This window comes from Rhinatrema bivittatum, chromosome 19, assembly GCF_901001135.1.
Source record: "Rhinatrema bivittatum chromosome 19, aRhiBiv1.1, whole genome shotgun sequence".
NCBI classification, from domain to species: Eukaryota; Metazoa; Chordata; class Amphibia; order Gymnophiona; family Rhinatrematidae; genus Rhinatrema; species Rhinatrema bivittatum.
In genome coordinates, this window is record NC_042633.1 from 12,696,530 (window position 1) to 12,840,708 (window position 144,179).

The 144,179-nt window shown below is 47.1% G+C and overlaps 1 protein-coding gene across 1 annotated transcript; it reads left to right on the forward strand.

Annotated features, from left to right (window-relative positions):
- Positions 1-2,031: 2,031 nt before the first annotated feature.
- LOC115081154 (extracellular calcium-sensing receptor-like) lies at positions 2,032-113,502 on the forward strand. The gene is made up of 4 exons (XM_029585660.1): positions 2,032-2,379; positions 85,540-85,831; positions 86,177-87,016; positions 113,266-113,502. The coding sequence occupies exons 1-4, from the start codon at positions 2,162-2,164 to the stop codon at positions 113,500-113,502; spliced, it is 1,587 nt and encodes a 528-aa protein (XP_029441520.1). The 5' UTR covers positions 2,032-2,161.
- The last annotated feature ends 30,677 nt before the right edge of the window (positions 113,503-144,179 follow it).

Here is a 144,179-nt window from a genome sequence, read left to right on the forward strand (position 1 = left end):
CACAGAAAAACAGTAAAAACTGCACCCTCCGACATAATATCATGGCGATATAAGCAAAATTGAGCATTGGCTGTCAAACCCGCTGACAGCCGCCGCTCCTGTCAAAAAGTAGGCGCTAGGGACATGCTAGTGTCCCTAACGCCTCCTTTTGCCCGTTTCTACCGCCGGGCCTCATTTAAATACTGTATCGCGCGCACAGGCAAGTGGCCTGTGTGCGCACGGACTTTAGTGAATCGGCCCGAGTGTTCTTTCCTCAGCAGTTCTTGCATCTCTAGTTATTGCCCCTGCTATTCACCTTCCTGCCCCTCTCTCCCTGCCCTGCTCCTATATCTCTGGATATTACCCCAGCTTTCCCCTCCCTGCCCCTCTCTCTCCCCTTAGTAGTTCATATATCTCTGGTTATTGCCCCTGCTTTTCCCCTCCTACCCCTGTATCTCTGCTAATTGCCTCTGCTTTTATTGTCCCTGCTTCTCCCTTTCCACTCATTGCTCCTATGTCTCTGGTTATTATCCCTGTTATTCCTCTCCATACCTCTCTCTCCACTCACTACTCCTATATTTCTGGTTATTGACCCTCCTTTTATCCTTCCTGCCCCATCTCTGCCCTCAGTAGTTCCTGTATCTCTGGTTATTGCCCCTGCTTTTCCCATCCATGCCCCTCTCTCCCCCTCAGTAGTTTCTGTATCTCTGCTTATTGCCATCCCAAGTCCTCTCTCTCCCCCTCAGTAGATCATGTATCTCTTGTTATTGCCCCTGTTTTTATTCTTCCTGCCCCTCTCTCTCCTAAGCAGTTCCTGTATCTCTAGATATTGCCCCTGATTTTCCTCTCCCTGCCTCTCTCTCTCTCCCCTCAGTAGTTCCTGTATCTCTGGTTATTGCCCCTGCTTTTCCCCTCTCTGCCCCTCTCTCCCCTCAGTAGTTCCTGTATCTCTGGTTATTGCCCCTGATTTCCCTCTCCCTGCTCCTCTCTCTCCCCTCAGTAGTTCCTGTATCTCTGGATATTGTCCCTCCTTTTATCCTTCCTGCCCCTCTCTCTCCCCTCAGTAGTTCCTGTATCTCTGGTTATTGCCCCTGCTTTTCCTCTCCCTGCCTCTCTCTCACCCCTCAGTAGTTCCTGTATCTCTGGTTATTGCCCCTGCTTTTCCTCTCCCTGCTCCTCTCTCCTTTGTTACCTGGCACTTCCCTTTGAAACCTCCTCTCTTGGTGAGGGGCAGTTGTAAAACTCTCCACCTTAGGACAAAGTCCTTGCATTCTGTTCACCCATGGACTTTACCCCGGCTCTCAAAGAGGAAGGATGTGTGTGGCCTTTCATGCTGAACCTTGCCCTGGGTCACTACTCCTGGGGAAATTTGCAATGGCTTTTTGTAACTTATTTTCTGATCCTGCCCAAGACAAACCCCAGGCTCAACGTCTGTAAATAAGTTCAAATGAACACGTTTACTTTTAGCTGGACTGAGGAAGGGTAGTTTCCAGAGGGTTAGTTTACCTTGAAAAACCACTAATTGTCCCTTTGAATTGCTTTGAACCTTATCTCACCCAGGTTTATAGTTTTTGATGGATGATTTTTGAAAAGCAGTTGTGGGAATGGATTTAGTTCTTTTATTAGATTTTCCATGAGGTTTTAAAGAAATTTCACTCTTATTTTTTAATCTTTGGGAGAAATGCTTTATAAATCAAGCCCCTCAGTAATGAAATCCTTCACAATAATAATGACAAGCCGTAACCGTAATCCTAGCCCTATCCCAAACCCTGACCCTAACCCTTACACTGATCTTTCTCTTAATCCTAACCTTGATCCTAACCTTCAGTCTAACCCTAATCATATCCATTATCCCCTCCCTAGCCTTTCACTGACCCTTATTTTAACCCTAACCTTGACACTAATCTTCACACAAACCATAAATTTAATCCCAACCTTCTCTCGAACCACACCCCAAAATCTAACCTTAACCCTTACGATGACCATTATCTTAACCATGACCTTAATCTTAACCACCACTCTCACCTTAACCTCCTATCTAACGTTAACCCTAACCCTAATGTTAACTTTAATCCTAACTCTGCCCATAGCCCTTTACATTCACATGTGATAATCTGGTTTATTTTCCACTCCACCCAAGGTAAAAGCTGAAGGAAAGACAGGTTGAGACCAGCACAGCTCGATGCAGGAACTTATGCTGATGACACTGACTCATTTACTTATGCTGTCCGTACCTGTTAAAGATGCTGCTAATGTCACCTGCGGATTGAGCAGTGTGAATGTGACAGGATATATAAAGCAGGGGGACATCATTATAGGGGGGATCATCCCTGTTCACAGTGCTAAAACCTACCCTCCGATTCCCTTCACTGAGACTCCCAGCATCCAGCATTGTAACACGTAAGTGACAGATTTATTTCTCATTTCCATGCTGTTCTATATTATTTAATTATAACATCATTGCACAGTTCTTATGGTTACCCCTCTATTTATCTACTCTGTTATTCATAAGAATTTAAGACACCCCATGCAGAGGCAGACCAATGGTCCATCAATGGTGCTGTCTTCAACAGTGGGCAGTCAGAGTCACCTGGAAAAACCCAACAGATCCAAATAATAAACTCCATTCCCCTATCACTCATTCCCATAGCATAAAGTGGAGCCACCCAAGCCTATCTGGCTAACGTTTCTCTAAGGATCTTTCGTCTAGAAATTTGCTAATAAATTCCACAGCTTAATTGTTCCTTGACTGGAAATAGTAATACTTATTAAAATGTAATTTAAATCTGCTACTTGCTGATTTTGAGGAATGTCATCTAGAACAGCAGTTCTCAACCGGTGTGTCGTAACACTTCTCAGGCCCCCGCTGGCCCAGAGCTCGCCCTGCCCCAGCGAAATAGAAATTCATCCTCCGCCCGGGCTTAAAATGCTGATAGCCCGGGCGGAATGCAGAAGGAGACCTGGAGTCAGCGGCACCAGCATGGTCTCTTCTTCCCGCCCCCCGTGGTCCGGAAGAGGAAGTGGAATGCAGTGGCCGCGTGCACAGGAAGCAGAGACCATGCTAGTGCTAGCAGAGTGGCCCAAAGAAGAAAGGCGCAGCCTTAAGAATGAGCAGCGCGGCACAGAGCACAAGAGGAGCAACATCAGCCCCCGGCCGATGGGAGTCCTTTGTCGAGACCGTGAGGACTGGAAGTGGAGGAGGCTGTTGCTGCCACTAGTTCGGTGGGGGGAGAGAGTGAGCAAGCAAGCATGAATATGTGTTTGAGATCCTGTGTGTGTGTGTGGGCGTGTGAGAGAGTGAGAGAGAGAGAGAGACAGCATGTATGTAAGTGAGTGACTGAGAGCCTGTATGTGTGTGAGAGAGTATGTGATCGAGAGCCTGTGTGTGAGAGAAAGTGAGAGAGAGAGTATGTGTGTAAGTGTGTGAATGAGTCTGTGTGTGTGAGTGAAAGACACAGCATGTTTGTAAGTGTGTGATTGAAAGCCTGTGTGTGTATGTGTGAAAAGACAGCATGTGTGTAAATGTGTGATTAAGAGCGTATATAAGTGAGAGAGAAAAAGCATGTGTAAATGTGCGTGATTGAGAGCCAGTGTGAGAGAGAGAGCTTGTGTGGGACAGAGAGAGGAGAAAGTGATGCTCCTCCTGCTAACTCAAAACAATCTCAGGCACATGGATATCAAATGTTCCCAGGTATGCAGAGCAAAGCATTTTTTTTATCATTATTATTGTTCATTATTGGGTCTTTGTGCCTGCTATTTGGAAATATTTTATTGGTCTCTAGAAATTTTTGGTATGAGTTTTTAATTATTGGATATTCATTCATCAGCTGGTTTTACTGCTATTGATTTTATATTTCTTGATGTGTTTTATGACACTGGTCATATTTCTCTTTTTCCTTTGTTACACTGCACACAGAATCTCTGGCTTGTTGCGATTTCCAGTTCAGTTTTCATTGGCATGTTTCTATTTATACTTTATGGTCTCTTTATTCTTTGTAGGGTGAGGATATGAATGTGTGACTGAGGTGAGGTATTCTGCTGGTGTGTAGTTTCTGTATAGGACTCTATAGCAGCCTGGCTTGGTCCATTTTCCTAATAGGAGTATTGAGTTTTATGGCCTGGTGTAATATTTTCAGTTTTGCCTTGTAAGTTTGAGTGCTGGAAATTGGCGCTGTTTTGGCATGGGATGTTTATGCAATTTTTGTTCAGACAGAGTACTTATCTTTTCATTGTGTCATTCTTAACAATAAAAATAATACTGGGCCTTTATTTTTTATTTCCGCCATGAATTGTAATGAGCAGTGTGTCACAGATGTGAGCATGGTCTATCAGGTGTCTCACGATGGGAAAAAGGTTGAGAACTACTGATCTAGAGCATAAGAACAGCCATGCTGGGTCAGACCAAAGGTGAATTGAACCCAACAAAGGCCAATTCAGATCTCTAGGAAGTATCCAGCAGATCCCATAGAATAGAACCATTTCTTGTTCCTCACCCCTGAGGGTAACCACTGACTATTCTCAAGCCTACCTGGCTAATAATTGCTAATTCCAGGAATTTTTCCAACCCCTTTTTAAAATCGGCTATGCTCTGCCTAGACCAATCCTCTCACAACTGCCACAGCTTAATTGTGCAGGGGAAGTAGCCTGGTGTGGTTGCACCATAGATCTATGTGGCAACATTATGATGTTACCATTTTATTCTTCATTCCTTTACAATAAATTCCTAACATTTGATTTGCTTTTTTGAATACCACCATGCAGTAATCTGAGAAATTGTTGCGCTCGGGGGTGGACCCTTGTCCTGGGGTAGAGATGGAACGCCTCCTGAAAGGGAACAGGAGGTAACTGCCCCCAGGGGTGGAGCACTGGAGGAGACAGAGGCTAGGAAGAGCTTCACCATTGGAAGCCCAAGGTCCCCCTGGGAGGAGCCCATAGAGACCCAGGCCGCTTGGACTTAGGTGGGCCTCGCAGGGTCTCCTAAGAGAGTGAAAGTCTGAAGTGCCCACGGAGACAGGGGGAGCGCAATCGGGTTCAAAGGTGGTTGCTGGTTGGGACAGGGAGAACCAGAACAGAGCTGGTGATGACCAGGCGAGGAACAGAGCCAGAATCTGGAGACGAGGTCAGGCAGGTAAAGGTCAATGTCCAGAGGTCAGTCCGAGGAATGGTCAGCAGAGCAGAGGTCAGGAACAGGAGGTCAGATGAGGTCAAAGGCAGGCTGAGGTCTTGAGGCAGGCAGGTCAGAAACAAGCTGAGGTCTTTGAGGCAGGCAGCAGGCAGGCATGCAGGTCACGAACAAGCTGTGGTCTTTCAGGGAGGTGGCAGGCAGGCAGTCAGGTAAGGAACAAGCTGAGGTCAGTACCAGTAAGACAGTCCGAGGGTGCTACCTGGGTAGACAGACAGATGAACACAGGAACAAGCAGGACACAGGAACAAGCAGGACACAGGAACATTTTACTCATTTTACTCTATGACTTATATCATCCTAAGATATCCAAATATAGGGCCCTCCTTACCGCTTTAGCTGTGAGAACTCCTCAGCTGTTTTTAAGCTATTGTTTAAAAATTTACCGACTGGGGGACCCTGAAGCAGTCATTAATTGATGTATGGATTAAAAATAAGGAGTGGTTCCGTTTGAACGTTTAAAATAAATATTTTGATGATACAACGCTTGGACCTATAAGTATTTTTGCACTCCTTTGGGATTGTTTATATCATCCTAAGACATTAATGTTTATGCCTTATGTTACTTCATACCTTATGTCACTTCATCTCACCATTGTTTATGCTCTATGTTACGCTATGACTTAGGTCACCCTATGATAACTGGATCACTTGTATATTATACAATGTTATTATATTATTATTATGTGTTTCCGGACTTCACCACCCAAAAGACTACATTACACAATCTGCCTCCACTTTTTAATCTTCTATACATGTTTATTGTATTGTGACATCATTTAAGTAGTCAACCCAGTAGTTATCCCAGAGAAGCTACCTTTTGTTGATTCTTCGAATAGTCACTGTTTCATTATGTTACATGCAAAGCCTTTTGTTGATTCTTCGAATAGGTACTGTTTCATTATGTTACATGTAAAGCCTTGTTTAATATGTTTCTTGTAAAGCCTTGTTTAATATGTAAAGCCTTGTTTAATATGTTTCTTGTAAAGCCAAGGGCACTGTTTCCCGTCCCGAGGCATTTTTGCTGTTACCTGTAAACCGGATTGATTTGTTTCCTAACAGGAAATTCGGTATATAAAAATTCTAAATAAATAAAATAAATAAATAACTAGGATGCAGGAATGAGTCAGGAAAAGAACTGGAACAGAAGGATCCTGGAACGAGACTAGGAACAAGCAGGAACAAGTACAAACGCAGAGGCAGTCTCAGAACAAACCGACCCGATTGCCAAGGCAAGGAAGTAGAGACAGGAACTTCCTTATATCGGGGAATCAATCAGGGCGTGCTGCAGAGCTAGGACCCGTCCTTGGCCCTACATGAGTCCGGGCAGTCTACGCATGCATGCGTATGGGCATGGCCAACATGGCCGAGGATGCAGAACCTCGGTGTGAGGCACGGCGCGCAGTGGAAGGCCCGGCGACCACTGCCGCAGGACACCGGGGCCTGGCAGGAATTGGCAACTACCATGAAGGAGGTCATCCCGGGACCCGCTGTGGCACCTTGAAGGCGAGCATGCCCACGTGTGGGATGGCCGTGGGCGGGGCACGTAACAGTACCCCCCCTTCTAGGCCTCCCCCTAAGCGGCTGTGGTTTCTCAGGGTACAATCTATGGAAGGTCCTCAGAAGATCCTTATCCAGGATGTTTTGGGAGGGTTCCCACAAATTCTGGGCCCCACGGACCTCCCAGGCTAAGAGGTATTCCCACTTACTTCGGCGTCGCCGGACGTCGAGGACCTCTCTTACCTGGAGAGAAGTGTCAGTTTCTGCAGAGATACGCGGAGCAGGAGGGTCTTTACGTGAGGGCCAAGAGAGGACCAATGGCTTTAACAGGGTCACGTGAAATTTGTTGTGGATACCCAATGAACAAGGTAGCTGGCGTTGATCAGAAACAACTCCCACTCTTTGGATCACAGGAAATGGCCCGATGTATTTTGGAGACAGATGGTGAGAGGGAAGTCTCAGTCAAATGTGTCGTGCACTCAGCCACACTTTCTGGCCAGGTCGAAAGAGTGGAGCGGGTTGTCTATGAAGATCAGAAGTGTGCTTGGCGCATTCAGCAGCTTGTGAAAGTCTCTCTTTTACCCGGGTCCACACTTGGTGAATGGTTTGAACCATGGCTTGAGCCGCTGGAGACGGAACTGTCAGAGGAACAGGAAAAGGCAGTTGGGGCCGCCATCTGAAGACTACTGAAAACAGGGATGTATCAGTGGCTGTTGAGACATGGGTATTGTGTGACAGCTCAGCCCAGGGGAGAAGATCTGACCAATTGTTTTGCTGATTATTTACATAGGAATGTCTTCACGGTCTGATTGGTCCTTTCGGCCTGCCCATTGGCCTGGGGATGGTAGGCCGACGTATAACTCAAGGAAATGTTGAACTTTCGACACAAGGAATGCCAATACTTGGTGGCAAACTGTGGTCCCCGATTGTATCCAATCTCCTTGGGGAATCCGTGGAGGCAAAAGATATTCTTCAGGAAGAGCTTTGCCAGTTCCAGGACTGAAGGAAGGCCCGGCAAGGGGATTAAATGACCCATTTTTGAGAAGCGGTCGATGACGACCCAAATCACTGTCTTATTCTGGGAAGGAGGTAGATCAGTAATAAAGACCGTCGAAATGCTGTATCATGGCTCAGTAGGTGCTGGAAGAGGCTGGAGCAAGCCTCAAGGCTTCCCCTTTGGTGGCTTTTGCTGGGTGCAAATGGGACATGAGTCCTCGTAGTTTCTTGAATCTTGCACCATCGTCAGCCACCAGTAGTGCCTTCGCAGCATTTCCAGAGTCCTGGCAGACCTGGCAGTCCTCTAAACTGGCAGACCAGGGTGGCCTGCCAGTTTAGAGTCGTGATGCGTTCACGTAGCTGTCAGGGAACGATGATCTTCCCAACAGGGACTGTGGTAGTTGCAGCAAGGGAAATACGAGCAGGGTCGATGATGAAGCTAGGAACTTCCGGGACATCCTCAGGCTCGAATGGTCTGGACAGTGCATCAGCATGCAGGTTCTAGGAACCAGGACGAAAGCACATGTTGAAGTCAAACCTTTCGAAGAATAAGGCCCCCCCCGGGCCTGACGGGGGCTCAAAAGTTGAGCCTCTTCGAGATGTTCGAGGTTCTTGTGGTCAGTGAAGATGGTAAACTTATGTTGCGTCCCTTCTAACCAAGGGTGCCATTCTTGAAGTGCTAGTTTAACCGCAAGGAGTTCACGGTCACACACGGTGTAACATTGTTCCTTGGGGAGAAAATTTATGAGAATAGAATGAGCAGGGAGTTAGCTTGCCCATGGGGGAGTGTTGACTCAGAACGGCTCCGGCACCGATTGCTCAGGCGTCAACCTCCACAAAAAATGGACGCTTGGGATCCGGATGAAAGAGACAAGGGCCGGAGCCAAAGGCTTCTTTAATCCTCTGGAAGGCAGCAATTGCTTTGGGTGTCTAAACTCAGGTGTTGGCCCCTTTCCTAGTGATAGCAGTGAGTGGGGCAACTATGGAAGCGTAATTTGCAATGAAGCTCCAGTAATAATTGGTGAAGCCTAGAAAGCATTGCAACGCTCGAAAGCCTACTGGCTGAGGCCAGTCGTGGATTCCTTGAAGTTTCTCCGGGTCCATTGAGAATCCACGATAAGAGATGATATATCCCAGAAAGGGTAAGTGATTTCACTCAAACAGGCATTTCTCCAGTTTTGTATACAGATGGTTCTCTCTCAGACGTTGGAGAACGATGTGGACATATTCACGGTGGGATTCTAAGTCCTTAGAGAAGATCAGAATGTCATTGAGGTAAACGACTACAAAATTGTACAGGAGATCTCGGAAGATTTCATTCATGAGGCATTGGAAGATGGCTGGAGCGTTACATAGCCAAAAGGCATTACCACGTATTCGTAGTGGCCAACTCTGGTATTAAACGCCATCTTCCAGATGTCATCAGGTTGGATGCGTACCAAGTTGTACGCTCCTCTCAGGTCTAGTTTGGAGAAAATTTGTGCCCCTTCAAGGCGATCGAACAGTTCGCTAATGAGGGGTAGCAGGTATCGATCCTTACGAGTTATCGCATTGAGGCCCCTGTTATCGATACAGGAATGTAGTCCACTGTCCTTTTTCTTCACAAAGAAGAACCCCGCTCCTGCGGGGGAATCAGATGGACAGATAAAGCCTTTCTCTAGATTCTCTTTAATGTATACCAACAGCCTGAGTCTCAGGCTGGGACAATGGATAGGTTCTGCCTTTGGGAGGCATAGTGCCCGGCAGAAGTTCAATAGGACGGTTGAACTTGTGTAATGGAGGCAAGGTATCTGCTTTCTGCTTAGAGAATACCTCGCTAAAGTCAAAGTACTGCGGAGGTAACCCTGGAAGGGTAACCAATTTCAAGACGGGTATCACAGGGGATACCGGGTGCAGGCAAGTCTTTTGGCACTTTGGGCCCCACTGTTCCAACTTCAGGGACTGCTAATCAAACTGGGGTTCATGGACCTGGAGCCAAGATAACCCTAGGATTACCGGATGGGTTGAGCGTTTTAGGACATAGGATGTCTCTTCCTCATGGAGGGTGAGATGGACAGCCACTGTCTGGTGAGTAATGAGACCTGGAAGATTTTCCCCCTGAATGGAGGCAATACGAAGACTCACCTCTAGGGGTTGGAGAGGTATCTTCAAGAGTTGGACGATATCGTCTGTAATAAAACTACCGCTCACTCTGGTATCGATGAGAGCAGTGGTCACAAAGGTGTGGGCCTTGATGCCCAGGGATACAGGAAGCAAGAGTTGAGGGCCAGAAATGGTTGTGCCCAAGCTCAGGACCCCTGCCGGGCTCAGGCGTTGCAGTTTCCCGGACGGACGGGGCAAAACTGCCGGAGGCAATGATCAATCCTCCCGGCAAGGGAGATCAAGTCTTCTAGAGACGTGGAAGTCTCACGGACAGAGAGCTCATCTTTCAGAGCACAGGAGAGTCCATCTAGGAAGATGGCTTGCAGACAATCTTCTTGCCACCCAAGTTCTGTGGCCAAGGTCCAAAACTCCACTGTGTATTTGCAGAGGATCCTTGACTGAGATGGAGTAAGCTATGACCTAGCGATAGCCAGATGACCTGGGTCTCTGAAGGTCTGCTTGAAGAGAGGAATGAAGTCAGATAGCGTGGAGAGGATGGGATCAGAACATTACCATAAGGGAGAGGCCCATGCCAGAGCCTTCTCTTCCAAACGAGACAGAATGAAGGTGACTTTAGTGATCTCCTTCAAAAACAGCGAGGGTTGTAGTATAAACTGCATAAAGCACTGATTAAGGAAACCACAACAGAAGCGTGGATCCCCATTATACCTGGCGGGTGCAGGAAGTGCCAGTGTTGCTTTGGGAAGCATAGTGGCTGAGAGGCCCACAGGGTTGGCCATTGCTGTATCTTGTAGCTGAGAGTGCAGTTCTTCAACCGAAGAGGCCAGCGTCTCTAAAGCTTGATGATGTTGTTTCACTGTGGTGGCCAGTCCTGGTAGGGCCCCGCCGAGTCCATGGCCTTGGCAACCTGTTGCACTCAGGGGTGGACCCTTGTCTTGGGACAGAGATGGAATGCCTCCTGAAAGGGAACAGGAGGTAATTGCCCCCAGGGGGTGGAGCACTGGAGGAGACAGAGGCTAGGAAGAGCTTCACCACTGGAAACCTGAGGTCCCCCCCCCCCGGGAGGAGCCCGTAGGGACCAGGGCCGCTTGGACTTAGGTGGTCCTCGTAGGGTCTCCTAAGAGAGTGAAAGTCCGGCATGCCCACGGAGATGGGGGGCGTACAATCGGGTTCAAAGGTGGTTGCTGGTTGGAACAGGGAGAACCAGAACAGAGCTGGTGATGACAAGGCGAGGAACAGAGCCAGAATCTGGAGACGAGGTCAGGCAGGCAAAGGTCAATGTCCAGAGATCAGTCTGAGGAATGGTCAACAGAGCAGAGGTCAGGTACCGGAGGTCAGACGAGGTCAAAGGCAGGCTGAGGTCTTGAGGCAGGCGGAAGGCAGGTGGGCAGGTAAGGAACAAGCTGTGGTCTTTGAGGTAGGCGGCAGGCAAGCAGGCAGGTCAGGAATAGGCTGTGGTCTTTGAGGCAAGCGGCAGGCAGGCAGGCAGGTCAGGAACAAGCTGAGGTCAGTACCAGTAAGACAGTCCGAGGGTACTACCTAGGTAGACAGACAGACAAACACAGGAACAAGCAGGATGCAGGAACGAGTCAGGAACAGAACTGGAACAGAAGGATCCTGGAACGAAACTAGGAACAAGCGCAGAGGCAGTCTCAGAACAAACCGACCCGATTGCCAAGGCAAGGAAGTAGAGACAGGAACTTCCTTATATCGGGGAATCAATCAGGGTGCGCCACTGAGCTAGGACCCGCCCTTGGCCCTAAATGAGTCTGGGCAGTCCGCGCGCGTATGGGCATGGTCAACATGACAGAGGATGCCGAACCTTGGTGTGAGGCCCGGCGCGCAGTGGAAGGCCCGGCGACCGCCGCTGCGGGACGCCCCGGCGTCCCGCAGCGGCAAGACTGGCAACTACTGTGAGGGAGGTCGTCCTGGGACCCACTGTGGCACCATGAAGGTGAGCAGGCCCGCACGTGGAATGGCCGCAGGCGGGGCGTGTAACAGAAATTCAACATAATGTTGACAATGGCAGAGCAAGATCCTTTTCCTGGTGTTAATTCCTAACACAGAACCCAGCATTGTGTATCTGTAGATAGAATTATTTTTCCCTATGTGAGTCACTTTGCGTTTAATTTATCTGCCATTTAGATACTCAGTTCTCAAGTCTGGCAAGGTCCTTCTGTACTTCCTAACAGTCTGCTTCTGTTTTAACTACTTTGATTATTTTTGTGTCATTTGATGACCTCGTTCATTGCTCACTTTTCCAGATCATTTCTGAATTAAGTTAAATAATGCTGGTCCCAGTACAGATCCCTGAGGTGCTCCACTGTTTACCTCTTATTATTGGGAACACTGATCATTTAGTCCTGCTGTTTGTTTCCTATCTTGTAACCCATTACCTATCCACAGCAAAACCTCTCCTCCCAGTGCCTGACTTCACTTTCCTGAAGAGTCCCTTGTAAGAGACTTTATCAAACACCTCCTGAAAATCCAGTCCTATATTGTTTGATAGAGTACATAACTATTCCCATAATCTTTTAAGCTTTTATCTTATCCCCTCTCAGTTTTCCCTTCTTCATGCTGAAGAGCACTGGCCTGCTAAGCTTATCCTTCTAAGGGAGCTGTTCTATCCCTATTGGCATTTATGTTGCCTTTCTCCGCCCTTGTTCTGGTACTGCTACATCTCTCTTGAGATGTGGTGACAAGACATGTATAAGATACTCCAAGTGCAGTGACACAGTGGATTGACTCGGAGCATTATTTTATTTTCTGTTCCTTTCTGAGCTTTGTTCACTTTCCATTTGTTTTTTGTGTTTTTTTTTTTTACTTGTGCCACGCACTGAGATAAATAATGACTTACCTGATCCTGGAAGTCTGCTGTGGTGATCAGAAAGGTATGAAGTGATTGCAGCTGGTGATGAGAGAGCCAGGGGCAGTGACAGCAGCAGGGCAGGGGCTGAAGGCAGTGCTCTGCTGTGCTGCAAAGGACTGCCAGAGGCTGGGGGCTGGAGCTGTTTTAATGAAAGACAGAATCCTGTTAATAAAAGAAGTGAAAAAGTATTAAAAACAAAGAAAAGAAAAGAAAATTTAAAGAGCAAGAAGAGAAAAGCAAGGGAGTTTAGAAATAATCTGAAAGGAAAGCTAAGGTGATTAAACACAAAACAAAGGACTGAAACACTGAGGTTGGGATAGAAGAGTTCAAACAGCTACCAGAAGGGCCTGATCAATGTGATAAAACCAAACAAACAACAGGGAGAGGGATAAGCAAATGAGCAGATGAAACCAGAGGCCTGAGAAGATCACAGGGTCAAGTTACAGCTCTGCCCAAACACTGCTGAAGAAGAAGAGCTGTCACTCTAACTACTGACAGCCAAAATAGATTGGGCCAAAGGAAGGAAAAGTTGATAATCTGAAGAAAAGACCTAGGACAGGAACTGTGATGCTGATCTGACATCCCCAACACAAGGGGGAGGAAGAGGGGAGGACTTGATTGTTATGGCCCCGGGCCGTGCCCCGGGTCCTCCACTTACCTCGAGGCCGGCCCGGGCCGCTGAGAAGCCGACAAGGCCTATCCTGGCCTTGGCCGCGATGCTCCCTCCTCGAAGGAGACACTGGCGATCCGTCACGTCTGGCCCCGCCCCCTAGGCACGTGCGCAGGGGCTCTGAATTTAAAGGGACCAGCACGGGAAACTACAGAACTGCCTCCTGATGACGTCAGACACTGCAGGCCTACATAAACCCTGCAGCTAGACTCGTTCCCTGTCTTGCAACGAGGTTCACTCATTGTTGAGTTGCTAGTTGCTGCATCAGGACTCCTGTCTGTCTTCGGCTCCATCTTCTGACCCTGCTTCATCCATTGACTCCGGCTTCAGCTTCCGTCTCTGGTTTTGGCTTCTGACTTCTGACCCAGCTTCGTCCATTGACGTCGACTTTAGTCCTCTCCTCTTCTACAGGTATTCGGTTCTTCGCTTGTCCGGAGGATTCACTTAAGTCCCAGCGGCTCGGGCCCTCACGGGCTCCTCCCGGGGGGGGGGGGGGGGGGGCGCGTGGGCTTCCAAGAGTGAAGTCTCTTCTGGTCTCCTGGGCTCAGCAGCTTCCGTCGACTACCTCTTTGGCTGCTTCTCTGGTCCTTGGTCGCATAGGATCATACCTAAGTCCAAGAGGCCCGGGTTCCTACAGGCTCCTCCTGGGGGGACCTCGGGTTTCCAGTGGTGAATCCTTCTTCGGAACACCTCTTCAGCGCTGCCTCCCGGCTGCGACGTCCACTGTGGGTCCCCATCATCAGTCTCAGACGGCCCAAGGGTCCACTCCCGCAACATCGATTACTGGAGCCACAATACAAGAGGGATGCCTGTGTGGGACACTGTACACAAAGAGGAAGTAGTGCAGTGAATACATTAACCTTCCGATCACAAGCAGCAACAGTAAACATGAAGCACTGGCTGGGATCACTGAGAGGAGAGGCTGGAGTGGTGACAGAAGCTAAGAATAAAAGCAGGAATGGCAGTAATTAAAAAAACCAAACAAACCTGCTATTGCCAGAGCATCTTTCCTGTACGTACCCGGATCAGTCCAGACACCTGGGTTGTGACTCCGCACCAGCAGATGGAGACAGAGCAAGACCTCTAGGGCATCCCTACATATAGTAAGGCGCCACCCACAGTCCCTCAGTCTTTCTCTGTCTCCAGCAGATGCGGCAAGTTCACCCACAGTCTCTGGGATCCTGGGTAGCGATAGTTAGTCAGGATAGTGTTTGCTTTTGATTTGATTAGTTTAAAAAAAAAAAAAAAGACAAAACGAAGTGATTTTAATTTCTTAGGTTTTAGAAGCAGTCTCCCGCGCCCTGACAGCCTCCCAGGGGGGTTGTAAGGTTCTGAGGGGACCATCCCCCCCTGGTAGAGGCCGCTGCTGAGGGTCGAGGGCCCGGCCATTTGCTGGCAGCAGTGTCGGGGGTGACACCGGGGAGCCCGGTTCACTCACCCCCACTGGAGCAGGCAGCTCAGGACCAGGGACAGCGGCCAGCAGGAGGCGATCGCAAGTAAAAAAAAAATAAAAAAATTTGTACTTTGTTTTTCTGGCAGCTCCGCTTAGCCGGCTCTCCTTGCTTCGGGCTCCGTTTCGGCTCTCCGTGCGTTTTGCCGTGGTTTGTGGGGGAAATTCTTTCGTTTTTCTCTTGTGCGGGCTCGGGGGTGCCGGGATGCCGCGAGGCACGTTTTGCCGTGCGTGTGGCTCGGCCCGCGCGATGGCGTTTGTTCGAATTGTGTCTCGGGTGGCGAGGGGCCGTCCGAGACAGTTCGGGGAGGCCGTTCGCGGTCCGAGAAAGTGCAGCCGCGCGACGGACAGGCTGGGGAGAGCAGTGCTGACCCGTTCCCGCTTAGCGCGGGAACGGCGGCCATTTTGTCGGCTGTCCGGGAGGCCACGAGGAAGGCAGTGGGAAATGGCGGCCTTCCTCCGGAACTGTCACCGCAGCGTTTGGGCCCCGGGGGGGGGCTCCCCCGGAGGGCACTGCTTCCCCGGTCGAGGTGAGTGAGGAGGAGGCCTCCTCGGACTCGGAGGCCTCCTTTTCCTCCGATTTCGCGCTGCTATTGCGCAAGATTCTTCAGTGCAAAAGATCAGGGAAACGGAAGGGGGTCTCCCGGAAGAGGAAAGCGGGAAAAGGACTTGGGAAGTCCAAGGACCCCCCAAAACAGATGCGCCCGGTGCGCGGTAGACCTCAGGAGTCGGACCCAGAGTCTTCTTCATCGGAGGAAGAGGGCCCCGGTGGAGGAGCCCCTGGGGGGGGCGGAAGGGCCGGAGGCAGAAGGGTCAGGCCCACCGACGGCTGGAAAAGGTATGACGGTGGAGGGTGACGATCCGAGGGTAGTCCGGCTGTTCCGGAAGGAGGAATTGGCACCGCTGATTCCGGCCATCCTGCAAGAACTTGGAGTGGAAGCGCCTCAGGTGGAGTCCCGGCCGGGGGCCAATATGGACCCGGTTCTGTTGGGGCTTACAGGCCCGGCGGTGGCTTTCCCATTCCATTTTTCGGCATCGGACATCTTGTTTAGAGAATGGGATACCCCGGAATTGGGTTTGAAGGTAAGTAAGGCCATGGATAAATTGTATCCCTTGCCAGAGGCGGCAATGGAACTGCTTCGTCTCCCTAGGGTGGATGCAGCGGTCTCGGCGGTCACAAAGAGGTCCACGATTCCTGTTACCGGTGCTACCGCTCTCAAGGATGTCCAGGACAGGAAGCTGGAGATGCAGCTCAAAAAAGTGTTTGAAGTTTCGGCCTTGGGAGTCCGGGCAGCAATTTGCAGCAATTTTGCACTGCGGGCGGGACTCCGGTGGGCCCAGGTCCTCCAGGCCAATGCGGATCTGTTGGCAGAAGAAGCGGCACAGGTGGATAACCTGGAGGCGGTGATCGCTTATAGTTCCGATGCCCTGTATGACTTGCTCAGAACGTCCGCCAGAGCTGTGGTCTCCGCGGTCTCGGCGCGGCGTCTTCTCTGGCTCCGAAATTGGGCAGCGGATGGCTCCTCTAAAGCTCACCTTGGTTCGCTACCTTTTAAAGGAAAGTTGCTGTTTGGACAGGAACTGGATGAATTGATGAAGTCTCTCGGGAAGAACAAGGCTTTTAAGTTGCCTGAGGACAGGCAGAGGACTCGAACACCTTTCTCCAGTAGGTCGCGGTTCCGAGGGAACAGGAGGTCTCGGCCGCAGAGGTCTTCAGGTTCTTACCGGTCCGGTCCAGCCAAGTCATCTTCGTGGTCTCAGTCCTTTCGGGGGAAGAAATTTGGGAGGCCAGGGGGAACCCCAGCGGGAGCGGGGTCCAAGGCATCCCAATGAAAGACAGTTGGTCAATTCCTCGCGGCGGTGCCAAATGTAGGAGGCCGGTTGACCTTTTTCACAGAGGAGTGGGCCAGAATAACCTCGGACCAGTGAGTCCTCAGCGTGATAGATCAAGGTTACGCTTTAGATTTTGCACGAGTTCCGGAAGACAAGTTCCTGGTGTCGCCCTGCAAAGGAGGAGTCGAGCTTCAGGCGGTGAAGGACACTCTTCAGAGGCTTACAGACCTAGGCACGATACTCCCGTTACCTCCGGGGCAACAGCGGTCCGGACGGTACTCCATTTACTTCGTCGTGCCAAAGAAGGAAGGCACGTTCAGGCCCATTTTAGACTTAAAAGGGGTGAACAGGTGTCTTCGCATCCCACGATTCAAAATGGAAACGATTCGGTCCGTGATAGCCTCGGTACGACCGGGCGAGTTCCTGGCATCGTTGGATCTCACAAAAGCGTATCTTCACATAGGCATACAGCCGTGCGATCAGAGGTTCCTCAGGTTCTGCATTCTGGGCAGACACTACCAGTTCAGAGCCTTGCCCTTCGGACTAGCCACCGCTCCCCGCACCTTTACCAAGGTGATGGTGGTGGTGGCTGCTCACCTCCGGAGGGAGGGGTTTCTCGTACACCCTTACTTGGACGATTGGCTCATCCGGGCAAAGTCGGAAGTCCTGTGTCGGCAGGCAGTCGACAGGGTCCTACAGCTCTTACGTTCCCTAGGATGGGTAGTCAATCTCGCCAAGAGTCGCCTGGTTCCCACGCAGTCCTTGGAGTGTCTGGGAGCGCTGTTCGACACGAAGCAGGCCAAGGTGTTTTTGTCCCAGGATCGGGTGTGCAAGCTGCAGGGTCAAGTACGACGTTTATTGTCTCTGCCAATGCCGCTGGTATGCGATTACCTGATGGTACTCGGCTCTATGGCCTCAACGCTGGCTTTGGTTCCTTTGGCATTTGCTCATCTACATCCATTGCAGTCAGCTTTGCTCTCCCGCTGGAAGCCGGTCTCGGAGGAGTTCCACATTCCGCTCCCTCTCACGGATCAGGCGAGATCCAGTCTGCACTGGTGGCTCAATGCCGATCACCTCCTGTGTGGAGTGTCTTTGCTCGCGCCCAGCTGGACGGTAGTGACGACGGATGCCAGCCTCTACAGATGGGGGGCTGTTTGCCTCGGTCACTCGGCGCAAGGCCAATGGTCCAAGGAGCAGACACGGTGGTCTATCAATCGGTTGGAGACAAGGGCGGTAGCTCTTGCCCTGCAATCTTTCCTCCCGTTGGTTCGAGGGAAGGCGGTCTGGGTGCTCTCGGACAATGCAACTACTGTGGCATACATCAATCGGCAAGGGGGGACAAGGAGCCGGCTGGTGGCGGTTGAGGCGCTTCGCCTCATGGATTGGGCAGAGAAGTATCTCAGTCACATTGCAGCGTCTCACATAGCCGGGGTCGACAATGTCCAGGCAGATTTTCTCAGCCGTCATCACCTAGATCCAGGAGAATGGGAACTACCAGAGGTAGCTTATCAACTCATCTGCAAAAGGTGGGGAACACCACGCATGGATCTGATGGCCACCGCTCAGAATACGAAGTCCCCGCGATTTTACAGCCGCCGGAGGGAGCGAGGGGCCAAGGGCGTCGATGCGCTAGTTCTTCCATGGCCCGCAGGCATGTTACTGTACGTGTTTCCTCCCTGGCCCCTGATAGGCAAGGTGTTGAGGCGGATAGAGCAACATCCGTCAGAGGTAATTCTGGTAGCGCCGGAATGGCCGAGACAGCCTTGGTTCGCGGACCTCGTCCAGCTGGCGGTGGAACCTCCCCTTCGACTTCACGAGACTGCGGCCCTACTCCATCAGGGACCCGTTTGTTTAGCGGAGGCGGATCACTTCTGTCTCGCGGCATGGCGTTTGAGAGGGCTCGTCTGAGAAACAAGGGATATTCGGAGGCGGTGATAGCTACCTTGTTGAGATCTAGGAAGCAGTCTACGTCCTTAGCCTACGCTCGAGTCTGGGCGTTGTTTGAGAGTTGGTGTAGGGATCATGCGGGGGACCCTATGTCGGCGTCTGAATCGGATATTCTTGCTTTTCTTCAGTCTGGTCTCTCGAAAGGCCTTGCTTGCAGTACCCTTCGGGTTCAGGTAGCAGCGCTTGGTTGTCTCTGGGGGAAGGTACGAGGAGTGTCTCTGGCTCTTCATCCGGAAATAGCGCGTTTTCTTCGGGGTGCCAAGCACTTGCGTCCTCCATTGCGGCATCCTTGTCCATCCTGGAATCTAAATTGGGTTCTCTCAGCTCTATGCTCAGCGCCATTTGAGCCCATCAGGCGGGCAACCTTAAAGGATCTTACGCTGAAGGCAGTTTTTCTCGTGGCCATTGCCTCGGTGAGGCGAGTTTCTGAGTTACAGGCTCTGTCTTGTAGGGAACCGTTCTTGAGGATCTCGGATTCTGGAGTATCCTTGCGGACGGTTCCTTCCTTTTTACCCAAGGTGGTATCGGCGTTTCATTTGAATCAGTCAGTTGAACTCCCCGCTTTTCCAGTGGGACAGCAGGCTACCTCGGAGGCGAAGGAGTTGAGAAAGCTCGACCTCCGCAGAATTCTTCTCCGGTGCTTGGAAGTTACTAATCCTTTTCGGGTGTCTGACCACCTCTTTGTGCTATGCGCTGGGCCAAGGAGGGGTGGTGCGGCTTCCCGAACCACAATTGCGCGTTGGCTAAAGGAGGCCATTTCTTCGGCGTATTTGTTGAAGGGGAAGCCTATTCCAGTGGGTCTTCGGGCACACTCGACGCGAGCACACGCTACTTCGTGGGCGGAATCGTCTCAAGTGTCGCCGCAAGAGATTTGCAGGGCGGCGACCTGGAAGTCGTTGCACACCTTTGCTAGACATTATAGGCTGGATGTGCAGGGCGCTGGATCAGGGGGTTTGGGAGAGAGAGTGCTCCGAGCGGGACTCTCTGGTTCCCACCCTCGGTAATTTAGCTCTGGTACTTCCCAGGTGTCTGGACTGATCCGGGTACGTACAGGAAAGGAAAATTAGTTTCTTACCTGATAATTTTCGTTCCTGTAGTACCACGGATCAGTCCAGGATCCCACCCAAGTAGTGTGCGTCTGTCGGTACGGTTTGGTCTGAAGTAACGGAGAGTCCGCTCGGTGGATTCTATATTTCTTCTGAATTGTTTAATGGTTTGCCCCTGGTTCTGGCAGTTTGTTCCAGGTGGGGAGTTTTTTGCTGTTGAATCGGCCCTAGTTAGGGCGGTTTAGTTAGATAGTTGGTCAGTGTATTTGCTATGTGATGCTTTGACATTACGTAAGACTGAGGGACTGTGGGTGGCGCCTTACTATATGTAGGGATGCCCTAGAGGTCTTGCTCTGTCTCCATCTGCTGGTGCGGAGTCACAACCCAGGTGTCTGGACTGATCCGTGGTACTACAGGAACGAAAATTATCAGGTAAGAAACTAATTTTCCTTTCTCCCACCTCCACAGACACGGAACGGAAGATAAAAACAACCTTTCCCCACTGTTGTCACTGCCACTGCTGAAACAGTCTCTGGTGAGTGCTGTAAAGGATTAGGGAAGCATAAAGGAGAGAAGTAAAAAGTTCAGGCAAGTTGCAGTGACAGTTACTAATAACATCATCAACCTCTTGCGATTCCTGAGGGAGGAGGGGGGCCATCAATTTAGTGAAAAATAAGGAAAATTAGACAATGTTAAACTGAAATAAGAGTAGCATGCAGGTTAGGGAAGGTTATTGACCTGTAGAATTATTGCAAACATCCTCAGAAAAGGCTTTTAATTATTCTATTTACAATAGTTATTTTATACACAGGGGGGTTACACAGAGGAGTAAATCACAGGCCGAAACCTTTAAAGAAAAATATGAGTACAGGAAAATAAAAATAAGGATTCTAAAACCAACAAAATTGAAATAAAAAAATATAAAAATTTATTCAACACCTTAGCACATATTAAAAAGTATTGATAGATAAAGAAAAATTATATAAGTAAATGGGCAATTTTTAAAAGTAAGGAAAAGGTTTTATGGAAAAAGAAAAGAAAAGAAAAACCTTTCTAAAAAGAGCAATTAGTATTGACTACCCCCCAGAAAGCGTAGTATGGTCAGGCGCATCATCATTAGCTTAGCATTAATCCCCATTACCAAGCAGGTAGGAGATGTCGTATGCAGGGACATGTGTCATTGGCTTCCTTGGATACGAGAAAAGAGGCCAGCGTAAGAGTATTAGAACTAGTTAAAGCACAAAGACTGAATTTAAAACTAGTGATATATGAAAAGTTATCAAATCCACCTAAAATTAAGCAAGGACATCAGTATTTAATACAAATTAAAAAAGGAACTAACAGACAATATTAAAAAGGAGAAACAATTAGCTCCCAGAACTATTTGATGGAATGACATCATCAAGAGCAGGGTTAACCTTGCAATGATAGCAAGTGACAGTTTATAGAGTAAGTCAGTTAGGAGCTGGTCCTCGAATGGAGAGAAACTGCTGAAGGAGTTCTTTTCACTTCAGGCCTACTAAGAATAGAAAAGTAGAAATAAATATCAGAACAGCTAATGAATGGTTGAGAGAAGTTTGGGAAATGTGAGTGTAATGATTTTCATTACAATTTAAGAACGTTTATACAGGTTTAGTTAAAATAATTTACAAGTGGCTCTAGTAAGGAATAGTGAAAAAAGAAATTAAATGTGTGAATGTTCAATATTAGCTGTTCTGTGACTTTAGTGTTAAGAATAAAAAGTATCCTTTGTTTTAAAGCAGTTAGTGCAAACAAAGTTTCAATAAGTTGACAGAGACACTTACATTAGGGTACATTTCAGACCAAGCTTTCGGGAGATCAAGGAGTGGTATAGGGAGACAAGGGAGTTAGTAAAGTTTGGGTTTTTTTTAGTTGTTTAAGGAGAGGATAATAGGAGGAAGAAGAAAGAAAGAAGACATAACTGGCCAGCAACAATAAAAAAAAAAGTAGAAGAACAGATAAGTAACTTTGGGCCTCATTTTCCAACGCTAGCGCACACTTTCGCTAGCAACACAGTCTTGCGTTATCAGCGCAAGCGTGCGCTAGCAATATGGGGGCAGAGTCGGCCCCGGAAGAGGAGTCGGGGCTTCACCGGGGCCGACTCTGCAAAGAAGGCGCGGACGGCGAAAAGGTAAGGAACCTTTTCACGTCCATTTCGCGCCCAATAGCACCACCTTTCACGGTGACGCTATTGGGTGTGAAACTGGCGGTGTGATCGCTGCTGGCTAGCGCAGGACCGTCCCCCCGTTTCGACCCCCCCACCCCCCATTAGCGCGATTTTCTAAAGTTTCGCAGGCCCTTTACTTGTGCACTAGAGTGATAGCCAGGCCTGAGCTCACAATTGAAATAATTCCTATAGCAAGAAGGAAAGAAAACAAAGACTATACTTACCATCAAACTTCTGTATATGGACTGTGTGTTATTATCTTTGCTAAGAGAGAAAAGTCGAAACAAAGTATCAGTACTAGATAATTATAACCAGAGACTATTGATAATTATCATTTAGGAAAATCTAAATTAAAGAATAGTTACTTATCTAATATAAATTGCTGTACTGTATTGTTTTATATCATTAAGTAAAAAAAAATGAAAATGAATGTTAAAAATAGGAAACGGCATATTTATATTTACATAGGGTTCCATTTGAAACATTTGATCTATCATAAAAACAAGTTCTGTGTAAATAAAAGTAAAATATTAGCAACATAATTGTGAATTGATCAACAAACTTGCTGACATGACTACACTGACATCACTCGGCCACAGGGAGTCTTCCCTCAGGTATTGGTTTACCGAGTACAATAGCAATCTGCTTTCCACATGAACTCCAAGATCCTATTGCTGAGTGGTAACTCCTAAAGCAAAACCTGACATTGTGTATGAATCATAAGGAATTTTCCCCCATATGCATCATTCTGCTCTTGTCCACATTGAATTTCATATGCCATTTAGATGTCCTGCCTACAGTCTCACAAGGAAATCCTGCATTTCCTTTCTTTCTGTTTGCATTTTTTTTGAATAATTGTTGTCATCTTCATGGCTCCCTCTTCCTGAACATTAAAGAATAAGGTAAACAGAACTCAACCATTCACATCTCTCACCTGGGAAAATTGACCATTAGTTCAATCTCTTGTTTCTTCTTTATAAACCATTTAGCAATCATTTGTAGGATGTTGGTGGTTATGCTATGACTTTTTCAATTTCATGAGGAGTCTGTCATGATGGACATTGTCAAATGCCTTCTGAAAATCTAAATGCACTATTTCATCCTGCTCATCCTTATCGACATGTTTATTTTTTGTAATTTTGAGCTTTTATAATTTGATAATCTTTATGTTCTTTTAAATTTAAATCTTTATTTACATTTGTTTTTTATTTAGTTATGTAAACTGTTTTGATTAAACACTGTTTGTAAAGACGGTATACAAACACTTTTAAATAAATAAAATAAATTTCCACCTTTAAAAAATTCTAGTAAATTGGTAAAACAAGACTTCCCTTGCTAAATTGTTATTGGTTCTTTCATATTATGTCTATCCATTTGCCCAGTAATTCTCTTCTTAGGAATAGCTTCCTTCTGTTTCCCGTGCACCAATCTCAGGCTCACTGGTCTATAATTTCCTGCTGCACCCCAAACCACTTTTTAAAAATTGGAATTAAACTGGCCACACTCTACTCTTCAAGCACAGGAGCTGAATTTAATGTTCCCTGTACGTACCAGGATCAGTCCAGACTGCTGGGTTATGCCTCCCGTCCAGCAGATGGAGTCAGAGAGAAACTGAAAAGGCACCACTGATATACCCTGGTGCGCCCCCTGCGATCCTCCAGTATATCTCTGACTCCAGCAGATGAGAGAGCATAACCTTGCGGTCCTGATCTCCTGTAAATTGAATTGTGAAGGGATTTCCCTATCAGGTTTGACTTAATATAGAGGAGAAATCCTGTGACTAGATCAATTAGTGATTTGTACCTAATTTGGTAATAATAAGTGGAGCCATAGCAAGCCAGGCAGGGCACTGCCCTACAGCCTTTTCCCGGGGTTTTTTTTTTTCAGTCTTACCCAGTGAGAGGAGGGGAGGATTAATCGGTGGGCCGGTCACTCTCCCTATCCGCCTCCTGAGAAGTTTCATTCCTCGGAGAAGAAAGTTTAGTCGGGTGTGCTACACCCCCTGCAGGCTCCACCAGCCACTTGTCTGTGAGGTACTTTAGCTGCCGGTGGCAGCGCTATTAAAAAAAAAAAAAAATAAATTTAAAAACGAGGTAATTGTGTCCACTGCCTGCGTTCCTCACTGTGGTCTCCGGAAGGGGTGGCTTGTCACCCAGCCCTTACTCGCGCCGTTTTTCGCGCCGATTTTTGGTGTTAAAAAAAAAAAAACAAAAAAAAAACCATGCCCCGAGGCACTGTTTGTACGGCATGTGGGGAGCCGGGCCGTCGGCTCTCCCTCGAGGGCCTTTGCTCCCGGTGCCTTCCCGGGGGTGAGGGTTCCTCGCGGGGGTCAGCCACGGCCGGGAGCTCCCCTTCCCCGCGGCGTGGGGCACGGCCAGCGTCGGCCAAATCTCGGCAGTCCGCGCTGCCGATACCGGGGGCGGCGGCCATTTTAGAAAATTTGGCGGCCATTTTAAATGACTCGGATCGCGATGCGGTTTCGTCGGAAGAAGGGGATGACTCCCCCCCCCCCCTGTCCCCACCGGATCTTAGCCCCCGCGGGTTACCAGGGCCTGTTAATTTGCCACCTGTGGGAGCAAAAGGAGGTTCTTTGAAGAGGCCTCATCCCTTTTCCTCACAATTTGTACTTTTGCTCCACAAGGCTTATATGGAGGCCGAAGCGGAATGGGAGCAGGGTACTCCTGCCCCAGATAAACGGGGGAGACTTTCTACTGTCTCTTTGGCTTGGTGGATGCAGCCCCGGCTCCTCCTCAACCTCCGCAGCAGGCTGCTCCAGCTCCTTCGGCTCCCCCTCCAAAACCTCCTCAGCATGTAGCTCCGGCCCCCCTTTCACAGGATCCGTCCACGCCGGATCCTGATATGGATGTAGGGGATACGGACCCGGTTGAGGGGGATGATCCTCAGATACTCCGCTTATTTCATAAGGAAGAACTGGATCCCTTGATTGCCCATGTTCTTCGGGAACTAAAGATTCCAGTACCCCAGGTTGACTCCAATTCCCAGCCAGGGGATTTTGAATTAGACGGGCTCCGCACGCCTGCGCATGCCTTTCCTTTTCATAATAAACTGTTTCAGCTTGTATCCCGGGAATGGGATAATCCGGAGGCAACTCTTAGGGTCAGCAGCGCTATGGATAAGCCTTACCCTCTCCCTGCGGATTCCTTGGAGCTCCTTAGGGTGCCAAGGGTGGATTCGGCGGTCACTGCCATGGCTAAACATACCACCATTCCCGTAACAGGGGGTACGGCCCTTAAGGATCTTCAGGATCGGAAGCTGGAGACGTTGCTTAAGCGCATCTTTGAGGTTTCGGCTTTGGGAGTACGGGCGGCCGTTTGCAGCTGCATGGTACAAAGGGCTACCCTTCGTTGGGTACAACAGATGTTGACATCTCAAGATCTGCCTCCGGATGAAGCAGAGCAAGCAAACCGTATAGAATCCGCGGTGGCTTACGCCGCGGATGCCTTTTATGACCTCCTCCGCACTTCGGCCCGGTCTATGTCTTCGGCTGTGTCGGCACGGAGGTTACTCTGGCTGCGTCATTGGGCGGCGGACTCTTCCTCCAAGGCCCAACTCGGTTCCTTTCCCTTTCGGGGCAAGTTGTTATTTGGCACCGAGTTAGAAGACCTTATCCGATCTTTGGGGGAGAATAAAGTGTTTAAGTTGCCAGAGGACAAGCCTAGATTTTTTCGCCCTTCGGGTACCTTCCGCGGACGGTTTCGCGGGCAACGTCGTTTTCGCTCGGGAAGGGGGTCCTCTTTTGCTACCCGACAGCCGTCTCCGCGTTCCCAGTCATGGACTCCTTCCTTTCGTGGTAGAAGGCCGGCACGCGCAGGGGCGTCTCATACCTTCGCCACCTCTAAGGCGGCTCAATGAAGGGACGCCGGTCCATTCCTCCGTCCCGGAGGTAGGAGGACGACTCTCTTACTTTCGGGAGGAATGGGCCACAATTACCTCAGACTAATGGGTCCTCGACATTATATCTCACGGCTACGCCCTAGATTTTGCAAGGCCCCTGCGCGATTTGTTCCTTATCTCTCCCAGCGGTTCTCAGGTAAAGCAACAGCGAATTGCTCAGACCCTGGAGCGATTGCAGGCGCTGGGTGCAATAGTGCCTGTGCCGCCCGCCGAGCAACGCACGGGCCGTTATTCCATCTATTTCATCGTTCCCAAGAAGGAGGGCACATTTCGGCCGATTCTGGATCTCAAGCGAGTCAAAAGGGCGTTGCGCATACCGCGGTTTCGGATGGAGACCCTGCGCTCGGTCATAGCGGCGGTACACAAAGGCGAGTATTTGGTTTCCTTAGATCTCACGGAGGCTTTCTTGCACATAGGGATACAAGAGTTCCATCAAAGATTTCTGCGCTTTATGGTCCTGGGATCTCACTTCCAGTTTTGTGCTCTTCCGTTCGGTCTGGCGACAGCTCCGAGGGTGTTCACCAAGGTAATGGTGGTGGTGGCGGCGAGTCTTCGGAGAGACGGAGTGTTGGTACACCCGTATTTGGACGATTGGCTCATCCGAGCAAAATCGCGACGTCTCTGCGAAGATGCGATTCAGGCAGTCCTTCACCGGCTCCACTCCTTGGGGTGGGTGGTCAATTACACCAAGAGCCATCTGATCCCCTCCCAGAATTTGGAATTTCTGGGCGCCTCGTTCGATACGAAAGTGGGAAAGGTTTCTCTCCCACAGGCAAGGATGGAGCGTCTGATGGCGCACGTTCGCCGTCTCCTCGCCCTTCCCCTGCCTGTGGTATGGGATTACTTACAGGTTCTTGGATATATGGCATCCACACTGGATTTGGTTCCGTGGTCATTTGCGCATATGCGGCCGCTACAGAGGGCGCTTCTGTCTCGTTGGGACCCCAAATCGGAAGAGTTTCAGATACCTTTGCCACTCTTACCCCCAGCGAGGACCAGTCTACAATGGTGGTTGGATCCGGTCCACTTGCTCCAAGGCACCGATTTGGATCCGCCTCAATGGATCATTGTCACGACCGATGCCAGTCTGATGGGCTGGGGAGCAGTCTGTCAGTCTCAGTCCGCTCAGGGACGTTGGACGCCTCCTCAGACCAAGTGGTCGATCAATCATTTGGAAACAAGGGCGGTTCGCCTAGCATTACAGCACTTTCTGCCTTTGATTCGGGACAGAGCAGTTCGGTTCTGTCCGACAATGCAACCACGGTAGCGTATATAAATCGGCAAGGCGGTACACGGAGTCTACCGGTAGCAACCGAAGCCAGCCAGTTGATGGTGTGGGCAGAGCAGCACCTGTCTCGGATTGCGGCGTCCCACATCGCAGGAGTCGACAACGTTCAAGCAGACTATCTCAGCCGGCAACGACTAGACCCGGGAGAGTGGGAACTATCTCCCGAGGCACTCAGACTCATCTGTCGCCGGTGGGGAACTCCCCGGTTGGACCTCATGGCAACTCGTTTGAATGCCAAGGCAGCTCGCTTCTTCAGTCGCAGAAGGGAACACGGGTCAGAGGGCGTAGACGCGCTAGCTCTTCCCTGGCCTGCGCACGTTCTTCTGTATGTGTTTCCACCGTGGCCGTTGGTGGGGAAAATATTGCGTCGCATAGAATCCCACACGGGACCCGTCATTCTCGTAGCTCCGGAGTGGCCGAGGAGGCCGTGGTTCGCCGACCTCATCAATCTAGCGGTGGACGGCCCCTTGCGGCTCGGTCATCTGCCTCGACTCCTTCGGCAGGGTCCAGTATTTTTCGACCAGGCCGATCGCTTTTGTCTAGCGGCTTGGCTTATGAGAGGCGGCAATTGAGAAGGAAAGGATATTCCGAGTCGGTCATTACTACTCTTCTGCAGGCTCGTAAGCCCTCTACCTCGGTTGCTTATGTCAGGGTATGGAAGGTTTTTGACTCCTGGTGTCAGGGTCTGGAAGTGCCGTCGCGGAAGGCTACGGTGTCTCATATTCTGACTTTTTTGCAAGAGGGTCTAAAGAAGGGTTTATCTTATAATTCTCTGCGTGTGCAGGTAGCGGCCTTAGGCTGTTACCGCGGTAAACTTGACGGAGTTTCCATTGCCATGCATCCGGACGTTGCACGATTTTTAAAGGGAGTTAAACATTTGCGACCCCCGGTGCGACCTATCTGTCCTTCTTGGAGTTTAAATTTGGTTCTCCGGGGTCTTTGTACTTCTCCGTTTGAGCCTCTATGAAGGGCTACTCTCAAGGATCTCACTCTCAAAACTGTTTTTTCTCGTCGCTATTTGTTCAGCTCGCCGAATCTCGGAACTTCAGGCGTTGTCTTGTAGGGAACCTTTTCTCCGTATTTCTAATTCGGGGGTTTCTCTACGTACCGTTCCTTCGTTTTTGCCTAAGGTAGTTTCCGCCTTTCACGTCAACCAGACGGTGGACCTACCGGCATTTGCGGTGGACGGGGCTGAGGCGTCGCGGCAACCGGAACTTCGCAAGTTGGATGTTCGAAGGACGCTCTTGCGGTACCTGGACGTTACCAACCCCTTTCGGTTGTCTGATCATCTGTTTGTCTTGTGGGGTGGTCCAAAGAAGGGAAATAAAGCTTCAAAAACTACGATCGCACGCTGGTTGAAAGAGGCGATTGTGTCTACTTACATTTCCCAAGGTCGCGCCGTTCCGGAGGGTCTTAAGGCTCATTCTCTGCGCTCCCAGGCGGCGTCGTGGGCAGAGAGTGGGTTTATTTCCTCGCAGGAAATTTGCCGAGCGGCTACTTGGAAGACATTGCACACCTTTGCGAGACATTACCGTTTGGACGTGCGCGCTCCGACGGTGGACTCATTCGGCAGTGGTGTGCTTCGTGCGGGACTGTCAGGGTCCCACCCCGTTTAGGGCAGCTTGGGTACTTCCCAGCAGTCTGGACTGATCCTGGTACGTACAGGGAAAGGAAAATTAGGACTTACCTGATAATTTTCATTCCTGTAGTACCAAGGATCAGTCCAGACGCCCGCCCATTTCAGTGAAGAGTGTAGAGTCCCGCAACTGTTGTTTTTTCGTGTTTTTCGGGTTCCGTTTTTCACGGGCACTTGCTTGTTTTCATGGTTTCCTCGTTTTTTCCACATGTTCATATACGTTTCATCTTTATATTGAGCTAGTCACAGAATTTGCCATTGTTTTCTAATTTCATACTGCTTTGTTATGGATTATACTGGAGGATCGCAGGGGGCGCACCAGGGTATATCAGTGGTGCCTTTTCAGTTTCTCTCTGACTCCATCTGCTGGACGGGAGGCATAACCCAGCAGTCTGGACTGATCCTTGGTACTACAGGAATGAAAATTATCAGGTAAGTCCTAATTTTCCTATAATTTACCTACTACTAGCATTACATCTACAGTTTCATATTTGAGTTGTTTTAGCTCTGTAGGATGAATACTATCAGGCACTGGTGATTTGGTAACCTTTAGTTTTTGGAGTTGCTCCATCAACTCTCCAAGTTTCTCAGTTATTTGCTTCAGTTCCTCTAAATCATCACCTTCAGATAATGTTTGGGTCTGTTAAGATCTACACAATAACTTGGCTTTGCAGCTTGGCTAAATTATTTTTTCAGTGATAGCAATGCAGTTGCGGATTTTTGCTGTTGTCATATTGCATTCTTGTTTACTTGTGTTTTTTTTTATTATTAATATGAATGACTATAATACATTCTTTACTGCTTTTGCTTAAGATATTAATGTAGTAAAATTACCTTTTGTGGGCTTGATGTGGGGACGCCGTTTTCGCCGGCTTTGCCGGTCTGCACGGCGCTTTGGGGATGGTCGGTGAGTTTGCGCGTTTGTGCTTGAGACGTCTTGGGCACGCGCACGTTCTCGTGCCTGACGTCAAATTGCACATGCGCGCATGAAAGGGGGGTTTTGTTGTTTGTATGAGGTTGTGCTGGGAAGGGAGCTTCTCGGGGAGTAGGGGCGCGAGTTGGGAGGTCAGTTGGAGGACTTGGATCGCCGAGGGTCCTTGTGAGGCTCGAGTTACTAGAATGTTAAGAAAGGTACGTCATTTACTGTTGTTTATAACTGCACTGAGATGAAGCATTGGGGTTGCCTTGGCAACTTGACAGCAACCGCAAATGCAGCATCTCAGCCTGTCTCTGTGTTTACTGTTTTAATTAGCATCTGTAGCTTTTGGGAAATTCGTTTTGAGTTTGTAATGATACTAGACTTACTTCTGATGAACCTGCTTTGAATTTAAATTGTTTGACTTGCTTCAGCTGTGCCTATTACTAAACTAAGTGTTGGAATTACTCAGTTTTATCTGCCTAGAAAACAAAGTGTGTATGTTATTAAAGAATCTTTTAGGGATGTGAATCGTTTTTTGACGATTTAAAACAATCAGATATATTTGAAATCGTCAAAAATCATTAAGAGTCGCGATACAATAGAAATTCCCCCGATTTATCATCAAAAATCATAAATTGGGGGAGGGCGGGGAAAACCGGCACACCAAAAAAGCCCCTAAACCCACCCCGACCCTATAAAACTAATCCCTTACCTTCCCCCACCCTACCGAACCCCCCCAAAGCTTTTTATGAGTACCTGGTGGTCCAGTGGGGGCGCAGGGACCAATCTCCCGCTCTCGGTCCAGCGGCGCCATTTTGGCTGCCACTCAAAAATGGCGCCGATGGTCCGATAAAAAAAAAAACCACACCCAACCCTTTAAAAACGACCCCTTAGCTTCCCCCACCCTCCCGATCCCCCCAAAACATTTTAAAATTACCTGGTGGTCTAGTGGTGGTCCCGGGAGTGATCTCCCATTCTCAGGACGTCGGCTGCCACTCATAAAGATGGCGCCGATGGCCCTTTGCCCTTACCATATGACAGGGTATCCGTGCCATTGGCCGTCCCCTGTCACATAGTAGGAGCACTGGCTGGCCGGCGCCATCTTTAAAGATGACCGCCGCCATTGTAAAGATGGCTGCTGCCATCTTTAAAGATGGCCGCCGCCGTATTTAAAGATGGCCGCCGCAATCGTAAAAAATCGTAAATAGTTTTGGGGGGGTTCGGGAGGGTGGGGGAAGGTAAGGGGTTAATTTTAAAGGGTCGGGCCTCACTAAAAAAAAAAATGATGTGAATTGGAACCAATTCCGATTCACATCACCCACGATTAGATTTTTTCCCCCCTCTAGCCGAACCTGATCGTTAAGACGATCGGGCACACAATTTACATCTCTAGAATCTTTTAAACTTCATCTGGATTCAAGTTTTGCATCAACTCAAGGTCAGTGTTTGAAAGACTGTTTGATAAAGATCCATATTGATTCTAAATCATAAATTTAATAAGAGTCCACAACAATCAATATTTACAGTTAACAATTAATGCATTTTAATAAACTAAACTAAACAAAATAAGTTTTTAGAATTATATTTTTAACTTTAATAACATAGAAACATAGAAGCGACGGCAGAAAAAGACCAATAGGCCCATCCAGTCTGCCCAGCAAGCTCCCACTCTTATTTTCCCATACTTATCTGTTTCACCAACCACCAAGTTCAGGGCCCTTGTTGGTAACTGTTTGATTCAAGTTTCCTGCCATCCCCTGCCATTGATGCAGAGAGTAATGTTGGAGTTTCATCAAAGGTGAGCATAAGGCTTAATGGTTAAGGGTAGTAACCGCCGCATAAAACAAGTTACCCTGATGCTTGTTTACCCAGACTGCACAGATCAATGCCTTGTTGGATGTTGTCTCAATGTAAATCCTGTTTTCCCCATTTCCCCCTGCCGTTGAAACAGAGAGCAACGCTGTATATGCATTCAAAGTGATGTATCAGGCTTAATTGGTTTAGGGTAGTAACCGCCGTAATAAGCAAGCTACCCCCCGCTTATTTGTGAACCCAGATTGTGAAGTTCAATCTTTAAAAATGGCACGGGCCATCCAGTGCTCCTACCATGTGACAGGGGCCGGCCAATGGCACGGAAACCCTGTCACATGGTAAGGGCAAAGGCCATCGGCGCCATTTTTATTAGTGGCAGCCGACGGCTCGAGGGTGGGAGGTCGCTCCCGGGACCCCCACTGGACCACCAGGTACCTGTAAAAAGTTTTGGGGGGGGGGTCGGGAGGGTGGGGGAAGCTAAGGGATTAGTTTTAAAGGGTCGGGGTGGGTTTTTTGTTTATTAGCTCAGGCGCAGCCGATAAAAAAAAAAAAAAACCCGATCGGGCCGGACAAAAAAAAAAATCACGAAGTGAATCTGAACCGGAATCAGAACCGATTCCAGTTCCGATTCACATCTCTACAACTTGATTTTTCTTTGGCCTACCACCCACAGACCAATGGTCTGTCAGAACAGACTAATCAGTCACTTAAGATGTTCCTGCGCTCTTATGTGAACCGACAACAAGACAACTGGTCCTCACTACTTCCCTGGGCAGCGATCTGTCATAACAATCACTGTAGGCAGGCCACTGGATCCTCACCCATGTATTTGGTCTTTGGACGGCATCCTCAGATACCGCTACCTGTCTCTACATCCTCATCTTGCCCTGCTGTGGATTTGGCCACCCAAAACCTGAGGGATCTGTGGAGAAATACTCCTCTTATAGCAGGTGGCAATCAAGGCAAAGAGACAGGCAGATAGGAAGCGAAGACCAGCTCCTCAGCTCCATCCTAGAGATCTAGTCTAGTTGAGCACCTGCAATCTTAGACTACGTATGCCTTCCCTGAAGTTCACTCCCTGCTTCGTGGGACTTTTCCCAGTCAATAAACAGATCGGGGAGGTCATCTATAAATTGCATTTACCTCCCACACTCCACATTCATGATGTGTTTCATATATCCCTCCTGAAACCATAAATCTTGTCTTGGTCTTCTAGAAAACTTAAACAAACATCACCTGTCGTAGTTGAGGAAATTTTAGACGTCAGACAAAAAGGACAGACACTTCAATATTTAATATCCTGGAAAAAACATGGTCCAGAGGAGAACTCTTGGGAACCGGACAAGAACATTCAAGCCCTCCAATTAATTCGCAAATTTCATTTATGGTTTCCTCTCAAACCCAGACCTCAGAAGCAGAAGAGAGGCCCTTGTGGAGGGGGTACTGTTAGGGCTCTGACCCATACTTCCATGTTGTCGCCCACTTCCCAGCGCGATCTGGACCATCTCCAGCGTGGCTGTGCGCCATGGCACAATGTGCGAGTTGGCACAGCCGCGGTCCTCCTCTCACATTGGTGCTCTTCCCGACACTCTCTGCGCCTAGTGTTGGAAAAATTGACTAGTTTGGCAGCCCAGCACAAGCCCTTGCTTCTGCTACAGGCTTGCTTGTGCTGGTGCTGCTTTCTGCAATTTCTCCCTACTTGTCTTGGATTCAGACTGCTCCCGGATTCTGCCTTGCCTGCTGCCACCCCAGACTTGAATTGGACTTTTGAGCTCAGTTAAGGCTGTTACACTGCCATTGAGTCCACAGAACCTAACACAGCTGTCTAATCCCTTCTTTCTGCACCTTCCTATAAAGTAGCACATAATATCCAGACAAATGTAACCCAGATGCTCATTCATTCATTCAAACTGTACATATAGGTAGGCCCCACAGTCACCCATTTTTGACAGATGGGCAGCCAACAGGTACACCCCCCCCACTCAAACAGGTCATTAAGTTCTTTAAAATCCAGGAATACAGTGGGCTCAGGTAGAATTAGACCTGTGATGAGGAGACACACAATGTACCAAATGCAAAAAGAACAACAAGCCATCTCTATATTAAAAACTGAAGAAGTTCTTCAGAAAAACATTGAAGTGTTACCAGAAATGAGAGAAAAAACACAATGCATGCGGTATTTCATGATCCATAACCAAAAGAAAAATCTAATTCAGATGAATAACTCTGTCAACAGTGGCACAACTAAAAAAAGAGAGAGTGAAGTGAATAGCAAATCTCAACTAATATCTTATAAGGAGTCCAGGAAAAGCAATAACCTTAAAGAGAGTACCTGGAAGGCTATGACCACAAATGCTCATAGTTTGGGAAATAAAATCCCAGATCTGCAGGCCCTAATGGCTGAGGCACAATTGGACATTGTTGCTATCACAGAGACATGGTTCACAGAATCTCATGATTGGGATACAACAATACCAGGCTATAACTTGTTAAGGAAGGACAGAGAGGATAGAAAAGGGGGAGGTGTGGCTCTTTATGTCAGAAACAACATCCAAGCATCTGAGCTACAAGGAAGTTGGGGTAAGGAAGAAGCTCTATGGCTCGACCTAAAAAAAGATGACGGAGCATCCATTTATATTGGAGTGGTTTACAGGCCTCCAAACCAAAAGGAAGAGCTGGACAGAGACCTGGTTGAAGACATCCATAAGATAGGTAAGAAGGGAGAAGTGGTGATCGTGGGTGACTTTAATATGCCAGATGTAGACTGGAAAATCCCATCTGCAGAAACTAAAAATAGTAGAGCGATAGTGGATGCCATGCAAGTATCTTTGTTCAAACAAATGGTGTTGGAACCCACCAGAGAAGGAGCTATACTCGACTTAGTGCTCACTAATGCAGATAATGTCTCAGATGTCCAGGTGGGTGCCCACCTCAGCAGCAGTGATCATCAAACGGTATGGTTTAATATCACTAAAAGAATAGGGAAAAGAACCACAAAGACCCGAGTTTTACAGTTCAAAAACACAGACTTTGAGGAAATGGGGAAGTACCTGGAGGAAGAACTTAAAGGATGGGAGAACGAGAGAGATGTGGATCAGCAGTGGACCAATCTAAAAGGAGCAATCACCAAGGCAACTGCTCTATACGTTAGAAATGTAAAGAAAAGCAAAAGAAAATTGAAACCTATCTGGTTCTCAAAGGAGGTGGCTGACAAAATTAAAGCTAAAAGAACAGCATTCAAGATATATAAAAGATCCCAAAGGGAGGAACACAAAGAAGAATATCTGATTCAACTGAGGGAGACAAAGAAATTAATCAAGTTGGCAAAAAGTCAAGTGGAAGAGAGGATTGCCAAGGAGATAAAAAATGGAGACAAAACATTTTTCAGATACATCAGCGAAAAGAGAAAGATCCAAAGTGGTATAGTGAAATAGAAAGGTGGTAATGATCAATGTGTGGAGAGAGACGAAAGAAATGGCAGAAATATTAAACGAATACTTCAGCTCTGTGTTCACTAAAGAAGACCCTGGAGAAGGACCATCTCTACACAACAAAAAACTGGTGGGAAGTGGAATAGATGAAAATCCTTTTACAGTAGAAAATGTGTGGGAAGAGCTAAAGAACCTGAAAGTGGACAAAGCCATGGGGCCTGATGGGATTCATCCAAGGATATTGAGGGAGCTCAGAGATGTTCTGGCGGCTCTGCTGTGTGACCTGTTCAATAGATCCCTAGAAACGGGAGTGGTGCCGAGTGATTGGAGAAGAGCGGTGGTGGTCCCGCTTCACAAGAGTGGGTACAGGGAGGAGGCTGGCAACTACAGACCGGTCAGCCTCACTTCGGTGGTGGGAAAAGTAATGGAGTCACTGCTGAAAGAGAGAATAGTGAACTATCTACAGTCCGTAGAATTGATGGACCAGAGGCAACATGGATTCACCAGGGGAAGATCCTGTCAGACAAATCTGATTGACTTTTTTGACTGGGTAACCAAGGAATTGGATCGAGGAAGAGCGCTCGATATCATATACTTGGATTTCAGCAAAGCTTTTGACACGGTTCCGCACAGGAGACTGGTGAATAAAACGAGAAGCTTGGGAGTGAGTGCCGAGGTGGTGACCTGGATTGCAAATTGGTTGACGGACAGAAGACAATGTGTGATGGTAAATGGAACCTTCTCTGAAGAGAGAGCGGTTTTAAGTGGTGTACCGCAAGGATCGGTGTTGGGACCGGTCCTGTTCAATATCTTTGTGAGCGACATTGCGGACGGGAAAGAAGGCAAGGTTTGTCTTTTCGCGGATGACACTAAGATCTGCAACAGAGTGGACACGCCGGAAGGAGTGGAGAGAATGAGACGGGATCTAAGGAAACTGGAAGAGTGGTCGAAGATATGGCAGCTGAGATTCAATGCCAAGAAGTGCAAAGTCATGCATATGGGGAGTGGAAACCCGAATGAACTGTATTCGATGGGGGGGGAAAGGCTGATGTGCACGGAGCAGGAGAGGGACCTTGGGGTGATAGTGTCTAATGATATGAAGTCTGCGAAACAATGCGACAAGGCTATAGCAAAAGCCAGAAGAATGCTGGGCTGCATAGAGAGAGGAATATCGAGTAAGAAAAGGGAAGTGATTATTCCCTTGTACAGGTCCTTGGTGAGGCCTCACCTGGAGTACTGTGTTCAGTTCTGGAGACCGTATCTACAAAAAGACAAAGACAAGATGGAAGCGGTACAGAGAAGGGCGACCAGGAAGGTGGAGGATCTTCATCGGATGACGTACGAGGAGAGATTGAAGAATCTAAATATGTACACCCTGGAGGAAAGGAGGAGCAGAGGCGATATGATACAGACTTTCAGATACTTGAAAGGTTTTAATGATCCAAAGACAACGACAAACCTTTTCCGTAGGAAAAAAATCAGCAGAACCAGGGGTCACGATTTGAAGCTCCAGGGAGGAAGATTCAGAACCAATGTTAGGAAGTATTTCTTCACGGAGAGGGTGGTGGATGCCTGGAATGCCCTTCCGGAGGATGTGGTGAAGACCAGAACTGTGAAGGACTTCAAAGGGGCGTGGGATAAACACTGTGGATCCATAAAGTCAAGAGGCCGCCAATGAAGAGTGGGTGACTCACCAGAATGATGGCTACTGCCTGGAGACAATACCCTTATTCAATAAACGTACACATGCTTACTGTGACTCCAACATCGTTCTAGCTTCAACAGCAAGAAGAAATGTGGAATAAAGGATCTGCACTCACAAAGGGGGGAGTAGCTGGCTTGTTACGGTCTTTCTGTCACTTAGATTGTGTTTTGTTTTGTTTTGGCACTGTCTAGTTTGGCACTGTCTAGTTTGTGTTAAGAATTTTTCTTTTAATCTGCAGAAAACAGGATAGAGCATAAGGAAACCTATTGAGTACAGAATATTTTGTGTGTGTACTTAACTTTAGCATTATGTGACAACAGAAGGTGTCATTTGTTAAGAATCCAAAAGACACTAAAGTAGAATTAAAAGCAGAAATGGAGAGAAAGTAGCTTTTGGAGATTGCAGCAGTTTGTGGAAAGAATCCATGGCATCCTAATATTGCAGCAGACTTAAATTCTTTTGATGATGTATAAAATAAGATTTCTGAGTATATCCATGCCACAATGCCCCGAAAATAAGAATAAGCCAGAGCACAGCCTTAATATGGCTACTTTTACATATTACAAGTGCTTGATCACAATGCCTTAAGAACATAAGAACATAAGAAATTGCCATGCTGGGTCAGACCAAGGGTCCATCAAGCCCAAAGGGTCCAAATAAGCCTGTTACTTCTATTTCTATGCATATACAGCATAGTTCTCTGCTTCAACGGCAGGGGAGAAGAAAAAACTGATACTTCACGCATATCCAGCATAGCTCCCTGCTTCAACGGCAGGGGAGAAGAAAAAAGGGTTCGCACTCACAAAGCGGGGAGTAGCTGGCTTGTTACGGCGGTTACTACCCCAAACCAAATGTGCCTGATACTTCACTTTCGATGCATATCCAACATGGCTCTCTGCTTCAACAGCATGGGAGAAGAATAAACTGATACCTCAAGCATATCCAGCATAGCTCCCTGCTTCAACGGCAGGGGAGAAGATAAACAACCAATAAGGGCTGTATAACATAGTCTGAGTAAAACAAATAAGCATGGGTGTAGCTTGCTTATTGCGGCGGTTACTACCCCTACTACCCCTAACTTATCAGCTAGATATTCACTTGGATGCAGCTCCATCACTGCTTTCTACATTAATGGTGGGGGTGGAAAGGAAATAGAACCAAGAGCTAAGAGAAACAGATAAGTATGAGAGAAAAAAGTGTGTGAAGCTTGCTGGGCAGACTGGATGGGCCATTTGGTCGTCTTCTGCCGTCATTTCTATGTTTCTATGTTTCTATATAAAATCATGACACATAATGTAAACCCCAAAAAGTGGAAGGAAGAAAAGGGGAAGGAGAGAAAAGAGAAAAAAAATCACAAGTATTTGTAAAAGCAAAGAAATAAAAAAAGAAATACAGAAAAAAAACACCCCACAGTACCTCCTTGCCTGCAAGTTCAGGAATTGTGACTGAATTTCATCAAAAGTTAACAGGGGAAAAGGAGGGAAAATAATTCAATTATTATCTCTTAGCATATTATACTCTAGAACATTATTTAAAACATTTTGCCCATAAAACTTCAGCAGTGTCTGTTTCACTTAAATGACATCAGAAGCTATTGTTTATTCATTGCACTCTCCTATAGTGAGTAAATTATGTCTTCATCTGTACACAATGTAACATGTACAACATATAATGACACACAGAACAGAGAACCACAAACAGTAAACAATTATCAAACAGAGCTCAAAAAGGAGGCTTTTTAAAAGCAGAAAAAAAAATTTTTGGATCCAGAATTAAGCAAAAAATCAGAATTTTTTAAACAGATCTGTTAAAAAACAAAACAAAACACAATCTAAGTGACAGAAAATAATTCAGGTTTTGCACTTTGTCCCATACAGCAAATTTTATTCTTGTCAATCTGTAAAAAAAATCTCACATACAAAGAGAGGTTAATTTTAATGTTTTAAATCACATTACAAAGTAAGAAATAACTGGCTATAAGCAACTGGGCTACACAATTAAAGTAAAAAGCCTCTACTCTGATTAATTTACACACCAAAAAATGTCACTCTTTTCTAACTACAAGATTTTGATTGCTTAATCACAGGAACCAGAATTGTTTAGAGATGTGAATCGTGTCCTCGATCGTCTTAACGATCGATTTCGGCTGGGAGGGGGAGGGAATCGTATCGTCGCCGTTTGGGTGTTTAGAGTATCGTGAAAATCGTTAAAATCGTGAACCGGCACACTAAAACCCCCTAAAACCCACCCCCGACCCTTTAAATTAAATCCCCCACCCTCCCGAACCCCCCCCCCAAATGCCTTAAATTACCTGGGGGTCCAGCGGCGGTCCGTAGCGAAATCGGGGGAAGGGGGAGGGCAGGAAAACCGGCACACTAAAACACCCTAAAACCCACCCCCGACCCTTTAAATTAAATCCCCCACCCTCCCAAACCCCCCCCCCCCCCAAATGCCTTAAATTACCTGGGGGTCCAGCGGCGGTCCGTAGCTAAATCGGGGGAAGGGGGAGGGCAGAAAAACTGGCACACTAAAACACCCTAAAACCCACCCCGACCCTTTAAATTAAATCCCTCACCCTCCTGAACCTCCCCCCCCCAAATGCCTTAAATTACCTGGGGGTCCAGCGGCGGTCCGGAACGGTCTCCTGCAATTGAATCGTGTTGTCTTCAGCCGGCGCCATTCTGCGCCGCCATTTTGCAAAATGGCGGCGGCCATAGACCAACACGATTCGACTGCAGGAGGTCGTTCCGGACCCCCGCTGGACTTTTGGCAAGTCTTGTGGGGGTCAGGAGGCCCCCCCAAGCTGGCCAAAAGTCCCTGGGGGTCCAGCGGGGGTCCGGGAGCGATTTCCTGCCGCGAATCGTTTTCCGTACGGAAAATGGCGCCGGCAGGATATCGACTGCAGGAGGTCGTTCAGCGGGGGTTCCGGACCCCGCTGAACGACTATGGTCTATGGCCTATGGTCTATGGCCGCCGCCATTTTGCGCCGCCATTTTGCAAAATGGCGGCGCAGAATGGCGCCGGCTGAAGACAACACGATTCAATTGCAGGAGACCATTCCGGACCGCCGCTGGACCCCCAGGTAATTTAAGGCATTTGGGGGGGTTCGGGAGGGTTCAGGGATTTAATTTAAAGGGTTGGGGGTGGGTTTTAGGGTGTTTTAGTGTGCCGGTTTTCCTGCCCTCCCCCTTCCCCCGATTTACGATTTTTTGACGATAAATCGGGGGAATTGGTATTGTATCATGGCCCTAACGATTTTTGACGATTTAAAATATATCGGACGATATTTTAAATCGTCAAAAAACAATTCACATCCCTAGAATTGTTTACATGCCTTCAAATTTGGTCATGAGAGACAGAAGGAAGAGAGGAGAAAAAGTTTATGACACAGATCTCTCCCTGCTTCTACAAAATCCTTTTGCTAAACCGCTGCACAATTAAAATATTGAAAACTTTAAATTAGGTGTTAGGACATACAAAAGTAGCTGTGTATTCTACAGTTTTACAAAGATCAATGAAGAATTTAAGTTATCATCTGAGGCTAAACACCCCACTGTTTAAGTAAGCATTGGGTGTGCCACATAGAGAGTAGAAGGAATGGGGTCAGCCGCCCCCAACTTAATCTGCAGGCCTGCCGGGAGGGGGGGGGGGGGTGGTGTTAAATACTGAATGTGAAATCCAGGGTTTGTGACAATGTTTTGCTGTATGTCCTTTTCTCCTGCACGGATAACAAATGCCACGAAATTTCTGACTAAGGGCCGACCTTCCATTTAACATCCTGTGATGGATGGATGCAGTGGTGAAATTCTCACTCCCCCTCTCTTCTGGATCAATTGCTCCCCTGTTCGCAGAGGTCTTTATATCATCTTCTTTTTCATTCCCATAATTAGAGGGAGATTTGGGTTCAGGTTTACAATGTTCCCAAAGAATTTCTAATTCTTCAAATTTATCAAGTAGCTATTTATTTAAACAACTGCCAAGTTATCTTCTGCCAACTGGGCAGAAGATAACTTCTCTTGCATTAAAATATTAAGTTTTCATTTTTTAATATATGTCAGCATCTCAATTTACTTAGGGAATAGCCACTGCTATTAATTGCATCAGTGGCATGGGATCTTCTTAGTGTTTGGGTAATTGCCAGGTTCTTGTGGCCTGGTTTGGCCTCTGTTGGAAACAGGATGCTGGGCTTGATGGACCCTTGGTCTGACCCAGCATGGCAATTTCTTATGTTCTTATGTTCTTAAGGCATTGTGATCAAGCACTTGTAATATGTAAAAGTAGCCATATTAAGGCTGTTCTCTGGCTTATTCTTATTTTCGGGGCATTGTGGCATGGATATACTCAGAAATCTTATTTTATACATCATCAAAAGAATTTAAGTCTGCTGCAATATTAGGATGCCATGGATTCTTTCCACAAACTGCTGCAATCTCCAAAAGCTACTTTCTCTCCATTTCTGCTTTTAATTCTACTTTAGTGTCTTTTGGATTCTTAACAAATGACACCTTCTGTTGTCACATAATGCTAAAGTTAAGTACACACACAAAATATTCTGTACTCAATAGGTTTCCTTATGCTCTATCCTGTTTTCTGCAGATTAAAAGAAAAATTCTTAACACAAACTAGACAGTGCCAAAATAAATCTGCCCTTCAGACTAAATGATCAAGGAATACACAGGCACAAATTAAAGGCTCATTTAAACCTTTCACCTGGAATTCAACATCCTCGTCACCAATTTTCTTGCAGCTTCAGACTGAGCACACTGCTATCCTGCCCAGGAGCTCTTACCTGGGGGGGGGGGGGGCTAATCTCATTTAAACACACAATTACTGGAATTATAACTGGGGGCTTGAACCCAGGGACTTATCCCCTACATCACCGGTTCTCAACTGGTGTGTCGCGACATACCAGTGTGTTGACAAGCACCAGCAGGTGTGTCATGGCTCCCGGTGTCCCACTGCCCCGCTTGTGCTTCCCTTCTCCCCAGGGGCGGGGCTGAAGAGTGGAGAGATCTGTGCACCGCTGCCAGAGGCTGGGCCTGCAAGGCCGAAGAATGGAGAGACATTGCGTGCCACTGCCAGAGGCCAGGCCACCGGTGGCTGAAGAGTGGAGAGACCCGTGTGCCATCATCGGAGGCCAGGCCAGCAGGAACGGAGAATGGAGAGATGCTGCGCGCCACCAGAGGTCAGGCCAGTGGCAGCTGATAAGCGAAGGCTAGGCTTATTGGGTCAAAAAATGAGATGATGCTCCATGTGAGCTTGTGTGTGTGTGTGGTAGAATGGGTGCCTGGGTGCGTGAGTGGCAGCTTTGTGTGTGTGTGTGTGTGTGTGTGTGTGTGGTAGAATGGGTGCCTGGGTGCGTGAGTGAGAGCTTGTGTGTGTGTATGGTACAATGGGTGCATGAGTGGAAGTGTGTGTGTGTGGTTGTAAGTGACAGAGTATGTGTGGGCTTGTATGTAAGTGACAGAACATGTGTGTGATTGAGAGAGACTGGTCAGAGGTGATGTGTTTCTGTTATGTTCGTGGACCCTTGGGCCGGATGAGACTGCAGATATATATTTGAAACTTTTTATATACCGGTATTAGTATGCATACATCCTACCAGTTCACATTGTAACTAATAGGCTGAAATTACAATCAACAGGGAGGGGAAACAGGGAGGAATATACATAGAGCAGAAGGCATTGAAATTAAAGCATTAAAACTGTAACAGGCTATTTACAGGTCTATATATAAAGGCTTAAACAAGTTACTTACAGGAGTCTATATACAAATGGGTTCAATTTAGGTAGGGGCTGGTAGGGGGGAGGGGGGAGGAGGGGTGAAGATTAGTCTGGGTAGGCTTGTCGGAAGAGCCACGTTTTAAGTTTTTTTCTGAACTTGGAGTAACATGGCTCCAGCCTGAGCGTGGTAGGGAGGGCGTTCCATTGTTTGGGGCCTGCAATGGATAGTGCGCGATCCCTAGTAGAGGAGAGGTGGGCTTTTTTTAAAGGGGGAATAGAGAGGGTGTCTTTGTTGACAGATCGAATGGGTCGTCCAGAGTGTATGGGACAAAAGGGTTCATCAAGCCAGTTAGAGTTGTAAGAGTGGATGGATTTGTGTACTATGGTTAAGATTTTAAAGAGAATTCGGGATGCGATGGGGAGCCAGTGGAGTTCTTTGAGTATGGGAGTGATGTGATCAGCTTTCCGTGAGTTGGTGATGACCCTGGCGATAGCATTTTGGAACATTTGTAAGGGTTTGATAGTGGAGGAGGGTAGACCGAGGAGGAGGGCATTACAGTAGTCAAGCTTTGAGGAAAGGGTAGCTTGGACGACAGTGCGGAAATCATGATAGTGGAGGAGGGGTCTGAGTTTCTTCAGAATATTGAAGAAACCTTCTTTGAGGATGGAGTTGATCTGTTTTTTTAGATTGAGTTGTTGATCTAGAATTACCCCAAGGTCTCTTACAGTAGGTTGGGACATTATGGTGCTGAAAGCTGGGTCAGATGTTATACTGTGAGAACCCACAGGAAGCGTCACAGCCAGGAGGCAGTGCTGAAGAGACTCCGAAGAAGACTTCACCACTGGAAGTCCGAGGTCCCCCCAGGAGGAGCCCGTAGGAACCCGGACCTCTTGGACTTAGGCGGGACCCTAAGCAACCAAGGGTCCAGGCAGCAGCCGAAGAGATGGGCGATGAGGACGGCAGGGCCCAGGAGGCTGGAAGAATCTTCACCCTTGGAAGACCGCGGCTCCCCCGGGAGGAGCCCATGAGAGCCCGAACCGCTGGGACTTAGGAGAATCCTCTGGGCCAGCAAGTACCAGATACCTGAGGTGGTGGAAGAAGCTGAAGTCGGAGTCCAAGAACGAAGCCGGGTCAGAAGCCAGAAGTCATAGGTCCGAAGCCAGAGCCAGGGGCGGAAGCTGGAAACAGAGTCGTGGGATGGAGCCAGGTCAGAAGCCAGAAGTCCAAACCAAAACCAGGGGCAGAAGCTGAAGACGTAGTCAAGAAACAAAGCCAGGTCAGAACCCAGAAGACAGAAGAGAAGATCCAAGATCCAACGCATTAACTAGTACCTCAGGGGAACTGAGTGAACCTCGTTGCAAGGCTCCATCCTAGTCAAGCTGCAGGGTTTAAATACCCTGCAGCATCTGACGTCATTCTGGGTGTCCTCTTTGATTTTCCCACGCTGGCCCCTTTAAAGCCTCAGCCCCCGGGCGCGCGTGAGCCTAGGGGGCGGGGCCAAGTGCGTCGGGTCGGCAGCGTCTCCCTCGCACAGGGAGAGCCGCGGCAGGCTGTGGATCAGGCCAACGCAGCCGAAGAGGTGTCTGTGCGGGCCGGCTCTGAGGTAGGAGGAGGGACCGGGGCACGGCCCAGTCCCGTAACAGTACCCCCCCTCCTACGCCCCCTTCCCGGGGGTCCAGGCTTAGCAGGATGAGCCAGTTGGAACTGACGGAGGAGAGACTTTTCCAGGATATGGGAAGAAAGCTCCAAGGAATTCTCCTCAGGGCCGTACCCCTCCCACGAGAGGAGGTATTCCCACCGGCGACGGTGGAACCGAACAACCAGAACATCTTTCACTGTATAGGTGACGTCTGTTTCGGCTTCAGTGGTGGTAGGTTCCGGAGGCTTGGCATGAAATGTGGAGAGCACCACAGGCTTAAGCAGAGACACGTGGAACACATTGTGGATCCTCAGGGTGGACGGCAGACGTAACCAGTAGGAGACTGCCCCTACTAGCTCCACTACCGAGAATGGACCAATGTACCTGGGGACCAAGCGCATAGAGGGAGTCCGTAAGTGGATGTTCCTGGTACTCAACCATACCTTCTGCCCGGAAGGAAGGCTGGGGCAGGCCGCCATAACCTGTCTGCATATTGTTTAGCCTTGGCTGCCGTCAGGCGGAGTTGCACCTGGGTGGATCTCCAGAGGTTGCGCAACTGTCGTGCTGTAAGTAGAACTGAAGGGGACGTACCGTCAATGGCAATGGCAGAGGAGGCCTCAGGGTCTTTCCGTAGGCCAACTGGAACGGGGACTGGTTGGTCGCAGAGTGCTTATGTCGGTTATAAGAGAACTCTGCCCAGGGTAGCAAGGTGACCCAATCATCCTGGAGGTCCCCCACGAAGGCCCGGAGGAAAGCCTTTTAGGGTCCTATTAGTGCGCTCAGCTTGCCCATTGCCTTGGGGATGAAAGGCGGTTGTTAGGTCGAGTTGCACACCGAACTTCCTGCAAAGGGTCTTCCAATATTTCGCAGTAAACTGCGGACCACGGTCAGAGGCTATGTGCAAAGGGAGTCCATGTAAATGGAAGATATGTTATGTGAAGATGGTAGCTAATTCTGGTGCCGTAGGCAGCTTATCAAGAGGCACGAAGTGAGCCATCTTCGAGAAACGGTAGACCGTGACCCAGATCACGGTCTTCCCATTAGAAACAGGCAAATCTACAATAAAATCTGTGGACAGGTGAGTCCACGGCTCAGTAGGAATAGGTAGCGGCTGAAGAAGCCCCCAGGGGCGTCCATGTAAGGGTTTCTGCTGGGCACAGGTAGGACATGACTAAACATAGAGTTGGACAACTTTCTTGACCTGCGGCCATCAGTAGAACTCCATCAGAAGTTCCAGGGTCCTGGCAGTTCCTGGGTGCCCGGTGGTCAGGGAATCATGGGCCCAGGCTAACACTCTCCTACAGGAACGAGAGGGCACCACTGTCTTACCCGCGGGGACCACCTCGTATGCGGCCAGAAGAACTTTGGTGGGGTCCAGGATGTACTGAGGCGGGTTGATGGTATCTTCTTTCTCCGTCATGCAGGAGAGAGCATCTGCTCAGATGTTCTTGGATGCCGGTTGGTAACGGAGGGAAAAATTGAAACAGATGCAAAAGAGTGACCAGCGCGCCTGCCATGGATTAAGATGCTGGGCGTGGCACAGATACTCCACATTCTTATAGTCTGTGTAAACGACTACTGGGTGCTGGGCCCCCTCCAACCATTGGCACCATTCTTGGAAAGCTAGTTGGATGGCCAGTAGCTCTTTATCCCCTATGCTGTAGTTCCTCTCTGCAGGCGAGAACTTGCGTGAGTAATAGGAACACGGCAGGACTTTGCCTCCATTGGACAATTGGCTTAGAATGGCCCCGACAGCTATGTCGGAGGCGTCGACCTCCATGATGAACTGGCGTTGAGGGTCTGGGTAGCGGAGGCAGGTGTCTTGGAGGAATGCGTTCTTCAATTCCTGAAAGGCTTGTAGAGCTGTCGCCGGCCAGTTCCTGGCGTCGGCCCCCTTTCTGGTGAGGGCCGTCAGCGGAGCCACCATCTGGGAATAGTGGGGAATAAATTGCCGATAGAAATTGGCAAACCCGAGGAACCGATGAAGCGCTTTGACTCCCGGTTGAGGCCAATCTTTGATAGCCGTGACCTTCTCTGGGTCCATATTGGAACCCTGTGGAGGATACAATGTACCCAAAGAAGGGCAGTGATTCTTGCTCAAATTGGCATTTCTCAAGTTTTGCATACAGTCAATTATCTCACACTTTCTGCAGCACTTGGCGAACATCGTGACGGTGCGTCCCTGGAATATATTAGTACATCGTCAAGGTAGAAAATTACGGAGGTATGCAACATCTCCCTTAGGACCTCATTCATGAGGTTTTGAAAAACCGCTGGGGCATTGCAGAGACCGAAGGGCATGACTGAGTATTCGTAGTGGCCATCCCTTGTGTTAAATGTGGTCTTCCATTCGTCACCTGGCCGAATCCTCACCAGGTTATAGGCCCCACGGAGATCCAATTTTGTGAAGACCTTGGCCCCCTGAAGTCTATCCAGGAGTTCTGGTATCAAGGGCAAAGGGTAACGGTCACAGCGGGTAATGCTGTTCAGGCCATGGTAATCTATGCAGGGTTGAAGAGAGCCGTCCTTCTTAGCTACGAATAAGAACCCCGCTCCAGCCGGGGATTTGGACGGTCGATTGACTCCCCGGTCCAGGTTCTCCTTGGATATATGCGGACATGGCCTGTATCTCGGGGAGTGACAAGGGGGTACACCCATCCTCGTGGCGGCGTAGTACCCGGAAGCAAGTTAATCGCACAGTTGAAAGGGCGGTGCTCCAGGAGGATCTTGGCTCTCTCCTTGGAGAAGACATCGAGGTAGTCCTGATAGTGGGGTGGCAATGCCAACGAAGTCATCAGGAGAGGTATCTGTGGTCGCGGAACAGCTGTCAAGCAAGAGTCGAAGCACGAAGGCCCCCAGGACACCACCTGGAGGGTCTCCCAACAGATTACAGGAGAGTGCTTCCTCAGCCAAGGTAGTCCCCGGATGACCGGATGCATGGACTTCTCCAGGATGAGGAACAAAATTTCCTCCACATGCACAATACCAGTGCGTAGTGTGAAAGGCTTGGTACGAGTAGAGATAGCACCTGGAAGGGGTCTCCCTTGAATGGAGGACACACGGAGGAAGGGTCTTTGGGGCTGGACCCCAATCTGGAGTTGCTGGACTAAGTCCTTGAGTATGACGTTTCCCCTGGCTCCAGAGTCAATCAGGGCTAGCATTTCGAACTCTCCTTCGGGAAGGAGTAAGGTCACCGGAACGGTGCACAGGGAGGCAGAAGTGGTGTGACCTAGGGTTAGCTCCCCAACTGTTCCTAGGTCCGAGCGTTTCCCGGACGCTCACTATAGTGGGCAAGGAAATGACCCTTGCCACCACAATACAGGCCACAATACAGGCCACAATACAGGCCCAGGGACCGTCCGGGAGATCTCTGGCTGCCAACTCATCCTGAAGTCTTGGGGAGAGACTTTCCAAAAAGATGCCGTGCAGGCTATCACTTCCCCAGTTCAATTCGGCAGCAAGAGTCTGAAAGTCCACGGCGTGTTCAGCCAATGGCCGGTTACCCTGACGTAGCTGGAGCAGTTTGGATGTGGCACTAGGTCTGCGGGAGGACTCATCGAATATCCGCTGAAAGGAAGTGACTTATTGAACTAGATTGGCCAGGCGGGAGTCCTGACGCTCCCACAGGGAGGAGGCCCATGCCAAGGGTCTCCTATACAACAGGGAGATAATATAGCTCGTCTTGACCCGGTCCGTCAGGAAATGAGCTGGAAGAAGATTGAAGTGAATATAGCATTGGTTCAAGATCCCTCGGCAAAGCTTCGCATCCCCTGAATACCGCACGGGTGCTGGCATCTGTATGGGTGCGGCTGCTCCGGTATTGGTCTCACCTTCAGGTACCGGGGAACTGGAAGCGGCGGCTCCGCCTACATGGTCAGCTAGCCCCTGCACTGTTGCCATCAGGGACTCGAGGCAAGTTTGCTGCTGTTCCAGCCTCTGTGTGATACCCGGAATGGCTTTTAAGCCTGCAAGATCCGCCGGGTCCATGGCCTTGCAAACTGTTATGTTCGTGGACCCTTGGGCAGGCTGAGACTGCAGATGTTATACTTGGGAACCCACAGGAAGCGTCACAGCCGGGAGGTGACGCTGAAGAGACTCCGGAGAAGACTTCACCACTGGAAGTCCGAGTTCCCCCCCCAGGAGGAGCCCGTAGGAACCCGGACCTCTTGGACAGGCGGGACCCTATGCGACCAAAGGTCCAGGCAGCGGCCGAAGAGATGGGCGATGAGGATGGCAGGGCCCAGGAGGCTGGAAGAATCTTCACCCTTGGAAGCCCGCGGCTCCCCCGGGAGGAGCCCGTGAGAGCCCGAGCCGCTGGGACAGGAGAATCCTCTGGGCCAGCAAGTACCAGATACCTGAGGTGGTGGAAGAAGCTGAAGTCTGAGTCCAAGAATGAAGCCGGGTCAGAAGCCAGAGCCAGGGGCGGAAGCTGGAAACAGAGTCGTGGGATGGAGCCAGGTCAGAAGCCAGAATTCAGAAGTCCAAACCAAAATGAAGCCGGGTCAGAAGCCAGAGCCAGGGGCGGAAGCTGGAAACAGAGTCGTGGGATGGAGCCAGGTCAGAAGCCAGAATTCAGAAGTCCAAACCAAAACCAGGGGCAGAAGCTGAAGACGTAGTCAAGAAATGAAGCCAGATCAGAAGACAGAAGAGAAGATCCAAGATCCAACACAGCAACTAGAACCTCAGGGGAACTGAGTGAACCTCATTGCAAGGCCCTGTCCTAGTCAAGCTGCAGGGTTTAAATACCCTGCAGCATCTGACGTCATTCTGGGCGTCCTCTTTGATTTTTCCTTCCTGGCCCCTTTAAAGCCTCAGCCCCCTAGCACGCGCGCCTAGGGGGCGGGGCCAAGCGCGTCGGGTCGGCGGCATCTCCTTCACACAGGGAGAGCTGCAGCAGGCTGTGGATCAGGCCTACGCGGCCGAAGAGGCATCCGTGTGGGCCGGGCCGGCCCTAAGGTAGGAGGAGGGACTGGGGCACGGCCCAGTCCCGTAACAGTTTCTGTGAGAGAGAGACTGGTCAGGAAGATGACTGGTGTGTGTGTGTGAGAGAGACAGACTAGTCAGCGAGGTGACTGGTGTCTGTGTGAGAGAGAGACTAGTCAGGGAGGTGACTGGTGTGTGTGTGTAAGAAGAGATACTAGTTAGGGAGTTTGCTGCTCTGTGTGAGACAGAGACTGGTTGTGACTGGTTGTGGGCCCTAAGGAAGAGGACTGTGAGGACAGAGGTCCGGTAGCTACTGCTGCTTCTGGTGAGTGCTATTCGCCTGCAAGGGAAAGGAGTAGGAGAGTTGCTGGAGAGGGTAAGTAAAGGTGGCTTTTAAAGTTTATTTTTCTTGATTGACTGCCATTTTAATTATTAGGTATTATGTGATGTGTCTGCTGTTTTGAAATAAGAACATAAGAAAATAAGAAAATGCCATACTGGGTCAGACCAAGGGTCCATCAAGCCCAGCATCCTGTTTCCAACAGTGGCCAATCCAGGCAAGTACCCAAAACTTGGCCAACAGTGGCCAATCCAGGCAAGTACCCAGAACTTGGCAAGTACCCAAAAACTAAGTCTATTCCATGTTACCGTTGCTAGTAATAGCAGTGGCTATTTTCTCAGTCAACTTAATTAATAGCAGGTAATGGACTTCTCCTCCAAGAACTTATCCAATCCTTTTTTAAACACAGCTATACTAACTGCACTAACCACATCCTCTGGCAACAAATTCCAGAGTTTAATTGTGCATTGAGTAAAAAAGAACTTTCTCCGATTAGTTTTAAATGTGCCCCATGCTAACTTCATGGAGTGCCCCCTAGTCTTTCTACTATCCAAAAGAGTAAATAACCGATTCACATCTACCCGTTCTAGACCTCTCATGATTTTAAACATCTCTATCATATCCCCCCTCAGCCGTCTCTTCTCCAAGCTGAAAAGTCCTAACCTCTTTTGTCTTTCCTCATAGGGGAGCTGTTCCATTCCCCTTATTATTTTGGTAGCCCTTCTCTGTAACTTCTCCATCGCAATTATATCTTTTTTGAGATGCGGCGACCAGAATTATACACAGTATTCAAGGTGCGGTCTCACCATGGAGCGATACAGAGGCATTATGACATTTTCCGTTTTATTCACCATTCCCTTTCTAATAATTCCCAACATTCTGTTTGCTTTTTTGACTGCCGCAGCACACTGAAACAACAATTTCAATGTGTTATCCACTATGACACCTAGATCTCTTTCTTGGGTTGTAGCACCTAATATGGAACCCAACATTGTGTAATTATAGCATGGGTTATTTTTCCCTATATGCATCACCTTGCACTTATCCACATTAAATTTCATCTGCCATTTGGATGCCCAATTTTCCAGTCTCACAAGGTCTTCCTGCAATTTATCACAATCTGCTTGTGATTTAACTACTCTGAACAATTTAGTGTCATCTGCAAATTTGATTATCTCACTCGTCGTATTTCTTTCCAGATCATTTATAAATATATTGAAAAGAAAGGGTCCCAATAAAGATCCCTGAGGCACTCCACTGTCCACTCTCTTCCACTGAGAAAATTGTCCATTTAATCCTACTCTCTGTTTCCTGTCTTTTAGCCAGTTTGTAATCCATGAAAGGACATCGCCACCTATCCCATGACTTTTTACTTTTCCTAGAAGCCTCTCATGAGGAACTTTTCCTAGAAGCCTCTTTTCCTAGATGTCTCTCATGAGGAACTTTGGACAATTTTTAATAATTTTTATGAGTTTAATTGATGGATGTTATTCTGTTCATCAACTGTTTTGTAACATTTATTAGTATAGTTTTACAGTTATTTCTGAGTGGGGATCTATCTTTCTCACAGGACAAGCAGGATGGTTGTTCTCACAAATGGGTGACCGAGGATGGAGCCCAACCACGGAAAACTTCTGTCAAAGTTTCAGGAACTTTGACTGGCCCCTACTGGGCATGCCCAGCAGGGCACTAACCCTGCAGCCAGCAGGGGTCTCCCTTCAGTCTTCTTTTTTCCGCGTAGCAGTTGCCACGCGGTTAAGGAGCTCTTACCACATTCCTGACAGGAATTCTTTAACTAATTTCTTGAAGAAAAATTTGCCCCTCAGGGGTCTCCCTTCTTCAAATTTTCCTCCGCGGACTTCGGTAAGTTTTTGCCATCGTTTTGGTCGGCTACCGTCGAGTTCGGCCCTCGAGGCCTGTTGGCAGTCGACCGTCCCGCGGCTAAATTTTTGGCATACAGCCATGGCGTCGGGGTTCCGTCGGTACCCGGAATGTACATGTACTATGTCCATCACAGACCCACATAGAGTCTGTGTTTTGTGTTTAGGGAGTGAGCATGATGTCCTGACTTGCACCAAATGTGCCCTAATGACACCAAAAGGTCGCAAAGCCAGAATGGAAAAGATGGGACTCCTTTTCCATGCTCACACTCCGATGCCGTCGATTGCATCGACGTCATCGGAACCGGCACCGTCGAAGTCTCATCATCATCGACAGCCTCCTGGTGACTGTCCGCCATCGACGTCTTCACAGCCATCGACTCCTGTCCCTTCCCCTGAAGATCGAGGGGGTCGGAAAGAGAAACATCGCCATCGACGTCATAAGTCTTGGACCGTCGAGGAATCGAAGTCATCGACCTCAGTACTGTCCGAGCCTCCTCCGAAGACTCAGAAGTGGCACCGTCCACTCCTGTCTCGCAGACTCTGAGGCAACCCTCACCCCTTCGGGGTTTGGGAGCCGCGATTCCACCGGCGACGGTGGTCCCTCCGGCTCAGCCTCAGCCTCCCTCTCCCGTAGAGTCGGGTCTTGTTACCCCAGGTCTCTGGGTAGAACTGGACCGGCTGGTCCAGGAGGCCATCGACAAAGCGATGCTACGGTTCCAAACTCCTCCGGCACCGAGAGTAGAACCGGTCACCGACCCGATTCCAGCGGCACTGGCACCGCTGCTTGCCCGGATGGAAGCGCTTATGACTGCCCTTCCACCGGCAATACCCGGGTCACCGACAGCTTTCTCATCAGGTGGAGAAACACCGTACCGAATTCCCCCTTCGGGGGTAGTTCCATCGGTGCCATGTCGTCCCTCGCCACCGATACATTCCTCGGGAGCGATACGCACATCAGCTCCACCGAGATCTGCGATGCCGGCACCGATTCCTTCGATGCCAACACCGATTCCTTCGATGCCAGCACAGGCACCGATGCCGACACCGATTCCATCGAGGACATTCTCGATGCCCCCGGTAATTCCTTCGAGTTTCTCGGAGCCTCAACCGGGGCCTTCAGGTATTCAGCCCCCTCATGGTCCTACAGGTCAGCAACCTGATCCTTATGACACCTGGGGTGATGATACCTCTACAGACACCGATGATTTGCCTTCACCACCCTCTCCTGCGGAAAGTAGAAAGCGTTCTCCCCCTGAGGACCTCTCTTTCATAAATTTTGTGAAGGAAATGTCAGAGTTGGTCCCTTTTCAGCTTCAATCGGAGCAAGATGACAGGCACCAGATGATGGAGTTGCTCCAATTCTTGGATGCCCCTAAAGTCATCACCTCTATTCCAATTCATCAGGTTTTTCTGGACCTTCTAAAAAAGAATTGGGAATCTCCTGGATCTGTTGCTCCAGTAAACAAAAAAGCTGACTCTACCTATCTTGTACAGTCAGCACCTGGCTTTCAGAAACCACAGCTAGACCACCACTCTGTTGTGGTAGAATCAGCTCAAAAGAAAGCTAAAAGAATAAAGCCACATTCTTCCATACCTCCTACTAAGGAAAATAAATTCCTAGATAGTATAGGTGGGAAAGTATACCAAGGAGCCATGCTGATTTCCAGAATAGCCTCTTATCAGCTATATATGACCCAATACAATAGGGTCATCCTTAAACAGATACAGGAGTACTCAGATGCCTTACCAGAACAGTTCCAGCCACAACTTCAATCCCTACTAAATAAAGGGTTTGAAGCTGGGAAGCATGAGATACGAACAGCTTATGACGTTTTTGATGCTTCCACTAGACTTTCTGCTACGGCCATCTCCGCCAGACGCTGGGCTTGGCTTAAGTCGTCTGACCTTCGCCCGGAAGTTCTGGACAGGCTCTCTGACTTGCCCTGTCTAGGGGACAACTTGTTTGGTGAGCAAATTCAGCAAATTGTTGCTGAATTGAAGGATCATCATGAGACACTTAAACCGCTCTCATCCATTCCTTCTGACTTACCTTCTAAACAGCCATTTAAGAAGGACCCAAAAAAGTCATTCTTCCGTCCACGGAAGTATTATCCCCCACTAGCCAAGTCTAGGTCTGCGAGGCCTTATCATAAATCTCAGCCTCGCCAGTCTCGTAAACAAAAGCCCGCAGCAGCTCCACAACCTTGCCCTGCATCGGGTTTTTGACTTTCAGTTAGAGAGCAGACGCCACATCCCTCTTCCTACCATACCAGTAGGGGGTCGGTTAAGCCACTTTCTAGAAAAATGGCATCACATCACCACAGATCAATGGGTGATAGGGATAATTGCACAGGGTTACCACCTCAACTTCCTGACTCTCCCTTCGGACTCCCCACCCCTGTAGGCGTGGAGACTCACCGATTACTCCGTTCTTCTAGAGCAGGAAGTTTCCCTTCTCCTCAGTCAAACGCTATAGAACCCGTTCCTCCCTCACAACAAGGACTAGGGTTCTATTCCAGGTACTTTCTGATCCCAAAAAAGTCAGGAGGTCTTCGACCAATCCTGGACCTACGGGCTCTCAACAAATACCTTTACAGAGAGAAGTTCAAGATGGTAACCCTGGGATCGCTTCTCCCTCTGCTGCAAAGAGGGGACTGGCTATGCTCTCTAGACCTAAAAGACGTCTATACTCACATTGCGATAACTCAACCTCATCGCAAATACCTCCGTTTTTTAGTAAGCCGAAATCACTACCAATACCGAGTACTCCCTTTCGGCCTGGCATCCGCACCACGAGTTTTTACCAAATGTCTCGTGGTATTTGCAGCTTTTCTCAGGAAGGAATGTGTCTACGTCTACCCCTACCTGGATGATTGGTTAATCAGGGCCCCAACCCAGCAAATCGCTCGGTCCTCCCTGACCCTGACAATTCAAACTCTGCTTTCTCTAGGGTTTCTTGTCAATTACGAGAAATCCTGCTTAGTCCCATCTCAGACCTTATCCTTCATTGGGGCAGACTTGGACACCTTACAAGCAAAAGCCTTCCTTCCTTATCAACGAGTCCAAATCCTTGTGTCTCTAGCTTGCCAGTTGCAGTCTCAACGCACAGCAACAGCTCGCCAGTTCCTCATTCTGCTGGGACACATGGCCTCCTCAGTTCATGTGACTCCCATGGCCCGCCTGGCCATGAGAGTCTTGCAATGGACTCTGAGATCACAATGGATCCAAGCTGTTCAGCCTCTGTCCTCCATTGTTCGCATCACCGATGCACTCCGTCTGTCTCTTGCCTGGTGGACAAATCAATCCAACCTCCTACGGGGCTTGGCTTTTCACCTACCAGATCCTCAAATAATTCTCACAACCGATGCTTCCAACGTCGGTTGGGGAGCCCATGTAAACAATTTACAAACCCAAGGATTCTGGTCTCCAGAGGAAGCCAAACACCAGATAAACTTCCTGGAACTTCGAGCAATACGATATGCTCTCAGGACTTTTCAAGATTGCCTATCGACCCATGTCATCTTGATTCAGACGGACAACCAGGTGGCCATGTGGTACATAAACAAGCAGGGGGGCACAGGTTCCTTTCTTTTGTGTCAGGAAGCTGCGCAGATTTGGGCAGAAGCCCTCTCCCGCTCCATGTACCTCAGGGCCACCTACTTGCCGGGAGCAGACAATGTATTGGCAGACCAGCTGAGCCGTGTCTTCCAACCACACGAGTGGTCACTCAATCCCTTGGTAGCGACCTCTCCTTTCCAGAAATGGGGTTATCCCCATATAGACCTCTTTGTGTCCCCTCAGAACCACAAAGTGGACAATTACTGCTCTCTCATTTGGAACCAGCACTCTCGGCCCAGGGATGCATTCTCCCTCCCGTGGACAACCGGTCTGCTTTATGCATTCCCTCCACTTCCTCTTCTGTCGAAGATTCTCGTGAAGCTACGTCAGAACAGGGGAACTATGATCCTGATAGCACCGCACTGGCCACGCCAAGTGTGGTTTCCCATACTTCAGGATCTCTCCATCCGCAGGCACATTCCTCTGGGAAAGGACCCCCATCTGATCACTCAAAACAATGGATGCCTCCTCCATCCCAACCTCCAAGCCTTGTCCCTGATGGCATGGATGTTGAAAGGTTAGTCCTTCAGCCATTTAACCTTTCGGATTCAGTTTCTCGTGTCCTGATCGCTTCACGAAAGCCTTCCACAAGAAAATCTTATTCCTACAAATGGAAACGGTATACATCATGGTGCACTTCTCAGTCCCTTGATCCCCTTTCCTTTCCAATTTCTAAATTTTTGGACATCTCTGGCATCTATCAGAATCAGGTCTAAAGACCTCTTCCATTAGAATGCATGTCAGTGCGGTAGGCGCCTTCCATAAAGGTATTGGGGGTGTCCCTATTTCAGTACAACCCCTTGTAACACGCTTTCTTAAAGGATTGCTCCATTTGAAGCCACCTTTACGTCCTCCGGCCCCATCTTGGGACCTTAATCTGGTTCTTGGTCGCCTTATGAAACCTCCTTTCGAACCTCTTCACTCCTGTGACCTAAAATATCTCACATGGAAAGTGTTATTCCTTTTGGCTATCACTTCAGCTCGCAGGGTTAGTGAATTACAGGCCCTAGTTACTTATCCGCCTTACACTAAACTCCTGCAGGACCGGGCGGTAATCCGCACTCACCCTAAATTCTTACCTAAGGTAGTTTCGGAGTTTCATATTAATCAATCCATTATACTACCTATCTTCTTTCCCAGGCCCCACTCCAACTCCGGGGAACAGACTTTGCATACCCTCGACTGTAAACGTGCTCTAGCTTTCTATCTAGACCGTACAGTTGCCCACAGGAAGAGCACTCAATTATTCGTCTCTTTCCATCCTAACAAGTTAGGTCAACCTGTGGGTAAGCAGGCTCTTTCCTCCTGGTTGGCGGACTGCATCTCCTTTTGCTATCAGCAAGCTGGCATTCCTTTCCAAGACCGTGTCAAAGCACAATCTGTGAGGGCCATGGCGACTTCAGTAGCACACCTTCGATCGGTGCCGCTTCCTGACATCTGCAAGGCTGCCACCTGGAGTTCCCTCCATACATTTGCAGCCCATTATTGCTTGGACAAAGCTGGAAGACAGGATTCCATCTTCGGCCAGTCTGTCTTGCGTAACCTTTTTCCAGCATGATGTACCAACACCCTTCCACCTTCCCGGTAGGGTGCGGATGCCCTCTACCAAATTTCACCCCAGTTGTTGTGCCTGTTGCACGCCGTTGGGTACATTTGGTGCACGATAGGATATCCTCAGCTCGGTACTCACCCATTTGTGAGGACAACCATCCTGCTTGTCCTGTGAGAAAGCAAATGTTGCTTACCTGATGTAACAGGTGTTCTCACAGGACAGCAGGATGTTAGTCCTCACGAAACCCGCCCGCCACCCCGCGGTGTTGGGTTCGTTTTTATTTTATTTTTCGGCACTGCCTGTAGCTTTGAAACAAGACTGAAGGGAGACCCCTGCTGGCTGCAGGGTTAGTGCCGTGCTGGGCATGCCCAGTAGGGGCCAGTCAAAGTTCCTGAAACTTTGACAGAAGTTTTCCGTGGTTGGGCTCCATCCTCGATGTCACCCATTTTTGAGGACTAACATCCTGCTGTCCTGTGAGAACACCTGTTAAATCAGGTAAGCAACATTTGCTATAGCAGCTTTGCTTGCTCTGTTTTCCTAATAGGAGGTGTATTAGTGTTTAGGGCCTGGTTAAATATTTGTAGTGGTAAATTACTGTCTTTTCATAAGAAGAGGTATTGTGCCTGCCAGTAAAGAGTTTGTTTTGCTTTTACTGAGATGTCATCAGAACCAGAATATCTTTTTTTGTATGGTGAGTTGTCCGGGTAATGCCCTAGTTCTGCTCTGCACCCATTTTTGGGGGTCGAGGGGGTCCTGAGGATGCAGAATGTATATTTACATTTTGTCCCATGATGGTCACATGTTCAGTGTGTCACACATGTGAGAACCATCTGTCAGGTGTGTCCCAGCCAAAAAAAGGTTGAGAACCACTGCCCTACATAAATGGCCACACACAATTAATGGGATTATACCTACGGGGCTTCAACCCAGGATCTTATTCCCAACACAAAAAGCCACACACAAACTTTGATTCAGTATATCATGGTTCTAGGTAAAGTAAGTTTATTTAAGCAATAGGGGGATAGAACAAATAAAATTAGATCATATAGAAGATAATAACAATTGCTACATAGATATAAAAAGCTTACATTTCCAAAGGATCAGCCGTACCATCACATCCAGGGCTCTCTCTCTCTCCCCTCTCTTCTCTCTGTCTCTCCTTATACACTACAAAGGATTGTGAAACCAAAGGTGTTCCCTCCCTCTGAGCTCTTATCAGTTTTTCAGACACAGCTATGTGGCCTTCATTCTCTCTCTCAGGCTTTAGTATGTGAATTGCTAGTTTTCTCATCATAGACTTAATGGAATAACTAAATAAACAGACTCTTGTCTGTTCATAAACATTTCACAGTACAAGACAGTAAACAGGAGTTCACTCAGAGGTTGGCCTGTGGCCTTCAAACTAGTCTGTGTCTCGGTGAAAACTCTGAATCCATATGGCCTAACCTCTATATACATCCTAAGCAAAAGTAAAAAATAACTCCAACAACTTGTGAGACAGGAAGATTGAGCGTCCAAATGGCAGATGAAATTTAATGTGGATGAGTGAAAGGTGATGCACACAGGGACAAATAACCACTGCTGTATTAACACGATATTAGATTTCATGTTAGGAGATACCACCCAGCAAACATATCTAAGTGTCCACTCTGTCATCTCAGTGTGCTGTGGCAGTCAAAAAGCAAACAGAATGTTAGAAATTATTAGGAAGGGATTGGGGAATAAAACTGAAAATGTCATAATGCCTCTGTATCGCTCCAGGGTGAAATTGCACCTTTTGTGCTGTGTTCAATTCTGTTCATTGCTTCTCCAAAGAGATATAGATGCACTGGAAAAGGAACAAAGACAGGTGACCATAATCATAAATGGAATGGAACAGTTCCCTTATGAGGAAAGACTAAAGAGGTTAGGGCTGTTCAGCTTGGAGAAGAGATGGCTTCTCCAAGCCATATGATGGAAGTCTACAAAACTATGAGAGGGATAGAATGGGTAAATGTGAATCAGTTATTTACTCTTTCAGATAATAGAAAGACTTGGGGGCATTCCATAAAGTTAGCAAGTAGCACATTTAAAACAAATCAGGGAAAATTATTTTTCAAAACTAGGAAATTGCCAGAGCAAAAGGCTAAGGCAGCTTAGCTGGGTTTAAAAAAGGCTTGGACAAATTCCTGGAGGAGAAGTCCATAAACTGCAATTAGTCAAGTTCACTTACAGCTAAATTTTGAAATTCCTATGCATGTAAAAACCAGGAGATACACACTTGGTCGGACCACTCGTGTGCCGCAGGGAATTTTTAAAGGGCACAGCTACACATGTATCAGCTTGTATGAGCCAAAGACTGGCTGGAAGCAAAAGGGGACAGGCTGTGGGCAACATCTGGGTGAGGTCTGGGTGGGGCAGGGGTAGGGGTGGGGACCAGCCAGCACAGCAGCCATTAGGCCCTGTCCCAGGGAAGCACGCACCAGCAGCCAGCGGCAGGCAGAACTTACTGCAGCACAGCTGAGCAAGTAAGTTTTAAAACCAAAAAAATTAAGTTAGTGGGGGGGGGGGGGGGCGGGGGTCAGGGAAAAAAGGGAAAATGGAGGAAGGGTATGTAGGGAGATAGGGAAGTTCCCTCCCTGTCCACTCCTTAATTGGAGTGGACTGGGAGGGACATAGGCAAATGCTTGATCACGTTGCCGCATGTGCCTTAAAAATTTCCCCCACGGGCATGCGTGAGTGTGCATGCTGATACAAAATCGGGGGCACATATGCGTGCGGTGATGCTGATGAAAAATCGATGTGCATCTTTTAAAATGAAGCTTTTAGGGAATAACCACTGTTTATTACTGCCATTGTATCATGGGATATATTTAATGTTTGGGTATTTGCAAAGTACCTATATACTGAATTAGCCGTTAAGCCCGTAACAACGGGCTACATTAAAAAAAAAAATTTCGGTCCATTTCCTTCCCACTCCCTCCCCCTCTCCCTCCCCCTCTATTCCCCCTCCCTCTCACTTCCCCCCTCCCCCCTCTATTCTCCCTCCCCCTCTATTCTCACTCCCTCTCACCTTCCCCCCTCCCTCGCACTTCCCTTCTCCCCCTCTATTCTCCCTCCCTCTCACCCTCTATTCTCCCTCCTTCCCTCCCTCTCCCCTTCCCCCTCCCCTCACTCTCTCCTCCCTCTCCCAATCCCCTCCCCTTTCAGCTCATCCACAACCGGCAGACGGAAGATCTCCGGGGGGGTGTCCCTCCCGCGTGCGTGGCGCCGCTCCTGCTCGTCGCCGCTGCCGCCGCTACTGCTCCTCCCACTCCTGCTTCTCGCCGCTCCTGCTTCTCACCGCCGCCGCCGCTCCTGCGGCCCCAGCGCCATTTTTTTTTTCGGGCACGCTCGGCTCTGACCGACGTGCTCGCCCGCGCATGCGCGGTAGAGCACTGCGCATTTGCGGGCCGTCGGTCAGAGCCCATTTATAAGGTAGATTTTCCGCTGATGGAAACAGGATGCTGGGATTGATGGACCTTTGTTCTGACCCAGTATTGCAAGTAGGACCTTCGTTCTGACTCAATATTGCAATTAGGACAATTAGATCAATATATAAATGATTATGACTTGCTAGATAGATATCGGTTCTGATTTTGTAAAAACTATTCAACAGAACTGTTATCTGTCACTGCTACTTTGCTAAGTTGTCTTGATTGAGGTGGATCTGGCATTTTAGTCCAGTTAGATTTGACAGCGGCATTTGACATGGTTCATCATGACAAACTCATAAACACGTTGCAAGCTATAGGTATAGGTAGCACTGTTTTAAGTTGGTTCCGCTCCTATTTGTCTGATAGAGAACAAAGGGTTCAAATAGAAACACAATTTTCAGATTGGTTTAAAATCAGGTGTGGTGTGCTGCAGGGTTCTGCCTTGTCTTCAACATTGTTTAACCTTTATTTTGCCCCAATAGGAAAAATCCTTCAAAGTTACAATGTTAAGTATTTCATCTATGCAGATGATATACAATTTTTTTTGCCCAGTAATGTTCAGGGTCAAGTTCCACAGGAAAAACTTCAGGAGATCATTAAACAGTTGAAACACTGGTTGACCACCCATTGACTATTTCTAAATATTAAGAAAACCAACATATTATGAGTAGGAAGGGATACGGATCCAAAGACTGGAAAGAATTTGTGGTGCCTATACAGTCAGAGATCAAGAGTTTGGGGGTTCTTTTGGACTCTCAGTTGTCAATGAAGTCTCAGGTTAGTCACGTCATAAAGGTAGTGTTTTATAAATTAAAGATGTTGCGTCCACTAAAAGTGTTGTTACCACCCACATTTTTTCGATCAGCTTTGCAAGCCTTGGTTCAATGGTTCTTACCCATATGGATTATTGTAGTTCATTATACATTGGTTTAACAAATAGGGTTTTGCGTGTAATGCTGATGGTAAAAAATGCACTGCTCAAGTTTTGTGTGGAGGAGTAGCCTAGTGGTTAGAGCAGTGGGCTATGACCCAAAAGACCAGCGTTTGAGTCCCACTGTTTTTGCACTTTGCGATAAATGGCAGAATTGTTTTATTTCCTACATACAACAACTTGGGGGAGGGGGAGGAAGAGAGAAAGCCTAGCTGTACTGCCCTCACACTAGATAAGTATTTATATCTCTATGGGAGGCCCACCTAGTAACTCGAGGTGAGGTTTAGGTATTAGTGTAGGGGTTAGGAGCCACTTGGACATTCAAAGTGAGACATACAAACAGAACAGTGCTCTCTTGGCCCCAGTATCCTCCCCTTTTTCTCATTTGCATCACACTATGTGTTATGGTGCTTTCACATGCGTTAATGCCGTTTTTGCATGTGTTAAAGGCATTTTTTGCATGCGAAAACACCATATAGTACTATGATAAATGACCCCCTTAGATTGTAAACCGTCTGGGGATAGGGAAAAACCTATAGTACCTGAATGTAATCCACTTTGAAGTGCTGAAAAAAAAAAAAGTGCAAAAAGTGGAATATAAATCTAAATAAAAAAAAAAAAGAATTTCCAGACGTCAACACATAATGCCAATTTTGAGAGAGTTACATTAGCTTCCTATAAAATGGAGAAGTAAATTTAGACTTATTTATTTATTTATTTGTTGAGTTTTATATATCATAATTCGGTAAAGCCATCATAACGGTTTACAAAATTTAAATTGTAACTCTCTTAACAATTGTGGAAAAGGTATAACAATGTGCACATTAAACAGAGGTTAAACATTTCAAGTCCAGAAAGTATCATTATGTGGGAGGAGGAGGGATTGTTTGTTCTGGTTGGAGAGAAGTTATTTTGAGGTTTTTGGATGAAAGTTCGATTGGGAGTTAGGATGTTCAGAAGTATGAAGGTCAGTGTAGAATTTGCGAAACAGCAATGTTTTTAGATCTTTTTTGAACGTTTTGAGGTTGGGTTGGGTTCTCGGATCTTTAGGTAGGGAGTTCCAAAATTTAGGGGAGACAATGGAAATGGCTCTTTCTCTTGTTGCTGTTAGATGCGCATCTCTGATGGGGGGGGGGGGGGGATGTTTAAGCATCTGAGTTGTTTGAACGTAGGTTTCTTTGAGGATTTTGGGGGGTTATGTTTAACCCAGTTAGTCCTTGATGATCATTGTTTAGAATTTTATGAATGATGGTCATTGATTTGTGTTCGATGCGTGCTTTAATTGGGAGCCAGTGAAGTGAGATCAATATGGGTGTTATGTGTTCATTTTTTCTGTTCCTGTCAGAACTCTGGCTGCTGAGTTCTGCAGAATCTGGAGTGGTTTGAGGTTTGAATAAGGTATTTCAATTAATAAGGAGTTGCAGTAGTCGAAGGTGGAGAAAATGAGTAGTTGTAAGACCTTTCTGAAATCATAAGAGTTAAGAAACGGTTTTAAGTGTCTTAGGGTTAGAAGGCTGTGATATCCTTCTTTAGTTTTATTTGATATGTGGTTTTTAAATGAAAGTTCTTTATCAATGATAATTCCAAGATTCCTGGTGTGGGTGGTGGGGAGTATAGAGTTCATTTGTTTGTCAAGTAAAGGCAGGGGTGGCGGATTGGGTTTTTTGTCCAGGAGTATTATTTCAGTTTTGTCTATGTTGATTATGAGCTTCAGAGAATTTAGGAGATGTTTAATTGAGATAAGTAGAGTCGAGATTTTCTTGTAGGTGTCTTCGATCGAATTTTGGATGGGAATTAGAAGTTGAATGTCGTCGGCATAGAGGAAGTGGGTGATTCCATTATCTTTTAGTAATTGGCAGATGGGGAGAAGGGATATGTTAAATAGGGTGGCGGATAACACTGATCCCTGGGGAACTTCAGTGTTGAGGTTGATCTTTTTGGATGGGTTGTTATTGATTAAAACTTGGTAGGTTCTGTCAGATAAATAGGAAGAGAGCCATTGTAGGGTGGTGTCAGTTAAGCTGATTTGAGTCAGTCATTCTAACAGTAAATTGTGGTTTACTGTGTCGAAAGCAGCTGAGAGGTCAAGGAGGATGAGTAGGTATTTTTCACCTTTGTCGAAGCCTCTTAATATTATGTCATTTAGTGAGAGAAGGAGAGATTCTGTGTTTAGGTTTTTTCTGAATCCATATTGAGTTGGAGGTAGGATGTTGTTTGTTTCAAGATAGTCGTCAAGTTGGGTGTGTACAACTTTTTCAATGGTTTTGGCTGGGGATTTCAGGATCTAAGTTGTTCTTTTTTAGAATAGGTTTGATAACTGCAGATTTGAGGCATTTGGGGTAATTACCTTCAGTCAGGGATAAATTGACAATTTTGGTGATAGTTTTAGATATGGTGGGTTCAATTGTTTTGAGGGTTGTTATAGGGATGTTGTCTATTGGATGGCTGGTGGGGTTCATTTTATTTATAATAGATTGAATTTCGAGAGTGGAGGCGGTATCAACATTTGACCATGATGTGGTTATCTTAGTGTTCAGTTTGATGTTTTGGTTGTTGTTGTTGGTTATGTTGGTTTGGATTAAATGAGATATTCTGTTGTTGAAAAAGTCAGCAAAGTCATCGCTTCCATGTTTGGTACATGTAGAATCTTGGGTGGTTTTAGTAAGTTTCTGAACTATTAAGAATAACATTCTGGGGTTATGATGAAATTTGGAGATTTTGTTGAAGAATTCCTTCTTTGTATTGTTGATGATATTTTTATATTGTGCTAAGTGGCTCCGATAAATATTTAGTGTGGTTGTATTTTTGTTTTTTCTCCATTCTCTTTCTTTTTTCCTGAGTATCCGTTTGGCAGTTCTGATGTTATCATTATACCACTGGTTGTTGTGTTTGGATTGTTGTTTTGTCTTTGTAATAATGGGATTGATGCTGTCTGCTACTAGTTTTGTGATATTTAGCCATGATGTTGTTGCATCCTCGGAGTTGGATAGATTTATGTTGATTAATTCGGCTTGAAGAGTTTTTTGTAGAAGTTCAGTGTTGAACGGAGGACGGTAAGATATTTTGTTTGGAATGATTTGAGGTGCTTTAAGGTTGAAGTTGATAGATAAGTTGGCTTGGATTAGGTGGTGGTCAGACCAATGTATCTCTATGGTTTGAGTAGTATTTGATTGCCAGACTTCAGTGTTGATAAAGATGAGGTCAATGGTGTGACCTGCTTTATGAGTTGGAGATTGGATTATATGCTTTAAGTTTAGTGTTGATAGTGCATCGATGATAGTTTGGCAGGTTTTTGAGTGGTTGGGTAAGTTGAAGTATAAAAGTCACCAAGGATGATGATGGGTTTGTTGAGAGATATGTTATTCATGATATATTCAATTAGTGGGGAGAAGTTTTTTTCGAGAGCTCCTGGAGCACAGTAAACGAGGAAGATCTGTAGTTTTGGCGAATCAAATAAAGCAATTTCGAATGGTGGAGATATATTTGAAGGACGAAGGGTCAGTTGAAGGTTTTTTTTTTGAGATAAGCATTAAACCACCTCCTTTTTAATTTTTTTCTGGGAATTGAGGAGGTGTTGTATTCCTGGTTGGACAGTTGGTTAATTAGTACGGAATCTGTGTTTTTGAGCCAGGTTTCCGTTATTGCATTGAAATCTGGTTTGGAGTCAATGAGTAGGTCATTGAACAGAGGAATATTTTTTATTATTGAACGGGCATTGACAAGTATGAATGAGAGTAGCATATAGCTTGAGAATTGGATATGTGTGTTGTTTTTGTATATTGGTTGTTTCAGTTTGTAGAGAGGTTTAGAGGCTGGGTGCTTCTTTTGTGCTGAAAGGTTATTAGAGGGCATGGGTTGTTTGTTTGGAGGTGGGATTTTGTTAGTCATATTCTTATCGTCTGTTTGAGCTTCCTTTAGTTTGTAAGGAGATTACGAGTGATATTGGTGGGGGCAGTCGGCCAGTCGGGTCACCCTCGGGGTAGGCCCCTGCGGAGTCAGACGTCTGTGGATGGAGAGAGGCTCCCGGCAGCGCTGCAGAAGTCCCTGAGAGCTGGTAAGTGTGGGACTGTGTTTAACGGTCTCCTGGTGATAGGGGGGGGGTGCCTGGGGGGGAGTATTTGAAATACACTCACCCGGCCCCTCCTCTGACGTCAGGGGGCTGTGCAAGCCTCGGATACGCTGGTGCAGCTTTGTGACAGGCTCCTCCGAGGCCTAGACTAGGGCCCTGCTTCGCCGGATGGAGGCGCGATCGTGGGGGAGGGGGTCGCTTCGTTTGCCCTCCTCGTCATTGGTGGGGGCAGTCGGACGGTCAGGTCGCCCTCGGGGTAGGCCCCTGCGGAGTCAGACGTCGGTGGATGGAGAGAGGCTCCCGGCAGCGCTGCAGAAGTCCCTGAGAGCTGGTAAGTGTGGGACTGTGTTTAACGGTCTCCTGGTGATAGGGGGGGGTGCCTGGGGGGGAGTATTTGAAATACACTCACCCGGCCCCTCCTCTGACGTCAGGGGGCTGTGCAAGCCTCGGATACGCTGGTGCAGCTTTGTGACAGGCTCCTCCGAGGCCTAGACTAGGGCCTTGCTTTGCCAGATGCAGATGCGATCGGGGGGGGGTGTCGCTTCGTTGGCCCTCCTCGTCGTTGGTGGGGGCAGTCAGCCGGTCGGGTCACCCTCGGGGTATGCCCCTGCAGAGTTAGACGTTGGTGGATGGAGAGAGGCTCCCGGCAAATTTGTACATAATCTCTCCTCTTGTGCTTTGAGCAACTTGATAAGACCATATGTTCCCTACCGTACTTTATGCTCCACACAGTCTAATTTGTTGGAGGTTCCATCTGTAAGGAACCAGAGGGTGTGCTTTTGCTGTAGTTGCTCCCAGTGAATGGAATAAAATTTCACAGGAGGTGAAGCAACTAGAGGAGTTCAAAGTATTTAGAAAAGCATTGAAAGCAGTCTTTTTTCAGATAGCATTGGATGATGCTTGTGTTTTAATCTGCAGCTTATCAATAATGATTTTAAGTGTCTGTGTGTTATTTTAAATATACTTTTATTGTCTGTTTTTAAATTTTACGATTGTCTTTTGTAATCCGCACCAAACTATTGTATGGAGGCAGCAGAATAAAAGAAGTTTAAATAAATAAATAAACCATTATTAAGGTGGAGTTGCAGAAATCCACTGCTTGTCTCTGGTATAAGCAGCATGGAATGTATCTATGTCATGGGATCCTGCAATTGGATTGGCTACTGTTAGAAACAGGATATTTTCTTTGCTTATTTTACTGTTAATCATAATAATTTTGTTTCTTATTATTAAAGTGTTTGCTTATTTTATTTTACTTTGTAATGTGTTCTGTTTTTATGTTACTTTATTTTATTATTGCCATATTTTTTATGCTTTATTGTAAACCAATTTCATTTACCATAGTAAGAAATAGCAATTAACAAGTTAATAAAATAAATTTCCTGGCGTGTAGCCAGATGGACTCAGAACGAATGGGATAGTATCCGCGTGCTAGCAGTTGGAGACGGATCTGACGTCAGCACGGGGGTATATATATCCCCACAGGAAGCGTAGCAACTCAGTAATTTCCGTCTCCAAAGCAGTTTGGAGTGCCTGCACGCTGGTTGAGCGTGCTTTCCAAGACTACTTTAATTTTTCTCTTTTCTTATAATTCTAGATTCTACTTTTTCCTTTTTGCAAAAAAAAAAGAAGAAAACCGAGCCCCGCGCTCCTGCGGTGATACCCGAAGGTCACTCCCCCAGTTGAGCTTCCCGGGGTGATTTCCGTGGTCCCCCGGAGGTGGAAGTCCTCGGTCCGGCCGAATCGCGGCAGGGACACAGCCCCCGGGCGGGTGCATATCCTCAAACGCGGCGGTGAAGGTACTTGCCCTCTCCCCCCGCAGCCGGAGACCGCCCAGGTTCCAGCTGGGAAGCGCCGAAGATCAGGTAAGGCATACATCTCTTTTTTCTGGTCTCCGAGGAACAGAGGATCGGCGGCGTGGCACGCCATGGAGGACGCCATTTTGGGGCCTTGTTCAGGTATTGAGCGCCCGTAATAGGCGCGGCTCTATTCCTCCTTGTGCGTATATTGCCTTATTTCTGTGAGCATATGCTACTGAGCGTGTATTACTAACCGCTTGTTATTGAATGCATATTGGCTGCCACTGAGCGGGTATTGCTGACCGCCTATTGCTGAGAGCATATTGAATGCCATTGAGCGTATATTGCTGACCGCCTATTGCTGAGAGCATATTGACTGCCATTGAGCGTATATTGCTAACCGCTTATTGCTGAAAGCCTATTAAATGCCATTGAGCGTATATTGCTAAACGCATATTGCTGAGAGCCTATTGAATGCTATTGAGCGTATATTGCTAAACGCATATTGCTGAGAGCCTATTGTCTGCTATTGAGCGCCTATTGCTAACCGCTTATTGCTGAAAGCTTATTGACTGCCATTGAGCGTATATTGCTAACCGCATATTGCTGAAAGCCTATTGAAAGTCATAATGCGTGTGTTGCTAATTGCATATTGCTGAGTGCATATTGCATACAATTGGGCTGTTTTCTTGGCCGCCTATTGCTAAGTACATATTGCGCATATCGCTGCTGCATATTATTATTATTGTGCGCCTGTTGTATTAAGCGCCTATTGCTACCGCATATTATTATTATTGTGCGCTTGTTGTATTAAGCGCCTATTGCTTCCGCATATTATTATTATTGTGCGCTTGTTGTATTAAGCGCCTATTGCTTCCGCATATTATTATTATTGTGCGCTTGTTGTATTAAGCGCCTATTGCTACCGCATATTATTATTATTGTACGCTTGTTGTATTAAACGCCTATTGCTGCCGCATATTATTATTATTGCGCGCCTGTTGTATTAAGCATTCAGCGCATATTTTTTCAATGGATCAAAACGCAGCAGCGTCTTCAGGGCGGTGCCGCCTGCCTCAGGCATTAAAGCCCTTGGCCTCTGCTCTGCATGTCAACTTAGGGCCACACGCAGTGAAGAGCCAGACTCCCTATGTGCCCAATGCGAGGAGGCCGTGGGACCCTCAGGCCAGGACCGGTCCCAGCTGCGATTTGTTGACAGTTCCCCAGGGGCTACCCCGGATTTAGGGGGCAGTCTCGACCAATCGGGAATCCCAGGGGATCTTGTACCCCGGCGATTAGAGGCGGCTTCAATCTCCTGGGTGGATCTCTTTAAGGGGATTCATGCCTTCGTCCAGATGCAAACGACTTCCCGTCCAGGCCCTGCGGTTCCTGCTGTTCCTGTGGTTCCTGCGGTGGCTGCGACTGTGGCGGCTGCTGCGCCTGCTGCTGCGGTGGCGGCTCCTGCGGATCCTGTTCCTGGACCCTCACGCCCTTATCGTGAGCGGGACCTCCCGCCGCTGGACAGTCCGGATCAATCGGACCAGGAGGTCTCACCGGACGAGTCCGAACTCCCGGACGAGGGGGACCTTCCCCCAGGGATTGAGCCATATAGAACCATGAGGCGGTTCTTCCCTAAAGAGGATCTCTCCGACCTGGTGTCTCAGTGTCTGGCGGAATTGGATATTACAGGTCCCAGCGGTTCGGTACCCTCTGCGCAGAACCCCCTGTTGGAAGGTCTTCGTCCTACAGCCCGCCACTTTCCATTCTTACAAGCGGCACAACAATTGATAGATTTAGAATGGGCGGCACCAGCGGCTTCCTTCAAAGGGGGCCGGGCTCTGACGAGCATGTATCCTTTGACACCGGCTATCCAGGACCTGCTGGCGTGCCCTCAGGTGGACGCCTTGATTAGCGCTGTGGTCAAGCGCACTACCATTCCAGTTGAAGGGGGGACAGCCCTCAGGGAGCCTCATGACCGGCGACTGGACGCCATTCTGAAACAGACCTTTGAGGTGGCAGCTCTATCTTTGCGGATCGCGACCTGCTGCACAGTGGTGACGCGTGCCTGTTTGTCGCAGGTTAGAAACAACGCTCCAGCGGCAGACATGGAGTCCGCTCTTTCGTTCCTCACGGATGCTGCATCTGACCTGGTCCGGACTACAGCTAAGGGGATCTCATCCTCCGTAGCTGCCAGGAGGCAGCTCTGGATCCGGAGATGGTCAGCTGATGCGCCTTCCAAGACACGCCTCACCAGATTGCCCTTCAAGGGCTCCTTCCTATTTGGCAGCGACCTTGATAAACTGGCCAGTACATGGGGTGCCTCTCCAGTGCCCAGACTGCCGGAAGATCGGTTCAGAAGGGGCCAGCGTGCCTTTCCAAGGCCCTCCAGGGGCAGGAGTTCAAAGCGCTTTGTTCCTTACAGGGGTCGCTACTAGGCACCACATCCTCAGGCAAGGAATCAGTCCTTTCGGACCAAGCAGCGCAAGAGGGGGCTGGTCCGGGCTCGGGTCCCGGCCGTGCCTCGTAATGAGAATTTGCCGATTCATCTGGGGGACGGAGCCACAGGGGGCAGGTTGACCCTCTTCTACCCCAGATGGGTCGAGATCACGTCGGACCAGTGGGTCCTCGCCGTTATCCGGGAGGGATATTATCTGGACTTTCATCATCTCCCTCCAGACAAGTTTGTGGAATCTTCATGTCCCATACACAAGAATGCAGCTTTGGAAGCTACCTTTGCGAGGCTCCTGTCCTTGAAAGCCATCATCCCAGTACCTGCCTGGGAAGTGAATTCTGGACACTATTCCATTTATTTCATGGTACCCAAGAAAGGGGGTACCTTTCGGCCTGTCCTGGACCTCAAGTCAGTCAATCGATACTTACGGGTACCGAGGTTTCGCATGGAAACTCTGCGCTCCGTGAAGGCCGCAGTACAGCCCGGAGAATTCCTCACGGCATTAGACCTGTCAGAGGCATACCTGCATATCCCGATCCATCCGGATCATCAGCGCTACCTACGCTTCGAGGTTCTAGTGCGCCACTTCCAGTTTCGGGCTCTGCCCTTCGGGTTGGCCACGTCACCACGGACATTCACCAAGGTGGTCGTAGTGGTAGCAGCGGCACTCAGGAGGGAAGGAATTCTGGGCCATCCATACCTAGACGACTGGCTGATCAGGGCGAAATCTCGAGAGGAGAGCCTTCGGACGACCGACAGAGTAATCGCCCTTCTGGAAAGCTTGGGCTGGGTAATCAATCTCAGCAAGAGCTGCCTACAGCCTTCCCAGTCCCTGGAATACCTGAGAGTACAGTTCGACACCGGGGCAGACACAGTCAGTCTCACTACCAAGAGAAAGTTGAAACTTCAGCAGCGTATCCAGTATTTGATGGGAGCCAGTCGGCCCATAGCCTGGGATTATCTGCAGGTTCTTGGTCTCATGGCATCCACCCTGGAAGTGGTGCCTTGGGCGAGGGCCCATATGAGACCTCTACAACACTCCCTGCTCTCTCGCTGGAGCCCCCGTCTACGGAACTATTCCACGCACCTTCCTCTGCCAGCCAGAGTGCGGACCCAGTTGCGGTGGTGGTTGCGGTCCAACCACATGAGCAGGGGGTCGAAGATGTCCTCACCCACGTGGACCTTGCTCACCACAGATGCCAGCATGAGCGGCTGGGGAGCACACTGCGAAGAACTCACCGCACAAGGGCGGTGGAACAGAGAAGAGTCAGCGTGGAACATCAACCGTCTAGAGGCCCGGGCAGTCCGATTGGCATGCCTTCGATTTGCTCACAGACTGAAGAACAGAGCAGTCAGAGTGATGTCCGACAACGCTACCACGGTGGCATACATCAACCGACAGGGCGGAACCAGAAGCCGACAGGTATCTCTGGAGATCGCCCCACTGATGACTTGGGCAGAGGCGAATCTTCAGGACATCTCCGCCGTCCACATTGCCGGGAAGGACAATACTACAGCAGACTTCCTCAGCAGAGAAAGCCTAAATCCGGGAGAGTGGCAGCTGTCACCCACAGCCTTCCAGATGATTGTGGATCACTGGGGGATTCCAGACATGGATTTACTGGCGGACAAGTCCAATGCTCAAGTACCCAGATACTTCAGCCGCAAGCGCGACCCGTTCTCACACGGAATCGATGCCCTGGTCCAGCCGTGGCCTCCAGGGACTCTGCTATACGCTTTTCCTCCGTGGCCTTCTGGGCGCCATCATCCACAAGATTCAGACACACCAGGGCCTAGTTCTTCTAGTGGCACCAGACTGGCCAAGAAGACCCTGGTACGCAGACATGAGAAGACTACTGGCAGGGGAGCCTCTTCCCCTGCCGCCTCTCCGGGACCTTCTACGTCAGGGTCCCATCCTCCACGAGGATCCAGCTCAATTCTCTCTTACGGTCTGGCCATTGAGAGGGCTAGACTGAAGAAAAGAGGTTACTCGGAGCCCGTGATTGATACACTTCTCCGAGCTCGCAGGTTTTCCACATCCCTCACCTACGTTCGCATCTGGAGAGTATTTGAAGCATGGTGCGACACTCACGGCACCAATCCACATGCGACCACAATCCCTATTGTGTTGGATTTCCTGCAGGATGGACTTCAGAAGGGTCTCTCCCTCAGCTCCATCAAAGTTCAGGTGGCTGCGCTGTCTTGCTATGGGCCCAGGAGGGATGGCAAGACCATCGCCAAGCACCCAGATGTTTCTCGTTTCCTGCAAGGAGTCAAGCATATTCGTCCGCCACTAAAGTGGCCTGTGCCCTTATGGAACCTCAATCTGGTTTTGGATTTCCTCGCGGGATCCACCTTCAGACCCCTTCGGGGGCTGTCTCTCCGTTCTCTAACCTTGAAGATGGTGTTCCTATTGGCGGTCTGTTCGGCACGCCGCATCTCAGAGCTGCAAGCACTGTCCTGCCGTGATCCCTTTCTCAGAATCACTCCTGAGGCTATCCATCTTCGGACGGTTCCCTCCTTTCTACCTAAAGTGGTTTCACAGTTTCATCTTAACCAAACCATTTCCTTGCCTACCACGGCGGGTTTGAAGAAATCTGAAGAAGGGCATTTATTACGCCATCTCGACATTGGCAGATTGTTGCCCAGATATCTGGAAGTGACACAAGAACTACGAAAGACGGACCATCTATTCGTCCTGCACAGCGGGAGGAAGCAAGGTGAAGCGGCCTCGCAGCCCACCATCGCCCGCTGGATTAAAGAAGTTATCAGAGCAGCTTACGTGGAGGCCGGGAAGGCTCCACCTCTACAAGTCAAGGCTCATTCTACCAGAGCACAAGCGGCATCTTGGGCTGAATCCAGGATGCTGTCGCCGGCAGAAATCTGTAAAGCGGCGACGTGGTCCTCCCTCTATACCTTCTCCAGATTCTACCATCTGGATGTCCAGGCCAGGGAGGACTCAGCATTTGCGAGGGCGGTATTACATGGTCCTCAGGCAGCCTCCCACACAGGCTGGGAGTAAAGCTTTTGTACATCCCATTCGTTCTGAGTCCATCTGGCTACACGCCAGGAAATGTTGAGATTACTACCTGATAATCTCCTTTTCCTTAGTGTAGACAGATGGACTCAGCATCCCGCCCAGCTGCCTGTGTACATGGGTTTCACCGATGCAAGGTAAGCCATGTCATCTATTTCTATAAGAGTGTACACTCTACCAGGTATCAACGCCTTCCGGTTGGGAATGCTGGCGGTCTCCAGCTACTATCAATCGGTCAGGGGAATCCTGTTTCACTTTTCACTGAGCGTCAGTACACATTTCCATAACAGCTTTTGCAAGGAAGATTACTGAGTTGCTACGCTTCCTGTGGGGATATATATACCCCCGTGCTGACGTCAGATCCGTCTCCAACTGCTAGCACGCGGATACTATCCCATTCGTTCTGAGTCCATCTGTCTACACTAAGGTAAAGGAGATTATCAGGTAGTAATCTCAACAGTAACACTGGGCTTACTGGACCTTTTCAATGACTCAGTATAGCAAGTCTTATATGTTCTAACATAAATTAAATACAAATCTAACAACTTGTAGTTTAGTCACAATAATACAAGTGATTTTCATACACACATTAACACAATGTCTATTATCCCAGGACAAGCAGGATGCTAGTCCTCACATATGGGTGACATCGGTAATGGAGCCCTATGTACGGAAAAACTTCTTTAAAAGTTTCTATGAAACTTTTGAATGGCACCGGAGTGCCTACTGAGCATGCCCAGCATGCCATGATATTCCCTGCCACAGGGGTCTCCCTTCAGTCTTCTTTTTTCCACGAAGCCGTTAGCATCGCGGGCTAAATTGGAGTCCTGAGGTGATTTTTACCTAGTAAAAAAATTCGTATTTTTCGGAAAAAAATTACTCGGTCCGCAAGGGTTTCCCTTCCTATAACTTTTTTCCGTGTCGATTCCCGGCTGGGAACGATATTTTTCGGCTTCTCGCCATCGACGGCTGTCCGGCGCCATGGCCTCGGGCTTCAAAAAATGCCCAAACTGCGTGAGGACTATGTCGATTACCAACCTTCACTTCGAATGTGTTCTTTGCCTCGGCAAAGAACACAATATCCAAACATGTAAATCATGTGCGGAAATGACAGCGAAAGGTCGCCGTCTTCGGGCCGAAAAGATGGAGCAGTTGTTCAACATCCAACTGCTTCCAAGGCCCTCGACCTCAGCGCATTCTTCTCCATCCGCTTCCGTACGTCAGTTAACCCTGAAGAAGAAACGTCCGGAGGCTGGAGATGCTTCAACGCCGTCCCCTTCAGTGTCGTCAAAAGCATCAACCTCGGGGAGCGAAAAACAAAAGGAAAAGCACCACCACCGGCATCGGAGACGTCAGGTAACGGTGACCGAAAATCCATCAGAGGACACGGCCTCGCCATCAAAGAAACCCCGGACGGGGACTGAGGCTCCGAGGCCTAGTGAAGGGCGATCCCCACCGATATCGTTGACGGGCTCCATACCTCCTCAGGGCTCTGAGGTTGTATTGGCATCGCCAACACCGCCTCCCTCCACAGCTGCTCTGTTATCACCAGCTGTGAGAGCGGAACTTGACGCCTTTATCCGTCAAGCGGTGCATCAGGCTCTAAGTGATGCGATGACTCCACCGATACCGATAGAGCCATCACCATCGATGCCGCAGACACCGACGAGGGCACGGGAACCGACATCGATGCCTACTCCGGTACCTCCACCGATACCACAGGTACCTCCACCAATCCATCTACCGATACCACCGGTACCTACACCGGTGCCCGCACCGATATCTCCGATGCCAGCACCGGTGACCAAGGAGGATATATCTGGATTACATCCAGTTTTTACCAAGCTGGACACATTACTGGACATCCTCAATAAGAAGATTCCAATAGAACCGATTCCAGGCCCATCTGGAGTTCCCAGACCCCCAAGGCCTCGTTCTCCAGTCTTACCATCTCGTCCTCATCATACACACGAGATTCCTATAGACACCAGCTCTGAATTTTCATCTGATGAAGAAATATTTTCAGAGCCTTCTCCGCCAGATGACCACAGGAAATCTCCTCCTGAGGACCTCTCTTTTACCAACTTTGTCAAAGAGATGGCTGACACCATTCCCTTTCCCATTCAAACGGACGTGGATGCACATCAGAAGACCTTGGAAGTCCTCCAGTTTGTGGACCCTCCCAAGGAGATGTTAGCAGTCCCGGTTCATGAGGTATTCCAGGAACTGCAATATAGAATTTGGGAGCATCCAGGTTCAGTATCTGCAGTAAACAAAAGAGCTGAATCAACATATCTGGTGCAACCTATTCCAGGGTTCCAAAAAATACAGTTGCCCCACCAATCAGTGGTCGTGGAATCCGCTCAAAAGAAAGCAAAGCGGCAAAAATCTCACTCCTCTGTACCACCTGGGAAAGAGAGTAGGCTCTTGGATAACCTAGGAAGAAAAGTCTTTCAAGGTTCAATGTTGGTCTCAAAAATTTCATCTTACCAGCTGTACATGAACCAATACCAGAGGAACCTTTGGAAGCAGGTTCAGGAACTCTCTCTCTCTCTCCCTGAACAATATCAGGAATCTTTACAGGACATAGTGCATAAGGGCCTGGACTCTGGAAAACACGAGGTTCGAGCAACCTACGATTGTTTTGAGACTGCTGCAAGACTCTCAGCATCAGGTATTGCAGCAAGAAGATGGGCATGGCTCAAAGTCTCAGATCTGTGCCCAGAGGTTCAAGAACATTTGGCAGATCTACCTTGCTCAGGGGAAAATCTCTTTGGTGAGAAAATAAAAGAAGCTGTGGCAACCCTCAAGGACCACACTGAAACTTTGAAACAGTTGTCGTCCCAATCACAAGACACCCAGCCTTCTGCCAGAAAATTTCCAAGGCGTGATACTCGACGGCCTTACTATCGCCCACATCGGTATTACCCCCCAGCAGGTAGGCCAAGAGCTAGCCGCCCAACACAACGCCAGCAGCCTAGGCAAAGGCCTGCCAGGGCTCAACCACCTCCACAAACGGCAACTACTTCTGGTTTCTGAAAAGCCCCAGAGAACAGCAGCCAGTTCAACCCATTCCCAGAAACACCAGTAGGAGGTTGCATACAGTACTTCCACAACAATTGGACCTCCATCACCACCGACCAGTGGGTGTTATCCATCACGACTCACGGTTACAGGCTGGATTTCTTAACTATCCCAATGGAAAATCCACCACTTCACTCTTGCACAATAAATCCACACTCCATAATTCTTCAAACAGAATTATCCACCCTTCTGAGAGCCAGGGCCATAGAACCAGTTCCTGGGCCTCAAAAGGGCAGAGGATTCTACTCCAGATATTTCCTCATTCCAAAGAAAACAGGAGGCCTTCGTCCCATTCTAGACCTCAGAAATCTCAACAAATTTCTCAGGAAAGAAAAATTCAGAATGGTATCCCTAGGCACCATTCTGCCTCTTCTTCAAAGGGGAGATTGGCTCTGCTCTCTGGATCTTCAGGATGCATACGCTCACATTCCCATTTTTCCTCCTCATCGCCAGTACCTGCGCTTTCGGGTACTGGATCAGCATTTTCAATACAGAGTGCTACCATTCGGCCTTGCATCAGCTCCACGAGTATTCACAAAGTGCATGGCTGCAGCAGTGGCACACCTCCACAAGCACAGAGTGCATGTGTTCCCTTACCTGGACGATTGGCTCATCAAAAGTCAATCAAAAGAAGGAGCTCTCACTTCTCTCAAGCTCACCATCCAAGTGCTTCATTCCTTGGGATTTCTCATCAACTACCAGAAATCCCATCTGTCACCAACTCATCTAATACAGTTCATAGGTGCAGAACTAAACACTACAGTAGCGACAGCTTTTCTTCCAAAAGACCGTGCTCAAACACTTGTGCTGTTAGCTCACAATCTTCGCAACCAATTCCAGGTAACAGCTCACCAGTGCCTCATTCTTCTAGGGCACATGGCTTCCACAGTTCATGTCACTCCCATGGCCAGATTGACCATGCGACTACTACAATGGACACTCAAAGCACAGTGGATACAAGCCACTCAACCAATGTCCACTCCTATTCACATCACACCAGAGCTCAAATCTGCTCTCCTCTGGTGGACATCAATGAACAACCTGCTCAAAGGCCTACCTTTCCAGCAACCAGTTCCACAAGTGACTTTGACTACAGATGCATCCACCTTAGGGTGGGGAGCACACATTGGTCCTCTAAAGACACAGGGCAAGTGGACAAAGCTCGAAGCCTCTTTTCAAATAAACTTCCTGGAGCTTCGAGCTATACGCTATGCGCTGCATGCGTTCAAGGACTGCCTATCACACAAAACTGTTCTGATCCAAACGGACAACACAGTAGCCATGTGGTACATCAACAAACAAGGAGGGACAGGTTCTTATCTCCTTTGTCAAGAAGCAGCACAGATTTGGGACTGGGCCCTAGCACACTCAATTCTTCTAAGGGCCACCTACCTAGCAGGCATCCACAACACAGTAGCAGATCGCCTCAGTCGTCAGTTCCAACCGCAAGAATGGTCCTTGGATCCAGCAATAGCATCCAAGATCTTCCAACGCTGGGGTCAACCAACAATAGATCTCTTTGCATCCCATCTGAACTACAAAGTGAACAATTACTGCTCTCTCCTCTGGCAGTCCAACAGCCTACCAAGGGACGCCTTTGCTCGCCATTGGAATTCAGGCCTGTTATACGCGTATCCTCCGATACCACTCATAACCAAGACTCTAGTGAAGCTACAACAGGACAAGGGTACAATGATACTCATAGCCCCATATTGGCCTCGACAAGTATGGTTCCCCACACTGCTAGATCTCTCAGTCAGGGATCCCATTCACCTGGGAGTAGCTCCCAATCTCATAACTCAGGAACAGGGTCAGTTGCGCCATCCCAACCTTCAATCCCTGTCCCTGACAGCATGGATGTTGAAAGCTTGATCTTACAGCCTCTCAACCTTCCATCCTCTATATCTCAAGTACTTATAGCGGCACGTAAACCTTCCACGAGAAAGAATTATTCCTACAAATGGAAACGGTTTACGCTGTGGTGCACTCAGAAAGATTTAGATCCTTTCACTTGCCCCACTACCTCGCTACTAGATTACCTTTACCATCTCTCAGACTCTGGTCTCAAGACATCATCTGTAAGGGTACACTTAAGTGCAATCTCAGCTTACCATAATAAGCTGGAAGATGCTCCTATCTCCACACAGCCTCTCGTCAGTAAATTCATGAGAGGCCTAACTCACATTAAACCTCCAGTTCATTCCCCAAGCATACAATGGGATCTGAACGTAGTACTAACTAGACTTATGCGTTCTCCTTTTGAACCCATAAATACTTGTGACCTTAAATACCTAACTTGGAAAACGGTATTTCTCACAGGACAAGCAGGATGGTAGTCCTCACAAATGGATGGTAGTCCTCACAAATGGGTGACATCGAGGATGGAGCCCTGTACGGAAAACTTTTCTGTCAAAGTTTCAACAAGCTTTGACTGACACTGGCACACTGGGTGCACTGAGCATGCCCAGCCTGCAATTATCCCTGTGAGCCACAGGTGTCTCCCTCAGTCTTCTTTTTTCCGCTCTGCAGTCAGCATAGCGGTTGGAGCTCTGTGAGGATTTTTTAACTAATTACCTCATGGAAACACTTAACTTTTCACTTCAAAAAACACTTTTCCCTGCACAGGTCTCCCTCCGCGTACGTTTTTACGACGCTCGGTGAGTACTAATTCTTATTTTTCGGTCGGTTCCTGTCACTATCTTAAGGCTGTTAACTGACTGAAGCCTTCCCTTCCCCCATTTTTCAGTTAGCTTTAAACAGCTTGCGAGTATCTCTGTGACACTCTGCTTGCTTATGCTAGTGGGGTAGGGATTTTTTCCTTAACTTTAGGACTTCTGTAGCTTCAAGTCCTTCGTTCCCTGGTACCCTCACGCAGTCGATACCCTATCGCTACACCGGGACCCTCCTAAACCGCCCTGGGCTTTTATATGTCATCAGCGCCCCTCCCCCCACGGTGCCCTGATGCCTTTATCCATGTTTTTTGCTTTTCAGTGCTACCAGGCTTTTTCCTCCTACGCACTGTTTTTTTCCTTGGGCTTCCTCGGTGCCGTCCCTACCCGGATGCATGCCATTGACGCACACGCTGTTAGTCACTGCCATGCATACTCGGGTCGCCGCCACCGCTGCCCGAGACACTTTTTAACGATCCCAGGGTCACTTCATCGATGCCACCCCCCCTTTTGGGGATGCCATCGATGCCCCATCCTCCCCACCGATGTCCAGCCCTTTTCCATCGGTGGGCATCGGTGCCACATCGATTCGTCGGTGGGCATCGATGCCGGATGGTCCCCATCGGTGGACATCGGTGCCGGATGGTCCCCATCGATGGACATCGGTGCCGGATGGCTTGTCCGTCGATGGCATTGGTGCCGGATGGCCGTCCGTCGATGGCATCGGTGCCGGGTCCTTTTGCATCGATGGACACCGATGCCCAGGTGTTTCATCCATGGGCATCTATGTTAGAATGCATCCATCGAGGGCAGTCGATGCCAGGCTGCTCCCATCGGTGAAATTCGATGCCCAGGTGGGTCCCATCGGTGGGTATCCATGCCAGCTCGATTCCGTGGATGGGCGTTGATGCCAATGCCAGCCTTATGGCTGGCATCGATGCCCATGCCGATTCCAGGACTGGCGTTGATGCCGGGATGGAATTCATCGACTGGGAGATCCATGCCATCGATTCCATACGTGTCCATATCGATGCCACCGACACACGTGTCTGGGGCACCGATGCCATGTACACTTGGAAATCTGAGTCTGTCCAAATCGATACCGTCAACGTCTGTGGCCCTATGGTTGATGCCCGTGGCCATGCCACAAACGGCATAAATGCCCGCCTCCATGCATCGATGCCCTCGACACCTCCGTTTTCCTTCGGTGTCCTTGACGCCCTATTGATTCGACTTCGACTCAGTCGATGCCGGTATCTTTTTCAATAACGGCAATGTTTTTCGATTATTCGATTCCACATCGTTTCAAAGATACCTATGCCACTGCTGTCAGTGCCCGTCACTGTCATCATTCTCCTGGCCAGTCATCGACGATTTTTCATACCCATTTTGATGATATCCTCGAAGCCCCTTAGGTTGCCTTCAATATCGTCAATACCGACATAGCACCGCCACATAATACCCTCGCCTCCTCACATTGCTCCACGCTTTGGGTTCTTTTTTAAGCCCCGTATTAGCTTAAGACACTCCATTGTGTCAGGAGCAGAGCAGGCATGCTGACAGTTCGTCATCAATCGCCTTCCAGGACGACGAGGGCTTCCATCTCGGCGCTGGGGAAAGACCGGGCCGAGCACCGTGGCACCCATCATCGCCGACATCGTGATCGTCCGCCGCTGACGCCATCCAGCACATCGGTGCCATCCTTCTCCAGGCTGGACAACGCTCGGGCAGAGCGACATCACCACTGCCATCAGCACTGTTCCTACAGTTTTGGCAGTCCTTGGTGATCCAGAACTTCCGGATCCAGGTCCGACAGCTTCTGCATTGGCGTCACGACACATCGAGCCGCTGTGACGAGGGAAGGGAACATGAGTTCCGTTAGGGCTCCTCTGTTCCTGGCGTGCCCCACCGTCAAGTGGTGTGGGACTATGGCCATCTGTTACACTTAGCAGTCTAAACGCCACTCACGCCTGGCCTGTCTCCTCTGTACCTGTGCCACCATACCGGGTTTCAGAGCGAGATGGACGTTTACGTCCCCGGCCTTACCCTCGAGGACTCCGGAGACCGTCGGGGTCAACAATCTTCACCGGCTCGTCTTGCGGCGATCCACGTCGGATGGTAAGTACCCGCTTCGGCGGCATTCCCATAGAGTTGTGTTCTCCCATTCGGACCGTGGTTCGAAAAGTTCTGGGTCATGTGCCTTTTAGAACTGTATTAGTGTCACATATCACTATGTTAGCTATGTTAGCCACAATATCAGGAGAACCCCTCTATCTTCTTGGGATTGCAGCAGGGCTTCTTCTCTTGTCAGTAACAAGTCCCTGTGCCGACCAATGCTCTGACTCTTGGTTCCCTCCCAACCAAGGTCCAGCTGCATTGGCTGATCTGCTAAACATGAGATTCAGCAACCATTGCCCCATGTACAAGTCCACCCTGAGGCCTGGCCACAGGTCTCAGTGTCTCCTTGTACAGCATACAGAAATGCGGGTACCACTTACCGCTCACACACCTGCAGGAGCCTACATGATATCCTCCATTGGGACACCTCCTGGTCTCCCATCTGGTCAGATATCAGAGCGGCCACCCCACCTTGTACCAAAGTCCCGGTACACTCCCCCAGGCGCTACGAAGTGCAGAGGGGAGAAGGGAGGGGGGTTGGGGAGTTTTAATTGCACTATTCTTTCTTTTAACAGAAAATAGTTACTCTCCGCACATCCTGGACCTAAGAAAATCCAACTTTCTTTAGACGTCACAGGTACAATGGTATCTTTGGTTACCATCACTCCATACTGCAGTAAGTACATTATTTTAATGTTTCTATGTGCTTTATGGTGAGTCAACATTACAACCCCAAGCTCTGCCGCCGGCACCAGCTTCGGTAAGTGAACTGTCTCTTGCATCACTGTTGGTGAATGCTGTTTTCTCTGCGGAGTGTAACATCATTCATTTTCCTTTCAGTACATGCAAGGAGCTCTCACTTTTTTCAGGACTCACTATACATTTACTAACTGGGATTACTGTCACTGCCATAAATCCCTTCTGTAACACTTCTGGACACCACAGTCTTAAGACCCTCTTGTCCAGCATGCGCACAGACATTCTGATACATTGTTATATGTCCCTGCGCATATTTTCCATAACCTCAACCTTTCAACTTTTCATGGTTGGGCTATGGGGTTTCTTCCCACTATGCATTTTTCTCATAATTCAAAACTGCTATGGGTTATATTCAGTGACATTCTATACTCAATGGACCTAAGTGGTTTCATTGCTTTCGTCCCTGATTCTTATCCCAGTTCGAACTAGGACCTAGTCTCCTTCGACTCATGCTCGCAATTCCTTAGGGTTATAAAGTTTCTCCTGAAAGCTGTCAACCCATTATGCATCTATTGCACTCCAGCATAGTTTCTCATAAACTTCCTGGACGTTGCACCCATGAGTTATGCCCTTATGCCTTCCAATACTGCTTTTGCAACAATTCTTTGTGCATACAGACAGACAGCATAGGGGCAATGTGCTTTCCAACTCATAAGCACGCACAACCTCTTAGCTGCTCTGCTAGACAGCTGCGCAGCTCTACCCTTGGCCCTTGTTCACTTCATGCGTCCTTGGGCCACATATCTAAGAGATTTAATGAACGCTCTATCTGACCTTCTCCACGTAGGTTCTATCCTCTCGAATGGTCTCAATTACATGTGTACAGGGCAAATCTTTTAACGCTGAGTTTAACTAAACTTTCCTCTGCGTCTGCATCATTCCATACGATGCACAGGTTCTGCTCCCTACACATGTTTCCTATGCGTTCCCTTAGATGCCTTTTCTTCCATCAAAGGCCTCTTCAATATATCTCTTCTGCTGCCTCTCGTAGCCAGCATTCTTCTAATGTTGAACTGGGATGGGGTTCAGTATTCTTTTCCCCACTCCCTGACTGAGGTCAGTATGCTTCCCATACTTCTCAATCCATCATATCAGTAACCTTTTATTCCCTCACCAGTCAGTCCCAAATCATAGACTTACTGATGTTCTTAGGTTCTGGTAGCGTCACAAAACCTTCTAAACATAAATCTTGCCGTTTAATATGGCAGGCTTTACCTCCTGACGCTAAAAAAAAAAAAAAAAAAAGAGGTATTACCCCTTTTACTTTTCCACCATTTTTTCTTACTCCCTCGGATTCTGTTCTCCAGACATCCTCCACATAGATACACCTTTCTCTTAGGAGGTGTATCGTTTTGGGAGTTGGGTTCCCGTTTTCGGTAATCCTCTCTGAGTCGGCTTACCATGGATTATCCACTGATCAAGCCGCCTCTATTTCTCTAATCACGGAATGAACATATATATTCTCCTTATAAGTCTCATACATTCTACGTTTGAGCCTTTCCATTCCTCTCTTCCACAGTTTGGCAAGGGAACTTCTTTCCCTCTTAATGTCATTCCTGCCAGCAGGGTCCGTGAGTTATGCACTCTTTCCATACTCACCTGACTCCGTTCCTCTGCCACTGAGTAGTTCTATGCATTCAACTTTCTATCCTTTTCAGGTAGATGTTGTATCTCCTTTCCTCAGGAAATACTCTATTAATTTTTCCTAACCTCTCTCTCTCACCCTAGGGAGAGACTGGGTTTTCCACATTCCTGGACAGTAATGCTGCGCTTACATTCTATCTACATTGCACTGCATTCCATGTGAATTCCACTTGACTCTTTCCTTCATGCAAGGGTCAAGCTGCTACTTCCAGTGGCCACACAGACCTAATCCTTCTGATTAAGTGGTCTATATTTCCTTTCCTACCAACAAGCAGACATTTCACTACAACACTGTGGGTATCCACATACTGTTGTGTCCGTCTTAGCCTTAACAGCTTCCCTTTGGTTACTGCTGCTTGTACTTTTTATCAGGTTGCAGCCTGGAGTCCTCTCCATACCTTCGCAGCCTATTATTGCTTACATTTGACTAGCCGGCATGCTCCATGTTTGGCCAGTCCGCCTACTCTTACTTTTTTCAATTCACTACCCAACATCCTTCCACGAACCCATTATGGTGTTGCGGATGCCCTCCGTTCCCATTTCCACCTCAGTCGTTACGCCTTTGCGCATCTGCGGTGTATCTGGTGCATTCCCGGGCATCCTCAGCTCGGTACTCACCCATTTGTGAGGACTACCATCCTGCTTGTCCTGTGAGAAAGCAAATGTTGCTTACCTGATGTAACAGGTGTTCTCACAGGACAGCAGGATGTTAGTCCTCACGAAACCCGCCCGCCACCCCGCGGAGTTGGGTCTGTATACTTTTATTTTAGTTTCGCTTGCGCTTTTTAGCTATAAGACGAGACTGAGGGAGACACCTGTGGCTCACAGGGATAATTGCAGGCTGGGCATGCTCAGTGCACCCAGTGTGCCAGTGTCAGTCAAAGCTTGTTGAAACTTTGACAGAAAAGTTTTCCGTACAGGGCTCCATCCTCGATGTCACCCATTTGTGAGGACTACCATCCATTTGTGAGGACTAACATCCTGCTGTCCTGTGAGAACACCTGTTACATCAGGTAAGCAACATTTGCTTTCTCATATCCATTACATCAGCCAGAAGGGTCAGTGAATTACAAGCACTAGTCACATACGAACCTTTTACAAAGTTCCTACATGACAGGGTAGTCCTCCGGACACATCCAAAATTCCTTCCTAAAGTTGTCACGGAATTTCACTTGAACCAATCAATAGTTTTACCTACATTCTTTCCTAGGCCTCACTCTCACCAGGGAGAAAGAGCCTTACACACTTTGGACTGTAAGCGTGCGTTGTCCTTCTATTTAAACCGCACTACAGCCCAAAGAAAATCCAGTCAGCTGTTTGTATCCTATGATCCAAACAAACCAGGTAAAGCAGTGGGTAAGCATACTCTGTCCAACTGGTTAGCAGATTGCATACAATTTTGTTATGAAAAAGCAGGCCTTATTCTTCAAGGGCGAGTAAAAGCACACTCAGTCAGAGCAATGTCAACTTCAGTAGCACACCTTCGCTCTGTACCTATTCTGGACATTTGTAAAGCAGCAACATGGAGTTCTCTTCACACCTTTGCAGCTCACTACTGTTTAGACAAAGAAGGAAGACAAGATTCAGCCTATGGACAATCCGTCTTAAAGAACTTGTTTCCAGTGTAATCCCAACTCCTTCTACATCAAACCTGCTGTGATCTTCGGCTGACTCATTTCATCAACAATACCTCACTGTTGCTTCAGCACAAAATGACTCAGCCTCTAGCTTGCTAATCACCCATATGTGAGGACTAGCATCCTGCTTGTCCTGGGATAAAGCAAAATTGCTTACCTTGTAATAGGTGTTATCCCAGGACAGCAGGATGTAGTCCTCACGAAACCCACCCGCCACCCCACGGAGTTGGGTCCGTTACGTTTTATTATTTTATTTTTGGCTAACGCTTATTGCTACAAAACAAGACTGAAGGGAGACCCCTGTGGCAGGGAATATCATGGCATGCTGGGCATGCTCAGTAGGCACTCCGGTGCCATTCAAAAGTTTCATAGAAACTTTTAAAGAAGTTTTTCCGTACATAGGGCTCCATTACCGATGTCACCCATATGTGAGGACTACATCCTGCTGTCCTGGGATAACACCTATTACAAGGTAAGCAATTTTGCTTTATTCAATATTCAGTGTAACAACTATAGTGCCTTTGTCTGCAATAAAAAATAATTTGACTCACATGACAGATGAATTCTTAATGCTTAAAAATAACTCTAAAACTGTGAGCATCTAGGACATGTGCCTCCAGTATCAGAGATGATTCAGAAAGCCAAGAATACATCTTCCCCAGTTGCTAACAAATCTAAAACACTATTCTTTGCACCATCCACTCATCCACACTTTGAGACTTTGGAGATCTTCCTGCCTCTGGGGTTCTTGTGGGTAGCTGGAATAATTCTGAGAATAATTGCCTGGAGGTTCTGGATTTTAATCTTGTTCCTTAAAGCATTAGTTATGCTTTCAAAACCACTTTTCTGCACCTTCCTCTTTCTTTGGTATCCACACATACTATGACAACTTGGTGCCTACCCAACACTCCCTAAAATAATTTCTAGATGCCTGGTGTTAAGGTAGCAGAACTCATGTGTCAAGTAAATTACCAAGTGATCTTCATGCCTACCAGCAACCATCTAGCTACATTCCTAATGATTGATTCTCCAATAATAATGGCAGTCCCAATCCTTCTTACCTCTGCCATCACCTATAGAGTCACATCCTCAATGTGAGAGGATATCTCATCATGTGGAGAAGAGATCCTAGCTAAAGGATGCATTTCTGCCACACCAAGGTGATGATCTTTTTACTGGTGACTTTGATATGCCTGAGAAGCAAAGAGGCTGCCAGACTGGATAGCCCCCATCCAGCTGCAGGACTAATGTCTGCATCATTTTCCCTTAATTATGTTAAACAAGTTTACATTCCTAAGATGTATTCCTGTATGCAGGAAATACAACAGTTCTGGAACTTATTGCAAAGTCTGAAAACATTATCACAATTTGTGCTAATTTAGCTCTTCACAGAGGAATTAGTGCAAATTGTGATAAACTGTCTATTAGCATAAACCACACCCCTTTTGCTATTGCATGCGATACTTATCGCATTTTGATAAATCCAGGCCTGAGTGACTTATTGAAAAAGAATCCTATGGATATAATTTTAAAAAGGATGTATGCATATAAAAGGCTGGTACAAATAGCTACTTTTACCCTTGTATCTCCTTTGAAAATTCACTGCATAGATCTGAATTTTCAAAAGGTTTCACACACTTTCATATATGCTACTTTTTCTTTGTTTAACTCCTTTGAAAATTCACTCCTCAGTGTACATTTGCTTATCTTCTGTGGATATGTTTTGTTATATCTTAGACTGCAATTAAGATTTTATCAACATGTGAATGTCATGGCATTTGCTTTGAAAGAAATTAACAAAAACAGCTACCTACTGCCCACCATCACCTTGGGGCTCTGGATATACGACTCCTGCAATGCCCCATCCAGGTCCCTGCAAGGTACAATGTGGCAACTCACCGGAAACAAAGACCCCATTCCGAATTATGCCTGCAGAGGGACATCTCCATTAGCAGCAGTGATTGGAGATAATCAGTCTCGGATGTCCATAACCATAGCTCAGCTTCTTGGAGTCTATAAACAGACACAGGTATGGATCAGTTATAAGAAATTCTGAATTATGATGATGATCTGGCTAATTATAAAGACAATGTCAATGCATTATTTGCTATCCTTCAAAAAACAGACTGAAGATGTGAATGTATGGGAAGTAATTATGGTTGCTATCTCTTACTGTCAAGAATGAGAATGGATGGGTGGATGTAAAAAAGTTCTTTTAGATTTCATTTAAAAGACATGGTTAAAGGCAGGAAAAAGTTTAGTGTGTCATGAAATATCCTGTAAGAAAAGAGAAAAAATAGTATATTTTATCACTCTCTGAAATGGGATCAAGGATCAGAAAAACTAACTAATTTTGTTGGCGAATTTCTTCTAGATCAGCTATGCCTCAACTGTAGCCACTCTTAGTGATAAAACTCTATTTCCCTCTTTCCTCCGCACTGTTCCAAGTGATGATTTGCAGTCTCTGGTCATCGCCCGGTTGATCACCTTCTTTGGTTGGACATGGATTGGAATCCTCGCTGAGAACAATGACTATGGACTGATTGGGAGTCAGATGTTAAAAGAAGAGCTGGTCAAGGCTGGGGTGTGCGTAGCCTTCTATGAAATCATCCCCTTGTTTTACTCTCAAGAGAAGATTCAGCGCATTGTGGAGGTGGTGAAGAAGATGACAGCCAGGGTCATTGTGGTCTTTTCCTCTGCTGATAATCTCTATCCGGTGATGCTGGCAATTGCAAAGAGTGACATATCTGGGAAAGTCTGGATTGCTTCAGATGGCTGGGCACCTTTTCCATTATTTAATGAAAAGGATTTCTTTAAAATTCTGAAAGGAACAATTGGTATCTCTGTTCCTGCAGGCAACATTCCAAGCTTCAAAGAGTACCTTTATAATCTTCATCCTCTCAGAACAACAGAAGATATCTTTGTTAGGCAATTTTGGGAAGAAGCCTTTGGCTGCAGGTGGGCTGACCACAACATGGACCAGGCCACTCTTCAAGAACTAAGCAGAGAAAGGAAACTCTGCACAGGGAAGGAAGACTTGAGGACCCTTAATATCAGTTTCTCTGATATACCAAGCCTAAAGTCCGTTTATAACAATTATATTGCTGTGTACATGGTAGCCCATGCCCTACATGCCATGTATGCCTGTGAACCTGGAAAAGGACCTTTCTTCAATGGGACATGTGGTGACATCAAACAATTTGAGCCTTGGCAGGTATTGGCCAATTTTTATTTATTATTTATTTATTTATTTATTTATTATTTTTATTATACCGAGTTTCATGATATGAATCACATCAACCCGGTTTACAATTAACAATGTGAATAACTGCAGAGAGTAACATGGTAGAACATTTCCCAATTCAACATCAAAAATAATAAGAAACTTAACAAATAAAAACATTGTAACAATATTTAGGATGTGAGGAAGTTACAAAAAACAAGGAAAAATAATTTAAGATATATGATTATAAGTATGGATGACCTGTAGAGTTCACTAAATTTCAGTGAAATGCATGCAGTATATTGTAAAATTTTAAAAGGGCACCTAACTGCAGAAGAATGTGTACTATAGACTTTTCAGCCTACAGAAACTTGACTGGTCTTAAAACAACAGCTACTTGTATACATTAATGAATAATTATTTATTATCTATTTTTTAAAATGTATTAATCACTTTGCAGATCCAGTCTTGATCATCCATGGAATGTAGAAAATTGCAAGCGCTGATCCCTGATTTTACAACTTGTGCGCGCCTGCAGGGTAGCATGCACACATGTCGCCCGCACGCATCCTTTTAAAAGCTACCCCTATATGAATAAAACATTTCTTTTTGATATGCTAAGTGGCTAAAAATTTGTGTGAATTCTTAAATGAATTAAAAAATTATTAATATTAATAATTAATGTTTTTATATACTGCCATGTCAAACTGGTGCTCTGTGCAGTTTACAGCATGTATAAAATAATTCTCATATGATCTTTTCAATTTGCCACATATATACTTAAAATCCCCTATTCCCCCCCCCTCCGACTATTTTAGCCTCTGGAAAAGTGCATGGATTCATGCTGTGGGGTGCAAGATAACCTTTTGATTTCCAAGGAATTTAAAAAATGTGGTCCACACAACTTGGCATTCCATAGAGGAAAGAATTTATTGCAAAAGGACAAAATATTGAAAATGTAAGCAATGAAGAGTCCACAATTCATGAGAGAGTTCAAAAGTGAAAATCAGTTACTCAGTTTCTCACGTAACTTGAGTAAAGTCCAAATGAAGAGTTTTCCCTCTTTTTTTAGGCCCCAGTGAAGAAGAGAAAACTTCTCCTCATTCACCACACAACTCACTGAGATGGAAGATGATGTATTTTGGGTTCCTCCTTCCAGTAGGTCTTTACTCTTTAGCTCATACGAGGGAGCGACACTTGTACTCTAATATCTCCACGCAATATCTCTGATCTCCTCAGAAACAGATTCAGGTTCTAATACTTCAGAAATCCTCTTAATAACTCCCCCCCATGAGACATGGAACCATCTTATATATAACTTCTAAAATCTATCACCTTTAGGGAAGGACCCAGCTTTCACTCTCTATCTCCTTCACACCTCCCTTGAACCTCCCTTTGCTGGAAGGTTCCTAATGATGAAGCATAGCACCATATCTTGCGATACATAGGCAGTGCATATATTTTTAAAAATAAATAAATATAATCAGACATGACAGTAGTCATATATAGGTTGAAACAGAGTATATAAATCTAACCAGGTATACAGCAAGGATCAAATACATATGGTGCCTCCATAAATAGGTGGGGAATATGCATTAAATATCAACACAAGAATAGGTAAGAGATAGGTGCATAGGGTAGGTGTTCTGTCTATTCCTGGGAACTCTCTGGATTTGGCCAGGAGACTGCAGGCCCCAGAATTGAAAGTTACCAGGCCCTTGCAGGGAGAAGAGGTGGAGTGTAGGACTCAGGCCATATGGCTGAAAAAAGGAATAGCATCAACCCTCAAACGGAAGAAGAAACCTGATCAGCCAGGACCCCATGTGGGAGACAAAAAGTGAAAAAGAACTATTGGCCCCTGCACAGGGGAAGAAGAAACAGGACCAGGGTGGGCCTTATATGGGGAAGGAAAGTGAAAGAGAATCATCAGCCCCCTTGGAGTGGAAAATGCAGAAGGAGATCTGTTCCCCCCCCCATCATACACACTCACACCACACAGAAGAAGCAGAAGGAGATCTGTGTGCCGCCAGGAGAGGACGCTGATTTCCCTCATGGGTTCAGAATGGGAAAAGAGAATGAGTGATCATGTGCAAGAAGCTGTGTGTGTGAGAGAATGAAAAGAATGAGCATGTGTGTGAGAGTGCTCATTTATGTGTGTAAAAGAAGGAATGAGAGAGAGAATATGTCAGCATGTTAGTGTGCGTATGGATGAAATAAAATTTGTGCACATGCTACAGCAAGCACCATCATATACTCTTCCCTTTCTATTCCACATTCATCTCAGGATCAGTTGAAATGAAAAGCTCCCAGGTATGGTTCTGCCCTGTGTGGTAATGTGGAAGGGAGGAGTCACTCATTTTTTAAATATTGGGAAAGCTGTTCAGAAAAGCCAGGTGTTGCAGTTTTTATTTTAGTCCAGGTAGTCCTCGCTGGTGCTCATGTCCTTTCCACTAGTTTAGTACAGTTTGGGACCCAGGCAGTAGATGGCCCTGTTATTAGTTCTGGTTAGCATGACCTTGGATGTGGATGGGATGATGAATGGAGAGTTTTATCAGGGTTATATAGAGTCAGCTGATCCCTAAAATGTGTGGGCTGGATTTTAAGACGTACACACTGGCGTACATTTGTGTGCTCAACACGGTGTGCACAAATGTACACCCGATTTTATAACATGCGCGTGCAGCTGCACACATGTTATAAAATCCGGGGTCGGCGCGCGCAAGGGGGTGCACACTAGTGCACCTTGCGCGCTCCGAGCCCTAGGGGAGCCCCAATGGCTTTCCCCGTTCCCTCCGAGGTCGCTCCGAAATCGAAGCGGCCTCAGAGGGAACTTTCCTTCCGCCCCACCAACCTTCCCCTCCCTTCCCCTAGCTAACCCGCCCACAGCCCTACCTAAAACCCCCCATACCTTTATTTTATAAGGGGTAGATTTTAAAAGCCATATGCGTGTAAATCCAGGAGGTTTACCCTCCCCGGACTGCCCCCAGACCGCCATGCCCTGCCAACACCCCACCCATGCCCCACCCCTTTTTTCAGGCCCCGGGACTTACACGTGTCCTGGGGCTTTATGTGCGCCGCCGGGCCTTTTGAAAATAGGCCTGGCGCGTAACCCCCCTACGCGCATAATTCCTCACGGATTTATGTGCATAGGGCTTTGGAAATCTCCCCCTGTGTATATTGGCAGCATGCCGGCTAAGCCATATATTTATTTTTTTTAATTAAATATACATGTAGAGTTTCCAAACATGCTTCTAAAATGCTCCATATAATGGCTCTTTACTATGCCAGTAAAAGGATACATATGGTGAAGAACTTGTGCATGCTTTTGGGTAAATAGAAATCCACTTATGCAGACTCAGCAAATCTACTCAAAGATCTATGCAGAGATCCTGACTATCTCTTTGAAAATGTACCCAGTTACATTTTCCAAAATTTTTCTTTCTTTGTGTTGTAAGAAAATTCTAGGCACCTCTCTTTCTTTGCATGTTGTGATAAGCTTTCCTATGTCAATATAAAGTTTATCCGAAGAAGTTATTATACATAAGCTTTAGACATACAAGAACATTTTCTAGACAATCTGAGAAAAGGCATCACAACCTGCAAAGAACCCAGTTTGTCCAGGGCATATGAGATGACTGGGACTCTACGCAAAGGTGTTAGGAAGGTGGACCCCTGTTCCAAGACAAGGTTGGTGCCCCTATAGGTCCTCATCGGGAGGCGGATGCAGGTGGAGACCCAACTAGACCTTCACCTATACTAGCCCTCGTTCCCCGCAGGTTGAGCCCTTGGGTACTGTGGCCAGCAGGACTTAGGTGCAGGTCTCCAAATGAAGACAATCCCTCAAAGACCGAAGGCAGAAGCAAAATGAAAATGTACCAGAGGTTGGGGCCGGCAGCAGACAAGAGTATCCAGGGACTGGCCAGAGGTCGGGGCATGCAGCTAGTGAGGAGAGATGATGAGCAGGCAGGTGGTCAGGATGGGCAGCAGGCAAAGAAGAATCCAAGTCCGAGTGAAGAACCAGAAGAGCAAATCAAGGGGATGAGGAGCTGGAACAAGAACAGGAGTGGAAGCAGGATCACAGAGCCAGGATCAGGGTCAGGAGCAGGATCATGGAGCAACTCTCACTCTAGGCAGAGCAGAACATGTTGCTGAGGTGAGGAAAGGATGGCAAGGCAGGGTATTTATACCTGTCTTGCCTGACGTCAACATCCTGGGCTGTGGGGAACTTTCCCGCCACTGGCCCTTTAAATTAAAGTGAATGGCACGCGCGCGTACCTAGAGGGTCCATGGAGAGCACCGGCATCGTCTGCATCAGGAGACGTGGTGAGGGCTGGAGCAGGCCACGTGAGCAGAAGTCGGTGTCGGGGACAGAAGCCAGCTGTTGATGGGGCAGGAGTGGGCCTTCTGCCCCTTAAGGTGAGGGGAACCAGCCACATGGGCCTGCAGCTGGGGTACCTAACAGTACCTCCTCCTTTGCGTCCCCTCCCAGAAGGTCCGGTTTTCTTGGGATGAGTGCAATGGAAGTGTTGAAGCAACGTTTTATCCAGGATTTTGGAGGCTTCTTCCCATGTATTTTCGTCGGGGCCAAAGCCCTCCCAGGAGATTAGATAATCCCATCTCTTGTGACAACACCTTACATCCAGAATCTCCTTCACTTGATAGGTCTGGTGGTCCTCTGACAACAGATCCTGGGGTTCGAGGAGCTTCCGATGTGGCCAGGACAGAACCAAGAGCTTGAGGAGGGACACGTGACAGGTGGTGTTAATCTTGAGAGATGATGTAGTAGCAGTCAATAAGTGATTGGTCCTATACTTTCAATGATTGAGAAGGGACCAATGTAGTGGAAAGCCAATGTCATAGAATGTACCCCAAGGCAGGTGTGGTGGGTGCTAAGCCACACTCTTCTCTGAGATTAAAGAGAAGTGCTGCTCACCGGTGCTTGTCGGCCATCTTCTTAGCCTTTTCTGCTGCTTCCTGGAGGCTCTTCTGAGTATGTTGCATAGTCCCTGAAGTTCCTGGGTAGTGAGCTGGGCCGCTGGAGAGGGTATCAATAGAGGCATTGGAAGTGGTGGTGTAGGCTGTCTCTCATATACAACAAAGAATGGAGAGGAACTGATAGCTGAGTTGGCATGTCAGTTCTGAGAAAACTTGGCTCAGGGGAGAAGGGTGTCCTATTCATCCTGTCAGTTGTTCATGAAGGAGCAGATAAAGGTCTTCAGGGTTTGGTTTGTACGTTTGACGAGGCTGTTGCCCTGGGGGTGATAGGCCGTGGTGAAGTCCATCTGAATGCCAAACTTCCAGCACAGGGAATTCCAGAAATTGGAAGTAAATTGAACTCCATGGTTGGAAGTAGCTGATAACTGCTGTCCACTTACCAAAAAAGAAATTTCTATTTCTAAAAAACAACATTCCCCATGGTACACTTCTGAGTTGAGATCAATAAAAAGAACCTTGAGAAAAGCTGAAAGAGTATGGAGAGCATCTCCTACCTCTGACTCAGTAACAAACTATAAATCATTCTTACACAAATACAATGAAGCCACCAATAAAGCAAAGAGAATTTTTTCCCAACAAAATAAATAATTTTCAATATAACCCAAGAGCACTGTTTTCCTATGTAAAAGATCTGACCAAACCCACTGAAATCCCCACATCCAACGATTCTTTTAATTGTAATACCATTGCCCAATATTTCAAAGATAAGACTTTAAACATTCTAAAAAACATCTCCCCAAATGATGCTAATCAAATTGTACTGACAAGCAATCCTAAAGATTATATGACCTCACTTGAAACAATTTCATCTGTTGAAGTTGAAAGTATTATCAAAAAAATGAATCCAGCTACCCACCCAATTGACTACTTATCAATAAAGATATTAAAAACAGTCACCAACATAGTCTCCAAACCGATTGCAGATATAATTAATGTATCTATTACTGAGGCAACAGTTCCAGAAATACTAAAATCGGCAATAGTTAAACCTATCGTTAAAAATCCCCAATATGGTTCACATGATTTGTCAAATTTAAGACCGATTTCTAATTTACCTTGTATATAAAAAATGTTAGAGAAGGTAATAAACAAACAACTATCAGATTACCTGGAAACTCATAACACCCTATACCCGGCACAACATGGATTCAGAAAATATTTTAGCCCCGAGACACTATTAGCCTCTTTACAAGATATCATCCTTAGAGGAACTGACAACAGCCAAACGTATTTTCTGATTATGCTAGATATGCTAGATATATATCAGCGTTTGACACAGTCAACCATAAAATTCTCATAGATAGATTAAACGAAATAGGTATAAAGGACTCTGCACTAAAATGGTTTGACTCTTACTTAAGGGGTAGATCTTTTAAAGTTAAATTTCATGATTAAGAATCTCAGCCAATTAATCTTCCTAGACTGTGAATTCTCATTGAAAACATGCATTAAAACAATCATTCATGATGGATATTTTAAATTAAATATTTAATAGAAACCTCTTCTATTTCCTAAAGATTTTAGAACAGTTCTGCAAGCTCTTGTATTGTCAAAACTAGATTACTGTAACTCAATGTTTTTGGGCCTTCCAGCAAATGTTACTAGACCATTGCAATTATTGCAGAACTCAGCAGCTAGACTTTTAACAGGTACTAAAAGATCAGATCATATAACGCCAATCCTAAAGGACCTTCATTGGTTGCCTATTAAATATAGGACACAACATAAAGTTCTAACATTAATTCATAAAACACTCTACAGTGAAAAGATAGAATGGTTAAAATCAACATTACATTTCCATATCCCATCTAGGATAACAAGATCGGCAGGTACTGGGATTTTGCCCATACTTTCACCTAAAATTGCTCATCTAAATAATATAAGGGAAAGGGCTATTTCCATTGCCGGTCCCCAACTGTGGAACTCTCTACCACAGGAACTGAGGTTGGAATCAGACATTAAAATATTTAAAAAGGATATTAAAACATGGCTATTCAAACAAGCCTTTCAGGAATGTTAACCAAATGATTACGTACCCTAATAATATATATTCAGATTTGATGTTTTATCTCTGCTCTTACTTTCCTAGCAGGCCGATACAGAAAGAAGCATGGGAGAACGGGCAAGCACCCGCTCTCCCAACGCGCACACAGGCCACTCTTCTGGGTGCGCGATTTAATAAAAAAAAATATTCAAATGAGGGCCCATGGTAAAAGGAGGCACTAGGGACACTAGCGCATCCCTAGTGCCTCCTTTTTGACAGAAGCGGCGGCTGTCAGCGGGTTTGACAGCCGACGTTCAATTTTGCTGGCGTCAGTTCTCGAGCCCACTGACAGCCATGGGTTCGTAAAACAGACGCCAGCATAATTGAGCATCCGTCTTCTGATCTGCGGGCACATTTAAATTTTTTTTTTTTTTGGGGCCTCCGACTTAATATCACTATGATATTAAGTCAGAGGGTGTACAGAAAAGCAGTTTTGTCTTCACATATTCAGTGTTCTCCAAATACTAACCTCTATTTTTATTCTTGTTCTCCGGGTATTATTCTCTTTTTCTAGTCCAACAAAGATATCTCCATTCCACCCTTTCAATAAGGGCTTCCTCGGGGACTAACCCGAATACTCATAAAACGAGCTTCTTTCGTTCTCATTCTGAAAATATAAAACTCTAATTAAACTTTAATAATTCAAAAATATCCACTCTCCCCAAATAATCTATCTACTTACCACATATGTGAAAACCACGTATATATCAATATGATTCCATAAAGTTTATATATGTCCTACAAATTCCAATCGATTTTTCAACATTTTCTTTCAATTCCTCAAACGAACATTAAATTCAGCATCTATAATAAAACAACATATAATGCTCAAAAGTAAAAAAAATAACAAAATTAAACTTCTTACCAGCATCACCATTCTTCTACGACAGCCATGTTGCTCCATACTCTTATTATCCCGGAACTGACGTCCACTCTCGTCATTCCTTACACGTCAATACGTAGCCAGAGCTAACTCTTTATAAAGAGGCACTAATCAAGACTCCATCTAAATTTATTACACCTGAGTCTCATTTCTGCATAATCACCTAAACCACCACTTATTCATGACAAAAGCCAGATAATATTCTTCTTATCTCCCCTTACACTGACGTTCATATAAGTATATCGATCCCAGTGAAATCACTAAAAAATCATATACTAATAATGACAATCAACTTATTCTCCAATTTTCACAGAAAAGCACGCCATTCTATTGGACCATTAAGGCCCCGAGGTGCTACCATATACCATTCGAAAATAAAGCGTTTTTCAACCTTTCTTAATGCAGCCGATAAATTGCCACCATTCTTCAACCGTAATTTTTTAATGACAAAAAATTTTATATCTGCAACAGTATGCTGTAATTCAGTCCAATGGCGCATGTTCCTTCATAGACTTCACATGACTCTTGTGTTCAGTCATACATAATCAAATGGATCGTGTAGTCTGTCCAACATATATTAAATTACATGGACAAACAATAGCGTATACTACCCCGCTGGTGTTACATGTAAATAATTCAGGTAATTTATACGTCCGATCCAAATTCGGATGACTAAACTGTTCAACTTTCAAGACATGAGGACATATGGTACACAATCCACAAGGAATCTGTCCACAATTCTGCTCTTGAACTGTATCTTTCTGTCCTTTTAACATATCCCATGTTTTGTCTTTTTTTAATGGCAATGGTATACAGTTTAGCCAGTTCAGGAGCCGAAGGAAGACTAAGGAGTGCAGTGAAGTGGGCCATCTTCAAGAACCTGTCGAAGATGACCCAGATGGCATGGTGGCCATTTGAGGGAGGAAGGTCCACCACGATGTCTGTAGACAGGTGGGTCCAGGGTTCCCTGGGGGCTGGCAGTGGCTGTAATAGGCCCCAGGGTCACCCTGCCAAGGATTTCTGCCAGGCACAGATAGGGCAAGAGTCCACATAGGCCTTGACGTCCCTCTCCACATTCGGCCACCAGTAGTAGCACTGCAACAAGCTCAAGGTACAAGATGTTCCTGGGTGCCCCGCAGTGAGCAAATTGTAAGACCATTTCAGGACTCTCAGTCTGAGCCGTAGATGAACCACGGTTTTTCCAGGAGGGATAGGTTGAACTGAGGCTACCAATACTCATGCCGGATTGATGATGTAACTCGGAGCCTCGGGCCCATCCTCCATCTCGAAAGCTCTTGAGTGCATCAGCCAGGTGTTCTTGGATGCTGGTTTGTAGCGGAGGATGAAATCAAAATGGATAAAGAATAGTGACCAGGTTTTTGTGATCTGTGTACACTATGATAATATTTATTTATTTATTTTTTATTTTTATATACCGATGATCCTGTATACAATACATATTGCACCGGTTTACATGGAACGCACCTTCCAGCCATTGCCGCCACTCCTTGAATGCCATCTTGATGACAAGCAGTTCTTTGTCTCTTATGTTTCTGTCAGCCAAGGAAAACTTGCACGAGAAGAAGGAGCATGGTAGTAAGGCCCCCCTTATCTGAACACTGGCTTAACACTGCTCCTACAGCTGTAGAGGAGGCATCCACTTCCACAATGAAGGGACGAGAGGGGTCCGGGTTCGCAAGCAGGTGTCTTGCAGAAAAGCTTGTTTCAATTCATTGAACGCCATTACTGCTTCAGCTGGTCACTGTTTAGGATTAGCGCCTTTCCTGGTGAGGGCGGTGAGTGGGTCAACGATCTTTGAGTACTGTGGAATTTAAGTGCCTGTAAAAGTTGGCGAATCCTAACAAATGTTGCAAGGCCAGAAGCCCAGAGGGTTGTGGCCACCCCATGTGGAATCTGGTGCTGGAGATAATATACCCCAGAAGGGGAGATACTCTTGCTCAAATAGGCACTTCTTGAGTTTAGCATACAGGTTGTGAGTTCGCAGACGCTGGAGAACTCGCCTGACCTCCCACTGATGGGACTAGAGATCTCAGGAATAGACGAGGACATCGTTGAGATATATTATGATGCTAGTGTGCAGAAGATCATGGAAGACCTCATTCATTAAGTGCTGTAAGACCGCAGGGGTGTTGCAGAGGCCGAAGGGCATCACTAAGTACTCATAGTGGCCGTCTCTAGTATTAAATGCGGTCTTCCATTCATCACCCGGCCTAATGCGGACCAGGTTATACGCCCCCCGGAGGTCCAGTTTTGTGAACACCTTCGCTCCTTGTAGCTGGTCCAGCAATTCAGGGATGAGAGGCAAGGGATACAGGTCCCTCTTGGTGATGGCATTCAAGCCCCAGTAATTGATGCAGGGCTGGAGTGACCTGTCTTTCTTAGCCATGAAGAAAAAGCCAGCCCCAGCTGGAGAGGTAGAAGGCTGAATAAATCCTCTTTCCAAGTTCTTCTGAATGTACTGTGTCATGGCCTTGGTCTCAGTGAGCAAAAAAGGGTACACCCATTCTTGGGGAGACATGGTACCCAGAAGCAGATCTATAGTGCAATTGAACAGACGGTGTTCAGGAAGGGTCTCAGCCTTTTCCTTAGAAAATACGTCTGTAAATTTGGCATACTGAGGAGGCAGAGTCAGGGGGGGTCATTGCTAGTAGAACTTTGGGACGTTGTACCTTACAAAGGCAAGTGGTGTGGTAGCATTGTCCCCACAAAGCTAACGGCAGGGTCTCCAAATCGATGAAAGGAGAGTGCGATTGTAACCATGGCAGGCCCAACACCACCAGATGGATCACTTTCTTGAGGACGAAAAAGGAGAGATCCTCTTCATGGAGAATACCGGTGCGCAACTGCACTGGGGTGGTGACCAGGGTGATCAGACTGGGCAGTGGTTCCCCATGGATAGAGGAGATTATTAGTGGAGGATCCCTAGGCAAGGTGGATAAGGCTATGTGCTTGACAAGGTCTGTCAAGATGAAACTTCCTCCGCCGCCAGAGTCGATCAGCGCCAGGTGGATGAGGTGCCGTGGGGAAGAATGTAGGTCATGGGTACCGTGCATTGGGGAGCAGGATTGGCATAGCCCATGGTCCATCTCCCCACTGACACCTAGGCTCGGGTGTTTCCCGGCCTTTCTGGGCATTGCGCCAGCATATGGCCCTTACCAGCTCAGTAGAGACAGAGCTCCAGTGTACATCTCTGTTGCTTCTCTTCCGGCGAGAGACGGCTCCAGCCTAGCTGCAGGGGCTCTTCAGTGCGAGTTTGACTGGGCTCCACCAGAGAAGGAGGCATCATAGGGCATGAGAAGGACGGTGCCAGGAGCATGGGCCTGCAGGGTGTCCTGACCTCTCAGAGGTGCTGCTGGAGATGTCGGTCTATCCCACCAGAGAGGTCAATAAGAACCTCCAAGTCCTCCGGAAGTTCCCGAGCTGCCAGCTCATCCTTGATCCTTGAAGACAATCCTTCTAGGAAAATACTTCTGAGGCTGTCCTCCCAACAACCTAGCTCAGAATCCAGGGTGTGGAATTTGACAACATACTCTGTCAAAGTCCTGGATCCCTGGTGGAGGTGGAGCAGGCTTTACAGGTTCAGACTGTGCACACTGGTATCCTATGGAGAGGCTCTGACCCGGGAGGCTAATCTCATATAAACACATAATTACTGGTATTATACCTGGGGACTTGAACCCAGGGTCTTATCCTCTACACCAGGGGTCGGGAACCTTTTTGGCTGAGAGAGCCATGAACGCCACATATTTTAAAATGTAATTCCGTGAGAGCCATACTAACTACAACCCCCCACCCTCCTGACTCCCCCAAAACCTACCAAATTAATTTATGACAACCCCTTACTCTCCTGACGCCCCCAAGACCTCCAAAATTAATTTACTACAACCCCCACCCTCCTGACCCCCCCCCCCCCCCAAGACCTGCAAAAAAGCCCATGGGGGTCCGGGAGCGATCTCCGGGACTTGGGCTGTCGGCTGCCAGTAGTCAAAATGGCGCCAACGGCCCTTTGCCCTCACTATGTCACTGGGGTCGACCAATGGCGGCGGTAGCCCCTGTGACATAGTAAGGGCAAAGGGCCATTGATGCCATTTTGATTACTGGCAGCCGACGGCCCTTTGCCCTTACTATGTCACAGGGGCTACCGCCGCCATTGGTCGACCCCAGTGACATAGTGAGGGCAAAGAGCCATCGGCGCCATTTTGACTCGCTCCCGGACCGCTCCTGGACCCCCGCTGGACCACCAGGGACTTTTGGCAGGTCTTGGGGGGCGTCAGGAGGGTGGGGGATTTTGTTAGATTTTTACTTTTTTATTAAAGATTTGTCTGCGAGCCAGATGCAGCCATCAAAAGAGCCATATCTGGCTCCCGAGCCATAGGTTCCTGACCCCTGCTCTACACAAATGGCCACATACAATTACTGGGATTACACCTGGGGGCTTGAACCCAGGGGCTTATTCCCTACCCAAATGGCCACTCAAAATTACTGGGATTATACCTGGGTGCTTAAACCCAGGAGCTTATCCCCTACACGGAGAGCCACAAACAAACTTGGATTCAGTATGTCACAGTTCCAGGTAAGGACATAAGTTTATTTGAGCAGTAGAAGGTTAGAACAAATAAAATCAGATCATATAGAAGAAGTAATGGTAGATAATAACAATTGCTACATAGATATAAAAATCTAACATCTCCAAAGGATCAGCCATACCATCACGTCCAGGGCTCTCTCTTCTCCCTCTCTTTCTCGCTGTCTCCCCTTATACACTACAAACACTTGTGAGAACAGCCCCGTTCCCTCCCTCTGAGTTATTATCAGTTTTTTTAGACATTTATTTATTTTATTTAGATTTTTTCTATACCGGCATTCGTGAAAATGTCACATCAAGCCGGTTTACAATAAACAATGGGGTGATAACCGTAACAGAGAACGAGATAATATGTACTAAACATACTATAGATGCAGTTACAATAAAACAAGGAGTTGTACAACTAGGAGCAATGTGCACATAGCTGTGCGGCCTTGATTCTCTCTCTCAGGCTTTAGTATAAGTTTATTGCTTGCTTTCTCATCATAGACTTAGTGTATAACTAAATAAACAGGCTCTTGCCTGTTCATAAACATTTCACAGTGTAAGAAAGGAAACAGGAGTTCACTCAGAGGTTGGCCTGTGGCCTTCAAACTAGTCTGTGTCTGGGTGAAAACTCTGAAACCATACAGCCTAACCTCTATATACATCCTCGGCAAAAGTAACTAAATATGACTCCATCAGCAGGTCCAAAGCGGCAGTAGTTTGCCGTCCGGGGTTCATCAAAGACATGTTTAATCATTTGCTTAAAGCATGGTAGATCCTGTAGTAAGGGATCTCCCCGTTCCCAAATAGAGGAGGCTCAGGTCAGGGCCTTACCATCCAAGAGTGAAAGGATGACTGTAGTTTTGATGGTGTCACTGGAGAATTGGGATGGTTGCAGGGAGAACTGCATGAAGCAGTGGTTTAGGAATCCACGGCACTGCGGGGGGTCACTGGCATAACGAGGCGGCACTGGTAGATGAAGAGCCACGGTTGAGGCTGGAGGAGCCAGTACCACCGGAGTAGTGACGTTGGTGGAGGAAGATGCATCCAGATGGGTTACCAGGCACTCAACCGTTGCCGCTAGTATGTCCAGACATTGTTGCTGCTGCTGTAACCTCTGGGTCAGACCAGGAATGGCCTGTATGCCGGACAGGTCTGCCAGGTCCATAGCCTCAGCAAACTGTTAGGAAGGTGGACCCCTGATCAGAGACAAGGTTGGTGCTACCTTTAGGAGGAAGATACCTATAGGTCCTCGACATCGGGAGGTGAATGCAGGTGAAATGGAGACCCAACTGGACCTTCACCTATACAAACCCTTATTCCACGCAGGTTGAGCCCTTAGGTACCGAGGCCAGCAGGACTTAGTTGTGGGTCTCCAGATGAAGAAAATCCCTAGAAGGCAGAACAAAGTCAGACATACCAGAGGTCGGGGCCTGCAGTAGACAAGAGTATCCAGGGACAGGCCAGAGGTAGGGGCAGGTGGCTAGCGAGGAGAGACGATGAGCAGGCAGGTGGTCAGGACAGGCGGCAGACAAAGCAGAATCCAAGGGTGTACCCAGTCAAGAACCAGAAGAACAAATTGAGGGAACAGGAGCGGAAGCAGGATCACGGAGCCAGGAACAGGAGCAGGATCACGGAACCAGGAGCAGGATCACAGAACCAGGAGCAGGAATAGGAGAAGGATCAGAAAACCAGGAGCAGGATCAAGGAGCAACTCTCACTCTAGGCAGAGCAGGATCTGTTGCTGAGGTGAGGAAGGGATGGCAAGGCAGGGTATTTATACCTTCCTTGTCTGACATCATCATCCCAAACCGCAGGGAACTTTCCCTCCGCTGGCTCTTCAAATTAAAAAGAGTGGCATGCGCGCGCATGCCTAGAGAGCCTATGGAGAGCAGCGGCATCATCGGCATAGGGAGACGTGGTGAGGGCTGGAGCAGACCTTGTGAGCAGGAGCCAGCGTCAGGGACGGGAGCCAGCCATAGACGGGGCAGGAGCAGGCCTTCTGCCTCTCAAGGTAAGGGGAACCGGTTGCACAGGTCCATGGCTGGGGCACCTAACAAAAGGTATCTGCAAAGAAGCCATAGGAGAATCCTACTCTACAGAGTTGTTTACAGATTTCTACTGAAATTTTAGTGATCTATGGTGTGTTTCAAGGAAAGAACATCAATTACAGTGAGCAATCAATAAGAAACATCATTACAAATTTACTCCTGTCTGTTCTCCTCTTGGCTTTAACCTCAGTATTGTAGAAGTTCCTCAGTTAGAATCATAGGATCCATCTTATATGACTTATATGAGCTTAACATCCAAGCATTCCCTTGCCCCTTTCCCAAAGATGACCCTACTTTGTCTTGTGAACCACAGATTTGGCCAAGAAGGTAAGAACATAAGAAATTGTCATGCTGGGTCAGACCAAGGATCCATCAAGCCCAGCATCCTGTTTCCAACAGAGGCCAAAACGAGGCCAGAAGAACCTGGCAATTACCCAAACACTAAGAAGATCCCATGTTACTGATGCCAGTAATAGCAGAGGCCATTCCCCGAGTCAAGTTGATTAATAGCAGTTAATGGACTTCTCCAAGAACTAATCCAAACCTTCTTTGAACCCAGCTACACTAACTGCACTAACCACATCCTCTGGCAATAAATTCCAGAGCTTAATTATGCGTTGTGTAAAATAATTGTCTCCGATTAGTCTTAAATGTGCTACTTGCTAACTTCATGGAATGCCCCCTAGTCCTTCTAGGACTAGGTCAGAGATCCCTTGTAATTATATCAGCTGCCCATGTCAAGGACTGCTTTACCTTGAAACATAGAAACATAGAAATGACGGCAGAAGAAGACCAAACGGCCCATCAAGTCTGCCCAGCAAGCTACGCACTTTATCCATTTTTTTTTCCCTTTTTCTCTCTCCCACCTGTTACTATTGGCTTCCAGTACCCTCCAGCCCTAATTCCCCTCCACCCAATTTAGAGAGCAGCTCTGTATCTGCATCCAAGTGGCATCCAGCTCAATTGGGGGTAGCAACCGCTGTAACAAGCAGGCCACCCCCTGTTTTTATTTTTTTGTTTTGTTTTATTTATTTTTTTTGGAAATAGCAGCCCTCCATCCTTCCGCTCCGTGAAGGTGGAACACCAACTACTGGCCACTGGCATCCCGCTCCGTGAATGCCTCTGTGGCTACTGCCGCTCCGTGCAGTGTTTGAATGCCGCTGTGGCTACTGCCGCTCCGTGCAGTGTTTGAATGCCTCCACTTTATTCACGCCCTCTAGACTTGATGGATCCACAGTGTTTATCCCACGCCCCTTTGAAGTCGTTCACAGTTTTAGACTTCACCACTTCCTCCGGAAGGGCATTCCAGGCATCCACCACCCTTTCCGTGAAGAAATACTTCCTGACATTGGTTCTTAGTCTTCCTCCCTGGAGCCTCAGCTCGTGACCTCTGGTTCTGCTGATTTTTTTCTGACGGAAAAGGTTTGTCGTTGTCTTTGGATCATTAAAGTTTTTCAAGTATCTGAAAGTCTGAATCATATCACCCCTGCTCCTCCTTTCCTCCAGGGAGTACATATTTAGATTCTTCAATCTCTCCTCGTATGTCATCCTATGAAGACCCTCCACCTTCCTGGTCGCCCTTCTCTGTACCGCTTCCATCTTGTCCTTGTCTCTTTGTAGATACGGTCTCCAGAACTGAACACAGTACTCCAGGTGTGGCCTCACCAAGGATCTGTACAAGGGGATAATCACTTCCCTTTTCTTACTCGATATTCCTCTCTCTATGCATCCCAGCATTCTTCTGGCTTTTGCTATCGCGTTGTCGCATTGTTTCGCAGACTTCATTTCATTAGACACTATCACCCCAAGGTCTCTCTCCTGCTCCGTGCACATCAGCCTTTCCCCCCCCATCGAATACAGTTCATTCGGATTTCCACTCCCCATATGCATGACTTTACACTTCTTGGCATTGAATCTCAGCTGCCATATCTTCGACCACTCTTCCAGTTTCCTTAAATCCCGTCTCATTCTCTCCACTCCTTCCGGCGTGTCCACTCTGTTGCAGATCTTAGTGTCATCCGCAAAAAGACAAACCTTACCTTCTATCCCGTCTGCAATGTCGCTCACAAAGATATTGAACAGGACCGGTCCCAACACCGATCCTTGCGGTACACCACTTAAAACCTCTCTCTCTTCAGAGAAAGTTCCATTTACCATCACACATTGTTTTCTGTCCGTCAACCAGTTTTCAATCCAGGTCACCACCTCAGCACTCACTCCTAAGCTTCTCGTTTTATTCACCAGTCTCCTGTGCGGAACCGTATCAAAAGCTTTGCTGAAATCCAAGTAGATGACATCGAGCGCTCTTCCTTGATCCAATTCCTTGGTTACCCAGTCAAAAAAGTCAATCAGATTTGTCTGACAGGATCTTCCTCTGGTGAATCCATGCTGCCTCTGGTCCATCAATTCTCTGGACTGTAGATAGTTCACTATTCTCTCTTTCAACAGTGACTCCATTACTTTTCCCACCACCGAAGTGAGGCTAACCGGTCTGTAGTTACCAGCCTCCTCTCTGTTCCCACTCTTGTGAAGCGGGACCACCACCGCTCTTCTCCAATCACTCGGCACCACTCCCGTTTCTAGGGATCTATTGAACAGGTCGCACAGAGGTCCCGCCAGCACATCTCTGAGCTCCCTCAGTATCCTTGGATGAATCCCATCAGGCCCCATGGCTTTGTCCACTTTCAGATTCTTTAGCTCTTCCCATACATTATCTACTGTAAATGGATTTTCATCTGTTCCACTTCCCTCCATTTTCTTGTTGTGTAGAGATGGTCCTTCTCCAGGGTCTTCTTTAGTGAACACAGAGCTGAAGTATTCGTTTAATATTTCTGCCATTTCTTCGTCTCTCTCCACACATTGATCATTTCCACCTTTCAATTTCACTATACCACTTTGGACTTTTCTCTTTTCGCTGATGTATCTGAAAAATGTTTTGTCACCATGTTTTATCTCCTTGGCAATCCTCTCTTCCACTTGACTTTTTGCCAACTTGATTAATTTCTTCGTCTCCCTCAGTTGAATCAAATATTCTTCTTTGTGCTCCTCCCTTTGGGATCTTTTATATTTCTTGTATGCTGTTCTTTTAGCTTTAATTTTGTCAGCCACCTCCTTTGAGAACCAGATAGGTTTCATTTTTCTTTTGCTTTTCTTTACATTTCTAACATATAGAGCAGTTGCCTTGGTGATTGCTCATTTTAGATTGGTCCACTGCTGATCCACATCTCTCTCATTTTCCCATCCATTTAGTTCTTCCTCTAGGTACTTCCCCATTTCCTCAAAGTCTGTGTTTTTGAACTGTAAAACTCTGGTCTTTGTGCTTCTTTTCCATATTCTTTTAGTGATATTAAACCATACCGTTTGATGATCACTGGTGCTGAGGTGGGCGCCCACCTTGACATCAGAGACGTTATCTCCATTATTGAGTACTAAGTCGAGTATAGCTCCTTCTCTGGTGGGTTCCAATACCATTTGTTTGAACAAAGATACTTGCATGGCATCCACTATTGCTCTACTGTTTTTAGATTCTGCAGATGGGATTTTCCAGTCTACATCTGGCATATTAAAGCCACCAACGATCACCACTTCCCCCTTCTTACCTATCTTATGGATGTCTTCAACCAGATCTCTGTCCAGCTCTTCCTTTTGGTTTGGAGGCCTGTAAACCACTCCAGTATAAATGGATGCTCCATCATCTTTTTTTAGGTCGACCCATAGTGCTTCTTCCTTGCCCCAACTTCCTTGCAGCTCAGATGCTTGGATATTATTTCTGACATAAAGAGCTACACCTCCCCCTTTTCTATCCACTCTGTCCTTCCTTAACAAGTTATTGCCTGGTATTGCCGTATCCCAATCATGACATTCTGTGAACCATGTCTCTGTGATAGCAACGATGTCCAGTTCTGCCTCCGTCATTAGGGCCTGCAGATCTGGGATTTTATTTCCCAAACTATGAGCATTTGTAGTCATAGCTTTCCAGGTACTCTCTTTAAGGTTATTGCTTTTCCTGTACGCCTTATGAGTACAGACCACTACAGCCATCCCCTTGGATGGCTGTAGTCACTGTTTTTAGACTTCCTGGATGGCCCGATATCTGCTACTCAAGTCCAGGATTTACCACATTATATGAGAAGACCTATTATTATTTCTATGAGAAAAACACAGATACTAGAGGCCCACACATAGAATGAGAGTAAAACAAGGATTGGACCATTTTGACCAGCAGAAACTGAAAAAATTGAAAAGCTTATCTGCAATGCAAAGGATACTATTATGGGAAAAAAGTGTGTATGTATAAATAAAATCTCAGATAATGTTAATATAGGGCTGGATTTTAAAAGGCTTATGCGTGCCAGGCCTATTTTAAAAAGACCCAGTGACGTGCGTAAAGCCCCGGGATGCATGTAAGTGCCGGAATTTACAAAAGGGGTGGTCCGGGGGCGGGGCAGAGGCAGGCGCAAAAGTTAAAATAAAATTTTTGGGGGGTGATAGCGTAGGGCTAGGGAGAGGAAAGTTTAGGGAAAGGGGTGGGAAGGGAAGGTTAGGGGGAAGGGAATGGGGGGAAGGCAGCGTGGCTCGGCATGTACAAGGTGCACAATTGTGCACCCCCTTGCACGCTCCAACCCTGGATTTTATAACTTGTGAGTGCCTGCGCGTGCAAGTTATAAAATCGGGTGTACATGTGCATGCACCAGGTAGCGCGCGCATATGTACGCCCGCACGCAACCTTTTCAAATCTACCTCATAGTGTATATAAGCAACAAAAAGCGAACACTAATATGCATAGAAATATATGACAATAACAAAATTTACTTTATTACATTTTATACAAAAAGTACATTTTTATCATTTTTGAAAAGATTTTTAAACTTCATACAAAACCAAAACAAGTAGTTATAACACATGTAGTATATGGTGATACAGTCTGTATCCCTATGCTTTAAAAATCTCCTACAAATCATGAAATTTGCAATCTAAATGATCCAAACAGATGGTCCACAAAAGAATCCTAGGAACAACTTCTCATCATCTTATAATGTTCAGAGTGCTGCTCTCCCTTTGTTCCATTTCTTTGTGTACAAAATGGCTGTTATGTTAATGACTCCCTTTGACAAATATTCTCTTGTTTTGCCAAAACATTAGTGTTCTTGTGATCTGCACCGCTTCCCCTCTCTTCCCAGTGACCGGCGCCTACCTCCATGTCAGGAAACGCCGCACTCCACGGTCTCCAGGTCCCAGGGACGCGCATAGGCCCATGTGGCATCCGCCATTTCCTTGTCTCTCTCGCAGTGGCCTCGCGCGCGAGTACGGCCACTTTGTGCGTCCAGAACCCGGAAGTCTGGCTCCGCCCGCGCTGATGACGTCACTCTCCACCCAGATATAACCGGCGCCCGGACCTTTCCTCATCGCCTTGCAACGAGGTTCACTACAGTCCTGTAGCTCTGAGTTGCGTGTCTACTTGCTGTGTTCCTGCCTGCCTTGACTTTGGTTCGTCCTGACTACGCTCTGCCTGCTGCCTGCCGCCTGCCTTGACTTCGGTTCGTCCTGACTACGCTTTGCCTGTTGCCTGCCTTGACTTCGGTTCATCCTGACTACTCTCTGCCAGCTGCCTGCCTCGACTCCAGCTCGTCTCTGTTCCTGCGTCAGCTTCCAGTCCTGCCTTCTCCTGGTTCCTGCGGACCCCGCTCCAGGTTCTACTTGCATCCACCTACACCTGCTCTATAGACTCTCTCCCGCTGCTATTCAAGTCCCAAGGTGCCAGAACCCTACGGGCCCCTCCTGGGGGGTTCTGGGTACCCCGGTGAAGATCTTGCACGGGACTCTATCCTTTCTGGTCTGCTTAGTTCTCTGTTGCTGGACTCTCTCGCTGGTACTCAAGTCCCAAGGTGCCAGAACCCTACGGGCTCCTCCTGGGGGGTCCTGTGTACCCTGGTGAAGACCTTGTACCAAACTCTATTTCTATTGGACTTCCTAGCTCTCTGAGTCTTGGCTCTGCCTCCCAACCTACCCCGCCTCTCGTAGTAGGTTGGCCCAAGGGTCCACTATTCTACCGCAGAACCCGGCTGCAACAGTTTGCAAGGCCATGGACTCGGTGGAGGCCCCGAGCTTATGGGCTATTCCAGGAATGGCTCAGCGCCTTCAGGAGCAGCAACACTGTATAGACACCCTAGCAGCTACTGTGGAACAATTGGCCGCCCAGCTGGAGGTCTCGGCTCGTGAATCACGTCAGGTGTCTCCTGCCTCTAAAGCCTCAGATACGCAGTTACCTACACCCCCCCGGTATGCCGGGGACAGCAAGTCCTGTCGAGGGTTTTTAAACCAGTGTCAGGTATGGTTTACCCTCCTTCCGGCCCAGTTTCCTTCAGACGCAGAGAAAGTGGCGTTCATATTTTCCCTACTGGATGGTAAGGCTCTTAACTGGGCTTCACCCTTGTGGGAATGTCGGGACTCAATGCTGCAGAACCTGGAGGAGTTCCTCACTAATTTCCGGCTTGCCTTCGACGACCCTGCTCGCCTAAGTACAGCAGCCTCAGAGCTCCTCACCCTCCGGCAAGGAGTACGCCCCGTGGCAGACTACGTTATTGAGTTTCATACGCTAGCCATAGAGGTCGGTTGGCAGGACGATTGCCTGAAGGGCATCTTCCTTGAAGGACTATCTGGCCGTATCAAGGATGAGCTGGCAGGTCGAGACCTCCCAGGGGACCTCAATGACCTCATCGACATAGCTGGTAGGGTGGACCGTTGTCTCCAGCAGCGAGCTAAGGAGACTTGCGCGCTCCGCAGACCACCTCCTTCATCACCTACCATCTCGAGGTCCAGGGGTGCCGGGGCGCCTCCCACGCCGATGCCCAGTGGGGAACCCATGCAAGTCGGCAGATCGCCATTAACTCCTGAGGAAAAGAGAAGATGCCGTACCTTGGGCCTCTGCCTCTATTGTGGAGACAAGGGGCACTTTCTCTTGGCTTGCCCGGAGCGTCCGGGAAACGCCACTGCCTAGGCTATACTGAGGAGCTACACCTAGGCACTTCTGGAACAGCTCCTCTTTGCACATTACCGGTAACCCTGAGGTATCCTGGAGGAGAATGCCAGGTCCGTGCGTTCGACTCAGGTGCGGAAGGGAACTTTATAGTGGCTGACCTGGTGGCCCAGCTCGCCCTCCCCACAGTACAAAAGATCCCTCCGCTGCGGATCTCCTCCATCCGAGGTACTCTGCTCCCCGGAGTCATTACCAGCTCTACCGTTCCCATTACTTTACAAACAGGATTACTCCATTCGGAACAGATCTCCTTGCTCGTCCTGGAGCGGGCAGTGCATCCCTTGGTTCTGGGCCTGCCGTGGCTCCGTGTGCATTCACCTCTTATCCAATGGGACGATATTCATCTGGTTCGGTGGGGTCCAGCCTGCTTTGACCGCTGCTTGCAACTTCCGCATCCGCCTAGACCCCTGAACCGTCTGCTCCTCCCAGCTGTTGCCAGAACCATACCAGTCCTTTGAGGATGTCTTCTCTAAAGAGATGGCGGAGATCCTCCCACAGCATCGGCCGTTTGATTGTTCTATTGATTTGCTGCCCGGGACTACTCCGCCTCGCGGCCGAGTATATCCTTTGTCCTTACCCGAAACCAAGGCCATGTCGGAGTATGTGTCAGAGAATTTGGCCAAAGGGTTCATCCGGCCCTCTCGCTCACCGGCAGGTGCCGGCTTCTTTTTCGTGGCCAAGAAGGACGGGACTCTCCGGCCATGCATTGATTATCGGGGCTTGAATTTGATTACTAAGCGGGATCGTTACCCTCTCCCGTTGATCCCGGAACTGCTGGACCGCCTCCAGGGTGCTCAGGTGTTTACTAAATTGGACCTCAGGGGGGCCTACAACCTGGTGCGCATCCGTCCTGGGGATGAGTGGAAGACGGCGTTCAACACTCGGGACGGGCATTACGAGTACCTTGTAATGCCCTTCGGACTTTGTAACACCCCAGCAGTCTTCCAACATCTAATGAATGAGGTTCTGCGAGACTTCCTGAAATCCTTTGTGATAGTATACCTGGATGATGTTCTCATTTTCTCAAGGGATTTGGAGTCTCATCGCCAGCACGTGAAACAAGTCCTCCAGGTCCTCCGAGAGAATCATCTGTACGCCAAGATGGAAAAGTGTACCTTCGAGGTAGAATCCCTGCCTTTCTTAGGTTATATTATCTCCTCTACCGGGTTCCGTATGGATCCAGAGAAAGTAGCAGCCATCACTCAGTGGCCCCAGCCCAAGGGGCTCAAGGCCCTCCAGCGATTTTTGGGCTTCGCGAATTTCTACAGGCACTTCATTCCAGGCTACTCCCACCGGGTGGCACCACTCACAGCTCTGACCCGCAAGGGCGCTGACGCCAAGAACTGGCCGGAGGCCGCTGTCGCTGCGTTTGCCGATCTCAAGAAGGCCTTCCTTTCGGATGTCTGCCTCCGGCACCCGGACCCCTCCAGACCTTTCATAGTGGAGGTCGATGCCTCCAGTGTCGCCGTGGGAGCTGTATTGAGTCAACACTCGGACTCTGGGAAACTCCTACCCTGCTCCTACTTCTCGAGGAGGTTTTCCCCAGCTGAGAACAACTACTCTATTGGGGACAAGGAGTTGCTGGCTATTAAGCTCGCCCTGGAGGAATGGAGGCAGTGGCTTGAGGGGGCTTTGCATACCACCACGGTTTTTACTGACCATAAAAACCTTGAGTTTTTGTCGCAGGCCCAACGTTTGAACCCCCGCCAGGCTCGCTGGGCCTTGTTTTTTAGCCGATTCAATTTCGTCCTGCAATATCGACCAGCGGCCAAGAACGTCCGGGCGGACGCCCTCTCCCGGACCTCATGTAACGAGGGGGATCCTGAGCCGCCTCAATTTATCTTGGATCCAAGTAAGGTCCGCCTTTCAGCCCTGACGGTCCTCGCCCAGGATAGAACCATAGTCCCTTGCAAGGATCGCCTCACGGCACTACAATGGGCTCACGACTCCCTCATCGGAGGGCACGCCGGACGTGAGAGAACATTAGAACTTCTCAACCGGTATTATTGGTGGCCCAATCTCCGGCGGGATGTCGCCACTTACGTGCAATCCTGCCCTACCTGTGCTCGCCAGAAACCCAGCCCGGGTTCTCCTTGTGGTCTCCTCCAACCATTACCTATACCCACGGAACCCTGGACACATTTAGCCACGGATTTTGTGGTGGACTTGCCACCATCTAGCGGCCATACTGTAATCTGGGTGACGGTAGACCGCTTTTCAAAAATGGTGCATTTGGTTCCCCTTCCGAAGCTCCCATCAGCTCCCGAACTAGCTCTCCTTTTTGCTCAGCACATTTTTCGCCTGCACGGCCTTCCCCAGGATGTCGTCGCGGACCGAGGACCCCAGTTCGTGGCACGTTACTGGAGAGCTCTCTGTAAATGTTTTAAGGTAAAACTCAATTTCTCCACGGCCTTCCATCCGCAGAGCAATGGACAAACAGAGCGGATGAATCTTACCCTGAAATCCTATCTCCGCTCTTTCATAAATGAGAAACAGGACAATTGGTCCGAACTACTGCCCTGGGCTGAATTCGCCTACAATAATCAGGTCCACACGGCTACTGGTATGTCTCCTTTCCAAGTGGTATACGGGAAGCCCCTAAGACTGCCACTCCCTCTCGATACTTCTAGCGCCTCGCCAGCTGCCCAAGCCACAGCCCGGCAACTTCAAGTTCTATGGCATGGAACCCAGCGCAAATTACGCCAGGCAGCTGCCTCCGCCAAGCAAGTGGCCGACGGCCAGCACCAGCCTACCAGCCCGGAGATCGGGTGTGGCTCAATACCAGGAATATTCATCTCCGCCTTCCTTCCCGGAAATTTGCACCCCGGTTCTGCGGCCCATTTCGAGTGGCCGAGAGAGTGGGCCTAGTATCCTACCGACTAAGACTGCCATCCACATTTCGGATCCATGAGGTTTTTCATGTGTCCCTACTCAAACCCGTGGTTCTTTCCCGATTCCACCACACACCTCCGGATCCCGTGGCTGCACCCATAGATGATGATCCGACATATCAAGTGTGGGAGGTTGTGGACATCCGCTTCCATAACCGCAGGTGGGAATACCTCCTAGCCTGGGAGGGTTGTAGCGACGAGGATAATACGTGGGAGCCCAGCCGCAACATTCTCGACAAGGATCTTCAGCGCCAGTTCCATCGGGACCATCCCGAGAAGCCCGGACCTCTCAAGAGGGGCCGTAAAGGGGGGGTACTGTTGCGGTCTGCACCGCTTCCCCTCTCTTCCCAGTGACCGGCGCCTACCTTCATGTCAGGAAACGCCACACTCCGCGGTCTCCAGGTCCCAGGGACGCGCATAGGCCCATGTGGCATCCGCCATTTCCTTGTCTCTCTCGCAGTGGCCTCGCGCGCGAGTACGGCCACTTTGTGCGTCCAGAACCCGGAAGTCTGGCTCCGCCCGCGCTGATGACGTCACTCTCCACCCAGATATAACCGGCGCCCAGACCTTTCCTCATCGCCTTGCAACGAGGTTCACTACAGTCCTGTAGCTCTGAGTTGCGTGTCTATTTGCTGTGTTCCTGCCTGCCTTGACTTCGGTTCGTCCTGACTACGCTCTGCCTGCTGCCTGCCTTGACTTCGGTTCGTCCTGACTATGCTCTGCCTGCTGCCTGCCTTGACTTCGGTTCGTCCTGACTACTCTCTGCCAGCTGCCTGCCTCGAATCCGGCTCGTCTCTGTTCCTGCGTCAGCTTCCAGTTCTGCCTTCTCCTGGTTCCTGCGGACCCCGCTCCAGGTTCTACTTGCATCCACCTACGCCTGCTCTATAGACTCTCTCCCGCTGCTACTCAAGTCCCAAGGTGCCAGAACCCTACGGGCCCCTCCTGGGGGGTTCTGGGTACCTGGGTGAAGATCTTGCACGGGACTCTATCCTCTCTGGTCTGCTTAGTTCTCTGTTGCTGGACTCTCTCGCTGGTACTCAAGTCCCAAGGTGCCAGAACCCTACGGGCTCCTCCTGGGGGGTCCTGTGTACCCGGGTGAAGACCTTGTACCAGACTCTATTTCTATTGGACTTCCTAGCTCTCTGAGTCTTGGCTCCGCCTCCCAACCTACCCCGCCTCTCGTAGTAGGTTGGCCCAAGGGTCCACTATTCTACCACAGAACCCGGCTGCAACAAGTGTTTGCTTATTCTTGGTTATATTCACTTTATTTAGTGTGAGCACATTAATTTTTTCTAACTGCCTCATCTCCATCACACACACACACACACACACACACACACACACACACACACACACACACACACACACACACACACACATATATATATATATATATATATATATATATATATATATATATATATAATGTATTTTAATTTCAACTAATTATTTAGCCTTTCAAGAAGCCCAGCAGCCTGGATCAATAGTGTGCTTAGCTCAGAATGAAGTGGGATAAATATAGCCAGTGTTGCAGAGGTGGTATTTTAAGCCACATTCTAGGAGTGTAGAATTCAGTGACTATCAGGATATTTTATACTTGGTTAATAACCCTTATTTAATATTTATGAGATAGAAATGCATTACAAAATCTGGATATGACTGGCAAGGCTGAGGCACAGCTGTAAACCCATGAAATCAGGCTGTCACTGTATAAAATCAATGCAAGTATGTCTCCTTTTCTCCACACAGCTCCTGCATTATGTATGGAAGGTGCATTTCCAGAACACCATGGGCCGGGAGATTTTCTTTGACCAAAAGGGCAACCCACCGGCTGCTTATGACATTAATAACTGGTACCTGCCTTCAAGTGGCTCTTTTACCAAAGTAAAAATTGGCCACTATGAATCCGGAGCTGCCGGCAGCTGGGACATCAAAATCAACACCAGTGCCATCACATGGAGTGAAGACTATGCACAGGTTAGATGATCCCCCCTGTCTTCATAGAAAACTGATTAACAAGGTGCTCAGTAGTTATATTGTAAACCGGCATGATGTACCCACGAATGTCGATATATAAAAGCTAATAAATAAATAGAGATGGGAGGAAATTTCTTTGATCTGAATGAAATCCAATTTCAGAAACATTAATAATTGACTTGGATCTTTTCAATCAATCAAATTCAGCTTCAGATTATTTTGAATCTGACTCTGATTTATTTTTCATGAATTAGAAGAGTCTGGGACCTTTAGCTCAGTAGTAGAGTCACCACCCCAGAATCCAGGGTTCACCAGTCTGTATCTTGGAAGCTTTCTATGGGAGAAACATTGTACCAGTCTGAACTAATTTACATTAATTTATTTTCCTTCTTTAATTATATTTTCTTTAATTGAAGGAAATTCTAAATAAATTTAATGCATTTATTTTCTCCTCAAACTCAACTGTTCTGTGCTTTTTTAAAGAAAGGACTTATTAATTTAGAAGCAATTTATTGGGTATCCAGTTCATTTGTTTCTTAGTACCTCTGAGCCTTCATTCTCAGAACCAGACCACTCTTCCTTCTATAGTGATGGGCAACCTCAGAGATGACTTGGGTGCTCAAGATGTTTAAAGCAGCTTGGGCTACAGGGAATCATTTTGATCAATGAAAAAATGCATTTATTTTATTTATTTATTTATTTTATTTTTAATTTTTTTTATATACCGATGTTCCTGTATAAAATACATATCGCACCGGTTTACATAGAACTGAACTGTCGCCTCAAGGGCGGAATACATTAAAACAGGTTGACAAAGAACTTACAGGGAGACATTCAACGAACATGATAAACTGCAACAAAGTACGAACTCAAACATATGTACAGTGGTATAGATACCGTCTATTGCTTCTTGTGATCTTAGCTCTCAGGGAAGGCTTGGATGAATAGCCAAGTCTTTAGCTTCTTTTTGAATGTCAAAAGGCACGGTTCTTGGCGGATTTCTGGTGGGAGCGAGTTCCAAAGAGGGGGACCTGCAGTGGACAGAGCTCGTTTCCTCAAGGAAGTTTTGACCAGCTGGGTGTGAAGCATGTTCTGGTATGCACTTCTGATCGGTCTCTTAGAAATGTGCTGCTGCAGTTGAAAAGATAGGTTGAGGGGGGAGATGTGTAGAGCCTTGTGAATCATCATGAGGGCTTTAAAGTGTATCCTGAATTTAATTGGCAGCCAGTGAAGGTTCTGGATGATAGGGGAGATGTGTTCCCTTTTTTTTGGTGTTCGTGAGGATTCTGGCAGTTGCATTCTGGACCATCTGAAGTGGTTTGATGGTGCTAGCGGGCAGGCCCAGAAGGAGTGAGTTGCAATAATCCAGTTTCAGGAGGATGATAGATTGTAGTACCAGGCGGAAATCTCGGAAGTGTAGAAGTGGTTTCAATTTTTTTAGTACCTGCAATTTGAAGAAGCATTCTTTGGTGGTGGTGTTTACGAACTTGCTGAGGTTGAGGTGGTTGTCTAATAGCACACCAAGGTCTCTTACTTGCGGAGTGTGGTCGATCGATGTGAAGGAGAGTTGGGAAGAGATAGGAGGGTTGAGCGGGGTGCAGTTGTCTGGAGCTATTATGAGGATTTCAGTTTTGTTGGTGTTTAGAACGAGGTTGAGGCTGGTGAGCAGGTTGTTGATTGCTGTAAGGCAGCTGCTCCAATAAGACCAGGTTTTGTGGAGAGATTCAGCTTTCAGGATGAGGATCTGGATGTCATCCGCGTATAGGAAGTGTGTTAGCTTGAGGTTGGTTAGTAGGTGGCAGAGTGGAAGGAGATAAATATTAATTAGTGTAGGTGAAAGGGATGATCCTTGGGGTACCCCCAGTTTAGAATTGATAGGGTGTGACTCTTTGTTGTTGATCCTAACCTTGTAGGACCTGTTTTCGAGGAAAGATTTGAACCAGTTGAGCGCCGATCCTGTGATGCCAATGTCTGCTAGACGCTGAAGGAGGCACGAATGGTTCACGGTGTCGAACGCTGAGGAGAGATCTAGTAGTGCGAGGAGGAAAGGTTGACCTTTTCCAGATTAAGGAGGATGGTGTCAGAGAGTGAGGCTAATAGTGATTTGGTGTTGATCCACGAAGTCGTTGCAGTATTGACGTCCGAGAGGTCCAGGTGAACTAGTTCTTTGGATAGATGTGAGCTGAGGAGTTCTCCTGTGCAAGGTTTTCTGATGGAGATTGATGTTACATGTGTTGCTTGAGGAGGGTGTTCCATGATTTCTAGCGCCGTGGAGATGATTCGGTGGTCTGTCCACGGGACTGGTACGCATGTTGGGTTGGTATGGGGTGATATTCTTTCATTTATGAAAATGAGGTCTAACGTGTGACCTGCTTTGTGGGTGGGATCGTTGACGATTTGTCTGAAACCCATGTGGCTGAGTGAGGAGAGAAGGGTTTCGCAGTTAGTGGAGCGAGGTTGAACGTCCACGTGCAGGTTGAAGTCTCCCATAAGGATGGCTGGTTTTCCGGTATTAAGGTGTTTGGCGACGAGTTCGATGATGGGTGAAGGGTCTGCCTCTAGTAGTCCAGGGGGGGCGTAAATTAATCCGATTAGGAGGTGTTTTGATTTGAAGAGGGAAAATTCCAGGTTGGCTGAAGCATTAGTGGCCAGTAGTGTCAGGCCTAGACCTTTTTTGGCTGCAAGGAGCAGTCGTCCTCCTCTTTTTTTGATCCTGGGAACAGAGAGGAGGTCGTAAGCCTGGGTGGGGAGCTGATTTAGTAGTACTGTGTCTGAGGTTTTTAACCAGGTTTCTGTGATAGCACAGATGTCTGGTTTTTTTTCGGTGAGGAGGTCGTTGAGGATGTGCAATTTTTTGGAGATGGATTGCGCGTTGAATAATGTCAGTGAGAAAAGAGCCAGTCCGAGTAATTGTGTGAAGGGTGAAGTCGAGATGGGGATGATCCTCTGTTGGCGATTGAGCGAGTGAGTATAGGGCTTAGGGAGTCTCCTCACGTGGCTGTGGATAATGGGAGTATTGAAGGAACGCATGGTGGCTAGATATGCGGGCCAGGCGAAACGGGTAGAAAGAGTAGTGCTGGTTAGGGAGGAGCCGGAGGCTATGATGGCCGGCTGAGCCATATTTAATTAAAAAGCTTGTATACTTCAAATCTACATTTCTAAGTGGTCTGACAAAAAGCATTCATAAATTCATAAATAACAATATAAACATAGACAATACACAAGTACAAAAATATTGGTGATTTTAAAGCATCCTAGAGATAAACTACAAATATCAGATGTAGCCCAGTAATTCATGATTCTTATTCAAGGCCTTCAAGGATGCCTCTAGAAAACCATATGGTTACCTCCTAATGGATTTAAATGCCTTGACACAAGACGTGTAGATTGAGGACAGATAACTTCTCCCCGTCTGGCCCACTGTGAACCGTGATAAAGCTCAGAGCCCCTATAAAAAGACGTGACCGTTCGCCTCAACCATTACACATACATGCAGACCGGTGTGATGCAGACAGCATTTTATTTATTTATTTATTTATTTAAGTTTTTTATATACCAACATTCAAGACAATAGTCCCATCATGCTGGTTCACATGAAACAGGAGTGCAAAATAAACTTAAACTTGAACAATAGTGCGGAAATAGCAGTTACATGTAACAAGGAAAATTGAACTTGGAATGAGAAGGAAAAAGGAAAAAGGAAAACCAGCTAATTACATATAATTACATTGTAAGAGGTAGCTAATAGTGATGTTGATGGTGATGTGATGATTGTTAGGAGTTAAATGATATTGGAGTTAGGAAAAGTTAGGAAATGTTAGGAAAAGTTAGGAAATGATATTGGAGTTAGGAGTTAAATGATATTGGAGTTAGGAAAAGCATGTCTAACTGCCTGAAGAGAAACTTGTCCCTTTTGAAATTTTTAGTTCAGGCCTCACCGTGACAAAGAAAAGCCATTCTAAGCATGGCTTTGGATGATTTAGTCACTGCCATTGCAGAAATCGCTCTTAACACTCTGAAAGGCAACATACCTTTGTCACAACATCAGATAAGTGATGGTGAGGTAGATGGGTGGGTTTATCGGTTCCTTGTTAAGTTTGGCTTCCCTCTTATTATGGGTTTTCTTGGCAATGAGGTACACTTAAAAAATGTACTTGGTCCCGAGACAACAACTCAAACATTTCAATTCCCCCACAGAAAATATTAGAGCCGAAGCCACACACAGGATAGATAAAGAAATGAAAGACATTCTTCACAGTTCCATTATAACCAAACATGAAAAGGCCAAATGTTATTCCACCATGCTACAGTGTTACCATTTGTTTAACAGGCAAGGAGAAATAGAAAAATCAAACTTAAACTTGTATCTACCAGATTAAAATGATATGGTTACAGTACAACCAGAAAAAATCAGGCACTCAGACCCCATCCTTTAAGAAGTGCCCAACGGTGTTGGCTTGTGATATAGGAAAAATGCATAAGTGTTGCTTCATAAACTGTCTTGGCACAAGAACATGGCATCCTGGCAGGGTAATGGAACTTTTGTGTAGGTCACTGCAAAATTAATTAGGGCTAGATTTTTTAAAAAGTTATGTGCGTAAATCCAGAGGATTTATGCATGTAACCTGTCTTATGTGCCGTGACAAAGATCAGTCTTGTGCTCGCCGGGCCTATTTTAAAAAGGCCTGGCAACGCTCGTAAAGCCACGGGACGCGTGTAAGTCCCGGGGCTTGCAAAAAGGGGTGGGGAACGGGTGGGGTGTGGGCAATTCGGGGCAGGGCCAGAGGCTCCAGGTACAGTGGCCATTTGCCGCTGTGCTTGGGATCGCGTGCTGGCAGTCTGCTGGCGCGCACCTGGGGCTGAAGTAAGTTTAGCAACAAAAAAAAGAACTCAAAAAAGGTAGGGGGGGGAAGGGCAGGGGAGGTAGGGGAAAGGAAGGGAAGGTGGGGTGGGGGGTAGGGAAGTTCTGTCTGAGGGCGCTCCGATTTTGGAGCGGCCTGGTTGGGAATGGGGGAAGGCAGCGCGGCTTGGAGCCTGATGTTTTCAAGTTGTGCCGTAAACATATCATTTTGATCTGGTAGATACATTGTGTGCGTTCATGTTATAAAAGCGGGCATACATGTGTGTGCGCCAGGTAGCGGGCGCACATGTATGCCCGCACTCAGCCTTTTAAAATCTACCCCTGAGTGAATACACCTACAACTGTAAGGACTCTAATTCCAACTCTCTTAGTAACTTAACTTAACTAAGAACTCAACAAAATTAAGATGAAGACAGCAGTCCAGCAGCAAGGGAGTAGGGGCTTTCCAGTCTTTTGCATCAAGTGTCACATGTATGATTTTTTACCCACCAGTAAGAGATTGTATGTGTGTACCCAGTGCAAAGAGCTCCTGGCTCTCAGACAATGAGTTTGATATTTGGATGCTAGAGTGGCAGACCTGGAGGAGCTGAGGCAGACAGAAAAGTACATTGTTGATACCTTCAGAGACATAGTAGCCAAGTCCCAAATCCAGTCTTGCAACCTCGGTGCTGCCTTTGATCAGAAATTTCTCCTGGTTGGATAGCATCACCCTGGTGTAATAGGAAGTGATCCTGTGGCATGGACCTGCTCTCCAGGTCATGCATTGTCATCTCGCACTGAAGACAAGTCTCCCTGGGCTACTTCCCAGGAGGGAAGGGTTAGGTCAGCTGTCATATTTGGTGATTCAATTATTAGAAATGTAGATAGCTGGGTGGCTGGTGGAAGTGAGGACCACATGGTAACTTGCCTGCCTGGTGCGGTTAGTGAACCTCATGTATCACCTAAATAGGATTATAGACACTGCTGGGGAAAAGCCAGCTGTCATGGTACATGACATAGGAAAATATGGGAGTGAACTATAGGATTTCAAAATATCCCTAGCAACTGAAAAGAAGGTTGTTAAAACAAACAAAAGTCACACTTTGAAATGTCTGTATGCCAATGCCGGAAGTCTAAGAAGTAAAAAGGGAGAGTTAGAGTGAATAGCCGTGAATGATTAGATAGACATAATTTCATCTCAGAGACCTGGTGGAAGGAGGATAACCAATGGGACAGTGCTATATCAGGGTAGAAATTTTATCGCAATGATAGGGAGGATCATCTTGGTGGGAATGTGGCACTTTATGTCCGGGAGGGCATAGAGTCCAACAGGATAAAGATCATACAAGGGACTAAATTCTCAGTAGATCTATTTGGGTAGAAATCCCATGTGTGTTGGGTAATAGTATAGTGATAGGAGTACTCTGCTATCCATCTGGCCAAAATGGTCAGACAGATGATGAAATGCTAAGAGAAATCAGGGAAGCTAACCAATTTGTCAGTGCAGTAATAATGGGAGATTTCAATTACCCCAATATTGACCTTTCTAAATGTAAAATCAGGACATGCTAGAGACATAAAATTCTTGGATGGAAGAAATGACTGCTTCATAGAGCAATTGGCTCAGGAACCAATGAGAGAGGGAGCCATTTTAAACTTAATTCAGGATCTGATGAGAGAGGTAATGGTGGTGGGGCAACTTGGCAATAGTGATCATAACATGATCAAATTTAAACTAGTGACTGGATGGAGGACAATATGTAAATTTACAGCTCAAACTAAACTTTCTAAAGAGAAACTTTGATAAAATGAAGAAAATAGAAAAAACTGAAAGGTGAAGCTGCAAAGTTTAAAAGTGAACAACAAGTGTGGATATTGTGTAAAAATACAATCTTAGAAGTGCAGTCCAGATGTATGCCAACCATTAAGAAAGGTGGAAGGAAGGCAAAACAATTACTGGCATGGTTAAAAGGTGAGATGAATAAGGCTATTTTAACCAAAAAACATCCTGCATGCATTGAAGAAATATCCACCTGAAGAAAACAGGAACAAATATAAACTTTTTCAAACATTGATAAGACAGGCTAAGAGAGAATTTGAAATTAAGTTGGCTGTAGAGGCAAAAACTCATAATAAAAACTTTCTAAAATATATCCAAAGCAGGAAACCTGTAAGGGAGTTTATTTATTTATTTATTTATTTAAAAACTTTTCTATACCGTTGCTAAGTTAGATACCATCGCAACGGTTTACATGTAGGCACATATTTAATGAGGGGAAAAGCGTACTATAGTACATTCTAACAGGTGCCATTAAAGGTTCGGTTACAATATATCATTAAACATAGACATTTAGTGAAGTAGTTCATGACCAGTTGTACCAAGGTACTTACGCGGGTAGTTTTATCACACATAGTATTATAGTTATGTTTGTTGTGGTGTAGAGTTCATAGACTAATCTATTGTACAGTTCTACTTACTGTGTGTCTGTGCCTTTCTGTTTTTTCCTGAGTAATTTCTCTCTATTCTTTTGTCTCTTTGTAAAATGCTTGTTTAAAAAGCCATGTTTTTAAACTTTTCTTGAATGTCTTTAGATTACTTTGTGGTCTGATCTCTGGAGGCATTGTGTTCCAGATTATGGGTCCTGCTAGTGATAGGGCTCTCTCTCTCACTTGGGTCAGTCTTGCTGTTTTAACTGATGGAATGGTTAGGAGGGCTTTATTTGCTGATCGGAGATTCCTGTGTGGCGTGTGTACCCGTAATGCTGTGTTTAGCCAATCTGATTTCTCATCATAAATTAGTTTGTGGATGATACATAGGGTTTTCTATTTAATTCTGTGTTCAATTGGTAGCCAATGTAACTCTGCTAGAGTTTCAGTTATATGGTCCCGCCTTCTTTTTCCAGTTAGTATTCTAGCTGCTGTGTTCTGTAGTATTTGCAGTGGTCTTAGTGTCGTATTTGGTAGTCCAAGCATAAGGGCATTGCAGTAGTCTGTGCTGGAGAAAATTAGTGCCTGTAGTATCGTTCGGAAGTTATTTTGAGTTAGTAGTGGTTTAAGTTTTCTGAGTACCATGAGCTTTGTATAACCTTCCTTTACTTTTAGTGATATGTGTTGTTTCAGATTGATTTCAGGGTCTATAATTATTCCCAGGTTACGTACTTTTCCAGTTAGTTAAATTTTCTGGTTGTCTTTGAGAGTTAGAGGTGTGACTGATTTCCGAGTTTTTTCGTTCTAAGTGTAGAAATTCTGTTTTATCAATATTAATTACAAGTTCCATTTGTGTCAGTAGTTGTTTTATAATGCTTAGATACATGTTGGCTAGGTTTAATGTTTCGTCTAAAGTGTCATCTATGGGTAGAATTAGTTGGATGTCGTCGGCGTAAATGTAGTGGATAATTCCTAGTCCTGCAAGTAGGTGGCATAATGGCAGCATGTATATATTAAAAAGGGTCGCCAATAGTGCTGATCCCTGTGGAACTCCTGTTTTGAGATTAATTTTTTCTGATATTGTGTTGATCTGAACTAGGAAAAACCTGTTTTTTAGATATGAACTGAACCATTTTAATGTTTGGCCGTGTAATCCGATTTCTTCCAGTCTATTTAGTAGTATTTTATGGTTTACTGTGTCAAAGGCTGCCGATAGGTCAAGCATTAGTAGAATATAGTGTTTATCACTATCAAAGCCTCTCAGGATGTTATCTGTTAGAGAGAGGAGAAGAGTCTCAGTGCTGTAGTGTTTTCGAAAACCGTGTTGAGATGGGTACATTATGTTATTGTTATCCAGGTGTTCAGCTAGCTGTTTCTGTACTGTTTTTTCGATTAGTTTAGCTATTAAAGGAAGATTTGATACTGGTCTGTAGTTGTTTAGGATAAGGGGATCACTGTTTTTTTTCTTAATTATTGATTTTATTATTGCTCCTTTCAGTATATCTGGCATTGTCCCTTCTTCTAGGGATAGGTTTATGATTTTAGTAAGCGTATGGGTGACTATGTTAGCTGATTTCTTCAGTTCAATTGTAGGTATTGTGTCAATTTTGTGTGGGGTGGGGTTTACATTTTTTAGCATCTGTTCCACTTCCATTTCAGATATCTCTGTGAAAGATGTCCATGGGTTTACATCCCTTTTTTGCATTTTAATTTCTTGGATGGCAGTATTTGGAAGTTTGTCTCTTAATTTAGTGATTTTGTCACTGAAAAATTTGGCAATTTCATTACATTTTGTTTCTGGTAGGTTTTGTGTTGATTCTTGTTTGTCACTGGTTAGGTTTGAGACTATTGAGAATAGTGTTCTTGGATTATTTGCAAATTTTTCTATTTTAATGCTGAAATATTCTCTCTTAACATTAAGAATTAGCTGTTTTTAGAAAGCTAGATGCTTTCTGTATTTAGTTAGGTTCTCTGATGTTTTATGTTTTCTCCATTTTCTTTCCAATGCTCTTAGAGTCCTTTTTGTATCTTTTACTTTTGTATTATGCCAGGGGTTATTTTGTCTTGCTTCATTTTTCTGTATCAATTTGATGGGGTTTATTTCGTCAGCTATTTTTTGGTTGTTTCTAACCATGTTTCTGTGGCAGAACTGCTGTTGTTGAAATCAATGTTGATTTCAACAACTTTAGTTGATTAAAACTTTACATGACAGAGGGGTTTAAGGGGCTCTTAGGGAAGATAAGGCCATTGCAGAAAGATTAAATGAATTATTTGCTTCTGTGTTTACTAATGAGGATGTTGGGGAGATACCAGTTCCGGAGATGGATTTCAAGAGTGATGAGTCAGATGAATTGAACCAAATCACTGTGAACCTGGAAGATATAGTAGGCCAGACTGACAAACTAAAGAGTAGAAAATCAGCTGAACAGATGGTATGCACCCTAGGGTTCTAATGGAATTAAAAAATGAAATTTCAGATCTATTAGTTCAAATTTGTAACCTATCATTAAAATCATCCATTGTACCTGAAGACTGGAGAGTGGCCAGTTTAACCCCAATATTTTAAAAGGGCTCCAGTGGTGATCCAGGAAACTAGAAAGCAGTGAGCTTGACTTCAGTGCCAGGAAAAATAGTGGAAATTATTCTAAAGATCAAAACTACAGAGCATAAATAAAGACATGGTTTAATGGAACACAGTCATCATGGATTTACCCAAGGGAAGTCTTGCTTCACAGATCTGCTTCATTTTTTTGAAGGGGTAAATATTCATGTGGATAAAGATGAACTGGTAGATGGATTTTCAGAGGGCATTTGACAAACTCCCTAATGAGAGGATTACAAACTGGTTAAATGACAGGAAACAGAGTAGGATTAAGTGGTCAATTTTCTAGTGGAAAAGGGTAGTGGAGTGCCTCAGGGATCTGTACTTGGACCGGTGCTTTTCAATATATTTATAAATGATCTGGAAAGGAATACAATGAGTGTGGTAATTAGGGATGTGAATCGTGTGATCGATCGTCTTAACGATCTATTTTGGCTGGGGGGGGGGGGGGGAGGGAAATCTGATCGTCATGTTTTTTTTTTTTTTAAATCGTAAATAGGGGGAGGGCGGGAAAACCGGCACACCAAAACAACCCTAAAACCCACCCCGACCCTTTAAAACAAATCCCCCACCCTCCCGAACCCCCCCAAAATGTTTTAAATTACCTGGGGTCCAGTGGGGGGGTCCCAGCGCGATCTCCCGCAATCTCCCGCTCTCGGGCCACGGCTGCATTAATAGAAATGGCGCCGGTGGCCCTTTGCCCTTACCATATGACAGGGCAAAGGTAGCGCCGGCGCCATTTTGGTTCCTGTCACCCGACGTCACGACTGCAGGAGATCGCTCCTGGACCCCCGCTGGACCCCCAGGGACTTTTGGCCAGCTTGGGGGGGCCTCCTGACCCCCACAAGACTTGCCAAAAGTCCAGCGGGACCCGTATGACATAGTGAGGGCAAAAGTAGCGCCGGCGCCATTTTGAATATTGGCAATACGGCGCGAGTGCAGGAGGTCGCTCCCGGACCCCCGCTGGACTTTTGGCAAGTCTTGTGGGGGTCAGGAGCGACCCCCACAAGACCCCCACAAGACCCCCACAAGACCCCCACAAGACCGGTTTTCCCGCCTTCCCCCCTCCCCCGATTTACGATTTTTTTGACGATAAATCGGGGGAATTGTTATTGTATCGCGGCTCTAATGATTTTTGACGATTTAAAATATAACTGACGATTGTTTTAAATCATCAAACGATTCACATCCCTAGTGGTAATCATAGTTACAGATAATACAAAATTATTCAGAGTAGTTAAATCACAAATGCTTTGTCATAAATTGCAGGAAGACCTTACGAGACTGAAAGATTGGGCTTCCAAATGGCAGATGAAATTTAATGTGAACAAGGGCAAGGTGATGCATATAGGGAAAAATAACACATGATGTAGTTACACGAAGTTATCTTCCATATTAGAAGCTACCACCTTGGAAAAAAGTATAGGCTTCATAGTGGATTAGACATTGAAATCGTGGCTCAGTGTGCTATGGCACTCAAAAAAGCAAACAGAATGTTAGGAATTATTAGGAAGGGAATCTAAATAAAAATGTTAAATAGTTTGTACGTCGTCGCTAATCTCGCCAACCGCTTAACCGAATGCGTTCAAATTTGCACACAACATTCACTTACCATCTGGGAAGGATCTTATACACTTACATTACATATAGGTCACACCTGTGACAGGTAATACAAGTTTAAAAATTGCTTACACAAAACAGCGACATCTGGTGGCCGTCAGCGCAAGCGCAACCTCTTACACCTTTCACACACACTCACACACCACCCCCCACCCCCACACAGGGCTATTGTCTTTCATTCACACTCCCTCATAACACACAGAAATCCACACTCATCACACCACACACCCTCACCCACACGCCTGCCAATGTCACTTACTTCACCCACCCTCCCAAAACACACCAAAACACGGATTCCTGGCTGCTACATTGGGAAGCCACGCATTTCACACACCCTCCAAATTTAAATTAAAGTACCCTCTTCCACCCACCCACGCACTGCACTCCGATCACACACTACACCTGAAACAAGTCCGTGCTTCTCCGCCGGCACTACAGGAACGGTCCGGGACACATCGCATTCAGTAGGGCCGTCGGATGCCAGCAACCAAAATGGTGCCGGCGGACCTTGCCCTTACTATGCTATACGGAGACAACAATGACGTCGGTACACCATGTGACATAGTAAGGGCAAGAGCCCGTCTGCGCCATATCCTCAGCGGACATTTGCCCTTACTAGGTCAGGAATCCTGACGCATCCCTTTCACCGGTGAAGTTTTGCGACATGGCAGCCGGCGGAACAAACCCTAGCACACACCCTCACCACCGGCTGGCAGTTTACACAGGTAGCTGGGGAGGAGCACGGTAGGGGACCGTTCTTATTTTCCGCCGCGCGTTTTTCACGGGGGGGGAACTCATTCTCCACATCTTCCGAGAGGGGGGCTGTAGCGTGGGTTGCTCTATTTCGCTGGGTTTTGGGGGGGGGGGGGCAGGAAGGTGTGCTTGCATATTTAAACTATTCTTTGCTGGTGCTGTTCATTTGGGGTAAAAAAAAAAAAACCACACAAACCGCAACCTCTACTGCTCTGTTCTGTTTTTTCAACGTTACAGGCTCTGCCACAGCTGAACCGATTGCTTTCAAATTTGGACACAAGCTTCACCTCACATACGGCAAGGTTCTTCTACACTTACGTTACATATATGTCACACCGGGGGCTAGTAAAAAAGTTTTAATATTTGGTTCCACAAAACAGCGACATCTGCTGGACGTAAGCGCAAGCTCTTACACCTTGCACAAATGCTCACACCCCACACACACGTGACCAATGTTTGGGATTCACACACCCTCCGACCAGACACAAATCCACCCTCCTCACACCCCCCCCCCCCCGCACACATGCCAATTGTACTTACTTCACACACCCTCCCAAAACACACAAAACCCCACAAAATTCCAGCATGCTACACCAGGAGGCCACTAACATGCCACATGTTTGCTATTCCCACACCCTACGAACTCACACAAAAACACCCTCCTCACACCCCCCACGCACATGACTTTTCCACTTACTGCCCACACCCTCCGAACACATGCAAAACGGCAGAATAGTTCGGGCTGCTCCAGCAGGGGGGGGGGGGCAACAGCGCTCCGTGACACATCGCATACACTACGGCCGTCGGCTGCCAGCAATCAAAATGGCGCCGACGGCTCTGTCCCTTACTAGGACACTCGGGAACGCCAATGGCAGCAGTAGCCCATGTGACATAGTAAGGGCGAGGGCCCGTCGACGCCATTTTCTGGACTGGCAACCGGCGCACCTTCGCCCTTACTATCTGAGCGAGACGACCGCTCCCATTGCTCCACCCTACTGACAGAGTAAGTTCTAACAGCCGTCGGAGACAGTTTCAGTGCTGGCTGCCGAGGGCCAGGCGCCAATACTTCCATGCCGGAACGAACGCACACTCCACCGAATACCATCCACCGAACATGGACCCAATACCATCCCCACGCCCCCCCCCCCCCCCCCCGCGGGGGGGGGGGGCAGAGGGCGGTTATCCCCATTCTCTTTTCTTTCTTTTCCACTTAACCTGGCTCTGCCACTGCAACGCGTGGCCGGGTACAGCTAGTGGTGAATAAAACAGAAAATGTTATCATGCCTCTGCATCGCTCCATGGTGAGACCTCATCTTGAGTATTGTGTACACTTCTGGTCGCCGCATCTCAAAAAAGATATAATTGCGATGGAGAAGGTACAGAGAAGGGTGACCAAAATGATAAAGTAAATGGAATGGCTCTCCTATCAGGAAAGACTAAAGAGGTTAGGACTGTTCAACTTGGAGAAGATATGCCTGATGGGGGATATGATAGAGGTCTATAAAATCATGAGAGGTCTAGATCAGTTAAATGTGATTCGGCTTGTTGCTCTTTCAGATAACAGAAGTACTAGAGTGCACTTCATGAAGTTAACAAGTAGCACATTTAAAACTAATCGGAGAAAATTATTTTTCACTCAATGCACACTTAAGCTTTGCAATTTATTGTGAGAGGATATGGTTAGTGCAGTTAGTGTAGCTGGGTCTTAAAAAGGTTTGGATAAGTTCTTAGAGAAGAAGTCCATTAACAGCTATAATCAAGTTGACTTAGGGAATAGCCACTGTTATTACTGGCAATAGTAGCATGAGATCTACTCAGTGTTTGGGTACTTGCCAGCTACTTGTAGCCTAGATTGGCCTCTGTTGGAAACAGGATGCTGGGCTTGATGAACCCTTGGTCTGACCCAGTAAAGCAATTTCTTATGTTCTTATGTACACGAAAACACCATTGATGATTCTAACCTGCTCTACATGGTTTTCAAGGCTATACAGACTCAAGATGTGCCACAGCGGTAGATATCCAAAGGCTGGGAAGAGTTCATGTGAACCCTGGATGAACTCAACATGCCCACCACGGTGCTGGGTAATGTGAGCAACAAGGACCTACTGTCATGCTTGAAAGAGAGCCCTTTGGTGACCGCAGGCTCTGTCACTGCAATGTTCTCTAAACCCATAAAAGCCAAACAATAACCTATAAAAAAAAATGTCATCTGATTCACAGATACCAGTGGCTGAATGTATGATGCCTTTGTTAAAAAAATAGCTTTAAAAAAAAATAAGACAAGACCCTCTGATTCATTTACAAGAGTATTTTATTGACACAATCCTTATAGGAAACACACATTTGAAGATTCTGAAACATATCTTGAGTGGGTCTACACATACATTGCTTTCTTCATTTGCTGTGTTTTACAAAACCTAGCACCATTTCATCATTTTTCATTAGGTCTTCTGTATACAATTTTAATAGGGATGTGCAATTTCCTAATTCGTCCTGGTTCAGGGAACCTGAAAACTGAAACAAAGTTTCCCGAAATTTTGCGAAAATTCGGTTTTTGGGTTAGTGCGCGCTAACTGGAGTTAGTGCGCACTAACTCCCGTTAGTAGGCACTAATCCAAAATTCAGGTCCCCTGAATACAAAGGCCCGAACCGTGGGAAATACAAAATTTAAATATATTTTCAGAAGGTAAGCCTTTATATAGCTAATGTAAGAAAAAATACACAGTGGTAACTGCAGGCTATGGAGAGATGGTTGGCAGCTGCCTGTTGTGGTACGAAACAGACACGCACTGTTTATTTATGTTTATTTTATTTATTTAAAAACTCTTCTATACCATCATTAAGTTAATTCACCATCACAACGGTTTACAGAAAGGCACAATAAGGAAAAACTATAATTGGTATAGATTACAAATTATACATGTGGTAACATATTTTAATAAGAGAAACTATGTGTTAAGGCTTATATGCCTATGTTACGAAGTGGTTATCTACCTGCAGGGAGAAAACCCTGTAGGTTCTAGTCATTGGTAGGCAGAGCTGGCAGATGCAGAGACCCAACAGGAACTTCAGAGAAGAACAACTCCACGAAGCAACTAGCTGGAGGAGTCAACGACAAGCCAGAAGTCAGGGCTGGCAGAGATCCATCAGAATCCATATTCGATCCAAGAGTCAGGGCAGGCAGCAATACAAAACATAATCCAGTCAGTTCAAATTGAAACCAAGTGGGCAATCCAGGAGAAGAAGGCAACAAACAATGAGAGCCCTGCAAGGAGCATGACCTGTTGCTGAGGCAAGGCATAGCAGACAGGGACAGCCTTAAATAGGTAGAATCATTGACATCATCAGGGGAACTGCAGGAACTTTTCCCGCTGAGATCCCTTTAAGAAAAGTCGGGAAGTGCATGTGCGTGCCTAGGAGGCCGCCGGCAGGGTCAAACTTCCGTGTGCTGAGCGGCAGCTCTAAGCCGCGGGGAAGTCCTATGCTGGTGGTGGATCTTTGCTGCTGCAGAAGAGGACAGGTTCCTAATGGGGCTGCATTGGGTGAGTGAGTCTGTCCGTGGGACGCCGTGGCTGAGGCGCATAACAGTACCCCCTCCTCTAAGCCCCCTTCCCAATGGTTTAGATTTCTTGGGATGGGAGGCATGGAACCATTTAAGAAGATTCTTTTCCAGATTGTTTGAAGCAGATTCCCAAGTATTTTCTTCAGGACCATATCCCTTCCAGGATATCAAGTATTCCCATTTCTTATTACAACATCTGATGTCCAGTATTTCTTTTACTTGATATACCTGGTCTTCTTCTGAGGATACATCCATGGGTTCCAGGGTTTTCTGGGAGGGCCATGATAGAACTAGTGGCTTGAGGAGGGAAACGTGGAACATGTTATGGATTTTTAAATTTGTGGGCAGTCATAATTGGTAAGTCACAGGCCCTACCTGCCGGATAATAAGAAAAGGTCCAATATATCGGGGAGCAAGTCTCATGGAGGGCACTCTGATTCATATATAACTGATGTTTAGCCACACCTTCTCTCCTGGCTTGAACTGTGGGGCTGGTCATCTGTGTCTATCTGCAGTTTTCTTGGCTCTCTGAGTGGCCGCCTGGATCAACATCTTAGCTCATGTCCACAGTTGTTGGAGTTCCTGAGCTGTCATTTGGGAGGCAGGAGAAGAGATGGCAAGGAAAGTGGCAATGGGGGAAGAGGTTGTCTCCCATAAGCAATTAGGAATGGAGAAGATCCCGTATCATTGTTGTTATGAAATCGTGGCTCAGTGTGCTATGGGGCTGACCCCCCCCCCCCCCAATACTTGCCAAAAGTCCCTGGTGGTCCAGCGGGGGTCCTGGAGCGATCTCCTGCACTAGGGTCGTCGGCTGCCAGTATTCAAAATGGCGCCGGTAGCCTTTGCCCTTACTATGTCATAGGGGCTATTGGCGCCATTTTGAATACTGGCAGCCGACAGCCCGAGTGCAGGAGATCGCTCCAGGAACCCCGATGGACCACCAGGGACTTTTGGCAAATTTTTTTTTTGGGGGGGGGGGGGTGTCAGCAGGGTAGGGGGTTGTAGATAAATAACTTTAAAGGGTTGGGATGAGTTTTTTGGGGGGGGAACAAATGCATTTTTGACATATGAATGGATCGGGGGCCCTGAGAACGGATGCAATGGATTTGGGCCCATACGAATCCGAATCCCGAATGGGACGAATCCGTCCCTGCTGCACATCCCTAATGGAAGTTATGGAAAATTCAGCTCATGGAAGGAGGGATGCCCAATTGTTCTGGTGGTCATTAACAAATGCTCTTAGGAAGGTTTTAAGAGTTTGATTGGTCCATTCAGCCTGACCATTGGCTTGTGGATGATAAGCTGTTGTGAAGTCTAGCTGGATGTTGAATTTCCGATATAGTGCATGCCAGTAATTGGGTGTAAACTGAGTTCCACAGTCTAAAGTGATGTGTCGTGGTAACCCATGCAGGCAAAAAATATGGATAGTGAATAGTCTTGTCAGTTCTGGTGCAGTGGGGAGACTGGGCAGAGCAATAAAGTGAGCCATCTTGGAAAATTGATCAATGACAACTTAAATAATTTGACATCCATTAGAAGGGGAAGATCTGCAATGAAGTCTGAGGAGAGATGAGTCCATGGCTCCCTGGGATAAATTAACAGCTGCAGTAATCCCCAAGGATGTCCTACCATAGGATTTTGCTGGGAAAATGTAGGGCAAGAATCCACATAGGCTTTGATGTCTCCTTTTATCTGGGACCCCCAGTAGTATCATTGAAGTAAAGCTAAGGTACGGGCTTGACAATGTGCCCAGCTACACGAGAGTCATGAGCCCACTCCAACACCTTTTGGTGATGTTTATGAGGAACGACTATCTTTCCTGGAGGAACTGTGTTCGTAGCTGCCAAAAGGATCTTAGCTGGATCTGTGACATGGCCCCAAGGTTTGGGTATATCTTCTGCTTTGAAGGACTGGGAGAGGGCATCTGCCTGGGTGTTTTTGGTTGCCAGTCTGTATTTTATCACAAAATCAAATTGATTAAATAATAATGACCATCGGGCCTAACGGAGATTTAGTCGCTAGGCAAGACGGAGGTGCTCCAAATTTTTATGGTCTGTGTATATTGTGATGTGATGTTGCGCTCCCTCCAGCCATTGACACCAGTCTTCAAAGGCCATTTTGATGGCCAGTATCTCCAATGCCATAAATATGTTCGGCAGGTGAAAACTTACAGGAGAAAAATGAGCAAGGGCAGAGTACCCCCATATCCAAGTATTGCCTTAACAAAGCTCTTACTCCCAAGGTGGAGGCATCAACTTCCAGGATAAATGGACATAGATGGTGAAGGCACAGGCCCTGGAGGAAAGCCTGTTTTAATTTGTGGAAGACAGCGACTGCTTCAGGGTGCTATTTCTTAGAATTGTCTCCTTTTCTGGTAAGAGCAATGCGAGGAGCCACATTCTGAGAGTAACTGGGAATAAAATGATAGAAATTAGTGAATCCCAGGAACCATTGTAAGGGGCGAAGTCCAGAGGGCTGGGGCCAGTTCTGGATACTGGTCATGTTTCCATAATCCATGTGGAGCCATAACTAGAGACAATATATCCCAGGAAGGGCAAACTTTTTCTCAAAAATGCATTTCTCTAGTTTGGCAAACAGTTTATTGGCCCGTAGTTGTTGAAGAACCTGACAGACATCCAGGCAATGAGGCTGGAAGTCCTTGGAAATGATGAGGATATCATCTAGGTAAATGACAATGCTGACATAAAGAAGATCCTGGAAGATCTTGTTCATCATATTCTGAAATACGGCGGGGACATTGCACAAGCTGAAGGGCATAATGCGATACTCATAGTGGCCATCTCTAGTATAGAAGGTGGCCTTCCATTCATCACCAGGTCGGATATAAATTAGATTGTAGGCTCCCCAAAGATCTAGTTTCGTAAAAAATTTAGCTCCTTGAAGCCATTATAGCAGTTCAGCAATTAGAGGTAGGGGGTAACAGTCCTTTTTTGTTATAGCAGTAAGATCTTGATAATACACGGCCAGAGCATGCAATCCTTCTTGGCTTCAAAAAATAATCCTGCTCCCACTGATGAAATAGATGGCCTGAGGAATCCTCTCTCTTGGATGTATTGTCCCAAAAAGCAAGCCGTAAGATGGTCCTGTTAGGATTCTATTAATATTAGTTGGTACGTGAACCCTGGGCTGAAGTGAGAGGTGGTACCGCCCACGGGGAGGAGCCCCATGAGCCTCACTGTTGGGAGGCTAGGTCTCAGCTGAGGTCAGACACAGAAGCAATATAGAGTCTTTATTAAAGAGATAGAAGCACTACCCATGGAGCGGAGATGCCAGAGAGGAGGTCACACAGACCCAGAGACACAGGGTCCATGGAAATAGGAAATGCCCAGAGGGAATACCTCCGTAGCATTGGTAGTGGTCCGTGGAGCGGGTACACCGAAGAGGTCTCCTGTAGAGATGGTAGTGGCCTGCGAAGCAGGGTACACCAAAGAGGTCTTGGTAGAGATGGTAATGACCCACAGAGCAAGGTATGCTGGTGGGGTCCTTAGTAAAGGTGACAGTGGTCCACAGAGTGAAGTGCACAGTTGAGGCCCTTGGTAGAGGTGGTAGTGGTCCTCACAGTGGGGTACACCAGTGAAGTCCTCAATAGAGCTGGTAGCAGTCCGCAAGGGGGAGTGCGCCAGTGAGGTCCTCGATAGAGTGGTAAGGGTCCACAGAGCGGGTAGCTCTGAAGGAGTCCTCTGTAGATATGGTAATGATCCGCAGCGCGGGTACACCAGGGAGGCACTTGGTAGAGCAGAAAGTGATCCGGAGGGCGGAGTACTCATGAGAGAGCAGTGATGGTTCCAGGGAAGCCCCTGGAAATGGGGCAGGCAGAGTTCCAGGCATCAGGCTCTCCGAGAAGTGGAGAGCCAGGACGAGAGAGAGGCTTCTGAGGAGTGGGTACCTGAGACGTCCATGTCTGAACAGGAACTGGAATGCAGGGTCCTCAGGAAGCGAGGTGGAATTAGCAAGGATGAGACTCTTTGCCAATCCGTCTTTAGGCAGGGTCAGCTGGTTTAAATATCCCAGGGGAATGATATCATCTGGAGGGGACGCCCCCGAGGTTCCTGACATGATGTGGATAAGACTGGCCTGTGTGCGCACACACACGCCTAGTGGGTCCCAATGGCAAGATGGCGGTCGGCGGCGTCCATACCGACCCGGGAGGACTGGGAGTGGTAGGCAGGTCGTAGGCAGCTAGAGGAGGCTGCCAATTTATCCCATGGAGTCAGAGAAGCAAAGGAGGTGAACAATAGTGGTCGCAGCTGTCTGCAACAGACAGGTGTAACAGTACCCCCTTTCTTAGGGCCCCTCCCAGGGGGTTTTGGTTTTCCAGGATGCAAAGTATGGAACTGTTTGATCAACTTCTTGTTAAGGATGTTAATAGCAGGCTCCCAGCTGTTCTCTTCGGGGCCAAATCCTTCCCACGAGATCATATATTCCCAACGCTTCCTGTGCTTCCATACATCCAGGATGTCCTCAACCTGACAGGTGATATCGTCCTTCGAAGGTAGAGGTTGAGGTTCAGGAGGTTTCTTGCAGAATTCTGATAGGATGAGTGGTTTTAACAGAGAGATGTGAAAAGCGTTATGGATTTTGAGCAAAGTGGGTAGAGACGAAGGCTGTAAGTGACTGGCCCCAGCCGGCAAAGTACAGGAAAGGGCCCGATGTATCTGGGAGCAAAGCGGTCTATAGGAGCTCACCTCGAGCGGATCTTTTCCCGGCTTTGGGAGGACCACTATGACCGAATGATTCAAAGCCGCAGGCATGGAATTCAGGTTTAGCATGTCATAAAATTTTTTAAGGGGCATTAGCAAAGTACATTTTAAAATTTTATAAAATTCGGATCCCAAGCCGTCCTGACCTGCTACCTTCACCAATTTAAGCCTCTGTATGGCTGCATACACCTTTTGTTCACTAATAGGGATATTAAGGGCCGCCTGCTGATCAGAAGTTAAGTGCGGCCAGGGAAACTCATGGAACAGGGCCTCAGTGGCCACAGGATCCCTATGTTTCACCTCATACAACTGCTGATGATATTCTAGAAATCTGTCAGAGATAACCGCCAGGGTAGTCTGATGGATACCATGACAATCCCGAATACCCACGACAGCCTTCTTATGATCCCTAGGCTGCACCAAGTTAGCTAACAGCCGACTAGCTCTGTTACCGTACTTATATAATTGATACTGGTAATATCTAAGAGATTTGGACGCCCACTGATGAAGCAGACAATTTAATGTATCCCTCACCTGATCAACTTGTCCCTTAGTTTCCGGGGTCATATCAACCACATGTCGCTGTTGGGCATCCTTGAGAACCTTGGTAAGTCGCAATATCTTCACATTGCAATTCCGATTAACTGGCAACATAAGCTATAATTTCCCCGTGCATGACCACCATTCCAGCCTCCCACGCAGTAGCTGACGAGACATACGGGGTAGTATTAGTCGCCAGATATTCCTTCCAACAGTTCTGCAAATGGGTGTGGAACACCTTATCCAGGTAAAGATCGGGCCGTATGCGGAGAAAGGGAGCCTTGGGCCATGACTGCATTGACAAAGGGCAGAGACAGGAGCATGGTCTGATAGAGACATGACACCTATACTCGCCACCTCCACTCTAGAAAACCACTTAACAGAAACAAGTAAATAATCCAGGCGGGAATACGTTTGATGAGGATTAGAAAAAAAAGTAAAGTCAAGTTCTCCCGGATGGAGGACACGCCACATCCATAAATTGCAGCTCATTACACAAAAAATTTACCCCCAAGTGTTGGTCTTTTGCAATAGTAGGTTTGGGTGGCTTGCAATCCAGTTGCTTGTTAGCTACCACATTAAAATCACTGCCGATCACCAGGACATGGTCAGGAAAATTAGCCAGTACTCCCACCAGATGAGAAAAAATTTCTTGAAAATAGATATTAGGAGCATAAACATTGCAAAGTATCACCTTTTGCTGAAAAAGAACCCAGGCTGTAATTACATATCGGCCGTCTGTGTCATGACAAGTTTTAGTAAGCTGGAATGGCAAATGTTTATGGAGGAGTATGGCCACTCCCCGTTTCCAGGCTGTACAAGAGGAAAAGATACATTGGCCCACCCACTCTTTTTTGAGTTTCTGGTGTTCAGTATCGCTCAAATGGGTTTCCTGGAGAAAAACAACTTGGGAATGCATTTGATTAAACATGGTTACATTTTTTCCTCTTGATATGGGAGTGTATGCTATCTACATTCAACGTCGTAACCTTAACCTTTGCCATTCCATTCAACAGCACACAGTACTACATGCAGAGCCCCCATATAGGACTCCGATCCTGCATAGTTCCCAGTCTCGCTGCTTCCCAGCCTAGGCCGCGAGAACATATAATAGAGTTAACAGCAACCCACATTCCCTGGTCTCTTTATCTGTTGACCAATCCCTCCCCCCCTTGTCCCTCCCCTCCCCCAGCCACACTCCCCCCCCCCCCCCATTCATCCGCCACATCCATACCCACACACACACCACCAAAACCACACTCACCCACTCCAAGAGGCTCAGAGTGGTCCCCCTCCCACCATATTGCTTGGCGGGCAAAAGGGCTGCTCCTCTCTGTCGTCCCCGTCCTCCCCCACCAAACCAGCAGAACAAACCTTACACAAAATATGTCAGTATGATATAACAGAACAGTTCAAGATATTTCAGTGTCAGTATCAAAAAACTCCCCACCCGGAATCAAAAATGTTTCGTAGCCTGAAAAAAATAGTGATGGTACGGGAATTGCGGAGTCTGGTACCACCATCGTAGCATCATACCAAACCAACATGTAGGTGTGGAGCAATCTCCACACCACGTGAACCGTTAGAGAGAAGACTGTGGGATTTAAAGCAAACAGCAAACTACATCCCTGCAGCTGAGGCTGAGAAAAATAACACAGCATCCAGGCTCTCCTCACTCTTCTCCTATACGTGGTAAGGTGGCGATGAAACCCTCTGCATCTTCCTTAGAGGTGAAGACGAGAACCTTGTTAGCATGAAAAACTCACAGCTTACCAGGGTACAATAAACCAAATTTGATACCCTGCTTCTGTAATTTGGTACAAGCCGGTGACATAATTTTCCGCTGCGCTGCTGTGCTAGCTGAGACATCATTAAATAGGAGAATCCTGTGACCGTGGTATTCCACAACTGTCTGCTGTTTAAAAGCCCACAGCAATTTGGTTTTATGAGCCCAGTTGAGAATTTTAGCCAGCACCGGCTGCAGCCTGGTAGTGCCCTCCCGCAACAGCCCGACTCCATGAGCCCGCTCACAGATCAATGGGTCAGTGGCAAACTCCAGACCTATTTGCTCTGGCAACCATTTCTCCTCAAAATTAGAGAGCTCAGCGTCCTTTACTGTTTTGGGTAGGCTGATGATCTTTATATTATTGCGCCGTCCCCGGTCTTCCAAATCTTCAATTTTGGCCATCAGTTCTTTTTGCTTAACTTGAAGAGCCGCCACATGGCGCTCCGACTCCGCAAGCCGGTCGCCATGATCTGAAAGGGCATGTTCTGCCTCATCTAACCTTTTGGATTGGCCCTCCAGGGCCAATTTTATCTTCTCCATAGAGGATTGTATTTTGATGAGGCGGGTATCCAAAGGCGCTGTGATGCTCTGTGAAATTTGAAGTAAAGCGTCCTTTGACACGGTGTCCAGCACCTTCGAGCTGGTGGGAGCCACCGGCATTTTGTTAGAGCAGGGCCGGCGATCTATGCTTCTGTGAGCGCTTCTCTGGCGCATCACCCGTGCGACTTTTGCGGTTCCGGAGACACCCGGGGTGATTGTGAAACGGACCAGTAAGTGCCTGGGATATTCGGTGCGTTTTACCCGCTTTTTTCCACCGGTTTGGGGTGTGAGACCATGGAGCTCACTTCCCGAGCTGCTGTCGCAGCTGCTTCATCACTGCAAGTCCTCAAATTAAACTTTTATATTCGCACAAAATAGTAATAGTTTAAAAAGCCCAACTCTGGCCTAGTTTCACACAATGGCTACATCAGGGGCTTATCAGGATTTAATTGCTCCTATTGATTCTATTTTGTGGAATACTTGGGAGCAGCATCAGGTCAGTAAGCAAAATTAATATTACTTTATTAATGGAAAACTGCTCACAATGAAGACTGCAAGTATGGAAGCCGATATCTTTCACTGTATGCATCGATTCAAGTAAGTTGGGGAGCTGGAGTGGCATAACCTAGAGTCATCACCCCACTGACTCCTAGGCTTGGGAGTTTCCATGCTTCACAGGACATTGGGTAAGTAGATGTCCCCTGCAGAGTAGAAACAGAGCTCCTGAGTTTGGCATCTGTGCTTTTCTTCAGCTGTAAGGTGACTCTAACCCAGCTGAATAGGTTCCTCCAGTCGCTGAAGCCTGGGCTTCATCATGGGTTAGGAAGCAGGGGATGAGAGAAAATTGGAGCCAATGGAACAGGCCTTCTAGAGGTCCGTAGTTCCTAAGAGCATTGCTGGAGATGGTGATCGATTCTCCCAGTGAGGTCGATGAGAGTGTCAAGAGATTGATGCTCTCTGGCTGCCAATTCATCTTTGATTTGGGGAGATAATCCCTCCAGGAAAATACCTTGCAGGCTGTCTTCCCACCAGTTTAATTTGGTAGCCAGAGTTTGAAATTCTATGGCATAATCCATAAGTGGTCTAGCCCCCTATCGGAGATGCAATAACTCCGAACCAGCAATGGTCAACCTGCCTGGCTCATCAAAGATTTGTTTGAAGGTTTTGACAAACCGCTGTAGATCCTAAAGGATAGGATCTCCTCATTCCATAAAGGAACCCAGGCCAGAGCCTTCCCATCCAGAAGTGAAAGGATGAAGGTAGATTTAATGGAGCCACTGGAGAATTGCCCCAATTGTAAAGTGAAGTGCATAAAACGCTGATTCAGGAATTCCCGACACTGACTAGGATCCTCAGCATATTAGGATGAACCTCAGAAGGGGCAGGACTAGCAGTGGTGGTAGCATCCAGTCAAGCACCTAGGCGTTGCATCTTATCTGCCAACATCGCTAAGAAGTGCTGCTGCTGCTGCTGAATCTTCTGAGCCAATCCCGGAATGGCTTGGAGCCCTGAAAGGTCCGCCAAGTCCATGGCTTCAGAAACTGTTATGAAGTGGACCCTGAGTTCATGATGAGGTGGTTACCTACCTGTGGGAGAAAACCCTGTTGGTTCTCTTTATCAGTAGGCAGAGCTGGCAGATGCGGAGACCCAACAGGAACTTCAGAGTAGAACAACTCCACAAGGCAACCAGCTGGTGGAGTCAAGTACAAGCCATAAGTCAGGGCAGGTGGCGATCCAGCAGAATCCTTATCAAATTCAAGATTCAGAGTAGGCAGCAATCCAACATGGTCTGTATCCATTCTAAGAGTTGGGGCGGACAGCAATCCAATATAATCCGTATCCATTCCAAGAGTTAGGCAAACAACAATCCAAAAGAGTCCGTGTCTGTTCCAAGTTTCAGGGAAGGCAGCAATCCAAAACATAATGCAGACAGTCAAAATCAAAACCAGGGGGGCGATCCAGGAGAAGATGGCAACAGACAAAGAGAGACCTGCAAGGAGCATGACCTGCTGCTGAGGCAAGGCATAGCAGGTAGGAACAGCCTTAAATAGCTAGAATTGCTGACATCATCAGGGGAACTGCGGGAACATTTTCTGCCACGGTCCCTTTAAGAAAAGTGGGGAGGTGCATGCATGCATGCCTAGGAGGCGGCCAGAAGGGTTGAATTTCTGTGTGCTGAGCAGAAGCCCTAAGCCACGGGGAAGTCCTGCACTGGCAGTGGCTCTCTACCACTGCAGAAGGGGACGGGGTCAGACTGGGGCTGCATCGGGTGATTGCGGCTGGCCGCAGAACACTGCAGCTGGTGCGTGCAACAATTTAGAATGTCCATTGTATCATTCACAAACCGTACACTGTCTGGAAGTTGAAAAATAAAAACACTCCCAGATTGCATCCTCCATCACTTATAAACGTAACCAGTGTTCTCCAGGGAGGTCATGGGGGTGGGTATTCACCATAGGGATGTGCAGAGGGACCGCATATGATGCATTTGGAATTCGTATTTGTCGGGGGGGGGGGGGGGGCAGATACATTGCATTCGGCAAGGGGGGCCCCGATCCGTTCATGCATTCATTCTTATTCGTTTCCCATCTAAAATTTAATTAACTACAAGCCCCCCTCCTGACCCCCCCCCAAGACTTTACCAAAACTCCCTAGTGGTCCAGGGGGGGTCCGGGAGCCATCTACTGCACTCAAGCCGTCGGCTGCTGGTATTCAAAATGGCTCCATTAGCCTTTGACCTTACTATGTGACAGGGGCTACTGGTACCATTGGTTGGCCCCTGTCACATGGTAGGAGCAATGGATGGCCGGCGCCATCTTGTGCTCCAGCGGGGATCCGCGGGGATCCGGAAGTGATCTCCTGCACTTGGGCCGTCAGGCCTCGGTCCGACAGCGTGAGTGTAGTAGATGGCTCCCAGACCCCCTGCTGGACCACCAGGGATTTTGGCAAGTCTTGGGGGGGGTCAGGAGGGTGGGGGATTTGTTTAAATTCGCTCCTTTAGATGGCCGAATAATTTGGTGAAGATTCGTTATATTCGTGGGGAATCGCGATATGTTTCACTTCCCCACGAATATGGCCCTATACGTTGCGGATTGCCAATACGTTGCAAACAAATGCACACATCTAATTCACCATTAATCCTGTGTGTCTCAGTGATAGTTGTACATTGAGTAACCAGTCACAGGGTAGGACATCTGAAAAAGATTCCATGTTGCATGTTTCCCTCTTCAACGCATAGTAAATCTGCACGATGTTCATGTTCACAGATAGTCAAGCAGTATATTCCTTCTGTGATTGACTACTATCGTGCTGTCAAAAATGTTATATACGATCATATCTATTTTGCAGGGCAGCCCTCTGGAAAAATGGATTTCGACCCTCAGATTACCCGTTTTAATCAGGGAGCAGGGCCAACATGGCCATTAGGTGGGACTAGGCAGCATCAGTGGGTGAGGCACTGACACAATGCACAAGGGCAGCATTATCAAAAATGTGAAAGAAGCAATCACGAAGCACTTGCTAGGTTTGTGTGACACATATGAGAGAGAGAGAGAGAGCACTGTAACTCTATATATGTGCTAATGTCAGAGGGCACATTCAACTCAGGGTGAGGGTATGGTAGGGCGGTGTTACATTGGTATGCCTAGGATGCCACAGACCCTTGCACCAGCCCTGTCAGGGAGTAGTGATCTGTATACTCCTGGTCGGGTGCCAGGTTGAAGGCCAACAGGGTGTAATCTTGTGAAAACTCATAACAATCGATCAGCAAAGAGCTGTCTTTCAGATGCTTCCTGGTGGCTTGGACCAGCTGCATATATTCTCTCATATAGCCCATGTTTTCAAAGTCCAGCTGTAGAGGTTTGCCTGGTATCTGTTCACCTTCTATGGAGAGTGTGGCAAAGTTGATGTTGTAATTATTAAAATGAAAGGGGTTTGTATTGTCAATCCGCTGAAAGTGTTGTCGTCCATGAAACCCAGGACAATGAACTTTGACAACCATCCCAAAAATAAATTTTCCTAGTTGGTAACACATGTTCTACCAGAGATGCTAAATAGTACATTCATCCCCACTTTGGTCCACAGCATACTTGATATTGGCCTTCAGCAGTGTATCAGCGTGTGCCAACTGAACCCCAAGAGATACTTCTACCCGCTATGAAGAATGCCATGCAAAATCTGGTGTTGGTAATGCTCACCAGCATTGATGCTCATTATGCAGAAAGTATTTTTAGCACATGTGAGTTTAATTTTTACATCAGCAGTTTCTCTTGAAAAAAACAGGTCGCTGTGCAGATGCCCCAAGAGCATCATGATTTCCTTTCTTTTCTGAAGATGAAAAGTATACATTGGATAAAGGCGGAATAGCATCCAAAGGGAAGTGTAATATATCCATCAAATATTTTTTTAATTGATCTTGCGGAGATATTAATTTAACATGAGGAAAATTTAACACTCTAAGATTTAAATATCTAAGAGCATTTTCCAGGTTCTCCATTTTTTTCGTGGTTACTACTTCTCCTTGTACTAGATTTATCTGGACTTCTTGTAGCTGCGAGACTTGTGTATCCAAATCCTTAATTTTAACATCATGAGAATTAAGTAGTGGTTCCATAAATTGGATGCTTTTTTGTGAATCGGTTATAGCCACAGTTAATGTAGAAATCGACTTTTCCAAGAAAATCAAAGCATTCCAAACTGCTTCTAATGTGATCACTTGTGGTTTAGGCAATTTAGAATTGAAATCAGTGCTTACCACACTTGCTCGGAAGACTTCTGGATATCCTTACAGGATGTTCTGTCTGTTGGTTCCTCTCTCTCATCACGAGTGACTGCTGACACGCTCAGGCCTGGCTAAATTTGCTTCTCCAAGTCAGCCCGCCACGTCGCAGATGGAAACATCGGGCCTGCAGTGGCATCAGGTATAGAGCCCACGCCTAATGCTCCGGATCCTGCCTCTGCTGTCAGCTTCACTTCCGGCTGTGACTGCCGAGAAGCCTGACCCAGGACCCGTGCAGGATCATGGGATGGTGGAGAAGGAGTCATGGGAGCCCTGGGGCTCAAAGATGTTTGTACGTCCTGCAAGGCCAGGGTTTGTTCTTCCCCTGGCTCCGCTGCGGACCTCCCTCCCGGAGTCGATGTATTTGCCGGAGTAAAGAACCTCTCAATAGTAGGTTGAGTCAGGGTGGATAAGGTAGGCGCAGAGGATTCAACCCAAATCCTTCCCTTTCTCTTTGTATGTGGCATTTAGGTCCAAAGAAAAAACTGATTTTTAGAGAGCAGTTCTAACTTCATCCTCCCTTCAAGGCGCCATCTTGGATCTCTCGGGAGGCATTGATTTTCTAAAGAGACTACAAAATATGCCGCATGTCCCCGTGCCGTACATGACAGGTGTCCCATATGGTAACTAGATCCCCCAATGTACAGATTAGAGATATTCCACTCCCATCTTTCATTTCTGTTCTTCATGTGATTGGGTCGTATATGATTCACAGGGACGTCTCTTTACAGAAATCGCCTATGTCTTCATTCATGTTCTCTGTTAATGCTTCCACAGTCGTATATTAGCTTTTCCGCAGCGTAAATTTATGATCATGGTTTCTGTTAACAAAAATGATGTATGTTTGGTTTTGTTTAATGTTATTCTATGTGTGAGGATATTGTATTTCCACCAGCCCCTCTTCCCATAGCCCCTCCAGATCCAGAGATCTAGCCAATTTTATCATAAATTCGGAGCTGGTATTATCCGTAAACATTTTCGCAGAAGCGTTGCTAGGCAAAGTAATGAAAAAAATGCTTCATTCTTTTTTTCATCATGAACCTTTAAATGTCTTCTACCTCTGAGGCTTTGATCCAACAGTTAAATTTATTGGACCACCCCTACCATTTCACTAAGCACATATTGTTCATCCCCCTTCCTTTTACTTCCATAATCTTATCAATATGATACACGCTTTCTTGATGGTGATTGACATTTAATAGTTTTTCTGGGTAAAAGGACCCTTGCAGTGTTTGTTTGTTGTTGTCTTGAATCTTGTACACTGTGTGCCAACCCCTGTTCAAAACATCTGTTATTATAAATATATCATTGGCCCATGTTTGTTTGAACCCCTTTTAATATTCCCTTTAATTTTGGACAGTCATATGTGTTCTCTCTTTTTAAAAAGCTTTTTAGTGGGTTCGATCTTCAGTTCTGTTAAATAGAGGGTTTTCCAGGTCTGTAGAGAGTTTGAAGGAGTCATATTGACCAGCCTGCCCTCTATGCTTCTTGGTAACTACGGATATAGCTGCTCACAAACATCTCCATATCATCCCTATAGTGAAAAGTATTGTATGCTTAAAGGATCTTCTTTTAAACCTCTCCATCATGGCCACTTTAACATCACTGTTGGTCAGAAAATGATACAACCTTTTGCTTTTTAACAAATGTTTCAGTTAGCTGTTTAAAAACTCTTTGCCTCTGTCAGTCTGTATCTTTTGTGGTATACAGCCAAGGTTAAATATCTTTTGTAATGCATATGTCACTTTGCGGCTGGCCTTTGATTTTAGATTCATGGTCCACATATATTCTGGCAGGATGTCTATGACCATTAATATATATTTGGAGCTATCATTGTGAACAGCTAAGGATGATATATCCACTAGGGGTGTGCATTTGTTTTCGCCGTATCGGCGATCCGCAACATATATGTCACTTTTCTTTATATTCGTGGGGAGGCGAGACTCCGCACGAATATAACATATCATCCGTTTAATGCAGAGCTTTCCAAACTTTTCATGTTGGTGACACACTTTTTAGACAAACAATCTCGGGACACAGTAATTCATCTACTAGCAAACCAGAGGTTAAAGGTTAAATGAACGAAATGTATTTCGACAATTTATGTATGTTTCCTTAAATATATACATAATAAAATGTTTCACGACACAACCTATCTTGTGAAAATCTTTCATTTATATTAAATATATATAATTCTCACAGGACAAGCAGGATGGTTGTCCTCACAAATGGGTGACATCGAGGATGGAGCCCACCACGGAAAACTTCTGTCAAAGTTTAAACAGAACTTTGACTGGCCCCTACTGGGCATGCCCAGCAAGGCACTGACCCTGCAGCCAGCAGGGGTCTCCCTTCAGTCTTCTTTTTTCCGCGCAGCAGTTGCCACGCGGTGAAAGGAGCTCTCTAACCACGTTCCTGACAGGAATTTGGAAATTAATTTCCTAAGAAAATTTGCCCCTCAGGGGTCTCCCTTCGACAAATTTTTTAGTCATCTTACGGAACCCGGTAAGTTTTTTGC

What these genes read in the sequence shown, in the direction of transcription:
- LOC115081154 (XM_029585660.1), top strand. Translation starts at nt 2,162, where the DNA reads ATGCAGGAACTTATGCTGATGACACTGACTCATTTACTTATGCTGTCC. An exon ending in AGCATCCAGCATTGTAACAC is followed by an intron (nt 2,380 to 85,539) that starts GTAAGTGACAGA and finishes GTTATATCTTAG; the next exon opens with ACTGCAATTAAGATTTTATC. An exon ending in GAGTCTATAAACAGACACAG is followed by an intron (nt 85,832 to 86,176) that starts GTATGGATCAGT and finishes AATTTCTTCTAG; the next exon opens with ATCAGCTATGCCTCAACTGT.